Source organism: Carcharhinus amblyrhynchos, chromosome 16 (genome assembly GCF_965287045.1).
Source record: "Carcharhinus amblyrhynchos chromosome 16, sCarAmb.v2.hapA, whole genome shotgun sequence".
Classification (NCBI taxonomy): Eukaryota; Metazoa; Chordata; class Chondrichthyes; order Carcharhiniformes; family Carcharhinidae; genus Carcharhinus; species Carcharhinus amblyrhynchos.
The window spans coordinates 832,400-954,295 of NC_137339.1; the positions used below are offsets into that span (position 1 = coordinate 832,400).

Consider the following 121,896-nt stretch of genomic DNA (forward strand, 5'->3'; position numbering starts at 1 on the left):
ATTGACACGGCTCAAACAGAACTGAAAAGAACTCGTTTGAAATGGAACTAAAGAACACAAAAAATTCAAAGGATAAATAAAGCAAGAGTACGAGCAAATGTAAGAAGCATCTTAACGATATTCTGGAAACAGCTAAAAGAGATTTTGACAAAAGAAGAAAGGAGATAGTGATGCATTAACTGTGTTAAATCAAAATGCAAATTTAACACCTGTGAATTGGGCTGGCGAGTGGAAACAGTGCATGGACAAAAAGGGCAATTGTACTGCAGAATTAAGTGGGACATTCTTTTGAGTTGAAAACTGGAAAGCAGAACAAAAAGATACACAAGGCTTGAGTTGTGCTGATGTTATCATTTATAGATTCTGATGATGCTGTTAAAGTTATTGGGCAAGATTCTCTTGCCTCCCAGCCATGTTTCCTGACAGTGGAAAGTGGTGCGCCATTCATTGGTCACACTGTTGTCAATGGAATTTCCCACTGATGTCACCCCACAATGCCAGGAAACCCACAGGAGGGGCTGCGAGCTAGCAGGACCAATGAATCCTGCTGGTGTGAATGGCCAGAGAATTCTGGTTAGAATGAATGATGAATCCACGAGAATTCTGGCCATTACCTTCCTTTTGATTAAATCATTTTAATGATGTAATATGACATGTGTAATTGTGAACTTGAAAGGTGAGCCTTTGGAGAGGCTACACAAAACATTTACCAGGATGTTGCCTGGTATGGAGGCATTAGCTATGAGGAGAGGTTGGAGAAACTTGGTTTGTTCTCACTGGAACGATGGAGATTGAGGGGCGACCTGACAGAAGTCTACAAGATTATGAGAGGCACGGACAGAGTGGATAGTCAGAAGCTTTTCCCAGGGTGGAAGAGTCAATTACTAGGGGGCACAAGTTTAAGGTGCGAGGGGCAAGGTTTAAAGATGTACAAGACCAGTCTTTTACACAGAGTAGTGGGTGCCTGGAACTTGTTGCCGGAGGAGGTAGTGGAAGTGGTTACGAAGAGTGAGTTTTAAGGGGCGCCCGGACAAGTACATGAATAGGATGGGAATAGAGGGATATGGTCCCCAGAAGGATAGGGGGTTTTAGTTCAGTCAGGCAGTGTGGTCGGTGCAGGCTTGGAGGGCCGAAGGGCCTGTTCCTGTGCTGTAATTTTCTTTGTTCTTTGTTTCCTTGTATAATAGAATAAGTTAGATGGTTTGATATTAGTGATGTTAAGTTTGTATAAAGTGGGTGTAACACCAGTGTGAAGGCATCTGCATGGTTCTGAAGATTTCTTCCTTTCTAAGGGGAAGGTGTCAGGAAAACAGGGGTCATTTTAAAGAATCAAAAAAAAGTAAAAGTAACGACCTTTTGAGGCAGGGTTCCATTCTGGAATCTTCCCGTCCAGTTCATTAACTGAGATTGAATTCTTGTGTATGCATGTGTGGGTGTGTGTATGTGTGTGCTTGTGGGTATGCATGCGCTTGTGTGGTGTGTTATTGACTGTGTGTATGATAAGAGTATGTGTGATTCTACCTATGTATATTTGTGTGTATGTGTGCATGTAATGTGTGTTGTAAGCATGTATATGTGGTGTGTATGTGTGTGCGTGCGTGAATGCATGTGTGTCTGTATGCATGTGTATATATGTGAGCATATGTGCATGTATGTGTTAGCGTGGATAGAGGATTGGCTGTCAAATAGGAGGCAGAGAGTGGGGGTTAATGGGTGCTATTCGGATTGGTGGTTGGTGACTAGTGGAGTGCCCCAGGGGTCGGTGCTGGGGCCTCAGCTATTTACCATTTATATAGATGATCTGGAGGAGGGAACCGAGTGTATGGTGTTGAAATTTGCTGATGACACCAAGATTGGTGGAACGGCAAATTGCGCAGAGCATGTGGAGAGTCTGCAGAAGGATCTAGATAGGCTGGGCGAATGGGCCAGGAACTGGCAAATGGAATTTAATGTTGGCAAGTACAAGGAGGTCCACTTTGGTAGGAATAATGGTAGGAAGGACTATTACTCACGTGGCGAAAAACTGCAGCAGGCGACGGTGCAGAGGGACCTCGGGGTCCTTGTGCATGAGTCGCAAAAACCCAGCCTGCAGGTGCAGCAGGTGGTCAGGAAGGCGAATGGGATGCTGGCCTTCATAGCGAGGGGGATTGAATATAAAAGTAAAGAGGTCTTGCTGCAGCTGTATAGGGCACTGGTGAGGCCGCAGCTGGAGTACTGTGTGCAGTTTTGGTCGCCGCACTTACGCAAGGATATTTTGGCCTTGGAGGGAGTGCAGAGGAGGTTTACTAGGCTGATGCCGGAGTTGAGGGGGTTGAACTATGAGGAGAGGCTGAATAAACTAGGCTTGTACTCGTTAGAGTTTAGAAGAATGAGGGGAGATCTCATTGAGACATATAAGATGATGAATGGGATGGATAGGATAGAGGTGGAGAGACTCTTCCTGCTCAGAAAGGACAGTAGGAGTAGGGGGCACAGCCTCAAGATAAAGGGGGGGGGGTGCGGTTTAGAACGGAGTTGAGGAGGAACTTCTTCACTCAAAGGGTGGTGAATCTCTGGAATTCTGTGCCCGTTGAGGTGGTGGAGGCTGCCTCGCTAAATATTTTTAAGACGCGGGTTGATGGGCTTTTGATAAGCGAGGGGATTAAGGGTTATGGGGAGAGGGTGGGAATGTGGAACTGAGCCACGACAGATCAGCCATGATCTTATTGAATGGCGGGGCAGGCTCGAAGGGCTAGATGGCCTACTCCTGCTCCTATTTCTTATGTTCTTACGTATATGTGTGAACGAGTGTGTGTATGTATGTCTATGTGTCTGAGCACGTGAATGTATGAATGTTTGTATGAATGTGCGTGTGTCTTTGTCTGTATGTGTGCATGTATATATATTTTGTGTATTTGTTATTGTGTGTGTACGTATGTATGTGTGCTTAGGTTTGTGTGTATATGTGTGTGTGTATATATCTTTGTTCTTCTGTGTACCTGTGCCTCTGTCTTTCTGTGTCCTAGTTCTCAACATTCCAGTGTACAACATACAGTGCTTAATGTTGCAGTGCCCAATACCTAATCCTCAAAATTCCAGTGCTCAATATCTAATGTGCAATTCGTCCAGTTGCCAGTCCAAGTGCAAGGTCTGAGTAAGAAGGTAATCTGTCCTTTAATTGCCCCCATTACCAAACTCTGGATAGTGTTGGTCTGGACAGATTGGGGTCGGAGAGGGTACTGTTAGATCCGGAATCCTGAGTGGCTACTGAAGAAGAAGACTTTCTTCGATTTTAAAGTGACACTACCTATCACAGGATGGGCAGTGGAACAAATTAAATGTCATCAGACAACAAATTTGCGAAATTCCTCCTCAGCAGCTCTGAGTCAACTCAGAATCTCCAAGCAGCAGAACCACTTGGAGAAGAAAGACAAGAATGCAGGAATCAGAGGAAATATCAAAGTGTAGGAAAAGGCATGTGACAGAGTTGGGAGGGAGTGGGGAAGAGTCAGAGGAATGCGGGAGGGGGGAGCAGGACAATGAGGAAGGAGTATGGGGTGGGGACAGGGGGAAGAGGAGGCTGCAGAGTGGGTTAGGAGACAGGGTGCAGTGTGCTGGAGACCATCAGTGATTCAAAGCTGCCCTGTCCTGTCCGGCTCTTCCCTTTCGGCAATGAGCTGAGGAGCTCTGTGCTGCCCCCTGCAGTTGATCCGCGAGAGGGAGGGTGCGGGAGTGCAGGCAATGTTACTGATTCCACATGGAACTTAGTCCCAGATGTGTTGGAAGACAGTAAAGAGAGAGAGAGAGAGGACACACACTCACAGAGAGAGGAGACACACTCACAGAGAGAGAGGAGACACACTTAGAGAGAGACAGAGAGAGAGAGGAGACAGAGAGAGAGAGAAAGAAGGAGACACACAGAGAGAGACAGAGAGAGGAGACACACTCAGAGACAGAGAGGAGACAGAGAGAGAGAGAGACAGAGAGAGGAGACGCAGAGAGAGAGAGACAGACAGAGAGGAGACACAGAGAGAGAGAGACAGAGAGAGAAGGAGACACACACAGAGAAGGAGACACACACAGAGAGAGAAAGAAGGAGACACGCTCAGAGAGAGAGAGGAGACATACTCATAGAGATAGAGAAAGAGGAGACACAGAGAGAGAGAGAGACAGAGGAGACACAGAGAGAGACAGACAGACAGAGAGGAGACACAGAGAGAGAGACAGAGAGAGAAGGAGACACACTCACAGAGAGAGAAGGAGACACATTCACAGAGAAAAAGAGAGGAGACACACTGAGAGAGAGAGAGGCAGACACACACAGACACAAAGAGGCAGAGACACAGAAAGAGAGAGAGGGAGATAGAGCTACAGAGAGACACACACGCAGGGAGAGAGGGGCAGGGACACTGAGACCCACAGGGGCAGGGAGAGACACACACAGACAGACAGGGAGACTGGGCGAGGAGATGCCAGGGGTTGGGGCAGACTCGCTTTAAGACGGGAGTTTGCGCAGAGCCGGGACGGAGACACAGACTCTGCGGAGAATCAAAGCGGAGAAGCAGCGGAGCCGGAGCCGGGGGCGATGGCAGGAGCCGGGGATGTGAGGAGGAGAAGCCGGGGGAGAGGGAGAGGAATGCTGCTGAACTGGAGAACCTGCTACCTACAGGCACTGCTCTGGCTGCTGTCAGTGTGCGGGGAGGAGAGGACCTTCATCGTGGAGGTGAGGGGGGGGGGGGTCCTGACCCTCATCCTTCATCCCTCATCCTTCATCCCTCACCCCTCATCCCTCATCCTTCATCCCTCACCCCTCATCCCTCATCCTTCATCCCTCACCCCTCATCCCTCATCCTTCATCCCTCACCCCTCATCCCTCACCCCTCATCCCTCACCCCTCATCCTTCATCCCTCATCCTTCATCCCTCACCCCTCATCCCTCATCCCTCATTCTCATCCCTCACCCCTCATCCTCAACCCTCATCCCTCATCTCTCATCCCTCACCCCTCACCCCTCATCCCTCATCCTTCATCCCTCACCCCTCATCCCTCACCTCTCATCCTTCATCCCTCATCCTCATCCCTCACCCCTCATCTCTCATCCCTCACCCCTCATCCCTCATCCTTCATCCCTCACCCCTCATCCTTCATCCCTCATCCCTCATTCTCATCCCTCACCCCTCATCCTCAACCCTCATCCCTCACCTCTCATCCTTCGTCCCTCATCCTCATCCCTCACCCCTCATCCCTCACCCCTCACCCCTCATCCCTCATCCTTCATCCTCATCCTCAATCCCCATCCCTGATCCTCATCCCTAATCCCATCCCCATTCCCAACACCTTCCCCATCCCGATCCTATTCCCATTCCCGGGTCTCCCTCGGGCGAGGCTCAGGCGGTGGCTCCGCGGTTCTGGTGGGTTTGGGGAGCGGAGCCCCCGGGGGGGTGCCTCAGTCTGTCAGCCTGAGTGAGGTGGGGGGGGTGGCTCGGTGTTCTGCACCCTGTTTGGCTGGGGGTTGTTGCTGGGGTTGTGCCACAGTGTTTGGGTGGGTTGTGTCTGAGTGTTTGGGTGGGGTTGTGGCAGGGGTTGTGTCTGAGTGTTTGGGTGGGGTTGTGGCAGGGGTTGTGTCTCAGTGTTTGGGTGGGGTTGTGGCAGGGGTTGTGCCTGAATGTTTGGGTGGGGTTGTGGCAGGGGTTGTGTCTCAGTGTTTGGGTGGGGTTGTGGCAGGGGTTGTGTCTCAGTGTTTGGGTGGGGTTGTGGCAGGGGTTGTGTCTCAGTGTTTGGCTGCGGTGTGTGATCCAGGGAAACTGCAGATGTTTGTGGATGAGAGATTGAGGAAGCGTCTATAAATAGCACAATGAGGTTGAATGCTCCTCTCTCTCTCTCTCCTGGATAACATTGCACATTCTTTGCTATTTTCATAAGCGGCTCCCTGTGAGAAGGTGCTGATTCTGTGAATGAAAGGTGGGGGTGGGAGTGTGTGTGAGCTGATTGCAAAAAGCAACCCTGGTGAATGCAGGACAGAAAGTGTTCAGATCCCCAGACAAAGCTCCGCCTGATTGGATTCATTCTCCTGGTGTTCATTATCATGGATTCCGTCCCAGTTCCAGTGAAGCGCCCGAGTTTCAGAGCTAAATGCTGCCACTGTCCCATTTCTGTGCAATACATGGTTCTGAAATGGTTAGCAAGCATTAGTCACTTCCTGTGTTGTGTGTCTCTTGTTTTTCAATGGCTACGTGTTCCTGTTTATAATAACGAGATGTCACATCAGGGGGACAGAGTGGCTTCTCCAGCTGCCTGGTTCAGTCCCTGCCTTGGCAGTTCCTGTACTGATGTCTGTGTACTCACTCTAATTCATAGCTCTGACAATCTCTGGGTGATTGGAGGTGTGTGGGAAAATGTTGTTCCAATTACCGTTGGGAATATCCTTGTGGGAAATGAACCTATACCCGCTGACCTCTACATTTGAACCAGGTTTGACCTTGGTGTTTCCATAGCACCTCCTAAACTCACGACCTTCACCATCTAGAAGGGTAAGGACAAGAGACACCACCTGGAGGTTCCTCTCCAGCTCACTCACCATCCTGACTGGAATTGATATCACTGTTCCTTCACTGTCACTGGGTCAAAATGCTGGCACTCCCATCATAACAGCACTGTGGGTGTACCTACGCCTCAGGGACTGCAGCGATTCAAGAAGGCAGCTCACCATCACCTTCTCGAGGATAACTAAGGATGGGCAGTAAATGCTGGTCTCAGGAATGCAAATATCTTAAGACATACAAAACACCAACAATACCTGATATTGGAATCAGTTATAATCCCTTCCCATCCTCTGACACACTTTTCCCTCATTGATCTCTGAAGACAGACTGTAAGTTTTCATGGTCACTGAGACCTGCAACTCTGTCCCCCCCAGTTCTGCCTCCCTCCTCCCTCTCTCCCCCTCACCCCCAGATCTGCCTCTCCCCTCCCCCTCTCCCCCAGCTCTGCCTCTACCCCCCTCCCCCCAGCTCTGCCGCGCCCCCTCTCCCCTCACCCCCTCCCCCAGCTCTGCGTCTACCCCCTCCCCTCCCCCCAGCTCTGCCTCTACCCCCTCCCCTCCCCCCAGATCTGCCTCTCCCCTCCCCCCAGCTCTGCCTCTCCCCCCTCCTCCCAGCTCTGCCTCTCCCCCAGCTCTGCCTCTCCCCCAGCTCTGCCTCTCCCCCCTCCTCCCAGCTCTGCCTCTCCCCCCTCTCCCCCCTCTCCCCCCAGCTCTGCCTCACCCCCCTCTCCCCCAGCTCTGCCTCTCCCCCCTCTCCCCCAGCTCTGCCTCTCCCCCAGCTCTGCCTCTCCCCCCTCCTCCCAGCTCTGCCTCTCCCCCCTCTCCCCCCTCTCCCCCCAGCTCTGCCTCACCCCCCTCTCCCCCAGCTCTGCCTCTCCCCCAGCTCTGCCTCTCCCCCCTCCTCCCAGCTCTGCCTCTCCCCCCTCTCCCCCAGCTTTGCCTCTCCCCCCTCTCCCCCAGCTCTGCCTCTCCCCCCTCTCCCCCCAGCTCTGCCTCTCCCCCAGGTCTGCCTCTCCCCCCTCTCCCCCAGCTCTGCCTCTCCCCCCTCTCCCCCCAGCTCTGCCTCTCCCCCAGCTCTGCCTCTCCCCCCTCCTCCCAGCTCTGCCTCTCCCCCCTCTCCCCCAGCTTTGCCTCTCCCCCCTCTCCCCCAGCTCTGCCTCTCCCCCCTCTCCCCCCAGCTCTGCCTCTCCCCCAGGTCTGCCTCTCCCCCCTCTCCCCCAGCTCTGCCTCTCCCCCCTCTCCCCCAGCTCTGCCTCTCCCCCCTCCCCCCAGCTCTGCCTCTCCCCCAGGTCTGCCTCTCCCCCCTCCCCCCAGCTCTGCCTCTCCCCCCAGCTCTGCCTCTCCCCCTCCCCCCAGCTCTGCCCCCTGATAGCCCCCCACCCCCCCCCCAGCTCTGCCGCTTCTCTCCCACCTCTCCCCACCACCATCTAATACTCAGCACTGGACCAACAGGAACTTCCTACAATGAAATGTTGAGACTGAAGCTCTTGGCTGTTCAGGAGCTGAAACTCCATTCTTCTCCCTGGCAACTGGCCCAGGCTCAACCAGCTGTTCATGGCTTTGGTATCTTCAATATACAGATTAAAATCCCCCATAATTATTGCCGTTCCGTTTCTGCACGCATCATTTATTTGTTTGTTTATAGCCTGCCCCACCTCAGAGTTATTATTTGGGGGCTTATAGACCACACCCACCAGTGTCTTCCTCCCCTTACTATTCCTTATCTCCACCCACAACAATTCCACGTTTTGCTCTTTGGAGCCTATATCTTCCCTTACTACCACCCTGACATTATCCTTAATTAACAGAGCTATCCCACCCCCTTTTTCCTTCCGTCTATCCTTCCTAAACACTTGATACCCCTGGACATTCAGCTCCCAGTCCCTGTCACCCTGCAACCACGTTTCTGTAATGGCCACCAGATCATATCCATTTGTGCTGATCTGCGCCATCAGCTCATTCACTTTGTTCTGAATGCTTCGTGCATTCAGGTAAAGTGTCTTTATCCCAGCCTTTATCTGGACCTCATTTGTAGAAACGCTACTAACCTCTCTCGTACCCCCTACTCCTTTAATTAGAGGAAGATCCTCAACATTAACCTGCACACATACTTTAGATTTTGTAATTCCACCCCCACCTCCCCCCCCCACTATTTAGTTTAAAGCCCTATCTACAGTCCTAGTTATACGATTCGCCAGGACTCTGGTCCCAGCACGGTTCAGACGAAAACCATCCCATCTGAACAGGTCCCATCTGCCCCAATACTGGTGCCAGTGCCCCATAAATTCAAACCCATTCCTCCCACACCAATCCCTGAGCCACATATGCATCTCCTTAATCCTGTTGACCCTGCACCAATTTGCGCGTGGTTCATGTAGTAATCCAGAGATAACCGCCTTGTTGGTTCTGCTTTTTAATTTAGCTCCCAGATTATCATACTCCCTGTGTGGATCCTTAGTTCCCATTTTGCCTGTGTCGTTGGCACCCACATGTACCACGACGACGGGATTCTCACCCTCCCCCTCCAGGTTCCTCTACAGCCCAGATGAGACATCCTGGACCCGAACACCAGGCAGACAACACATCCTTCGCTATTAGAACATAGAACATAGAACACTACAGCACAAACAGGCCCTTCGGCCCACAAGTTGCGCTGATCACATCTATACCTACCAATCCATAGACCTATCTATAACCCCCAATCCCATTAAATCCCATATACTCATCCAGAAGTCTTTTAAAAGACCTCAGCAAGTTCGCCTCCATCACCACTGACGGCAGCCGATTCCATTCACTCACCACCCTCTGAGTGAAAAACTTACCCCTAACATCACCTCTGTACTTGCTTCCCTGCACCTTAAATCTGTGTCCTCTCGTAGCGACCATTTCAGCCCTGGGAAATAGCCTCTGAGAATCCACCCTATCTATTCCTCTCAACATTTTATAAACCTCTATCAGGTCGCCTCTCAACCTCCGTCTCTCCAGGGAGAAAAGTCCCAGCTCCCTCAACCTATCTTCATAAGGCATGCCTCCCAATCCAGTAAACATCCTTGTAAATCTCCTCTGCACCCTTTCAATAGCTTCTACGTCCTTCCTATAGTGAGGTGACCAGAACTGCGCACAGTACTCCAAGTGGGGCCTGACAAGGGACTTATAAAGTTGCAGCATTACCTCCTGACTCCTAAACTCAATCCCTTGATTAATGAAGGCCAGTACACCATACGCCTTCTTGATCACATCCTCCACCTGCGAGGCCGATTTAAGAGTCCTGTGGACCCGGACCCCAAGATCCTTCTGCTCTTCAACACAGCTAAGACTCCTGCCCTTGATAGTGTACTTGTTCATCCCATTGGTCCTGCCAAAATGGACCACTACACATTTATCCGCTTTGAAGTCCATTCTTTATCCTTGTCACAAACGACAGTGTCTATGCCCCGAACTACACTATCCCCAATTACCACTACAGTTCTCTTTACTTCTTCCGCTTTGACCTCTCCTTGCACCACTGTACCATGGGCAGTTTGCTCGTCAACCTTGCAGCCCTCGTTCTTGTCCACACTGGGAGAAAGAATCTCAAACCTGTTGTGCAGATTCCAGGGGCTGAGGCTTTTGGGTCTCCCCCTCCTTCCTCCCCCCACCCACCTCCTTCCTCCCCCAAACCCCCTCCTTCCTCCCACCCTTCCTCCCCACACCCCCCTCCTTCCTCCCCACACCCCCTCCTTCCCCTCAGCTACCCCTTCTTGTTCCTGACCCTCAGAGTTGGTGGTACAGTGGTTAGCACTGCTGCCTCACAGCACCAGGGACCTGGGGCTCCGGGTGACACAGTGGTTAGCACTGCTGCCTCACAGCACCAGGGACCTGGGGCTCCGGGTGACACAGTGGTTAGCACTGCTGCCTCACAGCACCAGGGACCTGGGGCTCCAGGTGACACAGTGGTTAGCACTGCTGCCTCACAGCACCAGGGACCTGGGGCTCCGGGTGACACAGTGGTTAGCACTGCTGCCTCACAATGCCAGGGACCTGGGGCTCCAGGTGACACAGTGGTTAGCACTGCTGCCTCACAGCACCAGGGACCTGGGGCTCCAGGTGACACAGTGGTTAGCACTGCTGCCTCACAGCGCCAGGGACCTGGGGCTCCGGGTGACACAGTGGTTAGCACTGCTGCCTCACAGCACCAGGGACCTGGGGCTCCGGGTGACACAGTGGTTAGCACTGCTGCCTCACAGCACCAGGGACCTGGGCTCCGGGTGACACAGTGGTTAGCACTGCTGCCTCACAGCACCAGGGACCTGGGGCTCCGGGTGACACAGTGGTTAGCACTGCTGCCTCACAATGCCAGGGACCTGGGGCTCCAGGTGACACAGTGGTTAGCACTGCTGCCTCACAGCGCCAGGGACCTGGGGCTCTGGGTGACACAGTGGTTAGCACTGCTGCCTCACAGCACCAGGGACCTGGGGCTCCGGGTGACACAGTGGTTAGCACTGCTGCCTCACAGCACCAGGGACCTGGGGCTCCGGGTGACACAGTGGTTAGCACTGCTGCCTCACAATGCCAGGGACCTGGGGCTCCAGGTGACACAGTGGTTAGCACTGCTGCCTCACAGCACCAGGGACCTGGGGCTCCGGGTGACACAGTGGTTAGCACTGCTGCCTCACAATGCCAGGGACCTGGGGCTCCGGGTGACACAGTGGTTAGCACTGCTGCCTCACAATGCCAGGGACCTGGGGCTCCGGGTGACACAGTGGTTAGCACTGCTGCCTCACAACGCCAGGGACCTGGGGCTCCGGGTGACACAGTGGTTAGCACTGCTGCCTCACAGCACCAGGGACCTGGGCTCCGGGTGACACAGTGGTTAGCACTGCTGCCTCACAATGCCAGGGACCTGGGCTCCGGGTGACACAGTGGTTAGCACTGCTGCCTCACAGCACCAGGGACCTGGGGCTCCGGGTGACACAGTGGTTAGCACTGCTGCCTCACAGCACCAGGGACCTGGGGCTCCGGGTGACACAGTGGTTAGCACTGCTGCCTCACAGCACCAGGGACCTGGGCTCCGGGTGACACAGTGGTTAGCACTGCTGCCTCACAGCACCAGGGACCTGGGCTCCGGGTGACACAGTGGTTAGCACTGCTGCCTCACAATGCCAGGGACGCATGTTCAATTCTGGCCTTGGGTGGCTGTGCGGAGTCTGCATGTTTTCCCATGTCTGCATGGGTTTCCTCCGGGTGCTCCAGTTTCTTCCCACAGTCCAAAGATGTGCAGATTAGGCTGATTGGTCGTGCTAAATTGCCCTTGGTGTCAGATTATCAGAATAAAAATGTGGGGTTACAGGAATAGGGCCTGAGTGGGATTGTTGTCAGTGCAAGCTCAATGGGTCAGATGGCCTCCTGCACTGTAAGGATTCTGTGACCAGTTGGAGATAAGCTTCTGACCTCACTTCACACTATCACAAAGACCACTGATTTCCACCTTTGTAACATCGCCCACATCACGTCCTCTCAGCTCCTCTGCTGCTGAAACTCTCATCCATGCCTTCATTTTCTCCAGTCTCAATATACCAGCACACCCCTGGCTGTTCTCCCGCGTTCTATCCTCTCTAGACTTGAAATTACCCAAAACTCTGCCGCCTGCATCATAATCCCATCTACCTTCACCCTGTGTCTCTTCACCTACATTGGCTACAGGTTAAAGCGACACCTTGATTTAAAAGTTCTCATTCTTGTTTTCAAATTCCTTTAGCCTCATTCCTCCTTCTCTCTGTAATCTCATCCAAGCCAATAGTCCTCCCAGATCTAATTCTGGCCTCTTGCATTTTCTCCATTTTACTCACATTGCCATTGTGTCCTCTGTTCTGAAATCTTTGAGAGTTTCACTTTGCTTTGCTAAGATCCTTTGGCAAGCTTTTGGTCATCTGACCTAGTTTCACTGAATATGTCCCAGTGTCATATTTTGTTCTAGAGTGTTCCTGTGAGGCACCTTCCAATGTTGCATTTCCATTAAAGACACTGCATAAGTACCAGTTGTCATTGCTAAAATTTACCCAGAGTCAGCTGTGTAGCTATTGGTTCCCTTGGTAGCTCAGGTGATCTGTGCAGTGTTGAGTTTGGGACAGGTCACCTGACTAGCCATGATGACAGTGAAAATGCTGGTCAGGATAGTAAGTGATCTTAGTCACGGTCAACCACTCACCTGATGAAGGAGCAGCGCTTCGAAAGCTCATGATTCCAAACAAACCTGCTGGACTTTAACCTGGTGTTGAGAGACTTCTTATGTGCCCACCCCAGTCCAACACCGGCACCTCCACATCTGCGAGTTACAGCTTCAGTGCTCCAAGTTACAAAGCAGAAACCATGAATCTTCCAGCTTCTGAATGGGAACATGTTGTCCATGTTAAATTGGAGTAGGATTGGACCATAGGCCCATCAGCCTGCTGGCAATCTCAATTTTAGCCCAAGTGTGAAGGACAACAGGGTAAACTCTGACAGAAGCCTATGCAAACTGAATCCAGCAGAATCTGTATTTAACTATTACCCAATTCTGCATAAACTCAGTGAAAGCCAGATCCACTCCGTCACCCCCGACACATGCGCGCGCGCACACACACACACACACACACACACACACACACACAGCCCCTCCCAAAGGTTCAGCATAACAACCTTGCTTTTGTATTCTCTGTCCCTTTTATAAAATCCAGATTTTAAATGCCTTTCTTAAAAAAGGCATTCTGAACCTGTCCTGCCACTGCAAAGGTTTCTATACATACACCCCAGGTCACTCATATCATAGAACCATACAGTGCAAAAGGGCCCTTCAGCCCATCGAGTCTGTACCGACCTGAACTCCCATCTAATCCCATCTGCCAGCATTTGGCCCATAGCCCTGAATGTTATGATGTGCCAACTGCTCATCCAGATACTTTTTAAAGGATGTGAGGCATCTCACCTTGACTAACCCACTCTCTTTAAAGTTACAGTTATTTGATGTAGCCTTTTCCCATTCATCCAATCAAAGTGAACACTGCTCTACATTAAATCTTCTATCTCATATGTCTGTCCATTTCCCCAGTCTGAACCTATCTACCTGAAGTTTGTTGCTATCCTCCACGCTGTTTACTACATTTTGGAGTTTTGTGCCATCTGCAAACTTTGAAATTATGCCCCATGTATCCAGATGATTAATATTCATCATCAGAAAGAACAGTGAACCTAATACCAGCCCCTGAGGGTGCTGTTTTTACCTCCATCCATTCAGCACTCCTCTTTGCTTCCTGCCCCTTACCCAATCACTATCCATGCAGCCGCTCCATTCAATCCCATAGGCTTCAGTTTTGCAACAAAGTTTAAACTACAGTTCCTCTGAAATGTCTTTTGGAAAGTCTATACAAACAACAGCAACCTATTAATCTCCATTACTTCATCAAGAATTCCATCTTGTTTGTTGTTCATGCTTTAACATGCTGACTTTCATTAATTAGCCAATATTTCTCCAAATATCAATTGATTTGTCCCAAATTAATGTCTCTAAAAAATACCCACCACCCGCCCCTCAGCTGATATTGGGTTCAACAACACAGACACATAATACCATAGGTGCAGAAAATATATTTTAAAAAAAACTCAGAAAATACTGGAAATACTCAGTAGGTAAGTCAGTATCTGTGGAGAGAGAAACAGAGATAACCTTTCAACTCAATGAAGCTTCATTGAGTCAACCTGATTGGCTGATATAGATAGAAATGGTGACATTGGGCAGACATTTCCTGCTGTAAATGGCCAGAAAAACAAGGAAAGGCACCAATTACATGGCACAGATTTGAAAGGGAGGGAGGGACAGAAGAGCTGGGCTGTATACAAACAAATACTTAAAGATGGAAGGACAAGTTAAAAAGTCTTTTAAAGAAAAGCCAATGATATCCTTGGTTTTCTAAATAGACACACTGAGCACAAAAGCAAAGGAATAATGCAAAAACATTAGAAAAACCTAGTTAGGCTGGAGTCTGATATGTCATTTCTAGACACCACACTTCAGTAAGGATGTCAAGGCCTTTGGAGAGTACGCAGAGGATATTTACTAGAATGTTCTTGAAATGAGGAACTTCAGTTGATGCAGAGAGTCTGGAGAATCTGGGATTGTTCTCCTTAGAGCAGGCATAGTTAAAGTGTTCAAAATTATGAATTGTTTTCATATATTAACAAAAAAATGTTTCTGGGGTGGAAGCTTCAGTATTGTGGGCGCAAAAACACTGTAAGGCAATTGTTAAAAGAAGCAGAAATGAGATATAGAAACATTTCAATTACACAGTGAGTTGCTGTGATCTGACGAGAAATATTTGGGAAACATTTAGTGGGCTACGGGGAATGAGCAGGGGAATGGGATTAAGAACCAGGAGAGAGACAATGGGCTGAATGGCCTCTTTCTGTGCTGTATAATGTCACCATTCTACTACCTTCGATCTAAGGAGGATTGTGACAATTTCCACTCTTATCAGTAAGCAAGGAAACATACTCTTGGATTGGGTAATTTTTCTGACAGAGCACTGCTAACTGTTTGAAGAGTTCCTCTTTATCCATCCAATGTCTCCAGGATCAGCACTATTTGCAAGCATCCTCCTTCCATCAGAGTCGAAGACAAAATTCTCACTTAGTCAATCTGTCTCCACAGCAACCTATCCAGAAAGTAATAGATTGGTGGAACATGTGAACAGTGCCATTCCAGACAGTGCACACCTTACCCCTGCCTTTCTTCTCTTTTTCCCTGGATCCCCGATCCCTCCTCACATGTAAGCCCTCTCTGTTCGGGTTGTTCCCCCTCCTTTTGGAGAAATGCCCCTTTTGCTTTGTCCCTGAGTTAATTTGAGTTGGTTTATTTAGTTTGCCCTAAAAGAGACACAAGTAAGCCCTCACCCCTCTTCTGACCATTACCTTTCACACACTTTCCTCTGTTACCTGCAGCAAATTATTCCCTGAAATGTGGGGACATTTATAAGGTCCTCGTTAATGTCTTATCATTAGAAGCTGATGAGTCTTCTCGATGAACCATTGTAATCTGTATCCTGGTAGGGAGTAACCATGGAAAATCAGCAATATATTTGCAATAGGATTTGTAGATATCATTGTTCCTTTTTGTTTGCTGCCCTTGTGCATCCAGGAAGTAGAAGTCACAGGTTTGCAAGGTGCTGTTGAAGGAGTCTTGGTGATTTGCTGCAGTGCATCTTCTAGATGGTATACACAGTTGTCACTATGCATTGCTGGTGGAGGCAGTGAATGTTTCAGCTGGGGGATGAGATGCCAATCATGCAGTTTTGTCTGGATGGTGACAAGCTTCCAGAGTGTTGTTGGAATTCCCTTTGCAGTCTCCAGTGCTTTCAACTGTTTCTTGATATCACATGGAGTGAATTGAATTAGCTGAAGACACCTCATTTTTAGGTATGCTACTCCTGGCAGGTGATCCTGCACTCATCATTGAACCAGGGCTGATCCCTGGCTTGGTGGTAATGGTAGAGTGGGGGGATATGCTGGGCCATGAGGTTACAGATTGTACTGGAGTACAGTTCTGTTGCTGCTGAAGGCCCACAGTGCCTTAGGGATTGCTCTAGTTGCTGAATGTATTTGAAATCTATCTCATTTAGCTCGGTGATAGCGCCACGCAACACGATGGAGGATATTCTCAGTGTGAAGACAGGACTTTATCTCCACAGAGACAGTGTGGTGGTCACTTCTACTGATACTATCATGGACAGATGTATCTGCAGCCAGCAGGTTGGTGAGGATGAGGTTCAGTATGTTTTTCCCTCTTGTTGGTTCCCTCACCACCTGCCTCGGCCCAGACTGACCATTCTGTCCTTTAGGATGAGGCTAGCAGTGCTTTTGCTGAGTCACATGTTGGGGGGAATGTTTAGAGTAAAGTTTAGAGAATGTGAAGAGGTAAGTTTATGTGTCACAGGTAACTGTAAAATCCTATAAACACAATTGGAGCATTCCTTGTTCGATTTTCTTTTCAATTTTTTAGATTTTTGTCTCTAATAAAACATTGTGTAAAATGTAAGCTGTGCTCCTCACCCCTCCCTCCTCTCTCTTTACACAGTTCTATCAGATAACTTCCCCTTTCTAAACTAGTATGGTGACTTGCAATCATCTTATGCAACCTGTTGACCAAATGTTTCCGGATTAATCATTTGCCCCACATGGTTCTGGTTAAATCCTCTCCCTAGACTAAAAGAGAAGGCCTTGTTTCTGGGGTTCCACAGAGCTCAGTGCTGTCTGTGGTAGAAATCAATGGATTGGTTAAGAAGTTTGCAGGAGATACAGAAGTTGGCCATGATGTTGATATTGAAGAAAGCTGTGGATTGCAGGAAGATACCGATGGACTGGTCAGGTGGGCAGAACAGTGACAAATGGAGCTCAGTCGAGGGAAGAGTGAGATAGGGCACTTGGGGAGGGCTAACAAAGCCAGGGAATGCACAGTAAAGAGGAGGGTAGTGAGAAGCATAGAGGGATAGAGTGACTATGGAGTGGGACTCCAAATAAGCTGACTGGACAGGTCAAAACAGCATGTGGGCAATCTTCCTTCATTAGCCCGGAACAAGAGTGTTGGAGAGGGAGATGAAACTGGAATTATTTAAGATATGAGTGAGGCCAGAGCTGGAGCATTCCATATAACCCTGGTCACCACATTGTAGGAAAGATATGCTTGTATGAGAGAGTGAAAAGGAGGGTGTTGCCTGGACTGACAAATTTTAGTTCTAAGATGCAAAGGACACTGGAATGAGAGCAGATTAAAGTATAGAATATAATGTAAGGACGAGGTAGAGTGGATGTGAAAGGTCCAATTCACATTGACTGAGAGATCCAAAACCAGTGGACCTAAATTTAGGATTTAAAAAAAACAAGACTTTAGATAGAACTTTTCACTGTTGATATCTCAAATCACTTTACAGCCTCTGAAATAAAAGGTAAATATAAAGTCATCACAGTCCCAGGTGACCATAGACTGCTCTTCACTTTGAGGGGGAGAGCTGATTGGTAGTGAATTAACCTGAGAATCACCACACCTCAGGTGGAGGTTGAGAATCATAAAATCCTACGGTGCAGAAGGAGGCCATTCGGCCCACTGAGTCTGCACCAATGGCAATCCCACCCAGTCTCTATCCCCACAACCCCATGCATTTACCCTAGCTCATCCCCCGATACCAAGGGGCAATTTAGTGTGGCCAAACCACCTAACCTGCACATCTTTGGACTGTGGAAGGAAACAGGGGCACCTGGAGGAAACCCACGCAGATATGGGGAGAATGTGCAGACTCCACACAGACAGTGACCCAAGCTGGGAATCAAACCCAGTTCCCTGGTGCTGTGAGGCAGCAGTGCTAACCACTTTGTCACCGTAACACCCACTTCATGAAGTATGGTCATTGTTGTTCCTGAGGAAGCACCTGTGAATTGGTGCTCAAATAACTTTCACCAATAGCGATGTGAAACAGGAGAGAACAGGAGGAGAGGCGATGGTCTCGTGGTGTTATCGCTAGACTATTAATCCAGACACTCAGCTAATGTTCTGGGGACCCAGGTTCAAATCCCACCATGGTGGGTGGTGGAATTTGAATTCAATACGAAAAATCTGGAATTAAGAATCTACTGATGTCCATGAAACCATTATCAATTGTCGGAAAAACCCAACTGGTTCACTAATGTCCTTTAGGGAAGGAAATCTACCATCCTTACCCAGTCTGGCCTACATGTGACTCCAGACCCACAGCAATGTGGTTGACTCTCAACTGCTCTTGGGCAACTAGGGATGGGCAATAAATGCTGGCCAGCCAGCAACACCCACGTCCCATGAGTGAATAAAGAAGGAAGGCATGCCAGGAGCAATGCCAGTATACCTAAAAATGAGGTGTCAGTGTAGTGAAGCTACAACACAGGAGTACCTGCATGCCAAACGATGAAAACAGCAAGTAATAGACAGAGCTAAGCGATCCCACAACCAATGAATCAACTCTAAGCTCTGCAGTCCTGCCACATCCAGCTGTGAATGGTGGTGGACAATTAAACAACTCACTGGAGGAGGAGACTCTACAAGTATCCCCATCGTCAATGATGGAGGAGCCCAGCACATCACAGCAAAAGATAAGGAATTTGCAGCAATCTTCAGGCAGAAGTGCCGAGTGGATGATCCATCTGAGCCTCCTCCAGTGGTCCCCAGCATCTCAGATGCCAGTCCCCAGCCAATTCGATTCACTCCACATGATATCAAGAAACAGTTGGAGACACTGGACATTACAAAGACAATGGGCCCTGATAACATTCCGGCAATAGTACTGAAGACTTGTGCTGCCCAGGCCAAGCTCTTCCAGTGCAGTTACAACACTGGCACTGACCCAACCATGTGGAAACTTGCCGTAGTATATCTTGACATCAAAAAACAGACAATTACTGCCTCACCAGTCTACCCTCGATCATCAGTAAAATGATGGGATTATCAATAGCACTATCAAGCAGCGCTTAGCAATAACCTGCTCACTGACATTCAGTTTGGGTTCCATCATGCAGGTATAAATGTGTAGTGGTCCATTTTGGCAGGACCAATGGGATGAAGGAATACAATATCAAGGGTAGGAGTCTTAGCTGTGTTGAAGAGCAGAAGGATCTTGGGGTCTGGGTCCATAGGACTCTTAAATTGGCCTCGCAGGTGGAGGATGTAGTCAAGAAGGTGTATGGTGTACTGGCCTTCATTAATCAAGGGATAGAGTTTAGAAGTCGGGAGATAATGCTGCAACTTTATAAGTCCCTTGTCAGACCCCACTTGGAGTTCTGTGTGCAGTTCTGATCGCCTCACTACAGGAAGGATGTGGAAGCTATTGAGAGGGTGCAGAGGAGATTTACAAGGATGTTGCCTGGATTGGGAGGCATGCCTTATGAAGATAGGTTGAGGGAGCTAGGTCTCTTCTCCCTGGAGAGACGAAGTTTGAGAGGTGACCTGACAGAGGTTTATAAAATGTTGAGAAGAATAGGTAGGGTGGATTCTCGGAGGCTATTTCCCAGGGCTGAAATGGTCGCTACGAGAGGTTTAAGGTGCTGGGGAGCAAGTACAGAGGAGATGTCAGGAGTAAGTTTTTCACTCAGAGGGTGGTGAGTGAGTGGAATCGGCTGCCATCAGTGGCGGTAGAGGCGAACTCGCTGGGGTCTTTTAAAAGACTTCTGGATTTAATGGGATTGGGAGTTATAGATAGTTCTATGGCTTGGTAGGTATGGATGTGATCGGCGCAACTTGTGGGCCGAAGGGCCTGTTCGTGTTGTAGTGCTCTATTTTCCATGTGTCTGGGAACAGGAGAGTCGGTTAGCTCAGTTGGCTGGATGGCTGGCTAATGAGGCAGAACAATGCCAACAGTGTGGGTTCAATTCCCATCCTGGCTGAGGTTATTCAACTTTGCCCCTCGCCGAGGTCTGGTGATCTTCAAATTAAATCATTACCCATCAACTCTCCCCCTCAAAGTGAGGAGCAGCCTATGGTCATCTCGAACTATGGTGACATTACAGTTTACCTGGGAGCACCACCACCCCAAAACCATTCACATCTTGGAAATATATCACCATTTCTTTACCCTTTGGACCAGAATCCTGGAACTCCCTCCCTACACCTTGGACTGCAGCAGTTTGAGAAGGCAGCTCACCACCACCTCTCAAGGGGCTGTTAGGGATGGGTAATAAATGCTGGTCTAGCCAGTGACACCCACATCCTGTGAAAGAATTTAAAACTGGCCACGGAATCTGATTTTTCCTGTTTGAGGGATAAATATTGGCCAGGACACCAGGGTTTCTTCCCTGCTCCCACCCAAATAATGTCATGTGATCTTTTATATCCCCTGAACAGGAAGGTGGGTGCTGGGGTTGACATCTGATCTGAACAATGACACCTGTGAAATTGCAGTGTTCCCTCAGTAACTGCCCTGGAAAGACAGTCTCAAGTTTTGTGTAGGAGCTGTGGAGCGAGACTTTGTGATCTGGACTTTGTAAGAGGGTTTGGGATTGGGAATGGGGCTGGGGTTAGGGTAGGAATTAGAGGTTGGGGTTAGGGTTCGGGGTAGGGTTAGGGTTAGGTTGGAATTAGGATTCGGGATGAGGCCAGTGGGTTTGTGGGATTGCAGAGGAAGTTAATTCAGGGAAAACCTTGCAGCATGACATTGAAAAGGGAAGGGTTGGGAACTAATTGGATGGTGCTTATGGTGAGTTAGAATATAGACAATGGACTGATTGGCCTCCTCTTTAATTGAAAGAGTTTGTAATTTCCTACATTACTAAAGGAGGCATCAATGAAGATTGCTGCGCATGAACATTGCACCCAAAACACCCCCAATCGCCATCACCCCTCCAGCCCCAAAACACCACCCGCCCCTCACCCCCACCAGCCCTAAAACGCCACCACCCCACCATTCCCCCCACCCCCCCCAGCTCCCCACCCCCTCTCCACCTCTAACGAGTCCTGGAGCAGGAAGATTTGGGGTAGCAGTTCAGAAGTTTGCACATGGAGCTGGATCTGCAGATACCGGTACAGGATCTGACCTCATTTATCCTCCCCAACCCTGTAACAGTACAGAGATCGCAGTCTCAGCCTGTGATATGAATTCATCAGATGTAAGATAATGAATAATTGAATAATAGATAATGAGGGAGTGACTGGGATTCTGGAAACTCTGTCCTCAGCCTGTTTGTTAAACACTCGAGCTTTCGATTGCTGAGGTCATCAGCACCACAACAGTAAACACAGTAATGTCACTCTCTCCGTCTCCCTGAATGTCTGATGTAAGGGAGGTGAACCTATTTAACCAGAACAAAGCTGTTTCTATTTTTAGCAATAACATCCACCAAAAATAGTCCAAAAGCAAAATACTCTGGGCACTGGAAACGTGTAATAAAAACAGGAAATGTTGGAAATTCTCAGCAGGTCTGACAGCCTCTGTCGAGAGAGAAACAGAGTTAGCATTTCAGATCCTGACCTTTCATTAGAACAGGAAAAAGGGGAAGGTCTGTGATAGAGTGGGAGACTGAGAAATTAACTGACAAAAGAGATGATGGTCAAAGGGAACAGTAATGTGACAGAGAGAGAATAAAGAACAAAAACAAAATGCTGGAAAATCTCGACAGATCTGACAGCATCTGTGGGGACAGAATAGGGCCAGCTCGAGTTGACCTTTCTCCAGATGAAGCATTGGCTCGATTCTCTCCCCACAGATGCCATCAGACCTGGAGAGGTTTTCCAGCATTTTCTGTTTCAGATTCCAGCATCTGCAGTATTTTGCTTTTATTTTAGAGAAACTAAAGATCTGGCTATGGGTGTCCTTGTGCACGAATCACTGAAAACTAGTCTGCAGCTACAGCAGGTAATAAGAAAAGCAACTGGAATCTTGGCATTATTGCTAAAGGAATGGAATATAAAAGTAGTGAAGTGTTGCTGCTATGTAGAAAGCATTATCAGTGAGACTGCACTCAGAACATTGTGTACAGTTTTGCTCCCCTTACCTGAGGAGGGATGTAGCTGCATTGGAGGCAGTTCAGAGGAGGTTCACTAGATTGAATCCAGAGATGACAGGTTTGTCTGATGAAGAGAAATTGGGCGGGTGAAGCCAATACTGCCTGGAGTTTAGAAGATGAGAAGAGATCTGATTGAGGGTACAAGATGATAAGGGGGATGACAAAGTGGACAGGGAGAACAAGCTTGTGGAACAAGCGGTCAGAGTTTTACGATAAGGGGCAACAGATTCAAAACAGAGCTGAGAGAAAATTACTTCACTCAAAGAGGGTGTGAATCTGTGGAATTCACTGCCCCAGAAAGAACATAAGAACATAAGAAATAGGAGCAGGAGTAGGCCATCCAGCCCTTCGAGCCTGCCCCGCCATTCAATAAGATCATGGCTGATCTGTCGTGGCTCAGTTCCACTTTCCCGCTTTCTCCCCATAACCCTTAATCCCCTCGCTCATCAAAAACCCATCAACCCGCATCTTAAAAATATTTAGCGAGGCAGCCTCCACCACTTCAACGGGCAGAGAATTCCAGAGATTCACCACCCTTTGAGTGAAGAAGTTCCTCCTCAACTCCGTTCTAAACCGCCTCCCCTTTATCTTGAGGCTGTGCCCCCTAGTCCTACTGTCCTTTCTGAGTGGGAAGAGTCTCTCCACCTCTATCCTATCCATCCCATTCATCATCTTATATGTCTCAATGAGATCTCCCCTCATTCTTCTAAACTCTAACGAGTACAAGCCTAGTTTATTCAGCCTCTCCTCATAGCTCAACCCCCTCAACTCCGGCATCAGCCTAGTAAACCTCCTCTGCACTCCCTCCAAGGCCAAAATATCCTTGCGTGGTGGATGCTGGGAGTAAATTTAAGGAGAAGTTAGACAGGCTTTTAGTTAGTATCAGGGTTGAAGGGCTGTAGTAAATGGGCAGGAAAGTGGAGTTGAGGCCAAGGTGAGATCAGCCATGACGGAATTGAATGGTGGAGCAGGCTCGAGGGGCTGAATGGCCTTTTCCTGCTCCGAGTTCTTATGACTCCTATGTCTAAAGGAGGAAAAACAAGATCCTCACCAAGGCTGCTGTCCAGAAAACACTGGGTTCCTAGATTCCGGAATGAAATTGTTGAACTCGGTGTTGAATTGGGAATTGGTTCCTATAGAGGGAGTACAGCCAAGGTTTTCCAGGCTGATTCCTGGGATGGCAGGTCTGTCGTATGAGGAGAGGCTAAGTCGATTAGGATTATATTCACTGGAGTTTAGAAGAGTGAGAGGGGATCTCAGAGAAACTCATAAAATTCTAACAGGGTTAGACAGTAAGAAGTCTCACAACACCAGTTAAAGTCCAATAGGTTTATTTGGTATCACAAGCTTTCGGAGTGCTGATCCTTAATCCATTTACAGAGCCCTTCAGACGCTGGAATGGGAAGGGAGGGAAGGATATTTGGTGGCATCATTCCCACCTTTCCCGACAGCAGCTTTCCAAAGTGTAACATCTGTCCTTTTACCCGCTCCCTTCTCACCAGCCAAAGTGAAATACTGATGTAAATGTATTTCTTTCTATTTAGTCTCATGCGTTCTGCGTTCACAATACAGTCTCCTGTCCATCAGGACAGTAAATGCAGGCTGGGTGACCACTTTGCCAACATTTAGTCATAGTCATTCTGCTGATGTGATCTTATTCCTCTGACCTCTGTCTGACCTCAGCCTCCTGCTCTAATCCAGTGAAGCTCAATCTGAACTCGAGGAACAGCAGATCCTCTTTCTTATCCATTTCTGATCATCTCCTCTGGCCATTCTACCCGTCCGTGATGATTGTACTTTCCCCATTTACACTTCCTCAAAACAAATCTTTAGTTTCTTTACTTATGCTGTTCCCATCTCCCTTTGTCATGAACCCACTGTCACCTTTCACCCTGGAACAAACTTTCCTTTTTCCACTTCTCAGGAAGAAGCATTGAACTAAAAGATTAACTTTATTTCTCCCCGTTCCAATCTACCTAGAGACTCTTTAAAGAAAGAAATCCCCACAACACCAACTGGGACAAACCAACACAACCCAAACATTCATTAACAGTTCGAGGATTTTTCAATGGAAAGGTAAGTTTCATTTCAAATGTCGATATAATGAAGACAGTTACAAGCCCTCACATTGCTTCCCACAGGAATGGGGGTACATATGGAATCTCATCGTCTTTCCAAGCTGCGATGTAGGATCACTCACTTCTCATTTCAATGGCCCTTGAATTGCATTTTGCAGAAATCATGTTCCATCCAAAACCGTTGGACAATGTCATCACTGACATGATGTATGTCTAGCAACCCTCTCTCACTTGGGACACAGCAGTTCTGATGGCACAGAATCCCCAGAGACTCCTTTCTCCGATGCCTTTTAAACAGCCTATTGCGCTTTGGCAACAGTGAAGCAGTAACAATGGGTATTACCCAATCCATAATCCATTCCACTTAATGCCTTCAGCTCACTACTCTTTCCAACTGGATAACACACACCATAACACAGTCTCTGCTCTATTCTCAGAGATTTGCATCAACAACTCAATCTGTTGAAGACTGATAAACAGGAAACTGTTTCATTTGGTGAAAACCTTCCTTGTTTCCTCTTTACACAGATTTTCAGTGTGGTTTGAACTGCCAATCTGAGAACATAGATTGATCCACCCCACCGGAATTAGCTCTCTTAATCCCCTTTGCTCCTCAGCACGGTGGCACAGTGATTAGCACTGCTGCCTCAGTTCTAGGGACCCGGCTTCAATTCCTGGCTTGGATCACCATCTGTGCGGAGTCTGCACGTTCTCCCCGTGTCTGTGTGGGTTTCCTCCGGGTGCTCCAGTTTCCTCCCACAGTCCAAAAGACATGCTGGTTAGGGTGCATTGGCCGTGCTAAATTCTCCCTTAGTTTACCCAAACAGGCGCTGGAGTGTGGCGACTAGGAGATTTTCACAGTAACTTCATTGCAGTGTTAATGTAAGCCCACTTGTGACACTAATAAATAAACTTTAACTTTAAGCTTGAACTATTCTTCCCTATGGTACCCTCCAGTTACATGGTGTCTCTTGGGAACCCATTGATGTCATAACCAAAGAACCAATGAATCTGCTTTAATTCATGTTAATTTTAACAGAATATTATACAAAACAAAATTCAGGCTTTTCCCAGCACATGGATCATCACACTTCCCACAGATGCTGCCTGAACTGTTGAGTAGATTCTGTTTTCATTTCACAATTTTTTTTAACTTAAGTGAGTAATAGTCACTCTTTCTACTGCTATATTTTCAGCTTATGGGAAACTTCAGCTAGGAGCTCAATCCAATTGGCTGAAAAATGGCCATGAAAGCTGCGGCTGTTAAGAGCTGGATATAAAACACTAGTTAGACCACAGCAAGAGTACTGTGTGCAGTTCTGGTCACCACACTAAGGGAAGGATGTGATTGCAGTTGAGAAGGTGCAGAGGAGATTCACCAGGATGTTGCCTGGGCTGGAGAGTTTCAGCTATGAAGAGAGGCTGGTTGGGCTGGGGCTGTTTTCCTTAGAGCAGAGAAGGCTGAGAGTGGACCGGATTGAGGTGTACAGAATTATGAGGGATATAGATAGGGTAAATAGGAAGAAAGTTTTCCCCTTAACAGAGGGATCATTAACCAGGGGGCATAGGTTTAAGGTGAGGAGCAGGAGATTTAGAGGGGATTTGAGGGGAAACCTTTTCAGCCAGAGGGTGGTGGGAACTCGCTGCCTGAAAGTGTGGTTGAGGTGGGAACCCTCCAACATTTAAGGAAAATTCAGATGAGCACTTATAATGCCAAAGCATCCAAGGCTACAGACTGAGTGGTGGAAAATGGGATTGGAATAGAAGTGTTTGATGGCCAGTGCGGGCATGATAATATTCTAACGTTCAGGCTTCGACTGATGTGTGGCAAATAACATTCTCACCACACAGTGCTGGACAATGACCATCTCCAACAAGAGAATCTAATCATCACGCCTTGACATTCACTGCCATTACTATCACTCAGTACGCCACTATCAACACCATTGACCAGAAACTGAACTGGACTAACCACATGTTGCCACAGTATTTAAGAACAAGTCATAGACTGGACATTCTTCATTGAGTGACTCCTGACTCCCCAATTCTTTACTACATTCTTCCTGAAATTTGGTGGGAAAAAATTCTATAAATTGAATTTTGACCATATAACTTACTAAGACAGAGGAATTGAGAGTTTTCAGATGCCACCTTGTTAGGAGGCACAATAAATGCTATAAATTGCAGCAGGACATTACAAAGGGAGAATTAACAGATAGAGTTCAATGTGGGCGCATGAGGGTTAATCCACCTTAAAAGGATATCAGAATATATTCCTGATGGTGTGAGACCAGGATATGCAGTGGAGTGAAGTTTGTGTGTCCCGGTACACATATCTGTAAGAGCTGGTGAATATGTGCAAGTCGTGATTTAAAAGGTTAATGGGATGTTGTCTTGAGGGGTTTCAGACTCTGGGTTAAGTGCCTTTTGGAGTAACAGGGATAAGTTCTGGGCACCTTACCTCAGGGAGGAGATATTAGTCTTAGAGGGTTTTGCATTGCAGATTCACCCGAACAATAATGAGGACTGGTCACAGAAACATGACTTGTTTTCACTTGTGCTTAGAATGTTGAGGAGCTTTGATCAATATGTTTAGCAGAATGAAAGGATTTGATAAAGTAGATTGAGAAATTAAATTCAGAAGCACTTCTCCATTCAAAGGGCAGCTGGAATCTGTAGCTTTTCCCAGGAGTGTTGGGGATCAATTGTAAATTTCAAAGCTGAGACTGATTATTATAATTGGGAAGGGAATTAACAGGATTGGAGTGAAGGTGGAGCTGAAACTCAATAAGAACACAAGAAATAGGAGCAGGAGTAGGCCATCTAGCCCTTCGAGCCTTCCCCGCCATTCAATAAGATCATGGCTGATCTGTCGTGGCTCAGTTCCACATTCCCGCCCTCTCCCCATAACCCTTAATCCCCTCTCTTATCAAAAACCCATCAACCCGCGTCTTAAATATATTTAGTGCGGTAGCCTCCACCACTTCAACGGGCAGAGAATTCCAGAGATTCACCACCCTTTGAGTGAAGAAGTTCCTCCTCAACTCCGTTCTAAACCGCCCCCCCTTTATCTTGAGGCTGTGCCCTCTAGTCCTACTGTCCTTTCTGAGCGGGAAGAGTCTCTCCACCTCTATCCTATCCATCCCATTCATCATCTTATACGTCTCAATGAGATCTCCCCTCATTCTTCTAAACTCTAACGAGTACAAGCCTAGTTTATTCAGCCTCTCCTCGTAGTTCAACCCCCTCAACTCCGGTATCAGCCTAGTAAACCTCCTCTGTACTCCCTCCAAGGCCAAAATATCCTTGCGTAAGTGCGGCGACCAAAACTGCACACAGTACTCCAGCTGCGGCCTCACCAGTGCCCTATACAGCTGCAGCAAGACCTCCCTACTTTTATATTCAATCCCCCTCGCTATGAAGGCCAGCATCCCATTCGCCTTCCTGACCACCTGCTGCACCTGCAAGCTGGGTTTTTGCGACTCATGCACAAGGACCCCAAGGTCCCTCTGCACTGTTGCATGCTGCAGTTTTTCGCCATGTAAGTAATAGTCCTTCCTACCATTATTCCTACCAAAGTGGACCACCTCGCACTTGCCAACATTAAATTCCATTTGCCAGTTCCTGGCCCATTCGTCCAGCCTATCTAGATCCTTCTGCAGACTTTCCACACCCTCCGCACAATTTGCAGTTCCACCAATCTTGGTGTCGTCGGCAAATTTTGACACCATACACTCGGTTCCCTCCTCCAGATCATCTGTATAAATGGTAAAAAGCTGAGGCCCCAGCACCGACCCCTGGGGCACTCCACTAGTCACCATCCGCCAATCCGAATAGCACCCGCTGACCCCCACTCTCTGCCTCCTATTTGACAACCAATCCTCTATCCACGCCAACACCCTACCCCCAACTCCAAGTCCCCTGACCTTCTGCAATAACCTCTTATGAGGTACTTTGTCAAACGCCTTCTGAAAATCCAGAAAGACCACATCCACCGGCTCTCCTCTATCGACCGCCCTAGACACATCCTCATAGAACGCCAATAAATTTGTCAGACACAACTTCCCCTTAACGAAACCGTGCTGCGTCTGCCCTATCAAACAATTCTCCTCAAGATGCCTCGCTATTTTCTCCTTGATGACGGATTCTAACATTTTACCTACAACAGACGTTAAACTAACCGGCCTATAATTCCCCACCTTTTGCCTGCCACCCTTCTTACACAACGGCGTAACATTAGCCGTTTTCCAATCTTCCGGCACTTCCCCGGAATCCAGCGAGGTTTGGAAAATAACCACCAAGGCATCCACTCTCATCTCTGCCATTTCTTTCAGAACCCTTGGATGCATTCCATCCGGTCCTGGGGACTTGTCCACAATCAGTCCCTCCAGTCTGCCGAGCACCGCCTCTCTAGTAACAATAATGTCATTGAGACCCTCCAGTCCTACCACCTTTCCATTGCTAACACCCGGCAAATTATTCACGTCTTCCTCCGTGAAGACCGAAACAAAAAAGTTATTCAAGACCTCAGCCATTTCCCCATCCCCTACCACTAAGTCCCCCTTCTCATCCTCTAAGGGTCCAACGTTCACCCTAGCCAGCCTCTTCCTTTTTATATATTTATAAAAACTCTTACTATCCTTTTTTATATTAAGCGCTAGCCCAGCTTCATAGTTTCTCCTACCCTTCTTTATAAACTTCTTTGTCAATCTTTGTTGACATTTAAACCTCTCCCAATCCTCTTCTCGCCCACTACTCTTAGCTACTCTAAATGCCTCCGCTTTTAATTTAACACTTTCCTTCACCTCCTTCGTTATCCACGGCTGATTATCTCTCCTCCTACGGTCCTTTTTGACCATCGGAATAAATTTCTGCTGAGCACCAAGAAAGATCTCCTTAAAGATCCTCCACTGCTCCTGAGCAGACCTACCTTCCAACGCGCTCCCCCAGTCCACATTCGCCAATTCTTCTCTCATCCTACCATACTCCCCTCTGTTCAAACAAAGGACGCGTGTCCGGGAACCCACTTTCTCCTCCTCCATCTGCATCAGAAACTCCACCATACAATGATCACTCTCCCCAAGAGGATCCTTCACCGCAAGGTCCCTAATTCTACCCGCCTCGTTACATAACACCAGATCCAAGATAGCTTGCTCCTTCGTCGGCTCCAACACACACCGTTCAAGGAAACTATCCCGGCAGCATTCCAAGAACTCCTCCTCGAGCCCCCCGCGTCCAACATGGGCCGACCAATCAATATGTAGATTGAAATCCCCCATAATTATTGCCGTCCCATTCCTGCACGCCGCACTTATTTGCGTGTTAACAGCCCGCCCCACCTCCAGATCATTATTCGGGGGCCTATAGACGACACCCACCAGCGTCTTCCTCCCTTTGCTGTTCCTAATCTCCACCCACAACGATTCCACGTTCTGCTCTTTGGCTCCAATATCATCCCTTGCTACCACCGTGATGCTATCCTTAATCAGCAGAGCTACGCCCCCCCCTTTTCCCTCCCGCCTATCCTTCCTAAACACTTGATACCCCTGGACATTCAGCTCCCAGTCCCTGTCACCTTGCAGCCACGTCTCTGTAATGGCCACCAGATTGTATCCATATCAAACCTGGATTCAGCTGCAGTGTGGTGCCACAGGAGCCTCATTATTATAGGGGCCTCACTGAAGGGCTGAGAGTGTGGCCGATTGGGCTAGGGGGTAGGTTGAATCATTACTGTGAGGTTGTTTGCAACCACTGCACACGTGTCTCTGTGTGTGCACCTCACATGGCTGCTTGTGTGCACGCCTGTGTGAGTGCACGTGTGTCTCTGCATACGCACCTCACATGGCTGCCTGTGTGGGTGCACACATGTCTCTGCGTGTGCACCTCACGTGGCTGCCTGTGTACACACCTGTGTGAGTGCACGTGTGTCTCTGCATGCGCACTTCATGTGGTTGCCTGTGTCAATGCACACATGTCTCCGCGTACGCACCTCACGTGGCTGCCTGTGTGAGTGCACGCGTGTGTCTGCGTGTGCACCTCACGTGGCTGCCTGTGTGGGTGCATGCCTGTGTGAGTGCACGCATGTCTCTGCGTGTACACCTCACGTGGCTGCCTGTGTGAGTGCACGCATGTCTCTGCGTGTGCACCTCATGTGCCTGCCTGTGTGTGCGCACTCAGAGGCAATAGTGGGTATTGTCTTGCCTTCTTTAAAAAGCCCCAGCAATGGTTTCAGATCAGTTGCTGTAATGAAGAGTCTGCCACAGAGACATTGATGGAATTTGTTAATGTTGAAGGGAACTGCCAATCCCTCTCCCAATCTGGGAATATCTCTGCGCAGCTCTGAGAGGATACTGAATGTGTAAGCAGTTGGCTTCTCTGGTCTATCTCTCCAGCGATGTTCCAGTACCGTACCACCCTGTCAGAGGAGGCATCAGGTGTCAGAATAAGATATTTCTTGGGGTCAAAATAGGCCAATAAATTGAAGGACAAAAGTTTTGATAGAAAGCCCCCAGCTGCAAAGCCCCCAAGACCATCTTTGTTTCCACAGTAAGGCTTGCAGGGGGATTAGGAATAAACTTCCCATAATAATTTACTAGCCCCGGGAAGGATTTCAATTCCGTGGGATTCCTTGCAGTTGACGCCTCTTTAATGGTCTTCACCTTGTCCTCCCCTGGATGAAGGCCTTTGCTGTTCAGCAAGCCCAAACAGGTCACAGTACTTGCCTGGGAGATACATTTTTCCCTTTTTAGGTGTACCCCGACCTCCAAGAATTGCCAGAAAACCTCTTCCAGGTTTGGTTGGTGCTCATGTTCTGAAGTTTCTGAGACCAGGACATTGTCCAGATGCACCACTATCTGAGGTGACCCTTGGGGTATATTCTCCATGATCCATTGAAAAATGGTGCACGCAGACGAGAGCCCAAAGGGTAGGCGAGTGTATCTGTACAGGCCTCCAATTCACTTTGGAGATGCACATGGCTCATTCTAACTTAGAAAATGTTTGGGCCCAGTTATCCTGGCCTCCAGATCTTCAATCTGGGGCATGGGGGGAATCTGTCAGGTTTAGAAAGCGTATTGACAGGGAGGTTATAGTCTCCACAATGTCAGGTCGAATTATCTGGCTTAAGGACAGGAGCAGTGCAGCCCATTCTGCAAACTATACTGGTCTTGTTATACCCAGACATAAATGTGAAGTTATTCACTTTGGTACCAAAAAAATAGGAAGGTAGATTATTATCTGGATGGTCATAAATGAGGAGAGGAGAATGTCCTCGTACACCAGTCAGAGGGTAAACATACAGCAGGCAGTAAAACAGGTAAACGGTATGTTATAGAATCCTGCAGTGCAGAAGGAGGCCATTCATAACAGAGTATTCATAATTCTTCAGCCATGATCATAATGAATGGCAGAGTAAGCTATTTAATATGTTTCTATTCCAATTCCAATTCCAATTCCTCTTTTCCAATAAGAAGTATGAAACTGGTTTCACTTTAGGCATAGCATCACGATCAGCGTAGGGTTTGGCTCCCCTAATTTTTCCAAGCCCTTCCTGGAAAGTTTTGGAGTATTTGCTGACAAGTTCATTCAGTGACCCCCCCCACCCCCCCCCCCCACCCACCCCCCCCCCCCCCCACCCCACCCCCCCCCCACCCCACCCACCCCCCCCCCCCCCCGCCACAACGCGCCCAGCCTCAAGTGTCCAGCCAGTTAACCTCTCTGTACAATGATGAGTGGAAGTCGAGCTGACTGAACATAGATCATAGACAGTACAGCACAGTACAGGCCCTTCGGCCCTCAATGTTGTACCGAGCTATGTCCAAACACAGGATCAAGCTATCCCACTCCCTGTCATTCTGGTGTGCTCCATGTGCCTATCCAATAACCACTAGAAAGTTCCTAAAGTGTCCAACTCCACTATCACAGCAGGCAGTGCATTCCCGGACATCCCTCCTATATCTCCCACCATGAACCTTATAGTTATGCCCCCTAATAACAGCTACATCCACCTGAGGAAATAGTCTCTGAACGTCCACTCTATCTCCCTCATCATCTTATAAACCTCTATTAAGTTGCCTCTCATCCTCCTCCGCTCTAAAGAGAAAAGCTCCAGCTCCCTCAACCTTTCCTCATAAGACCTACCCTCCAAACCAGGCAGCATCCTGGTAAATCTCCTCTGCACTCTCTCCAATGCTTCCACATCCTTCTTATAGTGAGGTGACCAGAACTACACACAGTATTCCAAATGAGGTCGCACCAAAATCTGGTATAGTTGCAGCATAACCCCATGGCTCTTTATCTCAAACCCCCTGTTAATAAACACTAACACACTATAAGCCTTCTTCACAGCTCTATCCACTTTCAGAGATCTGTGGATACGAAACCCAAGACCTCTCTGTTCCTCCACAGTCCTCAGAACCTTGCCGTTGACCCTGTAATCCGCATTCAAGTTTGTCCTACCAAAATGAATCACCTCACACTTATCAGGGTTAAACTCCATCTGCCACTTTTTGGCCCAGCTCTACATCCTATCAATGTCTCTTTGCAGCCTGCAAGAACCCTCCACCTCATCCACTACTCCACCAATCTTGGTGTCATCAGCAAATTTACTAACCCACCCTTCAGCCCCCTCTTCCAAGTCATTGATAAAAATCACAAATAGCAGAGGACCCAGCACTGACCCCTGTGGTACACCGCTGGTAACTGGCCTCCAGTCTGAAAATTTTCCCTCCACCACCACCCTCTGTCTTCTATGAGACAGCCAGTTACTTACCCAATCGACCACATTTCCTTCTATCCCACACCTCCTTAGCTTCTTCGTGACTCTACCATAGGGAACCTTATCAAACACCTTACTAAAATCTATGTATACAACATCAACTGCTCTACCTGTTACCGCTTCAAAGAATTCAATCAAATTTGTGAGGCAGGACCTACCCCTCATGGAACCGTGCTGACTATCCCGGATTAAGCTGCATCTTTCCAAATGGTCATAAATCCTATCCCTCAGGACCTTTTCCATTAACTTACCGACCACCGAAGTAAGACTAACTGGCCTATAATTACCAGGGTCATTCCTATTTCCTTTCTTGAAAAGAGGAACAACATTCGCCACTCTCCAGTCCTCTGGCACAATCCCCGTGGACAGTGAGGAACCCAAAGATCAAAGCTAAAGGCTCTGTAATCTCATCCCTTGCCTCCCAAAGTATCCTAGGATGTATCCCATCTGGCCCAGGGGACTTATACACCCTCAGGTTTATCAAAATTGCTAATACATCTTCCCTCAGAACATCTACCTCCTCCATCCTATCAGCCTGTATCACGCACTCATCCTCAAAAACATGGCCCCTCTCCTTAGTGAACACTGAAGAAAAGTATTCACTCAACGCCTCTCCTATCTCTTCTGACTCCATGCACAAGTTCCCACGACTATCCTTGACTGGCCCTAACTTCACCCTGGTCATTCTTTTATTTCTCACATAAGAGTAAAAAGCCTTGGGGTTTTCCTTTATCCGACCCACCAAGGATTTCTCATGCCCCCTCCTAGCTCTCCTAAGCCCTTTTTTTAACTCATTCCTAGCTACCTTGTAACCCTCAAGCGACCCAACTGAACCTTGTTTTTTCATCCTTACATATGCTTCCTTTTTCCTCTTGACAAGACATTCAACCTCTTTTGTGAACCATGGTTCCCTCACTCCGCCATTTCCTCCCTGCCTGACAGGGACATACCTATCAAGGACACGCAGTATTTGTTCCTTGAACAAGCTCCACTTTTCATTTGTGCCCATACCTGACAGTTTCTGTTCCCATCTTATGCTCCCTAATTCTTGCCTAATTGCATCATAGTTAACCCTGCCCCAATTATAAACCTTGCCCTGCTGTGTGACCCTATCCCTCTCCATTGCAATAATGCAGGACACTGAATTGTGGTCACTATCTCCAAAGTCCTCTCCCACAGACAAATCTAACACTTTGCCCGGTTCATTTCCCAGTACCAAGTCCAATGTGGTCCCATCTCTTGTCGGCTTATCCACATATTGTGTCAGGAAACTCTCCTGCACACACTGTACAAAAAGTGTCCTATCCAAACTATTCGACCTATAAAGGTTCCAGTCAATATTTGGAAAGTTAAAATCACCCATGATAACGACCCTGTGACCTCCACATCTATCCATAATCTGCTTTGCCATTTCCTCCTCCACATCTCTATTACTATTTGGGGGCCGATAGAAAACTCCTAACAACGTGACCGTTCCTTTCCTATTTCTAACTTCAGCCCATATTACCTCAGTAGGCAGATCCCCCTCGAAATGCCTTTCAGCAGCTGTTAAACTATCCTTGATTAACAATGCGAGTCCTCCACCTCTTTTACCACCTTCCCCACTCTTACTGAAACATCTATACCCCAGAACTGCCAACAACCATTCCTGTCCCTGTTCTAACCATGTCTCCGTAATGGCCACAACATCATAGTCCCAAGTACCAATCCACACTCCAAGTTCACCTCCCTTATTCCTGATGCTCCTTGCATTGAAGTAGATACACTTCAACCCACCATCCTGTCTGCCTGTACACTCCTCTGACCCTGATACCTTCCTCAGTACCTCGCGACCCTCAACATTGGCTTTTGGACCACAGCTCCTTTTCCCATCCCCCTGACAAATTAGTTTAAACCCCCGCTCCCCCTGAAGAGCCAAAGCAAATTTCCCTCCCAGGATATTGGTGCCCCTCTGGTTCAGGTGCAAACTGTCCTGTTTGTACAGGTCCCACCTTCCCCAGAATGTGCTCCATTATCCAAGTAAATGGAACCCTCTCTCCTACACCATCCCTGCAGCCACATATTAATCTACACTCTCTCCCTGTTCCTGAACTCACTAACACGTGGCACTGACAACAAACCAGAGATGACCACATGCTTTGTCCTGGCTCTCAGCTTCCATCCTGGCTCCCTAAATTCCTGTTTTAAACCCCCATCCCTCTTTCTACCTACATCGTTGGTACCGATGTGCACCACGACCTGCGACTGACCCCCCTCCCCCTTAAGGATCTTGAAAACATGATCCGAGACATCACAGACTCTTGCACCCGGGGGTCAACATACCATCCGTGAGTCTCTTTTACTGTCGCAGAACCTCCTATCTGTCCCTCTAACCATCGCGTCTCCAATTACTATTGCTCTCCTGCTCTCCCCCCTTCCCTTCTGCTGCCTGGAAATCACTAGCATCACCATGATATTCTTTATTTGCAGTAGTTCCCCTGTGTAGATGGTCAGCCTGGACTGTGTGTTTTCTAAGCTCAGGAGCTGAATACCAGTCCAGAGATGATAATAGAGATCACAGCCCTTGTGTCCACCTCCACTTTTAATGGGTGGCCATTTACTAACAGTGCCACCATTATGAAGGTGAGCTATATTTTGGAGATGTGATTAAATGAAATTGTCCCTGTTCCTGGTAGTGGGCCTACCTGTAAGGTACGATCCTGTACTGGCCTTGGCCTTTTATTCAAACAGCACCTGTCTTGACTGTCCTGATATCTTTGCCTGGGTTGTGGCTTTCTGCGCATTTGCAATAGTCTGGCACCTACAACCTTCTGGAGTTCGCTCCCTCGAACCTGAAGGCTGTCGCTGAACCTCTTTGGCTGTCTGGTGGTGTGACACAGGCTCCACCCTGAAAGGGATTCTCTGAAACTTTACTGATACCGTCACTCTCAGGGGTTGACATTGCACGAATCCCCTCTCCACGGATCTGTTCCCCAGAGCCGCTCCCCGCGAACCCCCTCCCCACATTGGAGGACACTGCAGCCTGACTCCTCTCCATTCTCCAGTGATAGAGCTATCTCAGTCACCTTCTTTAGATCCAGATTGGGTTCAGCCAGTAAGTGCTTTTGGACTTTCACATTGTTCATGCCACAGACCAGTATATCTCACAACATGTCATTAGTCTTAGTGTGAACTCAGTGTAATTTTCGTAATCTTGTCAGAAATTCGATGATGGCTGTCTCCAGGGTTTGCCCTGCCATGTTAAAGTGGTATCGCTGGGGTATTATGGAGGGTTTTGGGTTATAATAACTTTAAACCAAGTCCACCAATTCATTAAAGGTTTTAGAATCGGAGCATCTGGGTCAGTCAGACATTTGATAGAATCCCTACAATGCAGAAGGAGGCCATTTAGCCCATCAAGTCTGTGCTGACTCTAACAGAGCATCCCACCCTTGCCCTCTACCCATAACCTCACAATATACCATATTAATCCTCCTAACCATCTTAGGATACTAAAGGGAAATTTAGCATATCAATCCACCTATCCTGCACATCTTTCAGACTGTGGGAAGAAACCGGAGCACCTGGAAACACCATGCAAACATGGGGAGAATGTGCAAACCCACACAGACAGTGACCTGAGCCTGGAGCCTGGAATTGAACCCTGGTCTGTGGTGCTATGAGGCAGCAGTGTTAACCATTCTGTTGCCCTTTGTTTACACTGAGGGTTAGGACCCTGCATGTCCTCAACAGGATCAGGTTTTGTTTCTTGTCCCCCTCTATGTTGTTGACCTGAGAAAAATATAGTGCCCAGTCTCTTGTGCTTGTATCATAGGCTTCTCCTTTATCAGAGCAGGGATTTCCTCTTTCCGGGGATTATTTGTCTCAACATTAACGATGGTTGAAAGGGAAAAAAAAACTGGCTTTACTCCTTATCACCAATGTAATAATCTCACCAACGCCAGAGCTCCATCACCCTCACCCTTTCTTTACAGCGTTCAACTACAGAGCACTGGTCAGTCTGTCGACTGCCAGCCTGAGTACAGCCAGCTGGTGTAATACCCCCCACTGCCCCTCCCTTATTGGGCAAGACTCCATTTATCTAATAGGGCAGCTTGTATTCAATGGAGAGGGGATCTATTGGTGATCCCCCACGGGGGGGATCTATTGTTGATCCCCACGGGGAGATCTACTGGTGGTCCCCCACGGGGGGATCTATTGTTGATCCCCACAGGGAGATCTATTGGTGATCCCTCACGGGGGGGAATACATTGGTGATCCCTCACGGGGAGATCTATTGGTGATCCCCAGTGTGGGGATCTATTGGTGATCCCCCACGGGAAGATCTATTGGTAATCCCCCACGGGGGGATCTATTGGTGATCCCCATGGGGGATCTATTGGTGATCCCCTCACAGGGGGCCTCATCGGCAATCCCCACTGGGGGGACCGTAACAGTGTAGAATTCAGCGATGGCAGGGCCATTGAATATCAAGGGGCAATTCTCTCTTGTTGGAGATGGTCATTGCCTGGCATTTGTGTGTTGTGAGTGTTACTTGCTGCTTATCAGCCCAAGCCTGGATACTGTTCAGGTCTTGTTGCATTTGGATACGGACTGCTTCAGTATCAGAGCAGTCCCGAATGATGCTGAACATTGTGCAATCATCTGTGAACATTTGTCTTTACAAAGTTAATAGCCCAGGTGAGAGGGGAGGGAACAGGTACACTTGAGGAATTTACAATTGAGAAGGACGTGGTGTTTTGCTTTCTTTAAAATTGATATGGTACCAGGACCAGGTGAGATGCATCCAGAGGTACTGAGGGAAGTGAGAGAGGAAATTGCAGAGACGTTAATGATAATCTTCCATTCTTCCTTAGACACAGGAGGTGCTGGAGGATTGGAAAATTGTGAATGTTCCACCCTTGTTCAAAAAGGGGAGCGAGGATAAAGCTGGCAATGACAGACCAGTCAGCCTGACCTCAGTGGTGGGGAAACTTCTGGAAACTGTAGTTTAGGAGAAATCAATAGTGACAGGAAGTTGCAAGTTAATTAAGGAAAGCCAGCATGGATTCATTCAGGGAAAATCATGTTTAACCAACTTGCTGGAGTTTTTATATAGATTTCTAAAAGGCATTTGGAACAATGCTACAACAGACCTCGAGTCAAAGTTTTGAGAAAAATCCTAGCTCATGGAATGAAAGGGAAAATCGGCACTTGGATAAGAAATTAGCCGAGTGACAGGGAACACACTGATGATACATGGTTTCCTTTCAGACTGGGAGAAGGTTTGTAATAGAGATCCTAGAGGTTAATGTTAGGTCTCTCACTCTGGCTGATCTATATTAATGACCTAGACAAATAGTGTTCAGAGCATGATTGCAGACTGTATGAACATTGGAAATATTGTCAATTGCTGAGCAGAGCCTTGAACTTCAGAAGGACGTAGACATGTTGGGGAATTGGGCAGACAAATAGCAGATGAAGTTCAATGCGGAGAGGTATGGGATGATTTATCTGACAGGAAGAATACGGAGAGAAAGTATAAACTAAAGGGAGAAACTCTGAAAGAGGTGCAGGAACCGAGGCACCTCGGTTTTCATGTACTAACGTCATGGAAAGTGGCAGGACATGTTGAGAGAGCAGTTAATAAAGCCTACAGTATCTGTGGCTTCATTGATAAGGGCACAGAGTACAAGAATAAAGAAATAGTGTTGAACTTTTTAAGACACTGGTTAGGCCACATCTGGTGCATTGTATCCACATCTGGGTGCCATACTGAGGAAGGATGTGAAAGCATTGGAGAGAATACAGAGGAGATTGGCCAGAATGATTCCAGGAGTAAAGAACTGTGGCTTTGAGGATAGAGGCTGGGCTTATTTTCCTTGAAGAAAAGGCTGAGAGGAGACTTGATAGAGATATTCAAAATCCTGAGGGATATGGAGACTCGAGAGCATCAAGAGCTAGAGGGCACAATTTCAAAATAATACGCAAAAGGAGTAAAAATGATCTGAGGGACGGTTTCTTCATTCAAAGGTCGGTTGGAGTCTGGAATAAGCTTTCTGAAAGGAGGTTGGAGACATATTCGATCGAGGTATTGCAGAGGAAATTGGATTGATATCTGAAAAGAGAGAATTCCTGACATCACCCCTGAATGGTCTGGTCCTAATTTAAGGTTTTTTTTGCCCCCCCACGACCCCAACTTCTCCAATGGAGAAAATGGAGAGGGACTGTCAATTAGTTTCATCATCCTGAACCCCTCAATTAGATCATCCTAAATCATTTTTACTCAACAGAATACAGACCTAGTCTGTCCAGTATCTTAACCCTAGTATTTTTCTGGTGAATCTGAACTTTGCCCCGTCCAAATCTAGTCTCTGCTTCCTGCGGTGCAGAGGCCGGAACTGAACCTGTCACTCCTTCCTAGCTGGTATGACTCCAGTGTAATATTAGATTCTTTGTCTCTTTCCCCTTCAGGTCAACATCTACCTTTGGATTAGATGTGTTAAATTGTCTGTGTGATTTGAATATGCGCAGTCCCAGATCACTTTGTTCCGTAATGCCTCATCTCAGCATTTGGAAAATACTCAGATTTATTTTTTAGGACCTACATAAACCTCCCTTATCCAACGTTTGACCAACTCTCCAGTGTTCCTTTTTTAACTTGCAGCATTCATCTACACAAACTCCCTGGGGGTAAATCTCCCAAAAAATATCCTATGTTGCGAATTTGTGTAAAAACTGGAGTAAGTCCTGCTGGTTTTTCCAGTGGGAGTTTCAGGATGAATCTCCCTCACTCTGCGCACTGCTGAGTGCCTCAGCATAACCACACGATTTCCGGTACGGAGCTGACGGTTCCGGAAATCCGGTGGCCGCAGACTTGTGAAGGCCGTGGCAGCCAGCGGGGAGACCGAGAAACGGCCTCTTCTCCCAGTCCACCGCAGGAATCACCCCTCACCCCATTCCCATAGGCTGAGGGAAAGGCTGCAGCAATGAGAATGGAAGATTTTGGAGGAAGTTGAGAATGATTGGGGGTTGGGGGTTGGGGGTTGGGGGGTGGGGGTTGGGGGTGGGGGGTGGGGGGGGTTGGGGGTGGGGGGGGGGGGGGTTGGGGGTGGGGGGGGGGGGGGGTTGGGGGGGGGGGGGTTGGGTGGGGGGGGGGGGGTTGGGTGGGGGGGGGGGGGTTGGGTGGGGGGGGGGGGGGGTTGGGGGGGGGGGGGGGGGGGGGTTGGGTTGGGGGGGGGTGGGATGGGATAACCAGTTAATTCCTTCACATCATGTACAGCTCCCCGCTGAGACAGCAAGTTGCAGGATTATTACAAAGAGGTTTTGTGTGAATTTGGTTTTTGTAACACTGATTTTAATCAACAATTTAAACAGAAAATATGTGAAAAGCCCGAGTTTCCAAAGTAACCAGGAGTGTTCAGTCACCCAGGCTGTGGGTGGGAGGGGCCTGTGTGCACAGCCGTGTTACTGAAGTCACTGAGTTGTGAATTCCTTTAATTAGGCTGGATTAGTTTGAGTTCAGGCCAGGACAGTACAGCAGTGAGAGGCTGAGGGCCAGCAGTCACGTTAGAATAGTCCCTCCATCTATAAAATACCCTCTAGTGAGTCTCCAAAACCAGTCAACACTTCAAACACATTACTGACACTGAGGTGCATCAATTCAAGTTACGTAGAGGGAACTTAGAGAAATAAATAGTGATGTCTTGAGGAGAGTACCTAGAACATAGAACATTACAGCGCAGTACAGGCCCTTCGGCCCTCGCTGTTGCACCGACCAGTGGAACCAATCTAAAGCCTATATAACCTACACTATTCCAATATCATCTGTATGTTTATCCAATGACCATTTAAATGCCCTTAAAGTTGGCGAATCCACTATTGTTGCAGGTAGGACATTCCACCCCCTTACTACTCTCTGAGTAAAGAACCTACCTCTGACATCTGTCCTATATCTATCACCCCTCAATTTAAAGCTATGTCCACTCGTGCTAGCCATCTCCATCCGAGGAAAAAGGCTCTTACTGTCCACCCTATCTAATCCTCTGATCATCTTGTATGCCTCTATTAAGTCACCTCTTAACCTTCTCTCTAATGAAAGCAGCCTCAAGTCCCTCAGCCTTTCCTCATAAGACCTTCCCACCATACCAGGCAACATCCTGGTAAACCCCCTCTGCACCCTTTCCAATGCTTCCACATCTTTCTTATAATGCAGCGACCAGAACTGTACGCAATACTCCAAGTGCGGCCGCACCAGAGTTTTGTACAGCTGCAACATGATCTCACAGCTCCAAAATTCAATCCCTCTACCAATAAAAGCTAACACACCGTACGCCTTCTTAACAACCTTGTTAACCTGGGTGCCAACTTTCAGGGATCTATGCACATGTACACCGAGATCTCTCTGCTCATTCACATCACCAAGTAACTTCTAGCCCAATACTCTGTGTTCCTGTTACTCCTGCCAAAGTGAATCACTTCACACTTTTCCACATTAAACTCCATCTGCCACCTCTCAGCCCAGCTCTGCAGCTTATCTATGTTCCTCTGTAACCCACAATATCCTTCCACACTGTCCACAACTCCACCGACTTTAGTGTCATCTGCAAATTTACTAACCCATCCTTCTACGCCCTCATCCAGATCATTTATAAAAATGACAAACAGCAGTGGCCCCAAAACAGATCCTTGCGGTACACCACTAGTAACTGAACTCCAGGATGAACATTTCCCATCAATCACTACCCTCTGTCTTCTTACAGCTAGCCGATTTCTGATCCAGACCACTAACTCACCCTCAATCCCATGCCTCCATATCTTCTGCAGTAGCCTACCATGGGGATCCTTATCAAACGCTTTGCTGAAATCCATATACACCACGTCAACTGCCTTCCCCTTATCCACCTCTTTGGTCACCTTCTCAAAGAACTCAACAAGGTTTGTGAGGCACGACCTACCCTTCACAAAACCGTGCTGACTATCCCTAATCAAATTATTTCTCTCTAGATGATTATAAATCCTATCTCTTATAATCCTTTCCAAAACTTTGCCCACAACAGAAGTAAGCTTACTGATCTATAATTCCCAGGATGGTCTCTACTCCCTTTCTTGAACTTGAGGACAACATTTGCTATCCTCCAGTCTTCTGGCACTATTCCTGTAGACAATGACGACATAAAGATCAAAGCCAAAGTCTCTGCAATCACCTCCCTAGCTTCCCAGAGAATCCTAGGATAAATCCCATCCGGTCCAGGGGACTTATCTATTTTCACACTTTCCAGAATTGCTAACACCTCCTCCTTATGAACCTCAATCCTGTCTAGTCTAACAGCCTGTATCTCAGTATTCTCCTCGACAACATTGTCTTTTTCCTGCGTGAATACTGATGAAAAATATTCATTTAGCGCCTCTCCTATCTCTTCAGACTCCACGCACAACTTCCCACTACTGTCCTTGATTGGCCTTAATCTTACCCTAGTCATTCTTTTATTCCTGACATACCTATAGAAAGCTTTAGGGTTTTCCTTGATCCTACTTGCCAAAGACTTCTCATGTTCCCTCCTGGCTCTTCTTAGCTCTCTCTTTAGCTCCTTCCTGGCTAACTTGTAACTTTCAAGCGCTCTATCTGAGCCTTCACGTCTCATCTTGACATAAGTCTCCTTCTTCCTCTTCACAAGAGATTCAACTTCGTTAGTAAACCACGGTTCCATCGCTCAACCGCTTCCTCCCTGCCTGACAGGTACATACTTATCAAGGACACACAGTAACTGTTCCTTGAACAAGCTCCACATTTCAATTGTGCCCATCCCCTGCAGTTTCCTTCCACATCCTATGCATCCTAAATCTCCCCTAATCACATCATAATTTCCTTTCCCCCATCTATAACTCTTGTCCTGTGGTATATACCTATCCCTTTCCATCGTTAAAGTAAACATAACCAAATTGTGGTCACTATCACCAAAGTGTTCACCTACTTCCAAATCTAACACCTGGCCTGGTTCATTACCCAATACCAAATCCAATGTACATATTACAGAGGTGGTGGCGCTGGAAGTCTTAAAGTGCATCAAGGTAGATAAATCCCCAAGACCTGATGAGGTATATCCCAGGACATTGTGGGAGGTTAGGGAGGAAATAGCCTGTCCCCTAGCAGAGATATTTGAATCATCAACAGGCATAGATGAGGTGCCTTAAGATTGGAGAGTGGCAAAGAGAGTGCCTTTAAGAAGGGCTGCAGGGAAAAGCCTGGGAACTACAGGGCGGTGAGCCTAACATCTGTAGTGGGTAAGTTGTTAGAAGGTCTCCTGAGAGACAGGATCTATAGACATTTAGAGAGACAAGGGCTGATTAGGGACAGTCAGCATGGCTTTGTGAATGGAAGATCATGTCTCATGAATTTAAAGTAAAGTTGATTTATCAATCATGAGTAGGCTTACATTAACACTGCAATGAAGTTACTGTGAAAATCCCCCAATTGCCACACTCCTTTGGCTGTTTGGGTACACTGAGGGAGAATTTAGCATGGCCAATCCACCTAACCAGTACGTCTTTCAGACTGTGCTAGGAAACCCACACAAACATGGGGAGAATGTGCAAACTCCACACAGAGAGTGACCCAAGCCAGGGATTGAACCCAGGTCCTTGATGCTATAAGGCAGTAGTGCTAACCACTGTATTGCCCCTATTTGACTGAGTTTGATTAATGTTAATTTGATTGAGTTTTTTGAAGGGGTAACCAAGAAGGTAGATGAGGGCAGAGCAGTTGATGTTGTCCGCATGGACTTTAGCAAGGCCTTTGACAAGGTACCACATGGTAGGTTGTTGCATAAGGTTAAATCTCACAGGATCCAGGGTGAGGTAACCAATTGGATACAAAATTGGCTTCTTGACAGAAGCCAGAGGGTGGTTGTAAAGGGTTGTTTTTTTAAACAAGAGCCCTGTGACCAGCGGTGTGCCTCAGGGATCAGTGCTGGGCCCACTGTTATTTGTCATTTATATTAATGATTTGGGTGAGAATTTATGGATAAAAGCAATTACTGCGGATGCCGGAATCTGAAACCAAAAGAGAAAACGCTGGAAAATCTCAGCAGGTCTGGCAACATCTGTAAGGAGAGAAAAGAGCTGCCGTTTCGAGTCCAGATGACCCTTTGTCAAAGCTCAAAGGCATAGAAAGATATTTATACTGCAGGGGGAGAGAATGAAAGAGGAGTCATAGCCATAAAAACTAGGGGAAAGGCTGCTAATGGCAGCCCACAGAGAGAATAAAGAATGTGAATGGCTAAATGGCAGGGAAACTGTAAGCTGTGATAGATGGAGATGTTGGGGGAGGAAGGGGAAATGGGACAGAGTAGAATGTAGAAAAGGGTAAGTAGGGGGGTAGGAAAGATAAGGAAAGGGGGATGAAGTAGGGGGAGAAAGTTGGGGGGAAAGAAAAATGAAGAAAGGCAATCATGTTGTAGCTGTACAAAACTCTGGTACGGCCGCACTTGGAGTATTGCGTACAGTTCTGGTCGCCACATTATAAGAAAGATGTGGAAGCATTGGAAAGGGTGCAGAGGAGGTTCACCAGGATGTTGCCTGGTATGGTGGGAAGGTCTTATGAGGAAAGGCTGAGGGACTTGAGGTTATTTTCATTAGAGAGAAAAAGGTTAAGAGGTGACCTAATTGAGGCATACAAGATGATCAGAGGGTTAGATAGGGTGGACAGTAAGAGCCTTTTACCTCAGATGGTGGTGGCTAACACAAGGGGACAAAGCTTTAAATTAAGGGGTGGTAATTATAGGACGGATGTCAGACGTAGGTTCTTTACTCAGAGGGTAGTAAGGGCGTGGATTGCCCTGCCTGCAGCAGTTGTGGACTTGCCAACTTTAAGGGTGTTCAAATGGTCAGTGGGTAGACATATGGATAACATTGGAATAGTTTAGGTTAGAGGGTCATTAGATTGGTTCCACTGGTCGGTGCAACATCGAGGGCCGAAGGGCCTGTACTGCGCTGGAATGTTCTATGTTCTAAAGGAATAAAAGGTAGAGAACAGTAAAAAAATTAAATAAAATGAAAACAAAGGGGTGGAGGTGGGGTAGAGCAAATCATCTGAAGTTGTTGAATTCGATGTTGAGATTGGAAGACTGTAAAGTGCTGAGCTGGAAGATGAGATGCTGTTCCTCCAGTTTGTGTTGAGTTTCACTGGAACATTGCAGCAGGATAAGGACAGACATGTGGGTACGGGAGCAGGATCGTGTGTTAAATAGCACCAACCGGAAGGTCAGGGTCCTGATTGCGCACAGACCGAAGGTGCTCAGCAAAGTGATCACCCAGTCTGTGCTTGGTCTCTCCGATATAGAGGAGACCACATTAGGAGCAGCGAATGTAATAGACCAAATTGAAAGGTGCAAGTGAAACGCTGCTTAACCTGGAATGAGTGTTCTGGATCTTGAATGGTGAACATGGAAGAGATAAAGGGGCAGGTGTTACACGTTCTGCGAATGCATGGGAAGGTGCCATGAGTGATGGGAGAGGTGTTGAGTATAGTGGAGGAGTGGACTGGGTTATCCTGGAGGGAACAGTCTCTGCGGAATGCTGACAGAGGAGGGGAAGATGTGTTTGATGGTAGCATCATGCTGGAGTTGACAAAAAATTTATGGAACATGGTTAGTAAGTTTTAGCTGACCCTAAGATTGGTGGCATAGTGATGATGTGGAGATGCCAGCGATGGACTAGGGTAGGCACAGGAGGAAGCCTCACGGGTTAAAGTCCAACAGATTTATTTGGTAGCATAAGCTTTCGGAGCGCTGCTCCATCATCAGGTGAGTCCTGAACAGCATTCCGAAAGCTCAGGCTACCAAATAAACCTGTTGGATTTTAACCTGGCATTGTGAGACTTCTTACTGTGGCAGAATGGACAGTGAAGGAGGTTATCTTGGATTGCAACAGGATCTTGATCAATTGGGCCAATGGGCTGATGAATGGCAGATGGAGTTTAATTTAGATAAATGCGAGGTGATGCATTTTGGTAGACTGAACCAGGGCAGGACTTAATCAGTTAATAGTAGGGCACTGGGGAGAGTTAAAAATCAAAGAGATCTAGGGGTACATGTTCATAGCTCCTTGAAAGTGGAGTCACAGGTGGACAGAGTGATGAAGAAGGCATTCGGCACGCTTGGTTTCATTGGTCAGAACATTGAATACAGGAGTTGGGACATCTTGTTGAAGTTGTACAAGACATTGGTAAGGCCACACTTGGAATACTGTGTGCAATTCTGGTCACCCTATTATAGAAAGGATACTATTAAACTAGAAAGAGTGCAGAAAAAATTTACTAGGATGCCACTGGGACTTGATGGATTGAGTTATAAGGAGAGACTGGATGGACTGGGGCATTTTTCTCTGGAGTGTAGGGGGCTGAGGGGTGACCTTATAGAGGTCTATAAAATAATGAGGGACATAAATGAGGTCAACACATTTCCCCAAAGGTAGGGGAGTCTGAATCTAGAGGGCGTAGGTTTAAGGTGAGAGGGGAGAGATACAGAAGTGTCCAGAAGAGCAATTTTTTCACACAGAGGGTGGTGAGTGTCTGGAACAAGCTGTCAGAGGTAGTAGTAGAGATGGGTACAATCTTATCTTTTAAAAACCATTTGGATAATTTCATGGGTAAGATGGATATAGAGGGATATGGGCCAAACGTAGGCAATTGGGACTAGCTTAGAGGTAAAAACTGGGCAGCATGGACAAGTTACATAAGAACATAAGAACTAGGAGCAGGAGTAGGCCATCTGGCCCCTCAAGTCTGCTCCACCATTCAATAAGATCATGGCTGATCTTTTCATGGACTCAGCTCCACTTCCCCACCCACTCACCATAACCCTTAATTCCTTTACTGTTCAAAAATGTATCTATCCTTGCCTTAAAAACATTCAATGAGGGAGCCTCAACTGCTTCACTGGGCAGGGAATTCCACAGATTCACAACCCTTTGTGTGAAGAAGTTCCTCCTCAACTCAGTCCTAAATCTGCTCCCCCTTATTTTGAGGCCATGCCCCCTACTTCTAGTTTCACTGCCAGTGGAAACAACTTCCCTGCTTCTGTCTTATCTATTCCCTTCATCATCTTATATGTTTCTATAAGATCTCTCCTCATTCTCCTGAATTCCAATGAGTATAGCCCCAGTCTACATAGTCTCTCCTCATAATCCAACCCTCTCAACTCAGGAACAACCGAGTGAATCTCCTCTGCACCCCCTCCTTTCTCAAGTAAGGAGACCAAAACTGTACACAGTAACTCCAGGTGTGGCCTCACCAGCACCTTATACAGCTGCAACATAACCTCACTGTTTTTAAACTCTATCCCTCTAGCAATGAAGGACAAAATTCCATTTGCCTTCTTAATTACCTGCTGCTCCTGCAAACCAACTCCTTGAGATTCCTGCACAAGGACACCCAGATCCCTCTGCACCTACACAGCAAGATCCCACAATCAGCAATATGATAATGAGCATGAAATCTGAATTAGTTCTTTTATTCTTTGATTAGGTGAGAGCGTGTTGACTAGGCCAGTATTTATTGTCCATCTCCTTATCACCACCTTGAACCACTGCAGTTCCTGAAGTGTAGGTCCACCCATAGTGCTGTTAGGAAGAACCATAGAGCCCTACAGTGCAGAAGGAGGCCCTTCGGCCCATCGCATCTACACCGAATACAATCCCACCCAGGACCTACCCCCATATCCCTACATATTATACCCAATAATCCCTGGACAATAAGGGGCAATTTCTTAGCATGGCCAATCAACCTAACCTGCACATCTTTGGACTGTGGGCGGAAATTGGAGTACTTGGAGGAAACCTACGCAGACACGAGGAGAATGTGTAAACTCCACACAGACAGTGACCCGAGCCAGGAATCAAACCCAGGTCCCTGGAGCTGTGAGGCAGCAGTGCTAACCACTGTGCCACCGTGCCGCCCAAGAGTGTTCCAGGATTCTGATCACTATCCAGTGATAGAATTATAATGTTTGATATGGGGTAAATATTGACCAGGGCACTGGGGAGAGCTCTCCTGCTCTGCAAATCAGGCATTGGGATTGTTTATAGGAGCCACTCGATAACTCTGGAGCTAAATCCTACTTCCTTTCCTAATCCTTGGAAAATTTCCTTTGTGAATGGATGATTGAAATTGAGTGAAAAGACCAGATTTTCTCACTTCTGAAATTATACCAGAGAACAAAAGAAGCAAAATCCTTCACTTTGAGATTCTGTGGAAAGACCAATTGATTTGATGGTCTACAAATGTAAAAAAAATCTTTCTGTGAACATATTTGCTGCCAGGTGTAAAAGATGGCAGTAAGCAAGCTCTGGCCCTGTAGAGGTGTCCTTTTCCAAGGTCATTTCCCTCTGAGTCCGGGAATGTTGGGAGGAGCTGTTGAGAATGGGCTCGGTTCATTTTACAGGAGAGAGGGGAGATCAGAACCATAGGCAGTGTGAGTGCAGCTTCCACACGGCATGGCTGTGTACTCAGACTGAGTCACCCAGACAGACACAGAAACAGACACTCTCACTCACTGCATTCACAGGGGCACACACACAGACACACAGACAGAGACACACACATACACACACATAGACAGACACACACACACAGACACACACACACACACACATAGACAGACACACACACACATAGACAGACACACACACAGAGACACGCACACACACACAGACACACACATAGACAGACACACACACATAGACACACAGACACACACACACACATAGACACAGACAGAGACATGCACACACACAGACACATACACACAGACACAGAGACACACAGACACAGAAACACACACAGACAGACACGCACACACACAAACAGACACACAGACACAGAGACACACATCAGACAGAGACACACATGCACAAAGACACACACAGACAGACACAGAGCTCGTGTGTTTTACAAACACACTGTGTGTGTGTCCTGCTGCCTAATATCCTCCAAATGTTGCACAATGCTTCTATTCTTGCTCCACATTTCTCCTGGAGCTCCCCCAGCCCCCCTCCCCGTGGCACCCTGCAGGATGGAGTAATCAGGGGTATAGTGGGGGCATTGTGAGGGCAGTGAGGGTGGGTGAAGAGGGGGGTGGGGGTGAGGGTTGGGGAGGAGAGAAGTCGGGGGGGTGGACAGGTGAGAGTGGGGAAGGATGAGAAACGGGGGGGAAGGGGTGAGGCTGGGGTGAGGAGAGGGGTGGGAGTGGAGGGGGAAGGGGGTGGTCTAGCATGGTTTAAAATCATTACAGCATATTGTGCTATGAGTTTTCTCCCAAGTTAAAACACCATCTTTAAAAAGTGGAGTTGACAATATTGGAACCTGGGCTGGTGTTGCCAGTGTTGTACAGGGGTAGGCACAGTAAGTAGTTGCTGGTGTTGTGAGATTACTTCCTGTGGCTATTACAATGTTTGTGATTCCGATTACAATAAATGTAAGTGAGGAAATTATCTGACCAATCACAACACCATCTCTTACACTGTCTGGAATTAACCTTCCAATCCCTGTGACAACCCTGTGTAGAATATTCATTTCCACAAATCACTCCAGATGATGTGGAACATTTTGTTGAATAAATGGTTCGGGGAAAGCCTTTGTGATGGCAATTACAGCGGTATTCGGGCTAACAATGTGTTTCTGCAGGGATTGAACAATATGGTGAGAAAGGAGGGTAAGTTAATACCATCTGGCTGCTTGTCCCGGTTTGAAAATGATTTGTGGTTTATTGACAGAAGCTCCTCACTCTTTCTGAGGAAGGAATCTTTACCATAGCTTCAGCCTGAAGACAGAAGCGATTTTAAAAAATGAATTTCTGCTTTGTAAAATTCAGATAAAGTTGTGAAACATTCAATGAAGATACTAAATCACAAAAGGTAAAAATTGGAGGATTTGAGAATCTTAATCGAAAGAAAAGACCCCAAGATCTAGTCATAGAATTTTACAACACTAAACAAGGCTCTTTGGCCCGTCCAATCTGTGCTGGTTATCAAGCACAAATCTTTGTGAATCCCAACTTTCCACTTGGTCTGTAGCCTTGTGCTGATGATGGCCGGAATTACAGGCATCGGAAAGGATGAGGTGTCTGGCATTGCTGGGAGATGTTTGTAGAACATGTGGAGATGTGTAACTGGTCACAACTCTCCTTGGACTGCAGAGTGGGAGGAGACTGAGTGAAAATCAACTGTACTCTTCACTCTTCATCAGCTAATAGCCTCGTACTCACTGTCAGTGTGCAGAGACTGGTATCACTGTCATTACAACCACATAACAATGTGAGCCTGTACCTTCAGGAGGGGAACAGCAGAGTTGCCAATTCTCAATGTGATCCACACACATGCTGTCTGATCTGTCTGTTACAGTTTGTCAGAATGATACCATCTGGAGAGAGGTTGAACTGAAAATTAATGTAAATGTGATGCAATAAATTGAACAGTGTTTCCATAGCAACAGGTAGGAAGGCAGCAAATGCAAGTTGGTTAATGCAGACAGTCCTCTTCCAGAGTTCTTCTCATTGGAGATTGTGGTCAGAGTCACACTTTACCTTCACCTGGGATCACCTCAGCTTGGTTGCACCAGTTGGGTGATGCTGAAAGTTCCCATTTCTCTAAAAGGAGACAAGCCTTGAGAAAGGAGAGCGAGGGATAAACTGCATCCGCAGCCCAGTTAGTCTAACAGGAGGGAAAATGCTAGATTATTTTATTCAGAGTGGTGACAGAGCATTTGGAAAATCTAAACAGGATTTGGCAAAGTTGACACAGATTAATGAAAATGAATGAGTGTTTGATAAGTCTATGAGGGCTTTTTGAGGTTGTAGCTAGCAGTATTACAAAGAACAAAGAAAATTACAGCCCTCCAAGCCTGCACTGACCATGCTGCCCAACTGAACTACCCTTCCGGGGACCATATCCCCCTATTCCCAACCTGTTCATGTATTTGACCAGATGCCCCTTAAAAGTCACTACCGTATCTGCTTCCACCAACTCCCCTGACAGCGAGTTCCAGGCACCCACCACCCTCTGTGTAAAAAACTTTGCCCCTCGCACCTTAAACTTGTGCTCCTTATTAATTGACTCTTCCACCCTGGAAAAAGCTTCTGACTGCCCACTCTGTCCATGCCCTTCATAATCTTGTAGACTTCTATCAGGTCGTCCCTCAACTCCATCGTTCCAGTGAGAACAAACCAAGTTTCTCCAACCTCTCCTCATACCTAATGCCCTCCATACCAGGCAACATCCTGGTAAATCTTTTCTGTATCCTCTCCAAAGCTTCCACATCCTTCTGGCAGTGTGGCAACCAGAATTGAACAGTATATTCCAAGAGCAGCCTAACTAAGGTTCTATAAAACTGCAAAATAACTTGCCAATTTTTAAACTCAATACCTCAGCCATTGAAGGCAAGCATGCCGTATGCCTTCTTGACTACCTTCTCCACCTGCATTGCCACTTTCAGTGACCTGTGTACCTGTACACCCAGATCCCTCTGCCTATCAAAACTCTCAAGGGTTCTGCCATTTACTGTATATTTCCTGTCTGCGTTAGATCTTCCAAATTGCATTACCTCACATTTCTCTGAATTAAACTCCATCTGCCATCTCTCCGCCCAAGTCTCCAACAGATCTGTATCCTGCTGAACCCTCTAATGGTCCTCATCACTATCCATAAATCCACCAACCTTTGTGTCATCCGTAAACTTATTAATCAAACCAGTTAAATTTTTTCCCAAATCATTTATATATATTACAAATTGCAAAAGTGCCAGCACTGATCCCTGAGGAACGCCATTTGTCACAGCCCTCCATTCAGAAACACACTCATGAGGTTACTACACAATATTGGAGCTGATTGGGAGGGGATTATATGAACTGGACAGAGGATTGCTTAACTGAGAAATAGGAGGAATAATGGGGTGTTTTTTAATTGTTGTTATAATGAGCGTTGCAAGAATGATCTCCTTTATTTACAATCAACGTCGGTGATGGATGGGAAAGGGAGTGCAATGTATCCAAGTTTGCTGAGAATACAAAGGTAGATGGGTAAGTGAGCTGTGAGGAGGACACAGAGAGGCTGTAGACATGAGGTGATTGGGCAAGAAGTTTGCAGGTGGTGTTTAACATGGGAAAGTATGATGCTAGACTTCAGTAGAAAAAGAATTTTCTTTTAAATGGTGAGAAAGTATAAAATGTTGAGATTCAGAAGGATCTTGTACATGCAACACTGAAAGGTAACATGCAGGTACAGCAGGACATTAGGAAGCAAATGGCATGTTGGCCTTTATTGCGAGAGGGATGGAGTATTAAAGAAGTCTTGCTCTAATTGTACAAATTGAGAACACTGAGTGTTCTACACATAGTCTTGGTCTCCTTACCTAAGGAAGGATAGACTTGTTTGAAAGGCATTGCAATAAGGACTCACTTGGTGGAATTGTGCAATGAGGAGAAATTGAGCAAAACCTGTCTGTGCTTTCTAAAAAGTTTAATTAGTATCATGAGTAGGGCTGACATTAACACTGCAATGAAGTTACTGTAAAAATTCCCTAATCGCCACTCTCTGGCACCTGTTCAGGTACACTGAGGGAGAATTTAGCACGGCCAATGCACCTAACCAGCACATCTTTCCGACTGTGGGAGGAAACCGGAACAACTGGAGGAAACTCACGCAGACATGGGGAGAACGTGCAGACTCCACACAGACAGTGTGGAATTGAACCCAGATCTCTGGTGCTGTGAGGCAGCAGTGCTAACTACTGTGCTACCAAATTTGAGGAATAAGAGGTGGATCTAGTTTAAAAGTATAGAATTCTGAAGGGACTAACAGCACAGATACTGAGAGAATCTCTCCTCTGACTAAAGAATCGAAGTAAGAAGTCTCACAACACCAGGTTAAAGACCAACAGGTTCATATAGTAGCAAAAGCCACTAACTTTCGGGGTTCTGCCCCTTCGTCAGGTGAGTGAGAGTTCTGATCACAAATAGGAATATAAAGACACATACTCAGTTTACAGAATACTGATTAGAATGTGAGTCTTTACAGCTAATCAAGTCTTAAAGGTGCAGACAATGTGAGTGGCCTCCTTCTAAGGTCAAACTAAATGAACAAACTCAAGTTAAATCAGGACAAAGTAAAAGGGGCAGCTCCCCAGAAGGAAGGGGAACAGCCCGAACAAAATCAAAGTACAAAGGAAACTTAAAAACATCAAATTAAAATGTGATTATTAGGATCAATAATGCACCCCAGCCCCTACAGTGCCCAACGGGCGCAGAAGGCATCAACTGCGCCCGTGGACACAGCATGCTCCTTCTCCAGGGACACCTGGCTGTGAACGTAGCCACGGTAGAGGGGCAGACAGTCAGGTCCCCTCGATCGCCCGCTGCCTGCACCTGTAAATGGAGGGTCTCGCCAGGCCCAGGAGCAGATTCACAAGGAGGTCGCCATCCCAACACTCCCCTCTCTGTACCAGCTGTCCGTAGGTCAGGAGCATGGGACTGAAGTGCAAATAAAACATCAATAAAAGGTTTGTCAGGATAACAAAAAGGGAGAGCAACCTAAGACGCGAAACATAGACATGGTCCACGGACTCCACAAGGCCACAGAAGGAGCAAGTTTCTGAGCCCGTGAATCAGTGAATCCTACGATCGTGCGGAACTGCTGCGTGCATCACCCTCCACCCCAGGACCCTGATGTAACTGGGGGAGCTCCCTCCATAAAGGGACCTCCATTGGGGACCTCCGCCAATGTGTATCCGGGCAACAGGTGAGGACGCGGTAGTGGAAGGTGTGCAGCAGCAGCCTGTACAGGAAACGCCTCTGCGTGGTGGAAAAGGGCACGGAGGACGTTTCTGCAAAGCACCTCATGCAGTGGGGCACCTGACCCGAAGAGGGGCGGGCTGAGGCTTTGGGCCAATGTGCGGAACTTGGCTATCAGTCTCTGCTCAGTGACTCTGTGCTGTCGTGTGTCGTGAAGGCTGCCTTGGAGAACGCTTACCCGAAGATCAGAGGCCGAATGCCTGTGACCACTGAAGTGTTCGCCAACAGGAAGGGAACAGTCTTGCCTGGTGATTGTCGAGCGATGTTCATTCATCCGTTGTTGTAGCGTCTGCATGGTCTCCCCAATGTACCATGCTTCAGGACATCCTTTCCTGCAGCGTATCAGGTAGACAACATTGGCCGAGTTGCAGGAGTATGTACCGTGTACCTGGTGGATGATGTTCTTACAAGAGATGATGGCTTCCATGTCGATGATCCGACATGTCTTGCAGAGGTTGCTGTGGCAGGGTTGTGTGGTATTGTGGTCACTGTTCTCCTGAAGGCTGGGTAGTTTGCTGTGAACAATGGTCTGTTTGAGGTTGTGCGGTTGTTTGAAGGCAAGAAGTGGGGGTGTCAAGTTCTGCACACATGAGGACAGCCTCAACCGGGATCTTGGGTTCCTGTCACACTATCTGTAACTAACCCCCATGACTTGCCTGGGTTTGCAAAATCTGACTTACTGTCCTGTCTGGAGACAATACACATCTCTTCAACCTATGCTTAATGCTATCTCCACTCACGTTGTCTGCACCTTTAAGACTTGATTAGGTAAAGATTCTCATTCTAATCAGTATTCTGTAAACTGTGTGTGTGCCTTTATATGCCCTGTTTGTCATCAGAACTCCCCACTCACCTGACGAAGGGGCAGAGCACCAAAAGCTAATGGTGTTTGCTACCAAATAAACCTGTTGGACTTTAACCTGGTGTTGTGAGATTTCTTACTGTGTTTACCCCAGTCCAACGCCGACATCTTCACATAAAGAATCAAAAACATGGGTCACAGTTTGTGTATAAAAGACACGACACAGTCACTCAGAGGCTTCTGAATCTTTCACATCTCTAATCCAGGGAGTTGGGATGTTCAGATATTAAATATATTCCAGAATGAAATAGGCAGATCATTGGCCTTCAAGGAATCGAGGAGAGTGGGAGGAAATGTGGAGCTGGAACTCTAGATCAGCCAGAATGGAGGAGTCAGCAAATAGGGCCAAATGGCCTCCTCAGCTTCCTGCTCCTTATGTCCTTTACAAGTAGGGTGGGAGGAAAGGGAAAGGAGGATCAGGATGAGAATGACAGAAAGGTGGGCAGGACATAGAGGGGAGCCAGGAGTGAATGGACAGAGAGGGGAGTTGGGGTTGGATGGACAGAGATGGGGGTCAAGAGTGGACGGATAGAATGGGGAGTTGGGGGTGGAGAGGAGGGTTTGGGGATGAGATCTGACAATAAATCCAAGCAGGGATAGTGAAAATGATGCCCCGGGCCTCCGGTTATTCTGAATCTAATCCAAAACAGTTACTCGACCTTTTCCTGGATCTTTGAGGAGCCAAATCTCCAGCCACAGAAGGTGAAGGTTTCTGGGTGCTGGGAGCCACTGGCTGTGTTTAGCTCATTGACCCAACTCAGCAGCATTCCTACCCCACACTGCCGGGGTCTATGTCAGTGCTGGGTGGAGGGGGGGGTTGCACATCGCAACATTTACCTGTGATGTAACTTTGCATCGGGACTTTGTCACTAACAACATCCTCAATGGGCAGGTGGGATTTAATGGTAACTCAGAACCAGCACTGGAGATGTTTTGCCTCTATCCTGTGGTGACCAGCCCACAAGGTGACATTCCCCAATGATGATATAAAACAGCAGATAAGAATGTACAACACTGAGATTCAGGATAAGGTCGGAGTGCAGAGAGAGTTGATTTGATTGAGAGCCTGAATGAAGTTGGAGAACTTACCAATCTCCTCATGTTGCTGCATCTTGTGAGGATTCCGTGAGAAAACCAGCAGCGCATGATTAATGAGCTGGGAATTCCTGTGTGATAGCTCAGGGGTTCTCACTGTCAGAGGGTCAGTGCTGAGGGAGCGCCGCACTGTCAGAGGGTCAGTGCCGAGGGAGCGCCGCACTGTCAGAGGGTCAGTGCTGAGGGAGCGCCGCACTGTCAGAGGGTCAGTGCCGAGGGAGCGCCGCACTGTCAGAGGGTCAGTGCTGAGGGAGCGCCGCACTGTCAGAGGGTCAGTGCTGAGGGAGCGCCGCACTGTCAGAGGGTCAGTGCTGAGGGAGCGCCGCACTGTCAGAGGGTCAGTGCCGAGGGAGCGCCGCACTGTCAGAGGGTCAGTGCCGAGGGAGCGCCGCGCTGTCAGAGGGTCAGTCCTGAGGGAGCGCCGCACTGTCAGAGGGCCAGTGCCGAGGGAGTGCCGCACTGTCAGAAGGTTAGTGCTGAGGGAGCGCCGCACTGTCAGCGGGTCAGTGCTGAGGGAGCGCCGCACTGTCAGAGGGTCAGTGCTGAGGGAGCGCCACACTGTCAGAGGGTCAGCGCTGAGGGAGTGCCGCATTGTCAGAGGGTCAGTGCTGAGGGAGTGCCGCACTGTCAGAGGGTCAGTGCTGAGGGAGTGCCGCATTGTCAGAGGGTCAGTGCTGAGGGAGTGCCGCACTGTCAGAGGGTCAGTGCTGAGGGAGCGCTGCACTGTCAGAGGGTCAGTGCTGAGGGAGTGCCGCACTGTCAGAGGGTCAGTGCTGAGGGAGTGCCGCATTGTCAGAGGGTCAGTGCTGAGGGAGTGCCGCATTGTCAGAGGGTCAGTGCTGAGGGAGCGCTGCACTGTCAGAGGGTCAGTGCTGAGGGAGTGCCGCACTGTCAGAGGGTCAGTGCTGAGGGAGCGCCGCACTGTCAGAGGGTCAGTGCTGAGGGAGCGCTGCACTGTCAGAGGGTCAGTGCTGAGGGAGCGCCGCATTGTCAGAGGGTCAGTGCTGAGGGAGCGCTGCACTGTCAGAGGGTCAGTGCTGAGGGAGTGCTGTACTGGGTGACCTATTTCATAGACTATTGAAGCAACAGCCTGCTGATTGCTGTGAATACTTCAGCTTTATCTTTCACACTGATGTGCTGGGCTCCTCCATCATTGAGGATGGGGATATTTGTGGATCCTCCTCCCCCAGTGAGCTGTTTAATTGTCCATCACCATTCTCGACTGGATATGGAAGGACTGCAGAGCTCAGATCTGATCCTTGGTTTTGGGATTTCTTCGCTGTGTCTGTCACATGTTCCTTTGCTGTTTGGCACACAGGTAACCCTGTATTATACAGAGTAAAACCCAGCAATGTGGAAAATTGTCCAGGTATATCTTGTGCACAAGAAACAGTTCAAATCCGGCCCAGCAAATTACTCCCCCATCTGTCTACTCTTGATGATCAGTAACGTTGGCATGTTTGCCCACGAAGTATTCTGCCATGTGATTCCCATCCTCATTGCTTATTGGATACAGTCTGGAAATACAGAAATACTGGAATGTTCCAAAGCTGCCAGATACCTGAGCCAAAGATTATCCCTCAATGTATCCATGGTGAAATCTGCAGGAGCAGCCAATCACTGCAGTTCACAGGAAGCATCCCTGCTCAAGCTCAAAGAATAACAACGGGAATGTACAATCCCCCCCCTCCCATCCAGGGTCATTCCCTACCATCCCCCCACTCCCATCTGGGGTCATTCCCTACCATCCCCCCACTCCCATCCAGGGTCATTCCCTACCATCCCCCCACTCCCATCCGGGGTCATTCCCTACCATCCCCCCACTCCCATCCAGGGTCATTCCCTACCATCCCCCCACTCCCATCCGGGGTCATTCCCTACCATCCCCCCACTCCCATCCAGGGTCATTCCCTACCATCCCCCCACTCCCATCCGGGGTCATTCCCTACCATCCCCCCACTCCCATCCAGGGTCATTCCCTACCATCCCCCCACTCCCATCCGGGGTCATTCCCTACCATCCCCCCACTCCCATCCGGGGTCATTCCCTACCATCCCCCCACTCCCATCTGGGGTCATTCCCTACCATCCCCCCACTCCCACCCGGGGTCATTCCCTACCATCCCCCCACTCCCATCCGGGGTCATTCCGTACCATCCCCCCACTCCCATCCGGGGTCATTCCCTACCATCCCCCCACTGCCATCCGGGGTCATTCCGTACCATCCCCCCACTCCCATCTGGGGTCATTCCCTACCATCCCCCCACTGCCATCCGGGGTCATTCCCTACCATCCCCCCACTGCCATCCGGGGTCATTCCGTACCATCCCCCCACTCCCATCTGGGGTCATTCCCTACCATCCCCCCACTCCCATCCAGGGTCATTCCCTACCATCCCCCCACTGCCATCTGGGGTCATTCCCTACCATCCCCCCACTGCCATCCGGGGTCATTCCCTACCATCCCCCCACTGCCATCCGGGGTCATTCCCTACCATCCCCCCACTCCCACCCGGGGTCATTCCCTACCATCCCCCCACTCCCACCCGGGGTCATTCCCTACCATCCCCCCACTCCCATCCGGGGTCATTCCCTACCATCCCCCCACTCCCATCTGGGGTCATTCCCTACCATCCCCCCACTCCCACCCGGGGTCATTCCCTACCATCCCCCCACTCCCATCCGGGGTCATTCCGTACCATCCCCCCACTCCCATCCGGGGTCATTCCCTACCATCCCCCCACTCCCATCCAGGGTCATTCCCTACCATCCCTGTGATCCTGTGCAGGTTGTGCTGTACAAGGAACTAAATACTTACAGAGTATTAGCGTTCCTGGAGATCAGGATCTGTCAGTTTCTGACATCATTTAAGCTCCCATTTGGTTCTATCACATTTTCTCTCCAACACCTCATCCACTTACTGTCCTGTGGCTTCCCAGAGTCACACAGCGCAGAAACAGGCCTCTTGGCCCACCATGTCTATGCTAACCATTAAATACCAATCTACCCGAGACAGAGAGAGTCAATGATGGGTTCCATGATGGAATAGGACAGTTCTGGCCAGTTACTATGTGTGATTCTCACTTCAATCCTCGTAGAGGGAATTTCTCCTTTCCGGGGTGAGTGAACCATTTTGAAAGGACGTAGAGATTGAGGTCAGGAGTCACAGGAATGGAGTATTTTCCTCACAGAATTGTGGTTTCTCCTCAGTCGGGGAATGTAATTGTGGGAAATGTAAATGTGATGTGTGCAGGAAAATTTGGCAGCTGCAGATCAGTGAATGTTCAGCGAGGAGATAATATTAATAATGAGTCGCTGTCACTAACAGCCTAAGGAAGAACAGAAAAAAGCAGTGTCCAATCCTGGAACACAACAAGAGCCTTACTGTCTGTCAGTCTAGCCGTTAAACTTTCTTACTCTACAGTACAGCCTCATTTGGTTGTCTTTGTTTGATAGGACCACAGCCGTTGGCCTTTCTATCGATTCTTCACAGACAAATTTGAATAATTGCCCTGTTTTCCAATCTCAAGCATTGCCAAGCTCTGCAAACCCTGAGCTAACTGTATCCAATCTGATCAAATCCCATCTTGTAACCTCACCATCACCTCCCAATTTACCTTCTCATTTTCTGGTGAACTGTAGGGTGTGACACCTCCACTCCGTTTTAATGAGAAGAAGGAGTATTTGCTGCTGAAAGATTCACCTTATATTCGAAGGTTATTGGGAGTGAAGTGTGAGTGGGAAGCTGACCAGTAACTTTCATGTGACCGTATTGCTATTGCAACTCCAAGTTAGCAATTTGCTAAGAGTTTTAGATGATGTTAAACCCCAGAACAGAACAGGCCACTTGTCCTCCTCCCCTGCCTCTGTCATCTCACTCTATTAACATTTCCTTCTATTCCCTTTGCCCTTGTTTATTTATCCATCTTCTCCTCAAATGCATCTATACTATTTACCTCATCTACTCAATTTAATACCAAGTTCACAATCTCGCCTGGTTATAGCAGTTTCTTGTAAATTCTCTGTTGGATTTATTGATGTCTATCTATACTCATGGCCTTGGTTTTGGTTCCCTCCGTAAGTAGAAACATCTTTGTCATGTCTACCCTATCAAATCCTTTCACAACCAAGGCATCCCTTAGCCTTTCTCTCTTCGAGGGAAAAGATTCTCAATCTGTTCAGTCTTTTTTGATAGTTATAGCCTCTAACTTCTGGTTATCATCCTTACAAAGTTTTTTGTATCTTTTCCAATACCTTGAAATTCTTTTTGCAACATGGACACCAGACCTGTGCACTGGGCACTAGGTATAATCTAACCAATGTTGTGTGTTAGTTTAACAGAAACTTCCTGTTTTTTAATTTTATCCCTCGAGAAATGAACCTCAGTGCTTTGTGGGTTTTGTATAAAGGATTACAAAGCTACATTGCCAATTTTAGCGATGGTGTACCTGTATTGCTGGATTCCTCTGCTCCCCCCTCCCAAGGGCAGCACGGTTGCCCAGTGGTTAGCACGGCTGCCTCACAACTCCAGGGACCTGGGTTCGATTCTCAGCTTGGGTCACTGTTTGTGTGGAATCTGCAAGTTCTCCCCATGCCTACTTGGATTTCCTCGGGTGCTCCGATTTCCTCCCACAGTCCAAAGATGTACAGGTTAGGTTGATAGGCCGTGCTAAATTGCCCCTTGGTGTCAGGGGGTTAGTAGGGTTATGGGGATGGGGCCTGGGTGGGATTGTGGTTGGTGCAGGCTTGATGGGCTGAATGGCCTCCTTCTGCATTGTATTTGGATACCAGGAAGATTGTGCAGTCTTTCCTATTTGTCCTACCAACATGTGCCACCTCAGATTTATCTGTACTGAAATTCAATTTCAGAACTCCCAGCCACCTGACAAAGGGACAGGCTGTCCCGAAAGCTTGAGGCTTTTGCTACAAATAAACTTGTTTGGACTTTAAACTGATGTTGTGGGGTTTCTTTCTGAAATTCATTTGCCAACAACATGGTCATTAGAATCAGAAGGAGGACATTTATCCTATTAGAGTCACAGAGCAGCACGAAACAGACCCTTTGGCCCAACTGGTCCATACTGACCATGGTGCCCACCCAGCTAGACTCAATCGCCTGCATTTGGCCCATATTATACACCCATCTTACCCATCTATACTGATCTTACCCATGTAACTATCTAAATGCTTTTTAAAACACAACATTTTACCCGCCTCTACTATTACCTCTAGCAGCTTGTTCCAGACACACAACTGTCTGAGTGAAAATATTGCCCCTCTGGACACTTTTGTATCTCTCCCCTCTCACCTTAAACCTATGTCCTCTAGTTTTAGACTCCCCTACCTTTGGGAAAAGATATTGACTATCTAGCTGATCTGTGCCCCTCATTATTTTATAGACCCCTATAAGATCACCCCTCAGCCTCCTACACTCCAGAGAAAAAAGTCCCAGTCTATCCAGCCTCTCCTTATAACTCAATCCATCAAGTCCCAGTAGCATCCTAGTAAATCTTTTCTGCACTCTTTCTAGTTTAATAATATCCTTTCTATAATAGGGTGACCAGAATTGCACACAGTATTCCAAGTGTGGCCTCACCAATGTCTTGTACAACTTCAACAAGATGTCCCAATTCTTGTATTCAATGTTCTGACCGATGAAACCAAGCATGCCGAATGCCTTCTTCACCACTCTGTCCACCTGAGTAACTGATTTGATTTGATTTTGATTTGATTTATTTTTGTCATATGTATTAACATACAGTGAAAAGTATTGTTTCTTGCACACTATAGTGACAAAACATACTGTTCATAGAGAAGGAAACGAGAGAGTGCAGAATGTAAAAGAGTTAGAATGAAGTTTTAGAAGGATAGAAGGAGAGTAAAAGATAGAAGGTATACTGAGAAAAACTTGCAAAAGGTCGCCTCGCTCCGGCACCATTTCGGGAAAAAAAGACAGGAGGAGGTTCTGCCCTGATTCCATCGACCAAAATGCATCACATTTTTCTAAATTAAACTCCATCTGCCATTCGTCAGCCCACTGGCCTAATTGATCAAGATCCCGTTGCAATCCTAGATAACCTTCCTCACTGTTCACTGTGCCTCCAATTTTAGTTTCACCTTCAAACTTACTAACCATGCCTTATAAATTCTCATCCAAATCATTTATATAAATAAGAAATAACAGTGGGCCCAGCACTGATCTCTGAGACACACCGCTGGTCACAGGCCTCCAGGTTGAAAAACAACCCTTTACAATCACTCTGTGCCTTCTGTTGTCAAACCAATTTTGGATCTAATTGGCTATTCATCCTGGATACCATGAGATTTAACCTTGTGCAACAGGGGAGACGATGGCCTTAGTGGTATTATCTCTGAACTATTAATCCAGAAACTCAGCTAATGTTCTGGGGGACCCGGGTTCGAATCCCCACCGCGGCAGATGGTGAAATTTGAATTCAATAAAAAATTAAGAATCTACTGATTACCAGGCAACCATTGTCGATTGTCGGAAAAACCCATCTGGTTCACTAATATCCTTTAAGGAAGGAAATCTGCCCTTACCTGGTCAGGACTATATGTGACTCCTAACCTGGTCAGGACTATATGTGACTCCAGAGCCACAGCAACATGGTTGACTCTTAACTGCCCTCGGGCAACTAGGGATGGGCAATAAATGCTGGCCAGCCAGCGATGCCCGTGTCCCATGAATGAATAAAAATAAACCTTGCAGTAACCTTGTCAAAGGCCTTCTAAAGTCCATGTAGACAACATCAACTGCACTGCCCACATCTACCTTCTTGGTTAGTCCTTCACAAAACTCGATCAAATTCTTGAGATATGATTTTGCACTCTCAACGCCATGCTGACTGTCTCTAATCAACCCTTGCCTCTCTAAATGCCTGTAGATCCCATCTCTCAGAATACCTTCTAACAACTTACCCACGACAGACTTTCTTTCACTTATAAGTGTTGATTGAATTCCGTTTTGAAATCTCCTATTCAAACTTCTCCCAACACCTTAGCAAGCAGCACGTCCCAGATTCCAACCATGTAGTGCCTTTTGGAGAGGAACTTGCAGGTGGTGGTGTTCCCAGGTATCTGCTGCCTTTGTCCATCCAGGTGGGTCAGAAGGTGCTGTCGAGTTGATGAGTTGCTGCAGTGAATTTTGTAAATGGTACACAGCATTGCCACTGTGCGTTGGTGGTGGACAGAGTGAATGTTTGTGGAAGGGGCAGCAGTCAAGTGGGGCTGCTTTGTCCTGGATGGTGTTGAGTTTCTTAAGTGTTGTTGGAGCTGCATTCATCCAGGCAAGTGGGGAGTATTCCATCAGATCCCTGACTTGTGCCTTGTAGATGGTGGACAGGCTTTGGGAGATTCAGCGAGTCAGTTACTCACCTCGGGATTCCTAGCCTCTGACCTGCTCTGGCAGCCACAATATTTATTGGCTGGTCCAGTTTAGTTTATGGTCAATGGTAAGTCCCAGGATGTTGATTGTGAAGGCTTCCATAATTCAAAGAACAAAGAAAATTCCAGCACAGGAACAGGCCCTTCGGCCCCTCCAAGCCTGCACTGACCATGCTGCCCAACTGAACTTAAACCCCTATCCTTCTGGGGACCATATTGCTCTATTCCCATCCTATTCATGTGTTTGTCAAGATGCCCCTTAAAAGTCACTACTGTCCAATGTTGGCATCTCCACATCATGACTTCTATGACCGAGCCAGTTCAGTATCCACCTTGCCAACTCACCTCTGATCCCATCTGACTTCACCTTCTGCACCAGTCTGCTGCGAGGGACCTTGTCAAAGGCTTTACTGAAGTCCATGTAGACAACATCCATTCCCCTACCCTCATCAATCATCTTCGTCACCTCCATGAAAAACTTGATCAAGTTCATGAGACACGACCTCCCCTTCACAAAACCATGTTGCCTCTTGCTAATATGTCCACTTATTTCCGAGTGGGAATAAATCCTGTCTCGAAGAATCCTCTCCAATAATTTTCCTAACACTGACATAAGGCTCACTGGCCTGTAATTCCCTGGATTATTCTTGCTATCCTTCTTAAACAAAGGAACAACAGTGGCTATTCTCCAATCCTCTGGGACCTCCCCTCTAACATGGAGATGTCGGCATTGGGCTGGGGTAAAACACAGTAAGGAGTCTCACAACACCAGGTTGAAGTCCAACAGGTTTATTTGGTAGCAAAAGCCACTAGCTTTCAGAGCGCAGCTTCTTCATCAGCTGAGTGGGAGTTCAGTTCATGAACAGGGCATATAAAGACACAAACTCAATTTACAAAATAATGGTTGGAATGCGAGTCTCCACGAGCAATCAAATCTTAAAGGTACAGACAATGTGAGTGGAGAGAGGGTTAAGCCCAGGTTAAAGAGATGTGTATTGTTTCCAGACAGGACAGTTAGTGAGATTTTGCAAGTCCAGGCAAGTCATGGGGGGGTTACAGATAGTGTGACATGAACCCAAGATCCCGGCTGAGGCCGTCCTCATGTGTGCGGAACTTGGCTATCAGTCTCTGCTCAGCAACTCTGTGCTGTCGTGTGTCGTGAAGGCCGCCTTGGAGAATGCTTACCCGAAGCTCAGAGACCGAATGCCCCAGCAATTTCCTCCCTTGTCTCTCTCAGTATTTTGGGGTATATCCATCTGGCCCTGGAGACTTGTCTATCTTAATGTTTCTCAAGAACCCCAATACCTCTCCTATTTAATCTCAACATGACTCAAACTATCTACCCATCCTTTCCCAGACTCCTCAATCACCAACTCCTCTTTAGTGAATACTGATGCAAAGTACTCATTTAATACCTCGCCCATTTCCTCTGGCTCCACACTTGGATTCCCTCCCTTGTCCTTGAGTGGGCCAACCCTCTCCCTGGCTACCCTCTTGCTCTTTATATATGTATAAAAAACCTTGGGATTTGTCTTAATCCTGCTGGCCAATGATTTTTCATGACCCCTTTTAGCGCCTTGATTAAGTTTCTTCCTACTTTCCTTGTATTCCACACTTGCTTCGTGTGTTCCCAGTCTCCGAGCTTTAACAAATGCTTCCTTTTTCCCTTTGACTAGCCTCACAATATCTCTCATTATCCAAGGTTCCCAAAACTTTCCACACTTATCTTTCACCCTTACAGGAATGTGCCAGTCCTGGATCCTTATCAACTTACACTTGAAAGCCTCCCACATGCCAGATGTTGATTTGCCCTCAAACATCTGTCCTCAATCTACATTCTTTAGTTCCTGCCTAATATTTTTGTAATTAGCCTTCCCCCTGTTTATCACCTTAACTTGAGGACTACATTTTTCTTTATCCATCAGTATCTTAAATCTTACCGAATTATGGTCACTGTTCCTGAACTGCTCCCCTATTGAAACACCGACCAACTGGCTCATTCCCCAATACCAGGTCCAGTATGGCCCCTTTCCTAGTTGGACTATCTACATACTGTTTCAAGAAGTCCTCTTGGATGCTCCTTACAAACTCTGCCCCATCCACGACCCTAGCACTAAGTGAGTCCCAGTCAATATCAGGGAAGTTAAAATCCCCCACCATGATAGCCCTAATACTTTTATACCTTGCCAAAAACTGCCTACATATCTGTTCCTCTATCTCCCGCTAGCAGTTGGGTGGGTAAACACCAACATTGTGACTACACCCTTCCTATTCCTGAATTCAGTTGAATATTAAGGGGCAGGGTCTTGTCATGTTGGAGATGATCATTGTTTAGTACTTCTGTGGTCCGAATGTTACTGCCACTTGTCAGCCCAAGCCTGGATATTGTCTAGTATTTTGGTAGTATTTGGCAGGGTGGAGGGGGGATCAGTATTTGGCAGGGTGGAGAGGTCAGTATTTGGCAAGGTGGAGGGGGTCAGTATTTGGCAGAGTGGAGGAGGTCAGTATTTTGGTATGACCAGTATTTGGCAGGGTGGAGGGCGACAGTATTTTGCAGGATGGAAGGGGACAGTGTTTGGCAGGATCAGTTTTTGAGTTGAAGGCTATGTTTCTGGCTAATTTATGTTCATTCAGTATCACTGGGCGCTATGGAAAGTTGTGACACTGTTGAGTTTGGAGCTGGGAGATCACCAGTTCTAAAAACAGAAAATTACTTTCCTAGAAAAGTAACAAGGGCTGTTTCTGTAACAGGAAACTGGCAATTACACAGACAGGCTGAAATGTCAAACTCAGCCCTGTGGCTGATGCAGCTCTGTGTAGCTCTGGTGTGAGACCCATTGATCCAGAGTTTCCTATATTTACACAAGCTGTTCAAGAAAGTGGGTACGATTTTTGGGAGAAGGGGCAGTGAATTCGGGGAACTGGCTTTCTGTCTGTCCTCCTGGGAGCTGTACAGTGCAGTTATCCCAGTGTGTCTCTGTACTGATCTGATCCTGGTCTCAGACCAAGTCCTCTGTTACTAACTCCTGGGGTAGCGATGGTTCCTATTTTGCTGCTTTTCCATTGGTTTTGAGATGTTTAGTTTTTTGCTGTTCCGATGTTTTTCCATTGCCCTACTTCAGATTAATTGGTTTTTGAAACATAATTCCTTTTATTTCTGTTATGCAAATGCCAACATTCTCAGGCAGCTCCCCCGCAGTTCCGAATACACTCCAGCTATACATCACTGCAAAGTACAGGCTGCTGAGGAGACTGAGCAATGAGTAAACCCGAGTCAATCCCACAGCAAGGACACTGGATTCTCCATTTCTACACAGTGATCACACTGAGCTCAGCCTTGCTTCTGTTAAAACATTCTAACATTCTTAAAGTTCCAAAGCCAACGCTCAGAGTGGACCAGGCAAACCGCAGTCCATCTCCTTGCTTGCTCCGAAAACAACTTTGACTTGAATCCAACTCATTGTTCCTGCGAGAGAGACAAACAAGATCCAAGCTGACAACTCAGTCTTTCCTGTGCCCCATGAGTCACCCAGAACATCACCTCACACAACACACTCAGCAAGCAAGCCCCAAAACCTGCCCCCATAAAGGCCAACTTCCAATCAATTCTAGAAATGTGGCCAGTGTTTGATACATGAGTGTGAGTGACATAGACAGTGAGAGAGTGTGTATTGTGTGTGTGTGTGTGTGTGTGTGCATATGCGTGTGTGTGTGCATGTGCATATGTGTATCTGTGTGCGTATGTGTGCATGTGTGTGTGTATGTGCGTATGTATGTGCGTGTATGTGTGCATCTGTGTGCGTCTGCGTGTGTGTGTGCGTGCGTGTGCATGTGTGTGCATATGTGTGTGTGTGTGCGTGTGCATGCATGTGTGTGTGTGTGTGTGTGTGCATGCGTGTGTCACTGCAGCTGATTGGCTGATTTCCTCTTCCAGATTCTTGTGTTACTTTAACACGCATGTCACCTGCACTGTCAGACCTTTTGTCTTTAAGAAGCTGATGTTGCTGGGTCTGGCTGCTCTGGCATATTTTCCTATTAAAGGGCTGTGGATGTAGTATAGAGTCACAGAGGTTTACAGCATGGAAACAGGCCCTTTGTCCCAAGTGGACCATGCCACCCTTTTCTTTAAACACCTAAGCTCATCCCAATTGCCCACATTTGGCCCATATCCCTCTATACCTATCGTACCCATGTAACTATCTTTTTAAAAGACAAAATTGTACCTGCCTCTACTACTACCTCTAGCAGCTTGTTCCAGACACTCACCACCCTCTGTGTGAAAAAAATTGCCCCTCTGGACCCTTTTGTATCTCTCCCCTCTCACCTTAAACCGATGCCCTCTAGTTTTAGACTCCTCTACCTTTGGGAAAAAATATTGACTATCTGATCTGTGCCCCTCATTATTTTATAGACCTCTATAAGATCATCCCTCAGCCTCCTACACTCCAGAGAAAAAAGTCCCAGTCTATCCAGCCTCTCCTTATAACTCAATCCATCAAATCCCGGTAGCATTCCAATAAATCTTTTCTACACTCTTTCTAGATTAATACAGCCTTTCTATAATAGGGTGACCAGAACTGTACACAGTATTCCAAGTGTGGCCTTCCCAATGTCTTGTACAACTTCAACAAGACTTCCCAACTCCTGTATTCAATGTTCTGACCAATGAAACCAAGCATGCCGAATGCCTTCTTCACCACTCTGTCCACCTGTGACTCCACTTTCAAGGAGCTATGAACCTAGATCTTTGTTCTGTAACTCTCCCCAATGCTGTACCATTGACTAAGTAAGTCAACATTGACAACATTGGTAGACAACATTGGTAGACAAAGGTAGACAACATTGTATCCTGATACGCTGCAGGAAAGGATATCCCGAAGCATGGTACATTGGGGAGACCATGCAGAAGCTACGACAACGGATGAATGAACATCGCTCGACAATCACCAGGCAAGACTGTTCCCTTCCTGTTGGCGAACACTTCAGTGGTCACGGGCATTCAGCCTCTGACCTTCGGGTAAACGTTCTCCAAGGCGGCCTTCACGACACATGACAGTGCAGAGTCGCTGAGCAGAGACTGATAGCCAAGTTCCGCATACATGAGGACGGTCTCAGCTGGGATCTGGGGTTCATGTCGCACTATCTGTAACTCCCATAACTTGCCTGGGCTTGTAACATCTCACTTACTGTCCTGTCTGGAGAGAATACACATCTGTTTAACCTATGCTAATGCTACCTCCACTCACATTGTCTGCATCTTTAAAACTTGAATAGCAGGTTAGCTGTAAAGACTTGCATTCTAATCAGTATTCTGTAAACTGTGTGTGACTTTATATGTCCTGTTTCTGATCAGAACCTTCCACACACCTGACAAAGGAACAGCGTTTCCAAAAGCTTGTGGGATTACTATCAAATAAACTGGCTGGACTATAAACTGGTGTTGTGAGACTTCTTATTCTGTCGTCAAGCCAATTTTGTATCCATTTAGCTACCTCACCCTGGATCCTGTGAGATTTAACTTTATGCAACAACTTACCATGCGATATCTTGTTAAAGGCCTTGCTAAAGTCCATGTGGACAACATCAACTGCACTGCCCTCATCTACCTTCTTGGTTACCCCTTCAAAAATCTCAAATTCATGAGCCATGATTTTCCACTCACAAAGCCATGCTGACTGTCCCTAATCAGTCCTTGCTTCTTTAAATGCTTGGACTTATAAGGACTTTAGCGAGGCTTTTGACAAGGTGCCACATGGCAGACTGGTACAAAAACTAAAATCACATGGGATTCGGGGTGGGCTGACTAGATGGATACAGAACTGGCTTGTTTATAGAAGATAGAGAGTAATGGTGGAAGAATGTTTTTCAGAAGGAGACCTGTAAGTAGTGGTGTTCTGCAGGGGTCAGTGCTGGGACCTCAGTTGTTTGTAGTATATATAAATGACCTGGAGGAAAATGTGAGTGGTCTGATTAGTAAGTTTGCGGATGACAAAGATTGGTGGAGTTGCTGATCGTGCTGGGGATTGTCAGAGAATACAACAGGATAGAGATAGATTGGAGACTTGGGCACAGAAATCATGTCTCACAAATTTGATTGAGTTTTTTGAAGGGGTAACCAAGAAGGTAGATGAGGGCAGTGCACTTGATATTGTCTGCATGGACTTTAGCAAGGCCTTTGACAAGGTACCACATAGTAGGTTGTTGCATAAAGTTAAATCTCATGGGATCCAGGGTGAGGTATCTAAATGGATACAAAATTGGCTTCTTGATAGAAACCAGAGGGTGGTTGTAGAGGGTTGCTTTTCAAACTGGAGGCCTGTGACCAGCGGTGTGCCTCAGGGATCAGTGCTGGGTCCACTGTTATTTATCATTTATATTAATGAATTGGATGAGAAAATAGGGGGCATGGTTAGTAAGTTTGCAGATGACACCAAGATTGTGGCATGGTGGACAGTGAGGAAAGTTATCTCCAATTGCAGTGGGATCTTGATCAATTGGACCAGTGGGCTGACAAATGGCAGATGGAGTTTAATTTAGATAAATGTGAAGTGATGCATTTTGGTAGACTGAACCAGGGCAGGACTTACTCAGTTAATGTTAGGGCACTGGGGAGAGTTACAGAACAAAGAGATCTAGGGGTACATGTTCATAGCTCCTTGAAAGTGGAGTCACAGGTGGACAGAGTGGTGAAGAAGGCATTCGGCATGCTTGGTTTCATTGGTCAGAACATTAAATACAGGAGTTGGGACATCTTGTTGAAGTTGTACAAGACATTGGTAAGGCCACACTTGGAATACTGTGTGCAATTCTGGTCACCCTATTATAGAAATGATATTATTAAACTAGAAAGAGTGCAGAAAAGATTTACTAGGATGCTACCGGGACTTGATGGATTGAGTTATAAGGAGAGGCTGAATAAACTGGGACTTTTTTCCCTGGAGCGTAGGAGGCTGAGGGGTGATCTTATAGAGGTCTATAAAATAATGAGGGGCACAGATCAGCGAGATAGTCAAAATCATTTCCCAAAGGTAGGGGAGTCTAAAACTAGACAGTATAGGTTTACGGTGAGAGGGGGAAGATACAAAAGTGTCCAGATGGGCAATTTTTTCACACAGAGGGTGGTGAGTGTCTGGAACAAGCTGCCAGAGATAGTAGTAGAGGTGGGTACAATTTTATCTTTTAAAAAGCATTTAGGTAGTTATATGGGTACGATGGGTATAGAGGGATATGGGCCAAATGCAGGCAATTGGGATTAGTTTAGGGGTTTTTAAAAAAAGGGCAGCATGGACAAGTTGGGCCGAAGGGTCTGTTGCCATGCTGTAAACCTCTATGACTCTATGAGAAATGGCAGATGGAGTTTAATCCGGACATATGCAAGACAATGCATCTTGGAGGATCAAATTTAAGTGTGAATGATACTGTGAATGGCGGAACCCTTAGGAAAATTAACATACAGAGGGATCTGGGCGTGCAAGTCCACAGTTCCCTTGGCATGGCCAAGGTGATTAAGAAGGCATATGGCATGCTGGGACATTGGGTACAGGAGTTGGGAAATCATGTCGTAGCTATATAAATCCTTAGTTAGGCCGCATTTGGAGGATTGCATGTAGTTCTGGTCACCACGCTACCAGAAGGACGTGGAAGTTCTGGAGAGAGTGCAGAGAAGGTTCACCAGGATGCTGCCTGGTCTCGAGGGAGTTGACTATGAGGAGAGTTTGAATAAACTAGGATTGTTTTCACTGGAAAGACAGAGGCTGAGGGGAGACCTGATAGAGGTCTACAAAATTGTGAGAGGCACAGACAGGATGGATAGTCAGAGGCTTTTTCACCAGGGTGGATGTGTCAATTAAAGGAGGCACAGGTTCAAGGTGAGAGAGGGAAAGTGTAAGGGAGATGTGCAGGAGAAAGTTTTTCACACAGTGGGTGGTGGGTGCCTGGAATGTGCTGAGAGAGGAGGTGGTGGAAGCAGGAACACTATTAAGACACATCTGAGTGGGTACATGAATGGAGAGGGAATAGAGGGATATGGACTGAGCAAGGACAGAAGGTTTTTTTAGTTTAGTTTGGGCATCATGATCAGCACAGGCTCAGAGGGGTGAAGGGCCTGTTCCTGTGCTGCAGCTTTTTTTGGTTCTTTGTTGTTTGATTGAATTGTTTCTTATTGAGTTTATGATTCATTATACCAGCTCAGGTCTCGTGCTTCATAATTCCAGTAAAACTACAACAAATCGCAGTTTACTCAAAACACCAGCTTTACTTTTGATCTCTGCATTCCAAGCAGAGTAAATTACAAGATGTCAAAAGACAGACACACAACATGAAGCCAAAAAGATTAACTTACCTTCATCTCAATTTCTCCCAATGATTCTGTTACCATGGTTACATGGTCCACTTACGCTCTGCAATTACTTTATTACTGTAAACAGTGAGCAAACATGTCCCAGATCCTCAATACATACATGAATGGCCTTCCTATTCCTTCAGTGCCCCCAGGCTTTCTGTAGGTCTGCTTATTAAAACATTCCTGTTGAACAGAACTGAAATCTGTTTTAACTGATTGTGTGCTAGATTTGACAAATAACCCAAGATATAGAGAGAGACGGGCAATGTGAACACACGGCAGCTAACTAACTCTGTCCCACTGACTTGATGCAGCACAATGCAGGAATTGTCCTGAGGTTTAATGTTTGGTGAATCAAACTTCAATAGCGTCACTGAAAAAATAAAAACATGCCATCAAAGCCTTTTGTCTTGTACTCAGCAGGACAAACACAAGAATACCAAATTTCAAAGGGAACATTAATTTATGTTGCACGAGAAGGGGAGTGCTGATTGGTTGACAAGTTGGCTCTGATTGGTTGAGTCATTGACATGACAAATGTTCCAGGGTAACTGTTGTCCTGTACACTTCTGTTCATTCAAAAAAATGCCTTCAAAAAAAAATTCCTCTTGTCCACAGAGGACTTATACCCCACAGGTCTCTGCATGTAGCTCCTTTTTTGGACAAGCAATAGCACTGGGGACAATAGCTTTCTGGTGCATTCAGCATGGCAATGTCTTGATCAATCAGAGATGACATGCCCACCAATCAGAGATGACATGCCAACCAATCAGAGATGACATGCCAACCAATCAGCACACTCTTCCTCAAGCAATATAAATTGTTGCTGCCTTTGAAATTTGGTATTCTTGCATCTGTCCTGATGAGTGCAAGATGGAAAACTTCAACAGCCTGTCTCTCTTTTTCCAGCGTTGTCCAAGGTCAATATTACCATAGAGTCATACAGCACAGGAAAGGCCCTTTGGCCCACCAAGTCTACACCAACAGGCAATTGTTCAGTCGCACCTTCAGACATGGACTAAAACTTCAGATCATATTTTTCTTTCTTTGCAGAACTGGTTGAAGACTTATGGATACTTTCTGCCGAATGATATCCGCACCTCAGCCATGCGTTCAGCTCATTCTATGCAAGCTGCCATCGCAGCAATGCAGCGATTCTACAGGATCCCAGTCACCGGCGTCCTGGACGACACCACCATGGAGTAAGTCTGACAGATTTCTGACCTGTCCAGCCCCGGCAAGTTAGACAAGTGTACTGTGCTCATCGTACAGAGCCACCTTGCGAGCCCTCGGTAAAGTTTGTGGCCTATTGCTACCACTGGAAAGACAGAAGACTGCAATCTCACATGCATAAAGGTCACAACTTAGGAACAGGCCATTAGGCCCAATGTATCCGTGCTAGCATGTGGCAATCCTAATTATATTTACCCAATCATGTAGGCTTTTATATTCTATATCGATGGGCTGAATGGACTGCTATGCTGTAAATGTTAATGTATTTTTGATCTAAAAACCTGTTATGAAAATTGTGTGAACTTGGTATATTTTCACAAGTGCTAAGTAAGAAAATTGGAGATAAGAATTCTGTCTCAGTGTTAGAAATCAGGGATATTCTCAGGACAGAGCTACGTTCACACAGATTGCACACACACTTCATAACACAGTCTAATTCTGAGTTCCAGTCTGAACACTGGAGATGTGATCGAGGGGGAGTTCGACAGGGCAGTTCAAAAACAGAATAAGTATATTGGGTGATTTGAAGTAACCCAGAATTGACGGGAATAAGAGTGAGCTGGTTGTACATATTCACTTTATTGCAGTGTTAATGTAACCCTCACTTGTGACTAATAAACAAACTTTAAATTTTATTCATCCAAAGATGTCGTAGCTCGGTCTGTTTCTCCATGAAAGGAAAAATAGAACAGAGCCGCAAACAGAGGAAAGTTAAATTTGAGCTAAGATAAAAATGACATGAAATGATGAAGGGACCGTCCCTTAAAAAAAAATGAAAGGTCTGCACACTGCCACCACCTGGTCCACATTTCCAGAACAGTAAAGGAACGTGTGCTGACTCACTGTTCAGCCCATTGTGGGTGACTGTATGATGCAGCACAGAAGGAGGCCATTCTGCCCATTGTGTCTGAACCAATCCTTTGAAAGAATAATCCCATTTGTGCCTGTTCTCTCCCCATGCCAATGTAAATTCCCCTTTTGAATTTGTTTCCTTTGCTCTTTCATGCCATTCCGGATTCTTTTGCCAATTGCCTTCAATCTGTGTCCCTTGAGCTATTGACCTTCCTGCAGTGAAAACAATTGTTGCTGATTAGGGAGTAGTGAGGTTTTGGTCCAATTGTATAGTGGTTTGGTTAGACCACACTGGGAGTACTGTCTACAGTTTTGGTCCCCTTACCTCAGGAAGGATATTATTGCCACAAAGGGAGGGCAAAAAGGTTCCCGAGATTAGTTCCGGGAATGTTGGGACTCCGAAGAGAGATTGGGAAACTGGGCTGTATCCTATGGAGTTTTGAAGAATGAGAGATGATCTCATTGGAACCTACAAAATACTTAAAGGAACAGACAGGGTACAGGCAGGGAAGATGTTTCTTTATGAGGACCAACATAATATTTTCCTTTACTTCCTGCTGTACTTGCATGCTTATTTTCAGTGACTGATGCACAAGGACTCCAAGGTCTCGCTGAGTATCCACCTCTCGCAATTTACACCCATTCAAGTAATAATCTGTCTTCCTATTATTACTACCAAAGTGGATAACCTCACATTTATCCACATTATACTGCATCTGCCATGCAGATACCCACACGCACAGCCTGTCCAGATCATGCTGACCAAAGGGAGTTAAACCATAAGATATAGAAGCGGAATTAGACTATTTGGCCCATTGAGTTATAGAGTGGGGTTCCTCAGATATTGGTGTTATCTTCACTGCTTTTTCGGATATTTATTGGTGACCTTGATTTGAGTTGATTTATTATTGTTTCTTGAGCGCTATACAGACAAACCATACCATTCATAGAGAAGGAAAGGAGAGGGTACAGAATGTAGTGTTACAGTCATAGTGAGGGTGTAGAGAAAGATCAGCTTAATGTGAGGTAGGTCCATTCAAAAGTCTGACAGCAGCAGGGAAGAAGCTGTTCTTGAGTCGGTTGGTACGTGACCTCAGACTTCTCTATCTTTTCCCGAAGGAAGAAGGTGGAAGAGAGAATGTTTGGGGTGCATGGGGTCCTTAATTATGCTGGCTGCTTTGCTGAGGCAGCAGGAAGTGTAGACAGAGTCAATGGATGGGAGGCTGGTTTGTGTGATGGATTGGGCTACGTTCACGACCTTTTGTAGTTCCTTGCGGTCTTGGGCAGAGCAGGAGACCAGACTAAGTTGTGATACAACCAGGAAGAATGCTTTCTATGGGGCATCTGTAAAAGTTGGTGAGAGTCTTGGCTGACATGCCAAATTTCCTTAGTCTTCTGAGAAAGTAGAGGCGTTGGTGGGCTTTCTTAACTATAGTGTCGGCGTGGGATATAATTTTAAAGTTCGCAGATGATATGAAACTATAGTAAACAATGAGGTGCGTAGTAACAGTCTTCAGGATATAAGAGATCAGTAAATGGGCAGATGCAGACCGATGGAATTTAACACAGACAAGTGTGAAATGGTTTTTTCAGAAGAATGAGCAGAGACTGTATAAATGAAATGGTATGATTTTAAAGGAGGTGTAGAAAGAGAGAGACAGAGACTTTCTGGGATACTGTTCTGTCACCTGAGGAACAGGGGAGCTGAACTCTCATCTTGGTCATTCTGTCAATTGGCAGACCTGTTTTGTGAGTAGATGTGGTATCTTGTTCAGTGTTAAACACACACAGGCGTGGCATCTTTCTTGAAGTTATTCTGTATTTGGTCTCCAGTCCCGTCAGCCCAGGGATGTCCATTTGAAATCAGATTCTTGCTGAATCTTTGAATGAGGTTGAAGTCAACACAAGTTCAGAAGAGAGAATTCTTGGTTCTACAGCAAATGTAACATCTCCTGTGTCTGTTTGCTGTAATATTGGAATGTCACTTGCAGCGGACCTTTGACCTGGAACCTGATTTCTCCTGGGCCATGTAACTGGGTTGTAGATGGCTTCAGGCATAGTTTAATCAGCTAGGACAGGATTGTGACACTTGCTGCTGTATCTAATATGAAATGAGTTGTGTAAATGAGCACAAATGGCTGCATTTTGGTATGTGTGTTTTGTCTTTTTGATCTTCCCTCGGAGACAGTGTTCCTTGTCTTCTTGGTGAGAGTCGTCTATATTAATGTTTTTATGTGCAAACACTCCCACGTGATCTTGAACATAAGAACATAAGAAATAGGAGCAGGAGTAGGCCATCTAGCCCTTCGAGCCTGCCCCGCCATTCAATAAGATCATGGCTGATCTGTCGTGGCTCAGTTCCACATTCCCGCCCTCTCCCCATAACCCTTAATCCCCTCTCTTATCAAAAGCCCATCAACCCGCGTCTTAAAAATATTTAGCGAGGCAGCCTCCACCACTTCAACGGGCAGAGAATTCCAGAGATTCACCACCCTTTGAGTGAAGAAGTTCCTCCTCAACTCCGTTCTAAACTGCCCCCCCCTTTATCTTGAGGCTGTGCCCCCTAGTCCTACTGTCTTTTTTGAGCGGGAAGAGTCTCTCCACCTCTATCCTATCCATCCCATTCATCATCTTATACGTCTCAATGAGATCTCCCCTCATTCTTCTAAACTCTAACGAGTACAAGCCTAGTTTATTCAGCCTCTCCTCATAGCTCAACCCCCTCAACTCCGGCATCAGCCTAGTAAACCTCCTCTGCACTCCCTCCAAGGCCAAAATATCCTTGCGTAAGTACGGCGCCCAAAACTGAACACACTACTCCAGCCGCGGCCTCACTAATGCCCTATACAGCCGCAGCAAGACCTCCCTACTTTTATATTCAATCCCCCTCGCTATGAAGGCCAGCATCCCATTCGCCTTCCTGACCACCTGCTGCACCTGCAAGCTGGGTTTTTGCGACTCATGCACAAGGACCCCGAGGTCCCTCTGCACCGTCGCCTGCTGCAGTTTTTCGCCACGTAAGTAATAATCCTTCCTACCATTATTCCTACCAAAGTGGACCACCTCACACTTGCCAACATTAAATTCCATTTGCCATTTCCTGGCCCATTCGCCCAGCCTATCTAGATCCTTCTGCAGACTCTCCACACCCTCCGCACAATTTGCCGTTCCCCCAATCTTGGTGTCATCAGCAAATTTCGACACCCTACACTCGGTTCCCTCCTCCAGATTATCTATATAAATGGTAAATAGCTGAGGCCCCAGCATCGACCCCTGGGGCACTCCACTAGTCACCATCCGCCAATCCAAATAGCACCCGTTGACCCCCACTCTCTGCCTCCTATTTGACAACCAATCCTCTATCCACGCTAACACCCTACCCCCAACTCCATGTCCCTCGACCTTCTGCAATAACCTCCTGTGAGGTACTTTGTCAAACGCCTTCTGAAAATCCAGAAAGACCACATCCACCGGCTCTCCTCTATCCACTGCCCTAGACACATCCTCATAGAACTCCAGTAAATTTGTCAGACACGACTTCCCTTTAATGAAACCGTGCTGCGTCTGCTCTATCAAGCAATTCCCTTCAAGATGCCTCGCTATTTCCTCCTTGATGACGGATTCTAACATTTTACCTACAACAGACGTTAAACTAACCGGCCTATAATTCCCCGCCTTTTGCCTGGCACCCTTCTTAAACAACGGCGTAACATTAGCCGTTTTCCAATCTTCCGGCACTTCCCCGGAATCCAGCGACATCTGGAAAATAACCACCAAGGCATCCACTATAACCTCCGCCATTTCTTTCAGAACCCTCGGATGCATTCCATCCGGTCCTGGCGACTTGTCCACAATCAGCCCCTCCAGTCTGTCGAGCACCGCCTCTCTAGTAACAGTAATGTCATTAAGACCCTCCAGTCCTACCACCTTTCCATCTCTAACACCCGGCAAATTATTCACGTCCTCCTCCGTGAAGACAGAAACAAAAAAGTTATTCAATACCTTAGCCATATCCCCATCCCCTACCACTAGGTCCCCTTTCTCATCTCTGTGTATCTAGAGATTTTAGTTCTGCAAACCTTTCCAAACGTTTGACATTGAAAGCGTTCTGCTGTGAGGTTTGGTGCTGCTATCATAGAACATAGAACACTACAGCACAAACAGGCCCTTCGGCCCACTAGTTGCACCAATCACATCTATACCTACCAAACCATAGAACTATCTGTAACTTCCAATCCCATTAGATCCCATATACTCATCCAGAAGTCTTTTAAAAGACCCCAGTGAGTTTGCCTCTACCACCATCGACAGCAGCCGATTCCACTCACTCACCACCCTCTGAGTGAAAAACTTACCCCTAACATCTCCTCTGTACTGGCTTCCCAGCACCTTAAACCTGTGTCCTCTCGTAGCGACCATTTCAGCCCTGGGAAATAGCCTCCGAGAATCCACCCTATCTATTCCTCTCAACATTTTATAAACCTCTATCAGGTCTCCTCTCAACCTTCGTCTCTCCAGGGAGAAGAGTCCCAGCTCCCTCAACCTATCTTCATAAGGCATGCCACCCAATCCAGGCAACATCCTTGTAAATCTCCTCTGCACCCTCTCAATAGCTTCAACATCCTTCCTGTAGTGAGGCGACCAGAACTGCGCACAGTACTCCAAGTGGGGTCTGACAAGGGTCTTATAAAGTTGCAGCATTACCTCCCGACTCCTAAACTCAATCCCTCGATTAATGAAGGCCAGTACACCATACGCCTTCTTGACCACATCCTCCACCTGCGAGGCCGATTTAAGAGTCCTATAGACCCGGACCCCAAGATCCTTCTGATCCTCAACACAGCTAAGACTCCTACCCTTGATATTGTACTCCTGCATCCCATTGGTCCTGCCAAAATGGACCACTACACATTTATCTGCGTTGAAGTCCATCTGCCACTTCTCCGCCCAGTCTTGCATCCTATCTATGTCCCGCTGCAACTTCTGACATCCCTCCAGACCATCCACAACACCACCAACCTTCGTATCGTCGGCGAACTTACTAACCCATCCCTCCACTTCCTCATCCAGGTCATTTATGAAAATGACAAACAGCAAGGGTCCCAGAACAGATCCCTGGGGCATTCCACTGGTGACTGACCTCCATGCAGAAAAAGACCCATCCACAACCACTCGCACTGGCAATGGGCCACCAGCTTCTTCAACTTCCTTTCCTTAGGATTATTTTTTTCCCAGAGTCTCTTTGACACATTTCAGTTTAATAGGCTGTAATATTATTGGGAGTTTTCAGTACCCCAATCTGCCGTCTCCTCTTAGTGTGGCTCTATTTCACTGACAGGTCTCTGATTACCGCACTAACTATATTGCCTTCTCTTAAATCTTCTTTGGATTGCAATAGGTCAGATAGGGAGTCTGTGGGAAGGCAAAGGGACATTAGGTAAGTTTCTTGGCTTTCAAAACTGTGTTAACCAGGGTTCAGGGTAAACACATTCCTCTCATAGTGAAGGGCAAGGCTGGCAGAAGTCAGGAATCCTGGATAACTCGGGATATTGAGGCTCTGGTCAAGAGGAAGAAAGAGGCACATGACATGCATAGGCAGCTGGGATCAAGTGAATCCCTTGAAGAGTATATAGATGTATAGTATAGAATCCTACAGTGCAGAAAGAGGCCCATCGGCCCATTGAGTCTGCACCGAACACAACCCCACCCAGGCCCTGCCCCCATATCCCTACATATTATACTCACTAATCCCTCTAACCTATGCATCCCTGGACAATAAGGGGCAATTTCTTAGCATGGCCAATCAACATAACCCACACATCTTTGGATTGTGGGAGGAAACCCACACAGACACGAGGAGAACGTGCAAACTCCACACAGACAGTGACCCAAGCCGAGAATCAAAGCCAGGACCCTGGGGCTGTGAAGCAACAGTGCTAACCACTGTGCTACCGTGCTGTCCAAAGTATAGGGAGTGTAGAGAGTAGAGTTAAGATAGAAATCAGGAGGGCAAAAAGGCGACACAAGATTGTTTTGGCAGATAAGGCAAAGGAGAATCCAAAGAGCTTCTACAAATACACAAAGAATAAAAGAATAACAAGGGAGAGAGTAGGGCCTCTTAAAGCTCAACAAGGTCATCTGTGTGCGGATCCACAAGAGATGGGTGAGATCCTAAATGAATATTTCTCATCAGTATTTACTGTTGAGAAAAGCATGGATGTTAGGGAACTTGGGGAAATAAATAGCAATGTCTTGAGGAGTGCACGTATAACAGAGGAGGAAGTTTTAAAGTGCATCAAGGTAGCTAAATCCCTGGGACCTGATGAAGTGTACCCCAGGATGTTGTGGGAGGCTAGGGAGGAAGTTGCAGGTCCCCTAGCAGAGATACTTAAATTATTGAGAGTCAAGGGTGAGGTGCCTGAAGATTGGAGGGTGGCAAATGTTGTGCCTTTGTTTAAAAAAGACTGCAGGGAAAAGCCTGGGAACTACAGGCCAGTGAGCCTCACATCTGTGGTGGGTAAATTATTGGAAGGTAGTTTGAGAGACAGGATCTACAGGCATTTAGAGATGCAAGGACTGATTAGGGACAGTCAGCATGGCTTTGTGAGTGGAAAATCATGTCTCACAAATTTAATAGAGTTTTTTTAAGGGGTAACCGAAAAGGTAGATGAGGTCAGTGCAGTTGATGTTGTCTACATGGACTTCAGCAAGGCCTTTGACAAGGTACTTGCTGATGACACCAAGATTGGTGGAGTAGTGGATGAGCTGGAGGGCTCTTATAGGCTGCAAAGAGACATTGATAGGATGCAGAGCTGGGCCGAAAAGTTTCAGATGGAGTTTAACCCTGATAAGTGCGAGGTGATTCATTTTGGTAGGACAAACTTGAATGCGGATTACAGGGTCAACGGCAGGGTTCTGGGGAATGTGGAGGAACAGAGAGATCTTGGGGTTCATATCCACAGATCTCTGAAGGTTGCCACTCAAGTGGATAGAGCCATGAAGAAGGCTTATAGTGTGTTAGTGTTTATTAACAGGGGTTTGAGTTTAAGAGCCGTGGGGTTATGCTGCAACTATACAGGACCTTGGTGAGACCACATTTGGAATATTGTGTTCAATTCTGGTCACCTCACTATAAGGAGGATGTGGAAGCATTGGAGAGAGTGCAGAGGAGATTTACCAGGATGCTGCCTGGTTTGGAGGGTAGGTCTTATGAGGAAAGGTTGAGGGAGCTGGGGCTTTTCTCTTTAGAGCGAAGGAGGATGAGAGGTGACTTAATAGAGGTTTATAAGATGATGAGGGGGATTGATGGAATGGATGTGCAGAGACTATTTCCTTGGGTGGATGTAGCTGTTACTAGGGGGGCATAACTATAAGGTTCATGGTGGGAGATATAGGAGGGATGTCCGAGGTAGATTCTTTACTCGGAGTGGTTGGGGTGTGGAATAGACTGCCTGCTGTGATAGTGGAGTCGGACACTTTAGGAACTTTTAAGCGATTATTGGATAGGCACATGGAGCACACCAGAATGATAGGGAGTGGGATAGCTTGATCTTGGGTTTAGACATAGCTCAGCACAACATCAAGGGCCGAAGGGCCTGTACTGTGCTGTAATGTTCTATGTTCTATGTACCACATGGTAGGTTGTTGCATAAGGTTAAATCTCATGGGATCCAGGGTGAGGTAGCCAATTAGATACAGAATTGGCTTGATGACAGAAGCCAGAGGGTGGTTGTAGAGGGTTGTTTTTCAAACTGGAGGCCTGTGACCAGCGGTGTGCCTCAGGAATCAGTGCTGGGCCCACTGTTATTTGTCGTTTATATTAATGATTTGGATGAGAACATAGGGGGCATGGTTGGTAAGTTTGCGGATGACACTAAGATTGGTGGCATAGTGGACAGTGAAGAAAGTTATCTCCAATTGCAATGGGATCTTGGTCAATTGGGCCAGTGGGCTGACGAATGGCAGATGGAGTTTAATTTAGACAAATGCGAGGTGATGCATTTTGGTAGACTGAACCAGGGCAGGACTTACTCAGTTAATGTTAGGGTATTGGGGAGAGTTACAGATCAAAGAGATCTAGGGGTACATGTTCATAGCTCCTTGAAAGTGGAGTCACAGGTGGACAGAGTGGTGAAGAAGGCATTCGGCATGCTTGGTTTCATTGGTCAGAATATTGAATACAGGAGTTGGGACGTCTTGTTGAAGTTGTACAAGGCATTGGTAAGGCCACACTTGGAATACTGTGTCCAGTTCTGGTCACCCTATTATAGAAAGGGTATTATTAAACTAGAAAGAGTGCAGAAAAGATTTACTAGGATGCTACCGGGACTTGATGGATTGAGTTATAAGGAGAGGCTGGATAGACTGGGACTTTTTTCTCTGGAGCGTAGGAGGCTGAGGGGTGATCTTATAGAGGTCTATAAAATAATGACGGGCGTAGATTAACTAGATCGTTAATATTTTTTCCTAAAGGTAGGGGAATCTAAAACTAGAGGGCATAGGTTTAAGGTGAGAGGGGAGAGATACAAAAGTGTCCAGAGGGGCAATTTTGTCACACAGAGGGTGGTGAGTGTCTGGAACAAACAGCCAGAGGCAGTAGTAGAATCGGATACAATTTTGTCTTTTAAAAAGCATTTAGATAGTGACATGGATACGATGGGTATAGAGGGATATGGGCCAAATGCAGGCAATTGGGATTAGCTTACGAGTTTCAAAAAAAGGGCAGCATGGACAAGTTGGGCCGAAGGGCCTGTTTCCATGCTGTAAACCTCTATGACTCTATAAGTCTGAGATAGGGCCTGTCGGTTATCGTGAGTGGGATGAGATCCTCTATCAGCTCAGGTTTAAGCTCCATGATCACAACCTACAACTTGTCAAAACAAGTCATTGATAAAGGAATTGATGGATTTCCCAGGTTTCTGGACCCTTTTATCAAACTTGGCTTTTTGTAACTCTGTAGATTAAAATAATTATTACAGGCCCCTTTGAATTTGGCTAATGTTTCATTAATGCCTTCTGTTGCTATCACATAATCAGCAATTGCTCCAGTTGAGAATAATAATGTATTGACTTGTTCATACGACCATAAGACACAGGAGCAGAATGAGGCCACTCGGCCCGTCGTGTCTGCTCCGCCATTCAATCGTGGCTGATAATTTTCTCATTCCCATTCTTCTGCCCTTTCCCTATAACTCCTGATTATTAATCAGGAACCTATCTATCTCTGTCTTAAAGACACTCAGTGACCCGGCCTCCACAGCCTTCTGCGGCAAAGAGTTCCACAGATTCCCCACTCTCTGGCTGAAGAAATTCCTCCTCATCTCTGTTTTAAAGGATCGTCCCTTTATCCTAAGGTTGTGCCTCTGGTTCTAGTTTTTCCTACTAGTGGAAACATCCTCTCCACATCCACTCTATCCAGGGCCTCGCAGTATCCTGTAAGTTTCAATAAGATCCCCCCCTCATCCTTCTAAACTTCAATGAGTACAGACCCAGAGTCCTCAACCATTCCTCATACAAGCTCCTCATTTCAGGGATCATTCTTGTGAACCCCCTCTGGACCCTTTCCAAGGCCAGCACATCCTTCCTTAGACATGGCTCCTGATTTACCAATACTGTCTCTGGTCTTGCTCTTCCATGTACCCAAGTCATTTAGTGAGCTGAATTTGGAATCCAAGCACTTTGCAGCTGTTTGGATGGAAGGAGTGGCGTTTCTGCCTGGGAGTCTCCCTGTGGGGCTGGGAAGCGGGGCAGTTGTCTCTGCAGTGGGAAGAGGGTGATTGCTATGCAGGGTCAGGGGTCTCGCTGGTGAGGTTAGGGAGCCACCCTTCCATCAATCCCAAAGACTGGAAATTAGGAAACTGTGTCATCTTTCAGAAAGAAGAGAGGGAATGTGAGAGCAAGTCAAACAAACGAGGGAATGAACCTTCATAGGAGATGCTAGTTTCGTGGACAATTCATTTGTGTTAATTTTTCTTTTCTTACTGTTAGGTGGATGAAGAAGCCTCGATGTGGAGTCCCTGATCAGCCTCGGGTCACTCGCAGACAGAGGAGAAAGCGCTACGCACTAACAGGCCAGAAATGGAGACAGAAGCACATTACATACAGGTACTGTCCCACACCCCTTACTGCTGACTCTTCCTGCTAAAGCAGATATGGTCAGGTGGTTGGCATTCTTACTGCACATTCTCCACAAGGAGATTTACTTGTGTTACAACGGCTCCACTAAGCTGCTTTCACTGTGACACAAAGTTGTTGAAAACAAGAAGTGAAATACGAGGGTTTCTCAAAAAAAGAGACTTTTTGTCAAAGTTTTCTATCTTGCACTCATCAGGCCATTTGTAAGATAAATGCAAGGGAAATCAAATTTATATCATGAGAGAATGCTGATTAGTTGGCAAGTGGATTGTGATTGATAGAAACATTGCCATGGAGAATGCACCAGCTGATGGTGACAGACAGCTAACTGTTAAGAATTGTTAAAAAATTTTCAATTACGCAGCTTGACTCTGGTCAAGACACTGCCTTGAGGTATGAACCAACAAATGGCTGTCACTTATTTTGTTTAGCTGAAACAGATGCAATGTGTGTACATGTTCTTTCTGACTGCAAAGAACAGATCCCTGTGAATTAATAAACGTAGCTTCCAGTACACACACACACATGCACCATACTGTCAGCCTGACTGACAATCTTAAAATGACTGTCAGTATAATTCTCAGCACACTGAGGGTTATTTGTCCATTCATAGAATCACATCTAATGTTGGCCCCGGAGCTCTGGAATTTGAAAGTGTGGTCTGATTGGGTACAGTGTGCACCTTGTCTGTTGTGAACAGCAGAAAGAAAATGATGTTGGATACAATTTACTAATCTTTGGGAAGTACAGTGTCAGAGCGCTACTGAAATTCATAAACCACATTACTCAACTGTGTGATCACAGAGTGTCTTTGTGACTTGATGGAAGCATTGTGTTAGTGGTAGATATCAGTTGTGTGGCTACTGCACAGTAACAGTGTGAAACATAGAAACTAGAAGTAGGAGTAGGCCATTCGGCCCATTTTGACCACGGCTGATTGTCAAATTCAATATCCTGATCTCCCCTTCCCCCCATATCCATTGATCCCTTTAACCCCAAGAGTTATATCTAATTTCTTCTTGAAATCAGACAACATTTTGGCCTCTTTCTGTGGGAGTGAATTCCACACATTCACCACCCTCTGGGTGAAGAAATTTCTCCTCACCTCAGTTCTAAAAGTTTTACCCCCCCCACAACCCCCCATCCTCAAACTATAACCCCTAGCTTCAGCTGTTGCTGAGATTTTTGGGGTACTTTGCCTTTCCCGGGTAATCTAAGATATACTGGGCACTTTTCAGAGCCAAACATTGATGGCCTTTGGCCCATTCATGAGTTTACACATCACACAGTGAGCAGTGACTTGATCAGGGTGCCCATATCCTGCAGAATGGTTTTGATGCCTCCCACACAGAGGGAACAGCTTGGGCTTATTATTTATATTTGTTCCAGGGATGTGAGTATTCCTGGTAGGCCAGCATTTATTGTCCATCCCTAATTGCCTTTAAACTGAGTGATTTGCTGGGCCATTTCAGAGGACATTTAAGAGAAAATCACATTGCTGTGGATCTGGAGTCACATGTACAAAGAACAAAGACCAGAACAGCACAGGAAATGGGCCCTTCGGCCCTCCAAGCCTGCGCCACTCATTGGTCCAACTAGACCATTCTTCTGTATCCCTCCATTCCCAGTCTGTTCATGTGACTATCCAGGTAATTCTTAAACAATCCCAGCGTGTCTGCCTCCACCACCCTACTTGGCAGCGCATTCCAGGCCCCCACCACCCTCTGTGTAAAATACGTCCCTCTGATATCTGAATTAAACCTCGTCCCTCTCACCCTGAGCCTGTGACCCCTCATGATCGTCATCTCCAACCTGGGAAAAAGCTTCCCACTGTTCACCCTATCTATACCCTTCATCATTTTATACACCTCTATTAGGTTTCCCCTCATTCTCCGTCTTTCCAGGGAGAACAACCCCAGTTTACCCAATCTCTCCTCATAGCTAAGACCCTCCATACCAGGCAACATCCTGGTAAACCTTCTCTACACTCTCTCCAAAGCCTCCATGTCCTTCTGGTAGTGTGGCGACCAGAACTGGACGCAGTATTCCAAATGTGGCCTAACCAGCGTTCTATACAGCTGCAACATCAGACTCCAGTTTTTATACTCTACACCCCGTCCAATAAAGGCAAGCAAGCCATATGCCTTCTTCACCATCTTCTCCACCTGTGCTGCCACCTTTAAGGATCTGTGCTCCTGCACACCCAGGTCCCTCTGTGTGTCTACACTCCTGATGGTTCTGTTATTTATTGTATAACTCCTCCCTGTGTTAGATCTACCAAAATGCATCACTTTGCATTTATCAGGATTAAATTCCATCTGCCATTTCTCCGCCCAATTTTCCAGCCTATCTATATCCTGCTGTATTCTCTGACAATGTTCATCACTATCCGTAAGTCCAGCCATCTTTGTGTCATCCGCAAACTTACTGATCACACCAGCTACATCTTCTTCCAAATCATTTATATATATCACAAACAGCAGAGGTCCCAGTACAGAGCCCTGCGGAACACCACTGGTCACAGACCTCCAGCTGGAAAAAGACCCCTCCACTGCTACCCTCTGTCTTCTATGGCCAAGTCAGTTCTCCACCCATCTAGCTAGCTCACCTTCTATCCCGTGAGATTTAACTTTTTGCACCAGCCTGCCATGAGGGACTTTGTCAAACGCTTTACTGAAATCCATATAGACGACATCCACAGCCCTTCCCTCGTCAATCGTTTTTGTCACCTCCTCAAAAAACTCCACCAAATTTTTGAGGCATGACCTCCCTCGTACAAAACCATGCTGTCTATCGCTAATGAGACTATTCCGTTCTAAATGTGCATATATCCTATCTCTAAGAATGTTTTCCAACAATTTCTCTACCATGGACGTCAAGCTCACCGGCCTATAATTACCCGGGTTATCCTTGCTATCCTTGCTAAATAACGAGACGACATTCGCTATCCTCCAATCCTCTGGGACCTCTGTAGGCCAGACTGGGTAAGGATGGCAGATTTCCTTTCCGAAAGGACATTAGTGAACCAGATGGGCTTTTACAATAATTCCCTCATCAAAGAGGTCAGTTTGCAGCTGAGTCTTTGATGATAACATCAGTCTCAGGTCCTCCAATAGACTTTAGACAAGTTGTTCCTGGAGAAATGCTGACATCCAGCCAACAATACCAACTGGATGGAGGTCACTCGTTTAACATATTAAAATATCATTATGTGCTTCACAGGAACTTGCTAAAGTGAGATTTGATACCCAAACATGTAACAAGATATTAGAACAATGACAAAGTACTTGGTCAAAAGGATTTTGAAGGAGAGAGAGACCGAGAGGTTTAAGGAGGAAATTCCAGAATTCAGGTCCACACAGCTAAAGGCCAACAATTACAGCAGAGTGATGAAAATCAGAGATGCTCGAGTGGCCAGAATGAGAGGAGCAGAGGGATCTCAGCGGATTCTAAGGCTGGACGAGATTACAGAGAGAGAGAGGAGCCTTCCCGAGGCATTTGAAAACAAGGATAAGAATTTTCAATTTGAGACATTGACCAATTGGAAGCCAATATTGATCAGTGAGCGAAGGGGTGATGTGTGAACAGGACTTGGTGAAGGTCGGGGAGGCATGAGGGGGGGTCGCGGGGGTGGATAGCAGTTGGGGGGGGGGGGTGCAGTGGAATCCGGCAGTGTTACGTGTTGACAGATATAAGATCCTGAGCAAGCTTGACTGGATGGCTGTGGAGAGAATGTTTCCCTTCATGGAGAAACCCAGAACTAGGTTTAAAAATAAAAGTGTCTCCCATTCAAGACATTTAGAAACATACATAGAATATAGAAGCAGGAGGAGGCCACTCGGCCCTGCCAGCCTGCTCTGCCATTACTTTGATCATGGCTGATCATCAAATTCAATATCCTGATCCCCCCTTCCCCCCATATCCCAGATCCCTTTAGCCGCAAGAGTTATACCTATTTTCATCTTGAAATCAGACAATGTTTTGGCCTCAACTACTTTCTGTGGGAGTGAATTCCACACATTGCCCACCCTCTGGGTGAAGAAATTTCCCCTCACCTCAGTTCTAAAAGTTTGACCCCGTATCCTCAAACTCTGACCCCTAGTTCTGGACTCCTCCCATCATCGGGAACATTCTCTCTGAATCTACCCTGTCTAACCCTGTTAGAATTTTATAAGCTGCTGTGAGATCCCCCCTCACTCTTCCAAACTCCAGTGAATATAATCCTCACCGACTTCCCATATGATAATGAAGATGAGGAGGAATTTCTTCCCTGAAGGTAGTTAATCTTTGAGATTCTTTACACAGAGAGCAATAGAGGCTGTCATTAACTAAAAGAGAAAATGCTGGAAAATCTCAGCAGGTCTGGCAGCATCTGTAAGGAGAGAAAAGAGCTGATGTTTCGAGTCCAGAGGCAGATCATTGTCTAATTCAGCCTTGATTATGTTCAGACTTTGACAGAGAGGAAAGTGGAGCTGAGACTACAGCCAAATCAGCCATGATCTTATTGGATGCAGGCTCGAGGGGCCAGACGGCCTTTTCCTGCTCCCAGTTCCTTTGTTCCATTTTAGTTGAAAATAAGTGATGTTAGTGACAGAGTCAGAAGCTGATCCCCAGATTAAATCAAACGCTGAGGTTGTAAACAGTCTGGTTGTGTCCCTGACTAGGAAGAGGGATGGAGTTGGTAACAATCCCTACAGTGCACAAGGAGGCCACTCAGCCCATCGAGTCTGCACTAACCACTATCCAATCCAGGCCCTAAACCCTTCTTATTTGCCCTGCTAATGCCCCAAAGGAATGCAGTTTGTGGCAAAGGCTGAAAGAGATCGCCCCCGACACTGAGAAGAAATCCAGCTTGGCTGGAGTAAAGCTGGAAAAAAGGAAGATGGTGATGATTTCCAAGGGTCCTGATTGGAACCTTTGGCGAGTGCCAAGTAATGGTCACCACCTCCCTCAGCTTCAACCTGGGCAGAATCTACCCATTATCATCCCATGGGTGACATAGTGGCATAGTAATTAGCACAGCGCCAGGGTCCCAGGTTCAATTCCCAGCTCGGGTCACAGTCTGTGTGGAGTTTGCATGTTCTCCTCGTGTCTGTGTGGGTTTTCTCCGAGTGCTCCGGTTTCCTCCCACAGTCCAAAGATGTGCGGGTTAGGTTGATTGGCCGTGCTAAGAAATTGCCCCTTACTGTCCAGGGATGTGTAGGTTAGAGGGATTAGTGGGTATAATATGTGGGGACATGGGGATAGGGCCTGGGTGGGATTGTATTCGGTGCAGACTCGATGGGCCGAAGGGCCTCTTTCTGCACTGTAGGGTTCTATGATTCTATGAATCGGTTCAGATAGCTGACACAGGAAAACCAATTCCTTATCAATGAAGAGGAAGCTGGAACTTCCAAATACACATTTCAACGAGCTGTTCACAAACTGTCAGTCTTTATTAATAATGTTTGGCTGGAAGACAGGAACCGATTTATAAATCAAGAGTTTATACAAATCCAACAAAACAGTAACTGGGAAAACATCCAATTGTTGCACTGTGCTTGGTTTAATTACCTTCCTGATAACAAACCGGTGCTCAGGAAAATCCACAGTGAATGGATGTTTGATAATGATGGTGTGGCGTCTGGGAGGAAGGAGGATATGGAGAAGGGACATGTTGCAGCAGGTGAGGGGTTAAATGTTCCTGGTGTATTGTGGGTGATGGTACAATACAATCCTTACATTGAAGAAGGAGGCCATTCAGCCCATCGAGTCTGCACCAACCACAATCCCACCCAGGCCCTATTCCCATAACCCTCATATTTACCCTGCTAATCCCCCTGACACTGAGGGACAATTTAGCATGGCCAATCAACATAACCCTCACATCTTGGAGAGTGGGAGGAAACCAGAGCACCCAGAGGAAACCCACACGGACACAGGGAGAATCCCTGACCAGTCCCCTGACCAGCGATTGGCTGGTTATCAGAAATTCGTTAACCAATCATTGTTAGCACAGTGGTTAGCATTACAGTGGTTAGTATTACAGTGGTTAGCATTACAGTGGCTAGTATTACAGTGGTTAGCATTACAGTGGCTAGTATTACAGTGGTTAGCATTACAGTGGTTAGCATTACAGTGGTTAGCATTACAGTGGTTAGCATTACAGTGGCTAGTATTACAGTGGTTAGCATTACAGTGGCTAGTATTACAGTGGTTAGCATTACAGTGGCTAGTATTACAGTGGTTAGCATTACAGTGGTGAGCATTACAGTGGCTAGTATTACAGTGGTTAGCATTACAGTGGCTAGTATTACAGTGGTTAGCATTACAGTGGTTAGCATTACAGTGGTTAGTATTACAGTGGTTAGTATTACAGTGGTTAGCATTACAGTGGCTAGTATTACAGTGGTTAGCATTACAGTGGCTAGTATTACAGTGGTTAGCATTACAGTGGTTAGCATTACAGTGGTTAGTATTACAGTGGTTAGTATTACAGTGGCTAGTATTACAGTGGTTAGCATTACAGTGGTTAGCATTACAGTGGCTAGCATTACAGTGGTTAGCATTACAGTGGCTAGTATTACAGTGGTTAGCATTACAGTGGCTAGTATTACAGTGGTTAGCATTACAGTGGCTAGTATTACAGTGGCTAGCATTACAGTGGTTAGCATTACAGTGGTTAGTGTTGCTGCTTCACAGCTCCAGGGTCCTGGGTTCGATTCAATCGCTGGGTGGGGACTGGTCCGCAGCCAATCGCTGGTCAGGGAGCTGTGAAGAAGCTGATTGGCCTGGGTTTGGATGTCAGGGTTTAATGTCTGGAATCATGGGTTTGCTTTTGGTCGCTCTCTCAGTTTCTCTTCTCTCTGGTTGCTGTTACTGGACTGATTTTACCAGGATTGTGATGGTTAAATCAGCTTTGTGACATGAGGTGTGCTGATTAGGGTGCATTGACCCCGAACAGGCACCAGAGTGTGGTGACTAGGGGAATTTCACAGCCGCTTCATTACAGTGTTAATGTAAGCCTCCTAGTGACATTAATAAATAATTTTTCAATCTTCAGTTCATTGTTTTTGAAACTCTGCTATTTACTTACAGTGAATCTTTTGTTTTTTTTAGCATACACAACTACACCCCGAAAGTGGGAGAATTTGAAACACGCAGAGCTATCCGTCGAGCTTTTGATGTTTGGCAGAAAGTTACTCCATTGACTTTTGAGGAAATTCCTTATCACGAGATTAAAAGCGATAGAAAGGAAGCAGACATTATGATTTTCTTTGCTTCGGGTTTCCATGGTGACAGCTCCCCTTTCGATGGAGAAGGAGGATTTTTAGCACATGCGTATTTCCCTGGCCCGGGAATCGGGGGCGATACTCACTTTGACTCGGATGAGCCCTGGACACTGGGAAATTCCAATCATGATGGTTAGAACACGTCAACTTTATTCATTATTCCATCAAAGGAATTCAACTAAAATGGTCAACAAATTATAAAAAGCTGAGAAATGAAGATATCAGAATCTTCACCAAAGGATATCCAGATAAATCTGTCTGATGTGGAGTGGGGGCCTTTCCTCAGCCTTTATCTCCAGGCCTCATATCTTAACATTACTGTTCTTTCTTGGGGAAACCACCAGAAGCTGCAAATCTTTCTTTGTCATTGCTGTGTCAATTCCTGAGGGACATGGGTTTAAGGTAAAGCGGGGGGGTACGTTAAAGGAGATAAGAGAGGCAGGTTTTTCACACAGAGGGTGGTAAGTGCCTGGAATGTGCTTCTAGAGGAGGTGATAGAAGCAAATACAAAAGCGACATTTAAGAAGCATCTTGGCAGATACATGAATAAGCCAGGAATACAGACCGCATAGAGGCAAAATCTCCAGTTAGAGAGATGTTATGTGTCGGTGCAGACTTGGTGGGCTGAAGGGCCTTTTCCTGTGCTGTATTGTTCTTTGATCTTTGTTAGCCATCGAGTCAAACATAATCATATTGAGGAATTTCCTCAACGTCATCGGGTTTTGAAGAGCTTACGCAGTGTTTACTAAAGTGAAGACTCGATGTCAGGGGAGTTGAGGGGTGGGATTCTGAAAAATGTTTTACTCATAATGATTAAATAATAACTCCTATCAGCAACTCCATGTTCTGGGAAGCAGCAGTGAGAGAGGGAGGGGTGGATTCTTGTTATAAAGTGATTGCATTTCCCTCACCAACTGAGACAGGAATTTTACTGGAAACTTGCCAATCTGTGTTGGAGCAATGTGGGAGGGGGCACTGCCAATTCTCACTGCTTGAGTGAGATGGAATAACTACTGGCTCCAGCTGAGATCCGTCTCCCTGAGACACAGCAGAGAGAGAAAACCCTGAGGTGGACAGAGCTGGGCAGGTGGAGCTGTTTCTCTGGGAGATGGATGATGTTCCATTGTGTATACGATTGTTGTAACTCTGTCCCTCTGCTCTTGTCCCAGCTGCAGGATCTGTCAGGAGTTGGGTGAAATCTTTGCCTCGAACCCCCAGACCCTCATTCCAACCTCTCTGTCACACACAAGTCTGAATCTTTACCTTCAATTTATATTTGAAAACTTTCCAGACAGCCCAAAATCACAATAAATACAGCAGGAAAACAATCTGTTCTGTCCAATAAGTGTTTAAGTTTAACACGAGCCTGTCACATCTCCCTTCACCCTATCAGCAGAGCCTTCCTCTCCTGTCTCCCTCTTGTGTTTATCCACTTCTATCTGAAATATTATTCACCTCAACCACTCACTAGGTAGAGTTCTGAATTCTCACCACTTGTCTGGAGCTGCCAGTTAGGTTTATTATTGGTGATTTTATACTGATGGTCTCCATGAGTAGGAATGCTTCCTCTATGTCCACCATCTCCAACCACTTCATCATTTTAAAGATCTCTGCTGGGTCACCTTTCGATTCTCTCTTATAGATTGAAGGAGCTTCAGCCTTGCTGATGGTTACAGCCTCGTTTGACCAGCTGGACAATGTGCATTACAGGTCAATGGGTGATTGAGCCCTTTGTGTTCCTTGAATCAGTGGAGATCCTGAGGATCTGGTTAGCTGTTTACACGGAGCACGTGGCAACATTCAGCAGCTGATCCGTGTGATTCCACACAAACCGGGCTGCTCGCTGTAATCACTGCTGGCACGAGAGATTTCACCTTATCCCCCTCTATAAAACCAAACTGCAAAACCTTGTTGTGGATTCTGATTTGAGATTCCTATTTATTCCTGTTGTTCTGTCACTGTTTTTATGGAATATTTTTGTTTAAGTTGCAAGCGACAGTGACATCATTGGAGGAGCAGCTGAATGGAGTGATAAACACTGGAAATAAGCTGATGTGTAATCTCCAGTATTGCTTGTGTATCTCTCACACTTTGTAACACGCTGCCTCCCACGACTCCCATTCCCTCCCCGTCATTATCACTGACCACACTCTAAACTCACCGCAGACAAAAATCATGAAAAGGGGTTGATTTGGAGTTGCTGCAGAATAAGCAACATCCTGAAGGTGATCAGACTGGATTTGATTGAAAAGCCCATTAAACTCAGGCCATTCCCAATCAGCCGAGAATTAAAGAGCTGCCCCAGGACTTGGCAACCCTTGGGAAATGCTGGTGTTTATCTGACCTATCCCTCACATTTCTCTTCCTTCCTTCAATCTGATCTGTGTTTGCAGCTTTCTCGACACAGCAGCTGTTTTTACTCTCTGTTTTCTGTGTTCTCAGTCACTTCTCTCAATAACCTCTCTGCTCCTGACACCAACTAATGGAAAACTCCACACCTGAAAACGCTGTCCAAACTCCCAGCTTCTCACTGCCTTCCTCACAGAGACCCCCCCCCACAGTCACAGAGACCACCCCCACAGTCACAGAGACCCCCCACAGTCACAAAGACCCCCCTCAGTCACAGAGACCCCCCCTCAGTCACAGAGACCCCCCTCAGTCACAGAGACCCCCCCTCAGTCACAGAGACCCCCCCACAGTCACAATGACCCCCCTCAGTCACAGAGACCCCCCCTCAGTCACAGAGACCCCCCTCAGTCACAGAGCCCCCCCATAGTCACAGAGACCCCCCCTCAGTCACAGAGACCCCCCTCAGTCACAGAGACCCCCCCTCAGTCACAGAGAACCCCCCCCTCAGTCACAGAGACCCCCCCTCAGTCACAGAGACTCCCCCCCTCAGTCACAGAGACCCCCCTCAGTCACAGAGACCCCCCCTCAGTCACAGAGACCCCCCCTCAGTCACAGAGACTCCCCTCAGTCACAGAGCCCCCCCATAGTCACAGAGACCCCCCCTCAGCCACCGAGACCCCCCCTCAGTCACAGAGACCCCCCCAAGTCACAGAGATCCCCCTCAGTCACAGAGACCCCCCACAGTCACAGAGACCCCCCACAGTCACAGAGACCCCCCCTCAGTCAGAGCCCCCCCACAGTCACAGAGACCCCCCTCAGTCACAGAGACCCCCCACAATCACAGACAGCCCCCCCCTCAGTCACAGAGCCCCCCCCTCAGTCACAGAGACCCCCCTCAGCCACAGAGACCCCCCCTCAGCCACAGAGAGCCCCCCACAGTCACAGAGACCCCCCTCAGTCACAGAGACCCCCCTCAGTCATAGAGACCCCCCCACAGTCACAGAGACCCCCCTCAGTCACAGAGAGCCCCCCTCAGTCACAGAGACCCCCCTCAGCCACAGAGAGCCCCCCTCAGTCACAGAGACTCCCCCCCTCAGCCACAGAGACCCCCCCTCAGTCACAGAGACCCCCCTCAGCCACAGAGACCCCCCCTCAGTCACAGAGACCCCCCTCAGCCACAGAGAGCCCCCCTCAGTCACAGAGACTCCCCCCCTCAGTCACAGAGACCCCCCTCAGTCACAGAGACTCCCCCCCTCAGTCACAGAGACCCCCCCTCAGTCACAGAGACCCCCCTCAGTCACAGAGATCCCCCTCAGTCACAGAGACCCCCCACAGTCACAGAGACCCCCCACAGTCACAGAGACCCCCCCTCAGTCAGAGCCCCCCCACAGTCACAGAGACCCCCCTCAGTCACAGAGACCCCCCACAATCACAGACAGCCCCCCCCTCAGTCACAGAGACTCCCCCCCTCAGTCACAGAGACCCCCCTCAGTCACAGAGACTCCCCCCCTCAGTCACAGAGACCCCCTCAGTCACAGAGACTCCCCCCCCCTCAGCCACAGAGCCCCCCGCCCACAGCCACAGAGCCCCCCCACAGTCACAGAGACTCCCCTCAGTCACAGAGCCCCCCTCAGTCACAGAGCCCCCCCACAGTCACAGAGACCTCCCACAGTCACAGAGCCCCCCCACAGTCACAGAGACCCCCCACAGTCACAGAGACCCCTCCAGTCACAGAGACCCCCCCTCAGTCACAGAGACCCCCCCCCCAGTCACAGACACCCTCCTCAGTTACAGAGACTCCCCCCTCAGTCAGATAGGCGCAATGTCCCATCCATAAATGCCATTTCCTATTCTGGGGATACAAGCAATAGCCACTGGCACTGGCTAAGGACAGTGGCACTGGCTAAGGGCACTGGCTAAGGACAGTGGCACTGGCTAAGGGCACTGGCTAAGGACTGGCACTGGCTAAGGACAGTGGCACTGGCTAAGGACACTGGCTAAGGACAGTGGCACTGGCTAAGGACAGTGGCACTGGCTAAGGACAGTGGCACTGGCTAAGGGCACTGGCTAAGGACAGTGGCACTGGCTAAGGACAGTGGCACTGGCTAAGGACAGTGGCACTGGCACTGGCTAGGGGCAGATCCCAGACCAGTGTGAAGCTTGTGTATCAGGTATCTGATTTCAGAATATTGGGAGGTTGAAGGTGAAAGGCCACCGATTCCTCTTTCCTCCTGCACCATTGGGAACGGTTTCCGTACAAAGCTGGAACTGATGGGAATGTCCGAGGCTGCCATTCTGCTTCGGATTGGGAGGGTGAGAAAGGGGTAAACTTTGCACAGATTTCTCAGGGAGATTCTCTGATGGGGAAGAGTGCTCGGGGGTGTGGAAGAGAGATGGGTGAGGGGGTGGGGGGTATAGGGGTGGTGGGTGAAGGGAGTGGGGGGGTATGGGGTGGTGGGTGAGGGGAGTGCGGGGGGGCTATAGGGGTGGGGGGTGAGGGAGGTGCGGGTGGGTATAGGGGTGGGGGTGAGGGAGGTGCGGGGGGGGTATAGGGGTGGGGGTGAGGGAGGTGCGGGGGGGGTATAGGGGTGGGGGTGAGGGAGGTGCGGGGGGGTATAGGGGTGGGGGTGAGGGAGGTGCGGGGGGGGTATAGGGGTGGGGGTGAGGGAGGTGCGGGGGGGTATAGGGGTGGGGGTGAGGGAGGTGCGGGGGGGTATAGGGGTGGGGGTGAGGGAGGTGCGGGGGGGTATAGGGGTGGGGGTGAGGGAGGTGCGGGGGGGTGTGGGGTGGGGGTGAGGGAGGTGCGGGGGGGTATAGGGGTGGGGGTGAGGGAGGTGCGGGGGGGTATAGGGGTGGGGGTGAGGGAGGTGCGGGAGGGTATAGGGGTGGGGGTGAGGGAGGTGCGGGGGGTATAGGGGTGGGGGTGAGGGAGGTGCGGGGGGGTATAGAGATGGGGTGAGGGAGGTGCGGGGGGTATAGGGGTGGGGGTGAGGGAGGTGCGGGGGGGGTATAGAGATGGGGTGAGGGAGGTGCGGGGGGTATAGGGGTGGGGGTGAGGGAGGTGCGGGGGGGGTATAGGGGTGGGGGTGAGGGAGGTGCGGGGGGTATAGGGGTGGGGGTGAGGGAGGTGCGGGGGGGGTATAGGGGTGGGGGTGAGGGAGGTGCGGGGGGGGTATAGGGGTGGGGGTGAGGGAGGTGCGGGGGGGTATAGGGGTGGGGGTGAGGGAGGTGCGGGGGGTATAGGGGTGGGGGTGAGGGAGGTGCGGGGGGTATAGGGGTGGGGGTGAGGGAGGTGCGGGGGGTATAGGGGTGGGGGTGAGGGAGGTGCGGGGGGGGTATAGAGATGGGGTGAGGGAGGTGCGGGGGGGGTATAGGGGTGGGGGTATAGGGGTGGGGGTGAGGGAGGTGCGGGGGGGGGTATAGGGGTGGGGGTGAGGGAGGTGCGGGGGGGGTATAGAGATGGGGTGAGGGAGGTGCGGGGGGGGTATAGGGGTGGGGTGAGGGAGGTGCGGGGGGGGGTATAGGGGTGGGGGTGAGGGAGGTGCGGGGGGGGTATAGGGGTGGGGGTGAGGGAGGTGCGGGGGGGGTATAGGGGTGGTGGGTGAGGGTGTGTGGGGTGAGAGGGTATTGTTTTTGTGTCTGGCCAGTGGGATTTTGATGAGTTTTCTCTGGGATCCTCTTGGTGTTCAGTGAGCTGCTGCTTTGTCAGCCACTGGGAACCCAGCTTGTTTCTGAATGTCTTTATTTCTTGCTGATCCTGAGTTTGGTTAAACCTCACTCACTGCTGGGCTGTGAGGAGAACCTTGAATCTTTGCTCGCCCATGCTGGCTTGTTTTGATCTGGTTAGAACAAATCTTACACACGGACTCAGGTGTTGATCTAACATTGGGAGATACCTAGGGAGCTGGCAAGTTGCCATCTCATTGGAGGAATATGAGGTCATGTATATTTTGGTTGTGATGTTTGTGTTCCTCTTTCAACACTATCTGAAAAAGAAAAACATCAGAACAGGAGACAGAATTCAATTCACTCTCCATTCCGACCTCCCTGCCCCGGTGCCCCAAGCTCTCGCTGCTCCAACCCCCCCCACAATCATTGCTATAATTTTAGCTTGATTCAGTTGTTTAGGATCCTGACATTTTTTCAATCCTGGTAAATGCACAGAATTATTTTCAGATCTCTCTCTTTTTCCATTGTGTTTTTCTCTCGCTCTCTCACTCCCCCCTCACTTTTTTTCCACTCTGGCGAGAGGCACAGTTATTGCTTCAGGTCATTGACCTTTCAACAGAATTGGAAACGTTTAGAGATGGCACAGATTTTAAACAGATACAGAGAGGAAGGAGAGACAGGAACATGTGAACAAGGAGCAAGAATAGGCCATTCAGTCCCTTCATCCTGGTCTATCATTTAATAAGATAATGAATGGTCTGATACCCTCACATCAGCACCCATATCATCCCCTTGCTTACCAACAATCTATCCATTGCTGCCTTAAAATTATTCAAAGACACTGTTTCCATTGCCTTTTGTGGAAGAGAGACTACCCTTGGGAAAAAAATTCATGTAATTTCTATCTTCAATGAGCAGACACTTTTGCAAAGGGACAAAGAGAGGGTGAGTGAGCAAAATTCAAGCAAATGGAGCATAATGTGGGCAAATGTGAAATTGTCCATTTTGGCAGGAAGGATAGAAAAGCATATTATTTAAATAGTGAGAGATTGAGGTTCAGAGGGATCTGGGAGTCCTGGTGCATGAATCACAAAAGGCTGTTATGCAGGTCCAGAAAGTAATTAGAAAAGCTAACAGAACGTTATTGTTTATTGTGAGGGGGAATTGATTACAAATCTCAGGAGATTATGTTTCAGTTTGACAAACCATTGGTGAGACCACATCTGAAATACTGGTCTCCTTATTTGAGGAAGTCCTCTTCACAATTTATTTTCCTACCTATCTTTGAGAGTCTGTCTTCAGTAAATTTAGCAACCTTCTCTTCATCGAATTCATTTATATAAATTGTAAACAGTTCAGATCCCAGCACTGATTCCTGTGGCACACCACTCATTACATCTTACCAACCAGATAAAGACCAATTTATGCCTACTCTCTGCTTCCTGTTAGCTAGTCAATCTTAAATCCATGCCAATATGTTAGCCTCTATAACATGAGCTTTTATTTTCCACAATAACTTTTGATGTGGCAATTTATCAAATGCCTTCTGGAAATGTAAGTCCAGTGTATTCACTGGTTCCCCTTTATCCACAGCACATGTTACTTCCTCAAAGAAATCCAATAAGCTGGTTAAATATGATTTCCCTTTCACAAAATCACATAACTCTGCCTGATTCCCTTGAACTTATCTGAATGCCTTGCTGTAACTTTGAGATATAGGAGGGATGTCCGAGGTAGGTCCGTTACTCAGAGAGTGGTTGGGGTGTGGAATGCACTGCCTGCTGTGACAGTGGAGTCGGACACTTTAGGAACTTTCAGGTGGTTATTGGATAGACACATGGAGCACACCAGAATGATAGGGAGTGGGATAGCTTGATTGATGGGTTGATGGGTTTTTGATAAGAGAGGGGATTAAGGGTTATGGGGAGAGGGCGGGAATGTGGAACTGAGCCACGACAGATCAGCCATGATCTTATTGAATGGCAGGGCAGGCTCGAAGGGCTAGTTGGCCTACTCCTGCTCCTATTTCTTATGTTCTTATCTTGGGTTTGGACATAGCTCGGCACAACATCAAGGGCTGAAGGGCCTGTACTGTGCTGTACTGTTCTGTGTTTCTATGTTTCTAACAATAGCTTCTTACATTTTCCCTGTGACAGAGGTTAGGCTAACTGGCCTGTAGTTTCCTGCTTTCTGTCTCCCTTTTTGCTTTATTACAATTTAAAGACCCCTTCCTTAAATCAGAAAATTCAAACCAATCCATCAAGTATCTCGCTAGCTGGCCTGTGATAGGTTGGAGTGATTCAGTGACAGAAGGAGGTGGTAATGGAACAAGACTGAAAGTGGATTTTGAGGAGGTGTAAATGGGAAAAGCAGAATCAATGCCTAATGTCCAAAAAGAGGGGATGGAGATTCCAATCTGAAAGTGTTGAGCACGGTGTTGTGTTTGGGAAGATGTAAAGTGGCCAATGGAAAAAAGAGGTGACGGAACAAAGAACAAAGAGAAGGCCAGCATAGGAACAGGTCCCTCGAGCCTCCAAACCTGCACTGATCATAACGCCCTAAAACTAAACTTAAAAACATCTCCTGCCTTTACTCCGACTGTATCCCTCTATTCCCTCCTAAACACTGGGTTTCATGGAAACGGGGCAGAGGCAGAGGACATTGTACAAACAGCAGGGTCAGAATGGAAACGATAGTTCATCCAAAACATGGTGCATGCTTGTAGATTGAACGGGGGTACACTGCAATGTGGATTTAGGGAGATCTCCAAGTAGGGGAGATCAGATTGTGAGTAACAAGTACAGGAAACTAAACAAATCACAAATCAATCAGCGTTTCAGCCGACAGGAAAGGGTAAACAAAATCTGTGGATGCTGGAATCTGAAAAACAGAAAATCTCAGCAGATCTGACAGTGTCTGTGCAGAGAATAGAGCCAGTGTGTTGAATGGTTGGATCTTTTGTACCATGAGAAATAGGACTATTTTGCAGAGCATATCTGATAGGCTGTGTAAATTTAGAAAAGAAATGGATTCTTGATCTTGGCTCAATTCTGCTTTTCTTTCCTTTTCAGGGAACGATCTCTTCCTGGTGGCTGTTCATGAACTAGGCCATGCCCTGGGACTCGAGCACTCTAATGATCCCAGTGCAATCATGGCTCCTTTTTATCAATATATGGACACAGAAAACTTCAAACTTCCACAGGATGATTTACAAGGCATCCAGAAGATTTATGGTTTGTACTCGAAACATTCACCTTTCCATTTCCCTCCTCCAGCCTGGATTTAGACTCTTCCCAATTCCCCCCAATTGCATGTGCCACCCTCCTAGATTCCCATAACTCTCCAGATTCCCTATAGATTGGCCTTGTCCTCCTGGCTGTGGGAGGCATCATAGAGGGAGCTCAGGTATAACTGATTTCCTCTCAATTCTGCAATGAAAAACCTACAGCTGAGCATCACCCGAGATCAGATTCTCGCGGAGGGAACAGCAGATTTTGGGTGTGCAGATGGAGACACCCCACTCCATTCCAAATCGGAATTTCCCCTGTGGTTGGAAATTTATTCCTTGTGTAAATCGTTTGAGTGGATCCACTCTCCGACTCCATTCCCCAAAGCTTGCTTGATAGAACCCAGGAACAGAAGGAGGCATTCAGTCCCTCAACCCTGTTCTGTATTATCAGTAGTCAGGTTGACCTCACCCCATAAACTCTGTGCCATATTTCTTAATTCCTGAACAGAATGAAAAGCAAAGAGAGAGTGGCAGCAAAAGGAACTTCACTGGGGCTGGAGGAGGGAGAGGGGGTGGTCTGTGCCAGGGGAGGGGGGCACTTGTACCATGCAGGGAATGGGAGTTGTACCTGGTTGGGAGTGAGAGTCTGTAACCTGAGGGAGTGGGTGAGAGTCTGTCTGGGGTGAGGGTAACGTGTGCTGGGTCGAGAGGAATTTGAGTCTCTGCTGGCTTCTCAATTTTCATCCCAAGAGTTTCATTCAGTCTGGAAACATCCACACAGGCCTGTGCCCCCTAGGAGCCTGTACTCGAGGAGCCAGTGCCCTCTGAGGGGCCTGTGTTTGAGGGGCCAGTGCCCCCCGAGGAGCCTGAGCACATTGTTACTTTGTTCTGTGTGGGTTGATGACCTGTCAATGAATCTCTGTCATTCTGCAGGTCCCCCAACCGAGGTCTTGGAACCCACTCGACCACTCCCCACCCTCTCTGCCCGCAGGATCCATTCCACATCTGAGAGAAAACATGACCGTCAGTCTCGGCCTCCTCGACCCCCCTCTGGGGAGAGACCCTCCTATCCCGGCTCCAAACCCAACATCTGTGATGGACATTTCAACACAGTGGCTTTGTTCCGAGGGGAAATGTTTGTTTTCAAGGTGAGTGCAGCTGAGTTTCCAATAGAAATTCGTAAACTGTGTGTGGAGCCTCAAAATTTATTCTTGAGTCTAGTGTACCCCTATCCCACCACCCACCCCCCCTAATCCCACCACCTTCAATTCCCCCCCAAGTCTCACACCACCCCCCCAAATCCCACAGCCCCCCCTCAGTCCCACAGCCCCCCCAATCCCACACCACCTCCCCAATCCCACAGCCCCCCCAATCCCACACCACCCTCCCAATCCCACAGCCCCCCACCCCGTCCCACAGCCCTCCCCAGTCCCACAGTCCCCCCCCAGTCCCACAGCCCCCCACCCCGTCCCACAGCCCTCCCCAGTCCCACACCACCTCCCCAATCCCACAGCCCCCCCCAATCCCACACCACCTCCCCAGTCCCACAGCCCCCCCCAGCCCCCCCCCAGTCCCACAGCCCCCCAAGTCTCACACCCCATTTCCCTCCCAATCCCATCCCTCCTGAAGCCTCCCTCCCTCCGGCCACAGGAGATGGAGTTGGAAGAGGTGGTTTTGGGGATGGGTTTAGTTCAGGGTGAACACTGAGACTGTGGAGCCTGTGGAACAGGGGAAGCTTCACAGACACTGAGTTAACCAATAGACCATTGGGTAAAGGCTTTGTAATGTGAGCTTGTAATGGATTGTAATAGGAGTTTGTATGGCAGGACCGTTGGTTCTGGCGTCTCCGCAATAACCGCGTGCAGGAGGGTTACCCGATGCAGATTGAGCAGTTCTGGAAAGGACTTCCCACCCGGATCGATGCAGCTTATGAACGATCAGATGGCAAGTTTGTTTTCTTCAAAGGTAAGGTGGATTTGTAATCTGAAATGTCAGCATATTTATAACTGATTTCCCCTTCAGTCTGTGCCGATCCGCTTGGCTGGTAACTGCAGGAATGAAAGATTATTACATCTGTTCTGTTCACTCTGAAATAAGAATTGCTAAATCAGGATCAGAGTTACTGACATGAAACAGGGAGAGAGAGAAAGCGGCTTCTGTTTGTTTCATTACCCATCAGACTGTCAGTGTGTCACCTCAATCCAGATCAACATTTCACCAGCTCTGTATCCCTGGGCAGGGCTTCAAACCTGTGGGAGGGGGTGGGGGTGAGAGGGCGGGGGGAGTGTGAGGCCAGGAAAAGGATTTACTCAATGACCCCACTTGCAGACTGGGGAGAAAGTATTCACTCGCTGTGTGTGTGTGTGTGTGTGCGGAGGATTCACACATTAATAAACTTTTATCAGTAAAACAATGTGATTTTACTGGACTTTTCCTGATGAGACTGATGCACTTTAGGGAGAGTGAGTGGGGGGGATTGGAAGCTCTTTAACAGAAAGTAAATCCCTCCCAAGTAACAAGCCAGGCTCCATTATTCTCAGCTAAATTCAGCCCTGAGTTCCATCGCCTGGCCGTCACTGACAGAGAGAAAATCTCAGATGGGAAATTTAAACTCATGGCTTTGAAACCTGTTTGGGTCTCTGTAATGAGCAATAGCCTGGAATTTGGATTGATTTGGGAGCAAGCCTGGGATGTTGGGGCTCAGAGAACAACAAGTGGGTCAGGTGGTTTGGTGGGAGAGTCAGCCGTTGGGTTTCTGATTCCTGTGGTTATGATCATTGGTACAGAAAGGGAAATTCTGAGTGTTCCCATCATTCGTGAACTGACGGGGCAATGAGAAACTCACACACTAACCAGTATTCCTCAGTATATGAGCCAGCTGTGCACTGCATCCTCCTCTGATTCCAAACCTTCAAAAACATTGACATTGAACCTGGCCTTTTTCCCTGGGGCACTTATTGGCCACACAAAAACCAGTTACATAGAAGCATGGAAATAGCAGTAGGCCATTCAGTCCATCAAGCCTGCTCTGCTATTCATTGTGATCATGGCACATCATCAAAGTCTCTCACTCCATGCCAAAGAGAGAAGGTGCAGCACCCCCACAATAGGCCACATATCTCAAACATAGTGTGTTACAGCCCTCTGCTCTGACACGGCCTCACACCAATCCCAATGGGATGGAAGGTGCTGTCAGCAGCAGCAGACATTGATAATGTGGAGCCAAAGTGTGTGGGAAGAGAAGAAATTTGCCACTTCAGTCTGTCCCATCTGACACACAGCTCACATCTCCCTCCTGGGTGGCGAGTGTAACAAAGGCACCAGCCGTCCCGTCCAACATTCAGACCATTTCCCTTCACTATCCCAGACAGAGAAACGCCCCGAACCAAGTTAAATATGGCTCCTGCTTGAGGTGGGGGGATGGGGGGAGGGCTATTCTTTGATGTCATTGGATGAGCTTATTCATGCTGGATTATAAGAAGACTTAGTTAATTACAATTAACCAATCGTCTTTGCTCCGCTTTTGTTCAAACTAATGATCTAATCTTTGGTGTGATTGATGTGCAGGAGATAAATACTGGGTGTTCAAGGAGGTGACAGCTGAACCAGGATATCCTCATGGATTGGTGCAGTTGGGGAAGGGACTCCCACGTGAAGGAATCGACATGGCTTTGCGATGGGAACCAGTGGGAAAGACCTATTTCTTCAAAGGGAACAAGTAATCTCCATTTATTTGCATTCACTCATTGAAAAGTGCAGTCTGCACATGAACAATATTAGTGTTATGTTCAGCTATGCTCAGAGAAATATTGTTTTTCTGATTTGAGTTTTACTCACTGCTGGGTCCAATCGTGTTTCTGAGTTGAACATTTCACTGTAACACCAAACTCCAGCTCCCACTCCAATGCAGCGCTGTGGGAGTGTCACTTTCTCATGTGTATGTCCTCTGATTTCTGATTGTCCCAATGCTCACCCTGGGGAATCCTTTTGAAGATCAGGGCATTCTACTGCCCCCCCGCCAACCCCATAATATACAGGGTCGACCCTCAAATCAAAATCACCAAGAACAGAGCTGATTGGCTACTAATGGGATCTTGTTATGTGCAGCATTGCTGTCCAGAGAGCAGCTAGTAATTTATGATTTGTTTAACACTGAGACATTCCTGAGAAATCTGGTGAGATGATGTAGACATACAGATTAGTCTTTCTTTAACCCATTAGAAAATGACAGAGTTTCAGTGTCTGAGTGGTGTGAATACAGTGATCACCTGGACACTCAGTTACTGTCATCATTTGGTATATTTAACACTTTCTTTCTACAATGCTGTTCCCTTCTCTGGGAGTTTTCAAAACTCTATAAACACCACAGTGAAACTCACCTCCAGTAGGTGTGAGTCATCAGCTGATACACCCTCCAAATCAAGAGACTGTTTCATTCTTACACGGGATGTGGGCATTGCTGACTAGGACAGCGTTTATTGCCCATCCCTATTTGCCCTTCAGAAGGTGGTAGTGAGCTATCTTCTTGAACCACTGTAGTCCACCTGGTGTAGGTACACGCACAGTGCTGTTAGATTTGATTTGATTTATTATTGTCACATGTATTAGTATACAGTGAAAAGTATTGTTTCTTGCACGCAATATAGACAAAGCATACTGTTAATAGGGAAGGAAAGGAGGTTACAGTCATAGCTTGGGTGTAGAGAAAGATCAAATTAATGCAAGGTAGGTCCATTCAAAAGTCTGACAGCAACAGGGAAGAAGCTGTTCTTGAGTCAGTTGGTACATGACGCACACTTTTGTATCTTCTTCCCAACAGAAGAAGGTGGAAGAAAGAATACCTGGGGTGTGTGGGGCCCTTAATTATACTGGCTACTTTGTCGAGGCAGCGGGAAGTGTAGACAGAGTCTATGGATGGAAGGCTGGTTTGTGTGATGGATTGGGCTTCATTCACAACCTTTTGTAATTTCTTGCGGCCTTGGGCAGAGCAGGAGCCCATACCAAGCTGTGATACAACCAGAAAGAATGCTTTCTATGGCGCAGCTGTGAAAGTTGGTGAGAATCGTAGCTGACACACCAAATTTCCTTAGTCTTCTGAGAAAATAGAGGCATTTGGTGTTTAAAAGTTTAAAATTTATTTATTAGTGTCACAAGTAGGCTTACATTAACACTGCAGTGAAGTTACTTTGAAAGTCCCCTAGTTGCCACACTCTGGCACCTGTTCGGGTACAATGAGGGAGAATTTAGCACTGACAAATGCACCTAACCAGCATGTCTTTTGGACAGTGGGAGGAAACTGGAGCACCTGGAGGAAACCCATGCAGACACGGGGAGAATGTGCAGACTCCACACAGAAAGTGACCCAAGCCAGGAATTGAACCCATGTTTCTGCAGCTGTGAGGCAGCAGTGCTTGCCACTGTGCCACTGTGCTTACGTTAACTATAGTGTTGACATGGGGGGGACCAGGACAGGTTGTTGATGATCTGGGCACCTAAAAACCTGAAGCTCTCAACTCTTTCTACTTCGTTCCCATTGATGTAGACAGGGGCATGTGTCCATGATGCTTCCGGAAGTTGATGACAATCTCCTTCATTTTGTTGACGTTGAGGGAGAGATTATTGTCATTGCACCAGTTCACCAGATTCTCTATCACATTCCTGTACTCTATCTCATTGTTTGAGATCCGACCCACTACGGTGGTGTCGTCAGCAAACTTGAAAATCAAATTGGAGGGAATTTCAGAATTTTGGCCCAGTGACAGTGAAGGAATGATGATATATTTCCAAATCAGGATGGTGAGTGACCTGGAGGGGAATTTGCAGGTGCTATGCATCTGCTGCCCTGGTCTTTGTAGGTGATAATGTTCAAGGATTTGGAAGTTGCAGTTGAAGGAGCCTTGGCGAGTTGCTGCAGCGAACCTTGTTGATGGTACACATTGCTCCTGATGTGTGCCGGTGGTGGACAGAGCGAATGTTTAAAGTGGTGGATGGGGTACCAATCAAACAGGCTGCTTTCTCCTGGATGGTGTCAAGCTTCTTGAGTGTTGTTGAGTGGAGAATGTTCCATCACAAACTTGATAGAACATCCCTCACATTCCAGGAATTAGCCTGGTGAATCCCCTTTGGACTGCCTCCAATGTTACTGTATCCTGTTTTAAGCAAGGGGACCAATACTGTACACAGTATCCCAGGTGAGGCCTCATGAACAGCATATACAAGCTCCCTAGCAAACTCATTCAGGCAGTGAGATCACCACACGGATCATTTCCACACTCATGATGACAGCCTGATCTCAGGTTCATGACCCCACCAGACTGTGGGGGTAATCTTCCCGACTGTCCTGTTTTGACACCATACACACCTTGATTATGGGTGATGATCTCTGTCTGCCTGAAGTAGTTTGCAGAATGTTTAGCACCATCTCACTCTTTGTTTGTTTGTAATTATCTCTCTGCCTTAAGTTATCAGTTCTTAGGCCATCCCTTCACTTGTTCTACAGGCTACGACACTTTACATACGCTGATTATACATAACCTCTTGCATTCATCTATTAGCACTCGTGATTACCTGTAAAGACTTATTGTTTAGCCGCCCTACTTTGTGCTGTGCCGTCTGTATTTCTGTTGACATTCTTGATTGCCTGTTAGTGCACCTCTCCCCACTTCCCCTGACGAAGGAGCAGCACTCCAAAAGCTTGAGATTTCAAATAAAGCTCTCATTTTGTCTACCGCACTCCAACACCGGCATCTCCACATCAATAAAATCTTGACTGATCTCTGGTGTGAGAATCCTCAACTCCACAGATATTATCCCAGTGCAGCTGGGGAAAGGGATTCATGTGGCACCTCCTTGATGTTGGACACAGAATGTATATTTCCACGGCTGGAATCTGGGTGTTTAACTGAAGTCGGGACTTCTTTTGTTTTTGGAGATATTACTGTCAGAATAACTGCTTCTCTCTCTCTCTGTTAAAGCCGGGTGTTTGATCTGTTAATGCTTTGGCCATTGGCACTGTTCTGGGTGATTATGTAAAAAGCTTTGACAAAGGGTCATCTGGACTCGAAACGTCAGCTCTTTTCTCTCCTTCCAGACCTGCTGAGATTTTCCAGTACTTTCTCTTTTGATGAGATGATGTTTTGTGAAGGTTTTCCTTGGTTTGGAGTTGGCCGATTGAGACAACCCTCTGTCACTAGTGTTGCCTTGAAACTGTCGCAAGACATCAGCTGATTGGCTGAATCATTTATTAGTTCAGTATTTCTCTATTTTTAACAGTACAGAAAACAAAAATTTTATAAAATATCCCAGTTGATTAGTAAATATATATTTCTATATATTTTCAATCACACCTAGACTGCGACAGCAGGGCTCTGATAGAGGTGGATAAGATTATGAGGGGCACAGATAGGGCAGATAGAAAGCACTACTTCTATTAGTAGAGTGGTCAGTAACCGGGGGCCAGAGATCTAAGGTCAGAGATAGAAGGCTAAGAGGGAATCTGGGGAGAAACCTCTTCTCCCGGAGGATGGTGGGAGTCTGGAACGCTACCTGAAAGGGCAGCTGAATCACAAACTCTTGTGACATTGAAGAAGTATTTAGATATTCACTGGCTCTGCCGTAATCTCCAGGGCAATGCATTCTGCACTCTCTTGTTTCCTTCTCTATGAACAGTATGCTTTGTCTGTGTAGCACACAAGAAACAATACTTTTCACTCTATGTTAATACATGTGACAACAATAAACCAAATCAAATCAATGGGCCAAGCACTTTATAATGGGGTTAATGTAATCAGGTCATTGTTGACCAGTGCGAATGTGATGGGCCAAATATCCTCTTTCTGTTCTGTAAATGTCTATGAATTTATGACTCTCCGGTTAGGCCGAGAACAGTACCCTCACTCCTGCTGAGAGGGGGACATTGATTCACCTTGTTTTCAGTGATTTGCGGAGGAATGTAGTCAATAATATTTGAAGCAGATCCTGCGCCGGGGTCGGTGGTGTGGCGCCGGGGTCGGTGGTGTGGCGCCGGGGTCGGTGGTGTGGCGCCGGGGTCGGTGGTGTGGCGCCGGGGTCGGTGGTGTGGCGCCGGGGTCGGTGGTGTGGCGCCGGGGTCGGTGGTGTGGCGCCGGGGTCGGTGGTGTGGCGCCGGGGTCGGTGGTGTGGCGCCGGGGTCGGTGGTGTGATGCTGTGTTTGTTTGACAGGTACTGGAGATATAACGAGGAGAAGCAAACGTCCGATCCTGGATACCCGAAACCTATCACTATATGGAAAGGAATCCCAGAGGCACCTCAGGGTGCCTTTGTGAGCAAGGAAGGAAGTGAGTATATAACAGAGAACTGGAGTGTTCTACCGGCCTAGGTGTGTTGTCTACAGGAATGTGAAGTAATGTATTTTGGAAGGTCTAATACAGATAGGAAATATACAGTAAATGGCAGAATTGATAGGCAGAGGGATCTGGGTGTACAGGTACACAGGTCACTGAAAGTGGCAATGTGGGTGGAGAACATAGAACGTAGAACATTACAGCACAGTACAGGCCCTTCGGCCCTCGATGGTTTCACAGGTCGGTGCAACAATCTAAAGCCCATCTAACCTACACTATTCCAATATCATCCATATGTTTATCCAATGCCCATTTAAATGCCCTTAATGGAAGGTAGTCAAGAAGGCATATGGCATGCTTGCCTTCATCGGCCGGGGTATTGAGTTTAAAAATTGGCAAGTCATGTTGCAGATTTATAGAAGTTAGGTCACACTTGGAATATAGTGTTCAATTCTGGTCAGCACACTACCAGAAGGATGTGGAGGCTCTGGAGAGGGTACAGAAAAGATTTACCAGCATGTTGCCTGGTATGGAGGGTATTAGCTATGAGGAGAGATTGGAGGAACGTGGTTTGTTCTCACTGGAACGACAGAGGTTGAGGGGAGACCTGATAGAAGTCTAGAAGAGTGGATAGTCAGAAGCTTTATCCCAGAGTGGAAGAGTCCATTAGTAGGGGGCATAGGTTTAAGGTGCGAGGGGCAAGGTTTAAAGGAGATGTACAAGGCAGGTTTTTTACACAGACAATAGAGGGGGCGGCCTGGAACTCATTGCCAGGGAAGGTAGTGGAAGTGGATATGATAGTGACTTTTCAGGGGTGTCTTGACAAATACATGAACAGGATGGGAATAGAGGGATATGGTCCCTGGAAGGGTAGGGGGTTTTAGTTCAGTCGGGCAGCATGGTCAGTGCAGGCTTGGAGGGCCGAAGGGCCTGTTCCTGTGCTGTAATTTTCTTTGTTCTTTGAACCTGAACTGGCCTTCACACAGGAACCCAGAAATCCTGATATCCAGGCACTTATGGAACTAAATTCTGTAAAGCTTTTCACTGTCACTAGAAGCAAATCTTTTAGCAGATTGTGATGAAAACAGAGGGAAGATGTGTCACTAAGTGTCAGTGTTAATCCACTGCCAATCTCTCGGGTAGCAATCTGTTTTATTCAGTTACATCTGTCTGTGAATGGAGTGCTTGATGCTGTGTGAGGAGAGGAGAGGTTTAGAGAGCTGCTCTCTGCTGAGACTTGTTGTATCCAGCTTTGACAAAGGGTCACCAGGACTCGAAACATCAGCTCTTTTCTCTCCTGACAGATGCTGCCAGACCTGCTGAGATTTTCCAGCATTTTCCCTTTTGATCTCTGCGAGGATTCTATCGTTTGGGTGGAGTCTATCAACATCCAATCAATGAGAAAGATTGAAAGGAATAAATTTACAAAGAAATTACAGAGCTACAAAAACAATCACAATTTAATTATCCCAGTATAAACTGGAATTGGAATGGTGTAAAGGAGAGGGAGAAAAGAGTTTCTGAAATGTGTTCTGGAGAATTTTCTAGATCAATATGTTTCTAGTCCAATGAGAAAGTAAGCACAGCTCAGCCCGAGAATGGGAATGGGGGGAGGGAAGGAGATCAAGTGGCCGTGGGGTACACTGAGGGGACAGTGATCTTTATAGTGTGATTAGCTGGCTTTGGAAAAAGACAACAACCAATCTAGAACAAGAATAATTAACTGGGGAAGGGTTACACTTTTACCTTCAATTCCCAGTAATCCAAGGGCAGAAATTTACCCCTTTCTCCATCTTGGCTGGGAAGTGTGGGTGAAGAGAGTCTCACACTGAAGCCTCCCTTAGAGTTGGGACACCTCCCTCTTCAGGACCTTGAAGTTCTAGACCCCTCCTTCCACCTCCCCCGCCCCCCCCCCCACCCCCGGCCACCGCCCCTCCCCCCCCCCCTCCCCCCCGCCACCCCGCCCCCCCCCCCCCCCCCGCCAACACTGCATATCCATTTGTGTCGATCTGCGCCACCAGCTCATCCACTTTATTCCGAATGCTTCGTGCATTCAGATAAAGCGCTTTCATCCCAGCCTTCACCTGGACCCTATTTGCCGTAACGCCACCAACCATACTCACGCCCCCTACTCCCTCTATTATTGGGACATCCTCGGCCTCTTCCCTTACCTGTACCCTCTCCTTAACTTTAGACCCCATAATGTCACCTACCCTCGCACCCTCCCCGCACCCCCCCCCCCAATTAGTTTAAAGCCCTGTCTACAGTCCTCTTTACTCTATTCGCCAGCACTCTGGTCCCAGCACGGTTCAGACCAACCCCATCCCGCCCGAACAGGTCCCACCTACCCCAATACTGATGCCAATGCCCCATAAATTCAAACCCATTCCTCCCACACCAATCCCTGAGCCACCCATTCACTTCCTTAATCCTGTCAACCCTACACCCGTCTGCACTCGGTTCAGGCAGTAGCCCAGAGGTAACCACCTTGTCGGTTTTACTTTTTAATTCCATTCCCAGCTTTTCATACTCCCTCCCCAGATCCTCAGTCTGCATTTTGCTTACGTCGCCGGCACCCACATGTACCACAACGACCGGATTCTCACCCTCCCACTCCAGGTTCCTCTGCAGCCCAGCTGCGACATCCCGGACCCGAGCACCAGGCAGACAACACACCCTTCTGTGCACTTTGTCATTGTGACAAAGGACAGTGTCAATACCCTTCACCCCACTATCCCCAATCACTACTACGTTCCTTTTCCCCTTCTCTTTGCCTATGTCCTGCTGCAGCACTGTACCGTGTGCAGTTTGCTCACCAACCTCACCTGCCTCGTCCTCGTCCAGCCTGGAAGCAAGAACCTCAAACCTGTTATGCAGATTGAGAGGCTGAGGCCTCCGCTCCCCACCCCCCTTCCTCCGCTCCCCACCCTCCTTCCTCCGCTCCCCACCCTCCTTCCTCTGCTCCCCACCCCCCTTCCTCCTCTCCCCACCCCCCTCTTGTTGCTGACCCTTAGAGTTAGCCAGTCTAGGGGGGGGTGGATGTCACTTGCACCCCATTGACAATGGCAACTCTCTCCCCCTGATGAGCCTCAGTGTCTGTAGCTCAGATGTTAGAATCCGTCATCAAGGAGGAAATTGCGAGGCATCTTGAAGGGAATTGCTTGATAGAGCAGACGCAGCACAGTTTCGTTAAAGGGAAGTCGTGTCTGACAAATTTACTGGAGTTCTATGAGGATGTGTCTAGGGCGGTGGATAGAGGAGAGCCGGTGGATGTGGTCTTTCTAGATTTTCAGAAGGCGTTTGACAAGGTACCTCACAAGAGGTTATTGCAGAAGGTCAGGGGACATGGAGTTGGGGGTAGGGTGTTAGCGTGGATAGAGGATTGGTTGTCAAATAGGAGGCAGAGAGTGGGGGTCAGTGGGTGCTATTCGGATTGGCGGTTGGTGACTAGTGGAGTGCCCCAGGGGTCGGTGCTGGGGCCTCAGCTATTTACCATTTATATAGATGATCTGGAGGAGGGAACCGAGTGTAGGGTGTCGAAATTTGCTGATGACACCAAGATTGGAGGAAAGGCAAATTGTGCGGAGGGTGTGGAGAGTCTACAGAAGGATCTAGATAGGCTGGGCGAATGGGCCAGGAAATAGCAAATGGAATTTAATGTTGGCAAGTGCGAGGTGGTCCACTTTGGTAGGAATAATGGTAGGAAGGATTATTACTTACGGGGCGAAAAACTGCAGCAGGCGACGGTGCAGAGGGACCTCGGGGTCCTTGTGCATGAGTCGCAAAAACCCAGCCTGCAGGTGCAGCAGGTGGTCAGGAAGGCGAATGGGATGCTGGCCTTCATAGCGAGGGGGATTGAATATAAAAGTAGGGAGGTCTTGCTGCAGCTGTATAGGGCATTGGTGAGGCCGCAGCTGGAGTACTGTGTGCAGTTTTGGGCGCCGTACTTACGCAAGGATATTTTGGCCTTGGAGGGAGTTCAGAGGAGGTTTACTAGGCTGATACCGGAGTTGAGGGGGTTGAGCTATGAGGAGAGGCTGAATAAACTAGGCTTGTACTCGTTAGAATTTAGAAGAATGAGGGGAGATCTCATTGAGACGTATAAGATGATGAATGGGATGGATAGGATAGAGGTGGAGAGACTCTTCCCGCTCAAAAAAGACAGTAGGACTAGGGGGCACAGCCTCAAGATAAAGGGGGGGGCGGTTTAGAACGGAGTTGAGGAGGAACTTCTTCACTCAAAGGCTGGTGAATCTCTGGAATTCTCTGCCCGTTGAAGTGGTGGATGCTACCTCGCTAAATATTTTTAAGACGCGGGTTGATGGGTTTTTGATGAGAGGGGATTAAGGGTTATGGGGAGAGGGCGGGAAAGTGGAACTGAGCCACGACAGATCAGCCATGATCTTATTGAATGGCGGGGCAGGCTCGAGGGGCTGGATGGCCTACTCCTGCTCCTATTTCTTATGTTCTTATGTTCTCCCCACCTCCCCTCCCCACCCCCCCGCCACCACCCCTCCCCCCCCCTCCCTCAGTCTAATCCCCAATGCTGCAATCACCCCTTTCCAACCCCCCAGATTGTCTCCAATTCTATTCAGCCTCAGGATTTACCTTTCCAAAGTCCTAAGCGTCAGTTCTCAGCAGAGCTGCAGTATCTCTTCTGGCCACTGCAGTGCTGTGCCAGGCCAGGTACGATTGACCAATAGCTCTCATAGGCAGGGCATCCTTCCTATTTGAGTTATGTAGATCGGAGAAGAACATAAGAACATAAGAAATAGGAGCAGGAGTAGGCCATCTAGCCCTTCGAGCCTGCCCCGCCATTCAATAAGATCATGGCTGATCTGTCGTGGCTCAGTTCCACATTCCCGCCCTCTCCCCATAACCCTTAATCCCCTCTCTTATCAAAAACCCATCAACCCGCGTCTTAAAAATATTTAACGAGGCAGCCTCCACCACTTCAACGGGCAGAGAATTCCAGAGATTCACCACCCTTTGAGTGAAAAAGTTCCTCCTCAACTCCGTTCTAAACCGCCCCCCCTTTATCTTGAGGCTGTGCCCCCTAGTCCTACTGTCCTTTCTGAGCGGGAAGAGTCTCTCCACCTCTATCCTATCCATCCCATTCATCATCTTATACATCTCAATGAGATCTCCCCTCATTTTTCTAAACTCTAACGAGTACAAGCCTAGTTTATTCAGCCTCTCCTCATAGCTCAACCCCCTCAACTCCGGTATCAGCCTAGTAAACCTCCTCTGCACTCCCTCCAAGGCCAAAATATCCTTGCGAAAGTGCGGCAACCGAAACTGCACACAGTACTCCAGCTGCGGCCTCACCAATGCCCTATACAGCTGCAGCAAGACCTCCCTACTTTTATATTCAATCCCCCTCGCTATGAAGGCCAGCATCCCATTCACCTTCCTGACCACCTGCTGCACCTGCAGGCTGGGTTTTTGCGACTCATGCACAAGGACCCCGAGGTCCCTCTGCACCGTCGCCTGCTGCAGTTTTTCGCCCCATAAGTAATAGTCCTTCCTACCATTATTCCTACCAAAGTGGACCACCTCGCACTTGCCAACATTAAATTCCATTTGCCAGTTCCTGGCCCATTCACCCAGCCTATCTAGATCCTTCTGTAGACTCTCCACACCCTCCACACAATTTGCCTTTCCTCCAATCTTGGTGTCATCAGCAAATTTCGACACCCTACACTCGGTTCCCTCCTCCAGATCATCTATATAAATGGTAAATAGCTGAGGCCCCAGCACCGACCCCTGGGGCACTCCACTAGTCACCATCCGCCAATCCGAATAGCACCCACTGACCCCCACTCTCTGCCTCCTATTTGACAACCAATCCTCTATCCACGCTAACACCCTACCCCCAACTCCAAGTCCCCTGACCTTCTGCAATAACCTCTTGTGAGGTACCTTGTCAAACGCCTTCTGAAAATCAAGAAAGACCACATCCACTGGCTCTCCTCTATCCACCGCCCTAGACACATCCTCGTAGAACTCCAGTAAATTTGTCAGACACGACTTCCCTTTAACGAAACCGTGCTGCGTCTGCTCTATCAAGCAATTCCTCTCAAGATGCCTCGCTATTTCCTCCTTGATGACGGATTCTAACATTTTACCTACAACAGACGTTAAACTAACCGGCCTATAATTCCCTGCCTTTTGCCTGCCACCCTTCTTAAACAACAGCGTAACATTAGCCGTTTTCCAATCTTCCGGCACTTCCCCGGAATCCAGCGACGTCTGGAAAATAACCACCAAGGCATCCACTATCACCTCTGCCATTTCTTTCAGAACCCTCGGATGCATTCCATCCGGTCCTGGGGACTTGTCCACAATCAGCCCCTCCAGTCTGTCGAGCACCGCCTCTCTAGTAACAAGCACTGCCTCTCTAGTAACAAGAAGTCAGGACTGTTTCCCTTGGAGGAGATGGTTGAGAGGGAATTTGATCAAGGCGTTTAACAGAGTTGATCGGGAGAAACTGTTCCCATTACTGGAGGGATCGGGAAGCGGAGGGACACGGATTATGGCGATTGGTAACTATAGGCCGATGAGCTTGACGTCAGTGGTAGGGAAATTGTTGGAGAGAATTCTTAGAAATAGGATATATGCACATTTAGAACGGAGTAGTCTCATTAGCGATAGACAGCATGGTTTTGTACGAGGGAGGTCATGCCTCACAAATTTGGTGGAGTTTTTTGAGGAGGTGACAAAAACGATTGACGAGGGAAGGGCCGTGGATGTCGTCTATATGGATTTTAGTAAAGCGTTTGACAAAGTCCCTCATGGCAGGCTGGTGCAAAAAGGTTAAATCTCACGGGATAGAAGGTGAGCTAGCTAGATGGGTGGAGAACTGACTTGGCCATAGAAGACAGAGGGTAGCAGTGGAGGGGTCTTTTTCCGGCTGGAGGTCTGTGACCAGTGGTGTTCCGCAGGGCTCTGTACTGGGACCTCTGCTGTTTGTGATATATGTAAATGGTTTGGAAGAAGATGTAGCTGGTGTGATCAGTAAGTTTGCGGATGACACGAAGATTGCTGGACTTACGGATAGTGATGAACATTGTCAGAGAATACAGCAGGATATAGATAGGCTGGAAAATTGGGCAGAGAAATGGCAGATGGAATTTAATCCTGATAAATGCAAAGTGATGCATTTCGGTAGATCTAATGTAGGGGGGAGTTATACAATAAATGGCAGAACCATCAGGAGTATAGACACACAGAGGGACCTGGGGGTGCAAGTCCACAGATCCTTAAAGGTGGCAGCACAGGTGGAGAGGGTGGTGAAGAAGGCATATGGCATGCTTGCCTTTATTGGACGGGGCATAGAGTATAAAAGTTGGCATGTGATGTTGCAGCTGTATAGAACGTTAGTTAGGCCACATTTGGAGTACTGCATCCAGTTCTGGTCACCACACTATCAGAAGGATGTGGAGGTTTTGGAGAGAGTGCAGAGAAGGTTTACCAGGATGTTGCCTGGTATGGAGGGTCTTAACTATGAGGAGAGATTGGGTAAACTGGGGTTGTTCTCCCTGGAAAGACGGAGGATGAGGGGTGATGTAATAAAGGTATATAAAATTATGAAGGGCATAGATAGGGTGAACAGTGGGAAGCTTTTTCCCAGGTTGGAGGTGAGGAACGCAAGGGGTCACAGGTTCAAGGTGAAGGGGGCAAGGTTCAACACAGATGTCAGGGGGACGTATTTTACACAGAGGGTGGTGGGGGCCTGGAATGCGCTGCCAAGTAGGGTGGTGGAGGTGGACACCCTGGGATTGTTTATGACTTACCTGGATAGCCACATGAACAGACTGGGAATGGAGGGATACAGAAGAATGGTCTAGTTGGGCGCATGAGTGGTGCAGGCTTAGCGGGCCGAAGGGCCTGTTCCTGTGCTGTATTGTTCTTTGTTCTTTGGTAAAAGAAGCGATGGTGAGTGGGTGTTGTCTGGAAAATGCTGCCACAGGATGTGGTGGAGACAAGTTCAGTCCTGGCTTTCCAAAGGGAATTGGATCATTGCCTGAGGGGAAATTTCCCAGGCTCCAGGAAGAAGAAAGATGAGACAGCGAGCGAGCTTGTCTCGCAAAGTGGGCTAGAACAACACCGGCAAAATGGCCTCTTGTACGCTCTGACTAGTCTCTGATTCTATGGCAAAAAGAAACAAAGTTAATGGCAATAATCCAGAGGGACATGTGCAGCACCAGAGGCCAGTTAGCCTATTATGTATGTACTATCCCTTTTTCTCTTGTCACAAGTAGGCTTACATTAACACTGCAGTGAAGTTACTGTGAAAATCCCCTGGTCGCCACACACTGGCACATGTTTGGGTTACACTGAGGGAGAGTTTAGCACAGCCAATGTATCGATGGTGATCAATGGTAGACTTTTTTGATTTGATTTATTGTCACATGTTCTATGTCCTATCTAATTAGTGTACAGTGAAATGTATTGTTTCTTGCGCAGTACACAGACAAAGCATACTGTTCATAGGGAAGGAAAGGAGAGGGTGCAGAATGTAGTGTTACAGTCATAGCTAGAGTGTAGAGAAAGATTAACTTAATACGAGGTGGGTCCATTCAAAAGTCTGACGGCAGCAGGGAAGAAGCTGTTCTTGAGTCGGTCGGTACGTGACCTCAGACTTTTGTATCTTTTTCCCGATGGAAGAAGGTGGAAAAGAGAATGTCTGGGGTGTGTGGGAGGGGGGTCCTTAATTGTGCTGGCCGCTTTGCCAAGACAGCGGGAAGTGTAGACAGAGTCAGTGGATGGGAGGCTGGTTTGTGTGATGGATTGGGCTACATTCACAACCTTTTGTAGTTCCTTGCGGTCTTGGGCAGAGCAGGAGCCCAGACCGAGCTGTGATACAACCAGAAAGAATGCTTTCTATGGGGCATCTGTAAAAGTTGGTGAGAGTTGTAGCTGATACGCCAAATTTCCTTAGTCTTCTGAGAAAATAGAGGCATTGGTTTCCCTGTAGCCTGTTCCTTCCTCACCAATCCTCTCTCTGTCTCAACCATTCCCTGTGTCAAAACGTATCAGATTCCAATTTCAGCATTAAAAATTGGAAGCTGCAGTGCAAAGGATCTTTCTCTGTTCTAATTCTCTTCCTTTTTTTCCAATCAGCTTACACATATTTTTACAAAGGGAAGCAGTACTGGAAGTTTGACAACCAGAAGTTACTTGTGGAGCCGGGATACCCTCGCTCAATTGTCAAGGACTGGATGGGATGCAATCACAAAGATGTCAACACAAGCAAAGACCGCCATCGACCCAATGATGATGTGGACATCATGGTCCAGATCAATGATGTGCCTAGCACAGTAAATGCCATCGCTGTGGTCATCCCTTGTATCCTGTCGCTCTGCATCCTGGTATTGGTCTACACAATCTTCCAGTTCAAACAGAAAGGCTCACAGCAGAACCTGGTGTCCTGTAAACGCTCAGTGCAAGAGTGGGTATGAAGATCTGAGCAAAAAGAAAGGACAGGCCTTTTAAAAATGTCATTGGTTCACATGAGGGCTATTTGTGAATGAGGCAGCGTATTCCAACTGTGGAAGAGATGACTTGAGAGCCTAGAATCTCTGAACCTTGGGGTATTTGTGGTGTTTCTAGCTGCTGAACAAAGGGACAGGGAACTGGAATCCTCCTGAAACACACATATCACATCTTTACTACAATGCCTCATTCATGTTTTTGGTGTGCCATTTTATGTCAGCCCAGTCTGCATGTGTGCTTTGACACATGGTTGAATGGACCTTCTCCGGTGAAGAGGGGAGACACCACGGGAGAAATAAGGAGAAACTCCACCTCTTTAATTCTTCAGTCGACAGATCAACATCTTCAGTGGAGTTGGAAGTTTTCTTGTTTGGGATAGACTTACACCACAAAATATTCCTGGAAAACTAATAACATCAAAGGAAGAGATGTGGAATGAGAAAAGAGTTTGCTGGTCAGAAATAGAAAAAAATCTAATGCTACTTGAACAGAGATTTTGACTCTTAAAACGGAAGCGTAATTTTATTACACATAACTGGAACAATAGGAAAAAGAGAAAATGTGGATTCACAAATCCACAAGGGATTTAAAACATTTCAATGTATTTTGAAATAAGTGGGGGCCAAAATATCTACAATAGTTAAACAGCCTTAAAACATTTTCTTTTGTTAGTTGTTTGGTCAAGTCTTTGAATGTCAACATTAACAAGTCCTTGTGAACCTTCATCAGTATGTCATCAATGAAACTGTGACTATGGCAACAGAGGCCTCATTACATTCAGGCCTAATCAGGCCTAGCATGCTAAGCAGTCAGTGTTAGCAATACCTGCCTAGTGTACCTGGTAGATCCAGACCCAGTGGTGCCACACATCCAGCGTCCTCAAGTCATTGAACAAATGGAAGTGTCATTTGATGGTCTGTCAGAGGGAAGTTAGAGGACCTGAAAGAGAACAATGACTTGGAAATGAACAGGATCTGATGGCTGAGCTAAATCTCAGTATTATACAGATACCATTTAGTCTGTGTTAAAACTGACTGGAGTGACTGACAGTCAGTTAATGACATAGTATAGATAGAGCAACTCAACAGGATTTCAGATGAAGCTCTTTAACCAGTAGTTAAAGTTTATATAGTTAAGCTGCTGTTCCTATTGGCAGTCAGATATGATCCAATGCACTGATCCTGGTGGAGAGAAATGCTTTTTGAGGTTTGCAATAGGACATTCATCAAAAGCGTAAAAAAGTTCTGATGTACAACCTTTTACAAAACAGGTTCACCATTACATAGAACGTTTTTTAAAATCTAGATTTAAAATATTTGGGAAAGCAAAGGGAATGGCATTTTACATAACACATTTTAAAGTTTTTTTCACGGCCAAAGTTCCAATTTGCTCATTGGAACTAGGTCATCCAATTTAAACCATGTTTCTTTGGGGTTAAGAGGGATTCATTAATGTGGATTTGACAACACAGGAAGGAGGTGTGTCTGATCCACCCACCTACAAGCTTAATGGATAAAATGGCTGGCCATTAACCCATTGTTAACTAGCAGCCATTTTCTCATAGTTGAGAGTGTTATCTGGCTCATTCAATTTCCTGGTCCCCCACAGACTCAGACATCTGCAACCAATTATCTTTTTTGTTCGAAACTGCAGATTGAGTGAGAGATGCCAGCCATTTTGTCAGAGGCAGATTATTAACCTGTCACCTAATATCACCTGGTGATTATTGTACAATGCTTTTAAAATCTGTATTGATTCACTGAATTGAGTTTTTAAACATTGCCTCAACAAAACAGAAAAATTGTGGATCAAAATGTCCATTGATTTTTGTAAGTTTTTGGGATGAAATTATGCATCGTCTTATGAAAGTGTTAAAGATAATTGCTTACATGAAAATTGATTGTACAAATATATTGTTACCACAGTCTGGTGTATGTGACAGTGACTGGATCAGAGTCTGGCTGCAGACTGAAGCTGTAACCAGCAGTAAGCATTTGGAAGCTTTAAATATCAACTGATTATTCTTTTATTTTGTAAATGGTCTCCATTCCTCTGAGTTTTTGTATTCCACAGAGATTGTAATGAATATGTTAGCAGCTGCACAAAGGGCCATTTCCATCGCTGCCACCCTCTGTGGCCCAGGGGAAAGGACAGGTTAGTCTTTCCACAACTTCTCAATTAATTCTGAGCACTAAAGCAACACTGAAGTATCCTCTTTCTCTGGTTACATCCAGCACCTTTAGGTATCACAGAATACCCATCCAGATGGGATCAGCCGTCACCAAATTTTAAACTTCAGATTGTTATATTTTAAGTGCTTATTGGTTTAAGTCAATTCCTGTTCCCTGTTTTAAACATTCCACATTGTCAGACTAACCGTGCGTGGCAGCCAAACCTGCCGCATCAATCAAACTGATAGTTGGTCTAAAGTGAGCTTATGTTGACAGAATTGGATTTGCCACGACTGTTTGATACAGTCTGCTGTGTTGGACTGTAGCAGATACATTGAGTATCTGAGCTGTACCTTGGCTTACACGGAGCAATGTAAATGTTGGAAAAAAACAATGTAGGAATTCTTCACAAAGTTTAAAATCGTGGAAAGTTTCACTTAAGATTGTCATTGATTTTATTTCTGGAACTTTCCCATCTTTGTTATTGTGCAGTAAGAAAGTTTAAAAAGTCAAATAATTAAACAAAGTGTTAGTTCCCTTTCTGAGAAATGGAAATCTGGAGATTGTTGAGATTTAGGTTCATTTATGAGTAATTTATTTTGTTGTTTTTGTGAGAAAGTGGATTAGCTTGTCATCATTTCCAGTTTAAATGGGAGTGAGAAACTCTCTCATCTCCAGTGGATAGTGTTCCGAGTGGGAGAGACACAATCAGGCTGGGCTCACAAAGACTGGCCAAAAACTCCGCATCCCACCAAATCCAAACAGCATCTACCCATCTGCAAAATTCTTCCACTGAGAAGTTTTTAGTATGAGTCATTTATCATTAAAATTAAATTTGGAAAATGCTAGAAATATTGAGCAGATTTGGCACGGACATGAGCAGCAGAGTTAACGGGCCAGATTGCGGTAGGTTGCGCAACTTGAGATATTCAGTATATCTGCCTCGGTAGGGACTGCCGTCATGGACCCAATTTCTACTCCAGAGGTCAGGGGACAGGCTGTAGTTGGCCTCACTGCCCTGGAAACAGATCAGTGGTGGCCAAGTCCCAAGACAGGTTGGTTTTAAAAGCCCACCTTGGGTCTCTGGGACTTTGACCCTGTTGTTTTGTTAAATTCCAGGCCCTCTATCCCAGACCCCTTAACCCCATCACCCCTCACCCAGTCCTATGCCAACACCATGCCACCATACCAATTCAATGCCAATCCACCCAGTATCTATGATGGGCAGACCTCAGGAGCCATGTTGAGATGAAATAAAATGAAATAGCCTCCACTATGTTAAAAATATTCAATTTAAGAAAGCCCATTCAAAACTTTTAAAACTCCTTAATTAATTGTTCCCTTATGAAAACTAACAAACTCTTATTCATGACCCCCACATCAAAGATACTTATGGTTAGTGGAAAGCAACCAAACATTCATAATGAAAGCCATTGGGGAACTATCAACAAAGTGCTGTTGCAACTGTTAGAACAAGAGTTTTTTTCAATTCTCACTGATTGTTCCATCTTGATGTGATGGATTGTAAATTTGGGCAATTGTACGTTGGAAATGAAGAACCTGCATTTAAACAGGAATGAAATCTGATGTATTAAACATGCCTTGGAGCAGAATTTTCACCAAGTGTTGGATTGTTCACCCACTGGGTTTAGACCATCGCGAGTCAGGTTAGTTTTATCCTACTGATGATAAGTGTTGTTGCAATAGTAATCCTGCTCAGTACAAGGGGAACCACAAGTTTGGACATT

At 47.2% G+C, this 121,896-nt stretch overlaps 1 protein-coding gene across 1 annotated transcript; it reads left to right on the forward strand.

The window, feature by feature from the left end:
• The first annotated feature begins 4,626 nt into the window (after positions 1–4,626).
• On the forward strand, positions 4,627–118,913 carry LOC145353768 (matrix metalloproteinase-24-like). Its single transcript, XM_080204543.1, has 10 exons — positions 4,627–4,702; positions 72,475–72,623; positions 83,494–83,610; positions 90,739–91,043; positions 100,001–100,162; positions 101,092–101,306; positions 101,985–102,123; positions 103,726–103,876; positions 108,358–108,473; positions 117,606–118,913. The coding sequence occupies exons 2-10, from the start codon at positions 72,529–72,531 to the stop codon at positions 117,941–117,943; spliced, it is 1,638 nt and encodes a 545-aa protein (XP_080060669.1). The 5' UTR covers positions 4,627–4,702; positions 72,475–72,528; the 3' UTR covers positions 117,944–118,913.
• Positions 118,914–121,896: the final 2,983 nt, after the last annotated feature.

Excerpts from the sequence above, each read along its gene's own strand:
- LOC145353768 (XM_080204543.1), top strand. The coding sequence starts at position 72,529 with ATGCGTTCAGCTCATTCTATGCAAGCTGCCATCGCAGCAATGCAGCGA. Across the intron at positions 91,044-100,000 it reads GGGAAATTCCAATCATGATG|GGAACGATCTCTTCCTGGTG; the intron begins GTTAGAACACGT and ends TTTCCTTTTCAG. Across the intron at positions 102,124-103,725 it reads CAAGTTTGTTTTCTTCAAAG|GAGATAAATACTGGGTGTTC; the intron begins GTAAGGTGGATT and ends ATTGATGTGCAG.